The sequence below is a fragment of the Diadema antillarum genome, unplaced genomic scaffold (assembly GCF_040938485.1).
Source record: "Diadema antillarum isolate AM-2024a unplaced genomic scaffold, OU_Dant_1.0 seq00002009_RagTag, whole genome shotgun sequence".
Taxonomy (NCBI): Eukaryota; Metazoa; Echinodermata; class Echinoidea; order Diadematoida; family Diadematidae; genus Diadema; species Diadema antillarum.
This window is the reverse complement of record NW_027272664.1, coordinates 1-144,179: the sequence shown is the minus strand read 5'-3', so window position 1 is coordinate 144,179 and position 144,179 is coordinate 1. Positions and strand designations below refer to the sequence as shown.

General features: G+C 38.7%; 2 protein-coding genes across 2 annotated transcripts in view; one reads left to right on the top strand and one right to left on the bottom strand.

The window, feature by feature from the left end:
* The window catches only part of LOC139713591 (uncharacterized), a 76,514-nt gene extending 20,372 nt beyond the window's left edge, over positions 1 to 56,142 (top strand). Inside the window, exons 5-11 of the mRNA XM_071625299.1 lie at positions 34,427 to 34,509; positions 41,252 to 41,469; positions 44,354 to 44,403; positions 45,393 to 45,600; positions 46,678 to 46,843; positions 47,949 to 48,038; positions 55,992 to 56,142. Coding sequence (XP_071481400.1) covers positions 34,427 to 34,509; positions 41,252 to 41,469; positions 44,354 to 44,403; positions 45,393 to 45,600; positions 46,678 to 46,843; positions 47,949 to 48,038; positions 55,992 to 56,041 — 865 coding nt within the window. The 3' untranslated portion in view covers positions 56,042 to 56,142. The remainder of the gene's footprint in view (positions 1 to 34,426; positions 34,510 to 41,251; positions 41,470 to 44,353; positions 44,404 to 45,392; positions 45,601 to 46,677; positions 46,844 to 47,948; positions 48,039 to 55,991) is intronic.
* Positions 56,143 to 68,756: 12,614 nt separating this feature from the next.
* LOC139713590 (microtubule-associated serine/threonine-protein kinase 2-like) lies at positions 68,757 to 142,589 on the bottom strand. The gene is made up of 21 exons (XM_071625298.1): positions 142,339 to 142,589; positions 135,319 to 135,347; positions 111,236 to 111,315; positions 109,875 to 110,023; positions 107,554 to 107,723; positions 93,463 to 93,574; positions 91,087 to 91,266; positions 87,923 to 88,021; positions 86,739 to 86,868; positions 83,702 to 83,793; positions 82,889 to 82,974; positions 81,708 to 81,882; positions 80,911 to 81,002; positions 77,536 to 77,616; positions 76,287 to 76,357; positions 75,266 to 75,493; positions 74,450 to 74,674; positions 73,718 to 73,982; positions 72,382 to 72,701; positions 71,682 to 71,899; positions 68,757 to 70,790 (listed from the first exon to the last, which is right to left on the bottom strand). Exons 1-21 carry the CDS (start codon positions 142,489 to 142,491, stop codon positions 69,765 to 69,767), a joined length of 3,981 nt encoding a protein of 1,326 aa, XP_071481399.1. The 5' UTR covers positions 142,492 to 142,589; the 3' UTR covers positions 68,757 to 69,764.
* Positions 142,590 to 144,179: the final 1,590 nt, after the last annotated feature.

The following is a 144,179-nucleotide window of genomic DNA, read 5'->3' as shown; positions in this document are numbered from 1 at the left end:
ATATATTCAAAAGTTATGAACTTTTAAGTTTTATTGTGGCCATCGCTGGTTGAGAAGACTGCTACAGCTTGTGATGTCACATGTGTGGAATGATGTTAAGAAAATATTTCAAAAATCAACATATTTTCACTTTTCTTGCATAATAGAAGAGTGCCCACTTAACGTGCCTCTCTCAGAAGACAGGGGGAATAATATTACTCTTTTGTCAGTACCAAGTCAAGGGAATGTGTAATTTTTTTCTTCAAAAAATGAGATTTTTTGGAATTCTCCTAATGTTTTCTTTATATCATTCTGCCCATGCGACATCACAATCTGTAGTAGTCTTGTCATTCCGCAGCGAGTGCATAGAAACTTTAAAAATTCTTAACATTTGAACGGATTGTTCAATATCCTCAAGCTTTCACTGACGTGTTCTGCTGATGTTGCTGCATTCACTCAATCCACATGGCGTATACTAATGTGAACTTCTCCTTTAATGTGTTTTCCCATGCCTACTCTCATCCATTTATTCTTTTATCTTTCACTTTTTTAGTGTCTCCATAAACTCTGTGTATTATCCAAAGATAATAGGTAATTCTTGTTCCTTGTGGGATCACTGTCTATTGACTTTGTACAGGAACAGGGAAGTTCCGGCAAGTCAGTTTTATGGAGCAAAGGTTGGGCGCTAGCATGCTCAAGTGGTATGGGGTCTTACGAATAGGTCGAATGATATGTGAAGTGCCTATCAAATGTATGAAGTGTGAGTTTGTAAAGTTCAGGATTGAAGGAGAGCTACAATACATTCGTGTGAATTGAATTAGTTTTGCTTACAAGTATATGTAAGTGCCCTTCTTTCTATAGGAAATCATGAATAGTAGTGGGAATAGTACAGTGCTCATAATACTGATAAAAGATTTCACTTCCATCCAGGTTGTAGGTTGAGAAGAGTTGCTCTGAAACTCCCATGAACATTCCATACTTTTTCCTCTGCTATTTAAATTGATGATGGGAAGCTATGGATAAGAAGTTATATTAAAACTAGCCTGGGATTTGAGCACACATTACCTTCTTCTTACTGGGCAGTGGCACTACCAATATGCTGAAGCCAGTTCATGCCACTGACACTATAACGTTTGAACAAATACCCAGTGCCTTGTCTATCTCTTGCATTTTTTGCTCTTTAAGTTCATTATTCATTAGCCTCTTTTCAGGCATGATAAAAAGTTACATTGTCATCCATCCTTCCTTTTCTGCAGCATATAATAATGAAAGTTTACTTGTGACTTTAATGTAGGTTTGATGTCTAGGTGAATATGTTTGTTATTAAGATATTTTGTTAATGTGTTTGTTGAGTCTTTCATATTTATGTTTCTTCTTGTTCTTGTCACAGAGAGAATCAGGCAATTTTGGTGAAATGCATTAGTTCTCTCTATTCTCATTGACTTCTTTGTTGGTAGGAAAATGTCCTAGTGGGAAGACTGTTATCATTCTAAATTTTTTTTCAGAATTTTTTTATAGATAATTCTGTGTCTTTCTGTCTATTTTCATGAATTTAGCAAGGCGAGTACTATTCACAAATTTCAACAACAAGCTAAGATAACTGTGGTCTGAACATGAATGTTATTTGCACTTGTTCATCTCTATGTTCATTATTGTACTCTATAATAGCACATTAAACCACTTGCCAAGTTTGGGGAATTCCCAATTCACACACGAAAAAAAAAAAATAATTAAAAGAATGGCTTGGTTTTATATGCCATGTACAGTAATCTTCAAGTCTGTGCATGAAGCATTCAACTCCAGCCAGCCAGGGTGTAGCATACATTACCAGTTGTACATAATTATTAAGGTAGTCAAACTCACAGTTTTCTCCAGTACTTTGCAATTTTACATTTTTTTTTTCCTGTCACAGTGTCAATTAAAAGCTCAAACATGGCAAATTATTAATGATATGGTAATATTTCACCAATGAGAATGAGCCAGTCAGAGTCCACGTAATTAGCTGTCACCTGGGTCACATGACTGGGGCAAATCCACGGCACACGGCAAAGAGGGTAATTGGAGGGAGGAAGGGGGATGTTACACCGAGGGTACCTTGATTATGTAATGGCCTTTTCTGGTCTCGATGAGAGAGAAAAGAGTAAAATGTTTCAATCAAATTAAGATGTAGCCCCTTGTTAACTAACCAGTCTAATTTCCACCAAAATTTCCTTTTCAAATGTACTTAGGTGACATCTGCCATCTTGGGTTTCCAAATTAATAGAGGTCACGTTACATGCCAGTTCAGAAGTTCAGATCACATAGAATATATTTTCCAACAAGAAGTTACATTTTCCTTGAAAGCCAAAGGGATATTGGCTTCATTTAATCTTTTCTCCCTTTTTCTTCTTTTATTTTCACAATGGAGAAGAGGTGTCTACCCTCACTATTTACAGCATATATTTTCCTAGATGCTGATTTTGATTTATGATGTCTGAAGTTTGATTATTTATTGATGTATGATGGTGATGAATAATGATTGATATTACAAGTCTCCATAGTTAGAATTTGTAATCGCTGTTGCTATGTTGGGCAAGGCATCAATGAGCAGTGTGCCTGTCAGGGGCAGCTGTCATTATGAGAGTATTCAAAGAGTTTGTACACTACACTCTGTGCCGTCTTATGCTCACATGTCTGTACAGAAGGTTTAAAGAGGACATCCAGTCCAAATATAAGTTAGTTTGATTTAAAAAGAGCGAAATCTTACTTGTTCAACGATAAAAGAATTTGACTGAAATCGGATAAAAAATAGGGAAGTTATGACATTTTGAAGTTTTGCTCATTTCTGCAAAACTGTTCTTGTAAAGTGGATATGAATATGCAAATGAGTGAGCTAACCATGTCATAACCATGTCATAACCTCACAATTTTTCATTGATTGTGTAAAAAAAAAAATGACAAATTCACTGTTTCTGTCATTGAAGTCTGAAACATGATGTTATTCCAGGTTGAATAACTTCAGAATAGTTATCAATTACAATATGTAATATAATATCAGGATTTGAGCCTCGGGCATAATTGCGTTGGAATGAAAAACTGGAAATGTTAAAATTTATGTACAAACTATAAAGGCAAGTTGTGAGGGGATGACATGCTCACTTTCTTATTTGCATAGGTATATTCATATTGACTGTTCAAGAACTGTTTCCTGAAAAATTAGCGTTTGATTTTTGACCCAGAACAAAGCATTGAGGAAATGGATCCAATTTTTGCATACAGAAGGCATTGCACCTCCGTGAATGTCATAACGTCCTATTTTCATCCACTTTTGATCAAAATCTTACCGTTGAACTCGTAATATTTTACTCTTTCTTATCAGACTAACTTATATTTGGGCTGGATTTCCCCTTTAAGAGGACTAAACTATACATTCAGCGGTGTGGTGCCAGATTGGTAGCCAGTTTGTATCACTTCCTCAGTTACAAATACCAATGGAAACTTTCTTGCTATCTTCTACCAGTTCCCTAAAATGTTCATCTTCCTATCACCAATACATGTGTGAATAACTTCTCTTATCAATTCAATTGCATCCCATCTATGAGGTGTGTCATCTGAGCTGTTTGATTTTTGACCCAGAACAAAGCATTGAGGAAATGGATCCAGATTTTGCATGCAGAAGGCATTGCACCTCCGTGAATGTTTGTCCACAATATATCCCTTCTGCCGAGAGTGCAGACATTGTAGCCAAACCTTGGGTAAACTTTGGCCATAGGATATCCTGAATCAACTTCTGGCACCAGACTGATTTTTTTTCTTCTTCTTTAGAGGGAATTTGGGGGATTTTCCACTTCTCTGTCCCCAAAGTCAGACATCATGTTTCAACAGTAGCTGGGTTGCATTATGACAATATTGTTCAGAGATACAGCCACACCTCATATCGCTATATACAGTGTAGCTTTTCATGATCAGATGTGCTCTTCTTTTTAAAATAGATATGTGCATCCACTGCACACAAAAAACATACCTTACCTTATTTTCTCCAATTCATTCTCTTCCATTATGCCCATCTCTGTCACCTCCTTTTCCATTTTACATCTTCTTTTCCTGTTATGCTCTTCCTCCTTTTATTGTGCCTTTTCCCTTCTTGTCCTCTAGCTCCTTTTCTTACTCCTCTTCTTTCTTCACCCCTTCATTTTTCTTTTCCTTGTCTTTCCCTTTTTCCTTTGCTTTAGAATTGTCCCTATCTCTTCAATTTTCCTTTTTCTCTTCCTTCTCTTATTCCTCCTCTTCCATGTTCTTCATCTGGGTTGTTTCTCCTCAAATTTGTTGCTACATTCTCCCTGAAATAGAAGTCTGGATCACAAGTTGAAACTTTTATCAAATTATAATAGTAAACATGTTTTCTTTCAGTGCTACTTCTTACACTCGCTTGTCATTGCTCGTATTCAAATAAAATTCATGTTGAATGATCAATGCAGATCGATTGTGTTGAATGATCAATGCAGATCATCATATGGATATGAGCAGTTTATGTACACTGTGCAATTTATGCAGTATTTTTATAGAGCTCATTTTAAGAGTCTTTGCACTTCTGCTTTCGTGTGAAAAGGGGAAATTAATCTTAGAACGAACGGCAATTGCCGTAAGCCACCGCTAATTACTGCCTGTAACTGCTTTGCCATGCTGATGTGTTAATTGACAGGATAGGTAGTATGTAGGACTAACTTTCATTGGGATGAGCTGCTGATGTCGAGATTGGATGTTTTGTATGTGTTGTAGCCATTACGTTCTATTGCCATGCATTTCCTTCCATAGATGAGAAGCCATTGACCATTGATAGGTAGCATGTGTGTCCAGCTAGCTAGGGACTTTTATCATGCATCATCACCTCATCACTCTGTGTAGTCTGTGCTCAGGGTGTTAAATGACTTTTTTGTTGTTGTTGAAGACTTACAGGTTACCGTAAGTACTGAAATTTCAATGACACATTTTGCATGGCATGAAATTAGTATAAAGTTGAATTTATAATTTATGAAGTCAAGAAATCATTTTTTCCCCTGTTCTTTAACATTTCTAGTGACAGAGGGATTTTGTCCAAAGGATGATACCATTTTGAAACTAGGATGGCTTTTAATGTACAGATAAGACACCATGTCTGCTGATTAGCTGACAGTCAAACATTTATAACCCTCCTATTACTTATCAGATTTAGGGATTTTCTTAAAGCCATTGTCCAACAATGTTTCCTGTTTGAAAAATCTTAGCTGCATGTTCCGCTATGTCCCCTCTGATGTTTTAATAATGCTATTGAAGACATTTTGTTGATGTTGCTTGTTGAACACTCTGCCTTAATACACAGAAATTCTGTGATTGACTGGATTTAACCTTCATATTTCTTTGAGATAGATTACAATGTTAGAATATTTAAACCATTTCAGACATTGAATTTGAGTGTGGTAATATTGGCTTAAACATATCATGAACATTTGCATGCTTGAGATGCAGTCTTTCGTTATCTACTTGACATGATTATGTTCCAGCAAGGAAATGGGCCTCCCTGAATACAGGATACTATGCTGAAATGTGTATCATGCCCTATTCATGGTTTAGTTTTTGCAGCACCATGAGTATATTTTCCTATAAAAGTAAAATGAGCACTTTGTAAGAGTTCATTTTTATTGTTATTATTATTGTTATTATTATTATTGTTATCATTACTATTGTTATTCAATCATTATTATTATTATAATTATTATTGATATTATTATTATTATCAAATTAATATTACTATTATTACTATTAGTGCAACTATTTTTGTTATAATTATTTCTATATTTTTATAATTATTGATATTATTATCAATACCATTGTGCAGCTCAGCTAGCAAAGTTCGCCAATTTTCTATAATCGAGTCCCCACAGTGGTGAAACAGTGTGAGGTCCCACAGTCCCACATATGTTTACAGTGTAGATTTTCTTTGTCCCAGTTTCAGTTAGAGTGAATGAGAACTTATTATTATTATCATTATTATTGATATTATTATTATTATCAAATTAATATTACTATTATTATTACTATTAGTGCAACTATTTTTGTTATAATTATTTTTATATTTCTATAATTATTGATATTATTATCAATACCATTGTGCAGCTCAGCTAGCAAAGTTCGCCAATTTTCTATAATCGAGCCCCCACAGTGGTGAAACAGTGTGAGGTCCCACAGTCCCACATGTGTACAGTGTAGATTTTCTTTGTCCCAGTTTCAGTTAGAGTGAATGAGAACTTTTCTCCGCTGCAGAAGGCAACTTAAACTTTAAATTAATGACATAGTTCGGGATGAGTAAACAAACACCTTTAGATACGTGCACGTAGAGCATTCGTGCCTACCACACAAATGACATCCGTGTCATTGGGGTTAAGTGTGTGTGGCACGGAACGGCTACAAGAGACACAAACTGTGTCCAAAGTATAGCGGCTAGGGGCCTTCTGTGAAATCTACCCAAAATGATGATGTCATTCTTCAGGTGGTCAGATTTGTTTGTGTGCAGGTCTTCTTGCTAGCAGGTTGTGCCAGGTGCAGTCTATACTTTTAAAGGGGAATGAAACACAAAGCAGTGGGTTGAGTGAAGGCAGAATTACTAGTATGATACATCAGTGAAAGTTTGAGGAAAGCCTGACAATACGTTCAAAAGTTATGGTTTTGTAAACTTTTGGTGCCACCATCACTGGATGAACAGACTATATGTCAGTTTGTGACATCACAATGAAAATAGATATTAAAAATGCTGAAAAGAAAATTCAACATCTTTTCACTTTTCCAGCAATGATAAAAGAGCTCTTTCAGAAAGCAGGGGGAGTGATACTATTGATCCTCATACATTATATGTCAGCAACAAGTTGAGGGAATGTGTACTTTTCCTGTAAAATGACATTTTATTGAATTCTCTTTATATTTTCCTTATATGATTTTCCATATGTGACTTCACAAGCTGACATAGTCATCTCATTATGGCAGCACCAAAACTTTCATCAAAAGATTATGGCAGCACCAAAACTTTCATCAAAAGATTCATAACTTTTGAATGGGTTGCAGTTTTTCCTCAGACTTTCACTGATGTGTTCTGCTCTTATTGGTGCATTTACTCAATCCACACCTGTAGGTGCATTTCTTTCCCTTTTTAAAAACAGTTGTCATACAACACCAGTTTGTCACCCTTAGTTTCCATGACTGAAATTTCCTTGGGAATGTTGTAAAGATTTGGAGGTTTTCTTAGTGATTAAGCTAAACTGGTTCCAGTTGATCACATTCCAACAAAGCTGACAAGATCAGGAACTATACGATGAATGCAATACAGTGGAATTTTTGAATGGGTGCGCCATTTTACTTGACTTATACATTGTTGCTCTTTGGGCCTTAAATGTAATAATGTTTATCAACCATCGTGCTTTGTACTGCCATGGACCAGGAGACAAATTCCACCATCTCTCCTTGGTTACTTGAATGAAGTCAGAATCATTTCAAGAGAGCCTTAGGGTGCCTGTTATTGAATGTTAAAAGAGTTTTCTACATAAATTGCCTCAAGATATATTCATACATTGACTTTGAGACATATATACACCGTATAGTGTACTTTCAGCAGTTTGTTCCATTTGTCAGTAAAGTGAAAAATATGAGCAGTGACTGATAAATTTACTCAAGTGTCCTTCTCATAATCACTCACATATAAGGTGAAAATCAAACAAGTCTTACGTGTCACGACAGGCACAGCTTCACAATCTTATGGAACCTGTCGATCTCCAACCCTGTTGTATCAGGGAGTTGGGGACCTCCCTGGTTGTACCAATGCAATTGTATAAATTGTACATTGCATGAATTACTGTAATAAACTTTTTTTTTTTTTCTAATGGGAGCTCAAAGCCCCAAGCTTCAAATTTGCAAAAGTTAGGAACAACAATGACATACAAATGTACATTATAGGGAATAATTTTCCTTCTCGAAATCGAATAGCAATCTGAGTTGATAGTGATACATTTTGAACAAAACGGTGTACAAGTCTATGCAATGAAATTGCTATGCAAATGATATTTTGCATAGCAGTCATACGAAAATGCATAGCAAAGTGCTACGCGATACCAGGAAAATTATTCCCTGCATTATGATATGGCAGATGGCAAGAGGTGGCAGCGAAAATCTTGTTACATAATTGCTTGGACATATGACAGTATTAAAGTGATCATGTATTGGTGTCAGTTTTAGCGCAACATTGTTTGCAGGGTTTTAAATAAGGTCGGAATCCCTGTTTACAGAGCTCTTTTTAAAACAAAACAGGACAAAACGAAAGATACGTATTGTGTTTAGATAGAGTTTTGATGTCTAAGTCGTGACAAGGCTGACGTCATGCAGGCGAACAGAGAGAGCCTGGACAGGCTTCGCTGGGATGTGGAACAGGTGACGGGGTGATCTCCCTGCCCTCCTGCTCCGCCCTGGGGTCATGTGACCAGGTCTTTTGTTGTCTGTCGTTGACCCGTTGTGATGAATGATGTCATCCCCCTGCGAAGGAGCTGCTGTGACATTTTCGGTGACGAGGTTCTGTTGGATTTCGACTCCCCTGGCCAAAGCAAGGCATGTTTACACTCATCAAGAGTAATTCATGTATTGACAAATTGTGCAGAAACCTCGTTCATTTTTTAAATAGTTTTTTTAATGTATTAATTTTATACTGGATAAAAATATGCATGTATCACAAATGCAATCTGCAGGCCTACTGTACATGGAACCTTCTCATCGTTAGCACCACAACCTGATGAAAGAATAGAAATTTACTCGTCATTCAAAATGAATATAGAGATAGCTAAGAAATCATGGAAAGGCTCTGAGGTCTTACACAGCAAACATTCCTCATTTTACAGTATCTGATTTCACAGTACCATCAAGCAAGTTTTACATGTGAAACAAGCATTCGAATTTAAAAAAAGAGAAAATCTTAACCAAACCAGGAAGACATGGAAAAAACAACAACCCACCAACAAATAGATGCAAAAAAACAAACTATTCAACACCTCCTCTCCTTCTCTCCCAGTGCCTCCACCCTCTCCCTCCCTCCCCCCCCCCCCCCAAAAAAAAGGCTACGATAAAAGCAAAAATGACAAAGATTTGAGAGCTCTGGAAAGCTTAACTGAAACTTATGGGGTACAATAATCAAAGAAGCTTTGAAATGATTTTATTGACAAGTCTGTCTATCAAAAGCAAACGTTCAGTGAGTCTGAAAAAGATTTGAGTCTTGATGGTAAATTGTTACAAGTACAATTGAATTTCCGCCATATAAAAACATTCTGTAGTGATACCTAGTTTCTGGTTTCATGTATGAAAGCTTTCGTCTTGAGCAGAGATAATGTCTATCGTACAAAGTGAGTCTGCTTCGTTCATTAGATTTTGTTTGCTCAGATCATGAAAACATTTACAACCCTAGATGGAACAAAATGGAATAGAATTGAAAGAACAAAGAGAGTGAAGGAGACACAGTCAGATATTTGTCAATCAGTTGCAATAACAAGAACAACTCCATGCAAGAATTCATTAATTTGAATTGTCAGATATCCAAAGACTGAGGAATTAAGTCTCAATACACTGTGGTATTCATTATGTTTATAAATGATGATCACATACATGTACTGAGGGAAAAGACACTGTTACTGATAATCAGTTTCTTGTTTGTTTGTATGTTGTTGTTGTTGGTTTTGTTTTTGTTGCATAGAAGTATAAAATAGTGTGTGTACTTCAAGTAAACTTCTAATCAAAGGGGCAACAGAAAGACGTGTTCAAAACTATAAAGTTTGGCAACAAGTATAAGAATGTGAATAGGAAAGTGTGCAAACTGAAGTCTTCATCACTTAGACTAGCACACATCATATGTGTGTCACATGACTTAGCTCAAAATGTCCCATCGTGAATACACACTAGAATTACACATAACGTCATTTGGCATGACTAGATAGATTTTCTCTCCTTTTTTTTTCATGCTTTTAGAACTGTGTGATGTAAACACTATCATATGGTGACCGTTCCTAATTCTACCTACCAGTGCCTCAAGGTGTCACCAAAAATGCCTGTAGGGGAAGGAACTCACAACATATGATAGCTGTCAACGGTTACATGTGACACATGTAAGCCAGGTGTTAGTTTCCTCCATATTTTCATTCTTTTTTTTTTTACTTGTGAAATTTGCTCAGGACATGTTGTTATTCCTTGGATATTCGCAGTGACTGTGTTTAGGCTAAAGTCTGTATGTTTCTTAAGGAAACTTTGTATATTAAAAAGTGGTTAGCAGGCAAGTTTACAATGTACATTGTATATTAGTGAGCTCCAAGCAGATGACACCTCCTCCTGAGTTGAACAATGGAAAAAGCTGTCTTGCGCATGTGCGGAACACCATTTTTTGTTTAATTTTATGCTAGTAGTGTGATCATAGCATTCGCATCTAAAACTTGCTATTGTATATACATGTATGCAGGACAGAAGTGGACAAAGGGTACACTCTTACTTTAATGCCGTGTTTTAAAACCATTTCTAATGAAACAGGAAAGAAGGGCTGTTTGATTTGTTTTTGTTTTTTTTATCCAGTTAGCCTTGATATCCTTTATATTTTTGTCTAAGGAAAAAAAAATCACAGATAATGCATCTTAATCAGCTCAGCTTGTATGGATAGTATATGAATATAACTTATAAGTACTAACTGGTAGAATAGGCATGCAAGGTTTCCTTCATCTTTTTTCTGTGGTTTATCATACACTCACGAAGACTCCAATCACGTAGGCCAAATTTGGACACTCTAGGTGTGATCATGACCAACAAAAATATTGAGTGTCATAATACTTCCTGGATTTAAGTGCACTCTTAAGAAATTAATCAAAGAAATGAGAGCTTGGATCCACTCAGTGACACATACCAGAAAAAAAAGGCTACCCCCACCTTTAATAAGGCAAGAGAGCTCTCGTATTACCAATACATTGTAATTCTTGGGCATCGTTTCGTTTTGATATAAATGTGTCTGAATGCTCCCACATCATCCGTCATAATGTAGGCAGAAACTACCAAAGGAATTCAGCATGATGTAAAAACATGATTGATGCACAAAGTCTGCACAAAGAGTGCACGAAGAGGGAAAGGGATACACTGTAAAAAGTCCAGTGTTGAATATGAAACACCGAGCTGGTGTTAAATTTCCGGTGCTCATTCATGGTGTTAGATTAACACCTCCGGGTGTCATTTCAAAATTCAAAATTGTTTTTTGAATAGTTTCTTAGTTACTGCACTTCTTGTTAATGTTGAACTTCAACAAGACGATAAAAAAATTTCCGATAAAGTACTTGATTTTTGAAAAAATGTGTAAACACATTTACACCACAGTAACACCAGTTGGTGTGGTCCCCTATTGAAGCTGGACGGGTGTTATACTATTGAAGTTAACACCACCAATATCAAATCAACACCATGCGGTGTCATTATTGAATTAACTCTAGCGCAGTGTCAAAAATATCACCAGCCACAGTGTCAAATTAACACCATGAAGTGCCAGGTGAACACTTTTTAACACTGTCACAATACATTTTCTACACCTGTGGGTGTGGTCCTCTATTGAAGTTAGATCGGTGTTAGATTTAACACCCATGGTTTTTACAGTGTACACACCATAGGGAGAGACTCATGCATATTTATGAGCTTCTCATGAAACATGACAGTGGGCCAAAACTAATGATGCCGTACAATTAACGGGACGTTGTGTCTAAATTGACAAATTGTCTCAAATACACCATGTACATGTACTCAAACTTACATAATACAAATGTATACAAATGTAACTCAGTATGTCTCAAACCATTGTTCTACACACTTTTGTTTCATAATCAGATTCATAATGCTTTCCAAATGAAGATGCCCTCATACAACACAGGAAGTTATAGCATCAACATGTCAGAGGTCAAAGACAAAGTTTGGTGGGACAATCAGTAATTTGATAACAGGAAATGTGAGTGTTCTTGTAAAGGGAATTTCCCAGTTCTGTTAAGCCATATCCTGTGACAATGTCCCCATACACAGCAGTTCAACAGGTGATATTTGCTATCTCAACGATGGGTCAACTTCATATTGCATAATTGTCATTCAGCAAGGAAAACTTGAAATCTCCCTCCAATTCTTGTGATTTCATGTTTTACTTTGGTCACATGACAGAGTGCCTCGTTTCCTTCCGGTGCCTGTGGCATCCTGACCTGTAGTCACCAGGTACAGGGGATACGAATGTTGCATCAACTCACTACTCTAAACGTGATGTAACAATTTGAAATTTGGGTCCACAGTTGACAGATAAGGAGCCATTTGAGTTTGAATAAATGATTCCATATTATTCCTTAAATTCACATTGATGAGATACGTAGTAACAGCTTTGGACACATGACCATATGACACAGTGTTTGTAAATTGTCTCAATTTACCACATACACAAATCATTTACATTGACCCAGGATATTGACTCTTCATACAGGGAGTTATGTCCTTTAGTCATGTTTATAGATATATAAAACCCAACCGAGCTAATAATTCACCTTGAGGAATGCAATGCAAACAAAAAGTCTTATTCAAAATTGGCAAACATCTCATAAGCGAGTCACCTGATGAGCAGTAAGAATGGAATATCCCAGTTACATGACTAGTACAGCTTCAGAAGTTAGCTGGAGTTTTTATAAAAGTAGACATTACATTTGACGGTTTTTGAATACCAACTCCCAAATGGTCATGTTATTCCTGGTAGTTGTCTGATTTTGCTCTCATATCTTAACCCGTTGAGGATGAGTCCCGAGTATACTCGGGCAGGTGTCTATGGGAAATATTCATGTTGTAGCAAAATCAGTCCATCCTCAACGGATTTAATGACCTATTCTAATTGTGCTTCTCTGCTTACTTTCACAGAACCAACGTTACTCTTATGGCACACTCTTTTTATGTGCTACTAAAAACAATCTGAAATGTAAAATGCAATAATTTGAAAACAAGGGGTTATGTGCTGCCTTTAATTTGGGACCGAGTTGAATGTTTCTCTCTGAAATTGCCTTGCGTGTGGTGAATTGCCTCGCGTTGTGCACGGCAACCTCTGGCGTATCAACGACCACTCTTGGTCATGTGCCTCCCTCTGGCTTCCTCCCTCTTCACGTACTACGCCATTCTAGCTGTCAGATCGCGTCATTGCTGTCTTGCCGCAGGACATTTAATTGGGAGAACTCCCTCCATGGAGGGAACGATAACCTTTAATCACCGGCTTGCAGAGTTTGAGTTTGGATTTATTTCCAACGGACTAATAATTCTAACAAGCTTCTTTTTTTTTTTTTAGAACTGATGCCTTTACTGCGCAACCCTTACTCAAAGTACTTTAAAAATAACCTTTGCACAAAACAAGATTCTGAAAGTGCAAGGGAGCAAAACAAACAGCATAAAAGATTTGCCTGAAAACAATTATAAACTAAAGACATTGTTTTCAGAACTTTATGCTGTTCGTTGCTTTCAAAATATGCCAGACTCCCTGTTTTCCATGCATACATGCATACAGATCATGTTCAGGGGGGTGTTTCATCAAGTTAGTCAGCGCTGACAAGTTGTCAGTCTCTGACAATAGCCATAGTAACAGTCAGTGACCAGAGTATCTCAGCCAATCACTACCAAGGATTTTGCTGAAATTGTCAGAGACAGACAACTTGTCAGCGCTGACTAACTTGATGAAACACCCCCCTGATGCTCCTTTTTAAAGTTGGGACAAAAATCCTGGCAGTAAGTATAATAGAATAGTAGTAGTATAGATAGGGCATGACATACAAGTGTAGTGGTGACCTGGAGCCACTACAAATTAATGTCAGACCACCAAACTCCCATAATGGTTTATCTTTTAGTAGCTAGATCAGGCATTTATGATGCAAGATTTGTTGTTATGTTTGCTTTCATTTCATGCACAACATTTTTTTTCCACCAAAATTTCAGATTTAAACATTTTAGGGGCCCAAAATGGCCATCAAAGAAAGAAAGTTAGTGTTGAACCCTGTTATAGATATAGAACTAGAAGTAGTAGTCGTAGTAGTAGTAGTAATAGTAGTAGTAGTAGTAGTAGTAGTAGTAGTAGTAGTAGTAGTACATTGTAGTTACAGTAGTAGTAGTAGTAGTAGTAGTAGTAGTAGTAGTAGTAGTACATTGTAGTTACAGTAGTAGTAGTAGTAGTAGTAGTAGTAGTAGTAGTAGTACAACATTGTAGTTACAGTTGTAGTAGCAGTAGTAGTAGTAGTACAATATAGTTGTATAATCAGTAGTGGTCAGGGGTGGATCCAGGAATTCTGTAAAGGGGGCGCGCAACTAATATATCTGGTGCCACTTCAGGGTTTCATTTCATTTTTTTCTTTTTATTTCTTTTGTGTTTTACGATAAATAAAGGGGGGCGTGCACCTCTTGTGCCCCCCTCTGGATCCGCCACTGGTGGTGGTGTGTGGTAGTAGAAGTAGTGATAGTTAAGAGTATAGTAATTTTTGTTAGGGGGTGATGATTATGCAGGTCAAATGTTGTACAAACCAAGGTGTGTCCATCATTTGGCATATGATGTAACAGTTCTTGGGAAGATTCCAGTGTGCTGCATTGTGGTCAGGTAAATATTGTCTGTCCACCTGTACAGGGCATGAGACACTGCAGGAAAAAGGTCATATTTTGTTCGGTGTGGTTTTCGCCATGCAAGGCCACAAAACGTAATTTGCGATTGTATCCAAAGTGCTCTCTTCTTTTTTTCATTAGTCATGAAGCTGACCACATGTTTAAAGGGTGAAAAATGGATTCTTTCACACTTTGTGACTCTTTTCATCATTTTGTATTTTCAAACTCTGGTAAGAAAGAGAAAGAAAATGCATATAACATTCAATTGACGAAATGATGAGATGATAAAAAAATAATAATCCTTGCAGATCATGAAAGAATAGTGATCCATTTTGGTGACAGTAAGATGTGGTCACTTGGTATGTATCGTATATTTCACATACTGTAAGTGTCGATATTTTATTGAGTGGATCAAAAACATATTTGTGGGTTCTTGAATTCACGCTGCACAATTGTCAACCCATTCAAAATGTGCAGAGACAATTAGGAAGATCTATAAAAGTAGCGTGAAATATGTGAAAATCAATTTACCGAAAAGCTACTTACCATGAATATGTCTGCATTCACAGTATAAAGTTTGGTTTAAAGGCAAAAATACCATGATGTTTATTTGTATAAATTACATCACACTTGTCAGAACATGTGAGTGGGAGATGTTTGTCGATGATGCTATTGTAGTGTTATATATGTGTCTTTGCACACAGAATTCTGTACCACATGCCTGTAATAGTTAGTTAAATTTTTCCTGTTTAAATTCGTCTGTTGACTCAGTTGTCATTTTCTTACTGTGTTCTCTCATTTCTCTCATTTTCCAATATGTCACCATCCACTATTTATGAAATGCATTCTGCTGTCAAAAAGGGAAATTGTAATTATTTCTGATAAGTTCTGCATAATGACTGTGAGCAACCTATCTCTTGGAAAGACAACTGTCTTCAGTCTCATCTTAGTGGTCATCGCCAAAGTTGTTGGCTTATACCGGCTGAATCTCTGTCGTACAATCCAATAAATCCTGCTATCGTAAGGCGTTTTAATTATAACTGTTCCAAACCCACACCCACCACAGATAATCCCTGGTTAATCCACTCCTTGACCCACAACTTTCACCCCTATACATCAAGTGAAATGGTATATCCCGGTATTAGCCATCATGAGCACTGATAATTTTAAAGTCATTGACACCTATTAGCCTCAGATTTATTCACCTATAAACAGTGAAGCCCAAAGTGTGGAGATGTGTGCTAGCTGATATTAGTATTTTACTACTCGCCCCTTCTGAGTGAAGGTTAACACATATAGTGCTTCAGCATTATATCCCGACTAATTTTAGTAAACAATAGAAATTTGATAGGAATATTTTGCTATCAGTCCATTTAATACATCCATCTCCAACTCCAATGTGTGAGACCGACAAGTGTAATTTCTGTGGCTTAGAAATTTGAGGAATATCTCATTCTGCATTTTTGCAATGTGCACATCATTTCACAAAGCATTCTGAGTGATTATGTTGTCATCTGTTTTGGATGTTCCATTAATGGTATACATAATGCATTTTCACATCAATTGTCTCTCTGTTGTCTCACAAATTGAGTCAAATTGCCTTTTGCTATCCAGACCAAAATCGGGTGCACTTGAAAAAATCTTTTCATTTTCAAAATTGCAACCTCTTTTCCCAGGCATTGCCGCACTTCTCCTTTATAGAGGGTTTAATCAATTTGATTAAGACAAGAATTTTTAAGATGTCGGAATTGAGAGCAGGCTTACTTCCAAAACTGACTTACAGATAGAATAGTATTCATAATTTCCAACAAGTTCTTTAAAAAGCTTCAAAATAGGTCCAATTTTGCACCTTTACTAGTGTCACACTTGGAGCACCTTTTCTGTGCCACAGTTTGCACCTTTCAGGCCAGAAAGGTGCAAAGTTGCACCTTTAAAGGTCAACAATGGTCTGAAAGGTAGAAAGTTGCACCCATAAGGGTACAAATTTGAACCTATTTTTCTTTAAGAGTGTTGGATTGATATGAGTTACAAGTGTATCTACTCTAAAATATTTACAACTTTTCAGTCTCTCTGAATATTGTGATGCCTGTATGAGGTTAGTTGTCATTCTATAAAAGCAGTACTATGGAAGTCATTATTTACATAATTTCAGCAGCTATAGTTATGTCTTGGTATATGCTTATGACTATTTTTTTCTGTGCAGGTTGAATTATATCTTACTTTGAAATGCCATTTACCCTTTAAACCTGACTAAGAAAAGGATTACACTTCAGTGAAAGGGTTCAGGAATAAACTTAAAGGTGAAAACTATTAATTTTAAGAAATCATCATGAACTCAACAATTAGCACAACACTCAGACTCAGTGAACTTGTAACTAATCTGGCTAGCATTTTAAAATTGTAAAATTAGCATCAATTGAGAAATACATGTTAAAATGAGAAATGAATATAATTGTGCATACTTTTTAGCGACCAGAAAAAAAGTTCATGAAACGAAATAAGCAAAATGCTGTCATTTGATTTAATTCAAACAATGGCTTGGAGTTTAGTTTGAAGTAAACTCTGACAGTTAACTCTATAGACATAAGCTGGTGGTACATCAATCAGTGCCTACAGATAGAGTTTTGCAAAAGAAGAGTAGGAAATGTGCTTGCTATCAAGGGAGTAAGGGCTACTTTTTCCTGAAGGGATCTATTCAAGGGTAGTCTGACTAAGAGAGGTATTAATTAAGATTTTCAGGAGGAGGGTGTTTAAAGGCACTGGCCTTGCCACGCAGAGCAATATAAAACGCTCGCTCAACTCAATGTAAGCAAAGTCTTGGTAACTTGGAATGGCAATGCAGTGCTTTTATGTATCATAACATAATTTCATGATTACAGTAATACTGTGAAATGTCAAGCATATACACAATTGTAGTACATATTCATACTTGTTTCTGTATGTGTATGTCATTTTAGTAGAACTTTCTCTGCATCAATTCATGGCAACTGGATCTTATATTTTATAAACTATGAGAACAAAGTGCTGCACGAAATTATGGAAATTATTTATTTCTTCATGATGAACTCGAATTAGCCTGCACTATAGGTTATATGCCATGTGCTTTGTTGGTGTTCATGCTTTCTTAGTTTATAATAATTTTTCTTATTTGATTCAGAAGAATGGTATTACTTCAAAGTAATGACTGCCTTTAATGATACATGTTAATTGTGGTAGCATTTGTTTGACAGAGCTTTATTGTGGGGTGACTAAGGATGCACCATTGACACTTATCTACAGGAAAGATTTGAAAGGAACCCACAGGGCATGTCAGTAATATTTTTACCAGATAGGTTGGATATGCCATCTTTTTTTTCTTTTTTGTTTGTTTGTTTGTTTGTTGTTGTTTTTCTGTTGAATGAAAACATTTCTTGTTTCCTAAAACTAAAAGAAAAATTATAGTCTTGTGTACATGTCATGCCCTGTTTATATGGTAATATAATTACATCGTATGAGAGGATACAGGAAAAGATGCCAGGAACCAATCACAGGAGGTGATCTTTGAGAAGCTTGGCTTCCTGCGTCTTGAGTATGCCCCCCCCCCCCAAAAAAAAAAAAAAAAATACAATTGATGTAAAAGAAATACGACATTGATAGCTTCCAGTATTATTAAACTGTGTGAATGCTATTTCAGGGCCTTTAAATATAACATCTTACCTATATTTTGCAGAAAACCCCATTCAATTTGGTTAAGTAGGCCTACATAGTCACAGAGAAATGTAGATCGTTGTATAAAAGCATGTCATGGGTCTGTTCCTTCCAAGATTAGCACTTGGATGCTCTTGGAACTGCATATTAATGTGTTTAATACAATGGACAGAATTTGGAGGGAAGGGATGCCTGACATGCTCTACAAAAATCCTCATTTCTCTTTGATCACAGAAGCAAATCGGATGGGGTTTTCTGGAAGATGTTGGTAATAAGTTATAATTTCATACCCTGAAATCGCATTTGGATTGACTCACTATTTAGAGGAGACCATTGTAATTTTGGGGGGGATGCACAGCACTTGTATGAGATATTCAATGTTGTACATTCTGCTGTGCTTTGCGATGCTTTGTGATAACACATGACAGCTTTACAAATTGCAAATCGACCAAAGTATAATGATGCTAAATTCTTAGATTGAATTTTGCTTCATCAACCGAGACGGTTTTTCCACAATTTGTACATTCTAACCTCGGTTGACTGTACATGATATGTTGTGATCTCCATAAAGTTTGTCTTGAACTAGCACTATGTGTCTGCAGGCCTGCTCACGTTGTACAGCACCTGAAAATCATGAGTCCACAGCTCTGCAGCTAGCTGCAGCCACATCTGCATTTGTCAAAGTTGTGTAAAGTCTGTGCTCTTTTATAAGGTACGGTAAATGTAATGAATATTCCATTTTCTAAAAGTGTTATTAGGCAACTATGGACAAAAGTGTGGTTAGAAATACAAACTGGAGGTAAATCTTGAGATCAGTGTTTCTGTGCCCTTATGGTATATGTAATGAATATTCCATTTTCTAAAAGTGTTATGAGGCAACTTTGGACAAAAGTTTGATTACAAATACGAAGTGGAGGGAAATCTTGAGATCAGTGTATCGTAATGCGCAGTTGCAGAATTATAACATCTCGTGACAAATTTGGTCAGATGTAAATGCACCATTGAGCCTTTAATGTTGTGCTGAATGTAATCCAAAGACATCGAGGCACGCTAATGATGAACGGGGGTAGAATGAAGACTGGCTTGACTGAAGGCTCACGTGAGAAAGCCATCTGTGCTTGACTCAGACATTGCAGAATTTGCTCGGAGGCATGGAATCCGTTTCTTTCTTTTCATCTTTCTGCCTTGAAACATTTACCATTTACAAAGAAAAACAAATGAAAAGAGAGGGGGGAAAAAAGACAGTTGTGGGTGTAGTGGCCAAGCTGGAAATTTTCAACAAAATTTCATCCTTCATGTAGGTTTGGGAAGTTATGACTCATAGGCATGACAAGGGTGCATTCACACTGCACAGCTTAAAGGAAAACTAAACTCCCTGTCCAAAGTCGTAGAGTAGAATACTGTATAGCCATATGTTTTGAGTGGTTTGTATTTTCACAAATTTTGGCAATTTGGATGCTATTCACAAATTTAACAACATCTTGACATGAATATATGTGTGCATGCATGTACTGGTAGGCAGTACTTATTATATGAACAAAGTGCATGATAATGCAGTAAATTCATAGGCATATCAAGTTGAGGCCCACCTTCCCAGTTTTTTATGCCTCCGCAACGAAGTGGCCGGAGGCATTATGTTTTCGGGTCGTCCGTCCGTCCGTCCGTCCGTACGTCCGTACGTCCGTACGTCCGTCCGTACGTCCGTCCGTACGTCCGTCCGTCCCGTTTTGTTTTTGTCGATATCTCAAGAACCGTGTGGTGGTTTTACATCAAACTTGGTATGAGGGTATATCCTTGGGGGATAATACTTTGTGTGGATTTTAGGGTCACAGGGTCAAAGGTCAAAGGTCACAGGTCATTTTGTGAAAAAAAAATTGAAATTTCATGTTTTTCTCCATATCTCGCAAATGGTTCAAGGTATCTTCATGGAACTTAGTATATATGCTTGTACCGATGGGCAGTGATTATCTAGGGAAGTTGGGGGTCATGGGTCAAAGGTCAGGGGGTCAAAGGTCAAGGTCAACTCCTCAAAATATCACTATCCTTAAAATGCAATATGCCTGAAGGGTGTTTTTTTTTAACTTGATGTATGGCATGTATTACCTAATATATATTTTTGGGGAAGTTTCTTGCCCAAAGGTCAAAAGGTCAAAGGTCAAGTGAAAGTGCTAAATTGCACTTTTTCCTCCATATCTCGAATGTAGATCAAGGTATCATCATGAAACTTACATATTTATACATGTTCTACCTAACAGTGATTCTCTGTGGAACTGTGAGGTCAAAGGTCAAACGAAAGGTTTAGATAATGCTATTTTCCCATTTGATACTGAAATTATACTTTTTCTCAATACCTTGAAAATTACTTAATGCATAAACTTATAAAAGGGTCAAAAGTCAAATAAAAATCATCAGTTCCCCAAATACCTGCACTCTGACATTTTAATCATTCATCCAATTGAACCTAGTTCTAGGAAAGTGAACATTCAGCACATTTGTGTCAAACCTGTCATTTTAATATTTTGCCAATTGTGTGAAACTGTCATCACACATTGTCAAGACATTGTACTATACACCTATTAGGAGAACCATGCATTATGGCGGAGGCATATCAGTCGCCATAGCGATATATCTAGTTTTTATCTGTTGCTGTACTCTTATTGATTGTGGATTAAACCTCTCGCAAAATTGTCAGGAAATTCTTATTCGCCTAAAGTAAACTATCAGCCTAGACCTATACAGTGTACAGTACGTCAGACAGAATTTAGAAGTTTCTGAAATGCAAGTATGAAATCATAAAGTTGTTGGGTATTTAAATGTGGCAAGTTTCTGGAAAAAAAGTGATATCTTTTACAATACATATGAAAATTAGATGAGATACTGTGTCATTCCTTCACAAGTCTTCCATAAACTTGTATGAGAACCTTGACTAAATTTCCCTTGTCCTTGTGATTGGGAAATTTCATCCTTTACATCATATTGTTTTAGACATTTAAAAGCAATTATATCACAAAGGGAGGAGGGATGTACACGGTAGGCCTTATTTCTGACTTACGGACAAAAATATTTGTGTAATATCTCTAGTATAAAGAAAAATTTAATAGGAGAATTATGATAATAGCAACATTGCCTTGTCTTATTAGGTGATCCGAGTATCCTCTCGGATCACCTTCTGTATCTGTACTGATTCTTTATTCTTCTTTCTTTGTTTCTTTCTTTATTTCTCCTCAAAAGTTGTGCAGAGGTTAGCTCAGAAAGTGCTATGCCTATCAAGTTCAAACTTATACCATGTATGTATCGTGTCCCAAAGACGACAGATCAAGTAAAATCATTGTGATCAGTTGACCGTGACGTCACTATGACGTCATTATATGAAAACACATTCTCAATCATATCTCATTAATGGGATGGAATTTTTAAATGAAATTTACGTCACATATATTTCAAGTCAAGCGAATTCTATTCATATTGTCAAAATTTATATTTTCTCTTAAAACGTGCGCGTACGCGCGCGTTGAAATATTTGTATGCTCCAATCAAGCCCAAAATTTTTTTGCACACGTTTCAGACCATTTAGAGCATTTTTTGAAAAAATGAAAAAATCGGACGGACGCGTACGCGCGCGCGCATATACGCACGCACAGCTCATATGCAATAGAAATTTCCCATTTTTTTCACTGTGATCAGATGTCTGAAATGTGAAGGAATATTTCTACCAAGTTTCAAGTCAATCCGACTCAATATGACGTCATACGGGCCCGTCAAAGTTGAAATTCCGCGCGCGCGTCAATGGCGATAGACAGTGCAACTATGCCAAAAAACCGCAAATCTTAAATCCGATTTTACTCGTCAGGATGGACGGTGACCCCCCATTTCCTTTACATATTCTGAAAGCTGATGAGTTGTATATGTCATTTCATGGGTTGGCGATGCTGAAAAAATGATTAAAAGATATCAAATTTCTTAATAAAGTAAAAAAAGTAAATTTTCAAAATGACGTCATCAAATTTCAAGTTTACTCGAGCGTATCTCACTTATCCTTTGCCAATTTTCACCCAAATTTCAATATGTTGTAGCTTATGAAATGCTCTTTCATAAATTAAATACACAATTTTCATTAGATGACGACATCACCTCGAAAAAATGGATTGAAGGTAACCTTGTCAAATTTGACCAGTTTACGTGTAATCTCTATGGGAGTGCAATTTTTATGGAAATGAAAATTGACATGACTATCTTTATCGAGCACTAGCTCACTTATGCTTTAGTGAATTTCTCTAAGGTTTTAATATGTTGTAGCTGAGACGTAGGGCTATCGTAAGTGTGCCCTTTGTTTTTTCATACGTTGTCGGGATCACGTGAAAAAACTTGGTTGAAATTAAAGTTTATCTTCGATGTATTGAGATATTCCTTTCTTTTTGCAACTTTATGTGCAATAACTCAAGAAAAACATACCCTATCACCACCATATTTTGCACATGTTTAGTTCATGTCACGAACATTATTTCATAAAATAACAACTACTTGATCAGACGCCATCTTGGGTATGTAAATTAGGGTCAAAGGTCATAAATGTTTCATCCTGTATCTTGGTGAATACATGACCTATCTTTCCCATATTTTGCACACGTAAAATCCATGTTACAGGGATCATTTCATAAAATAACCACTTTTTGCTCAGATGCCATCTTGTCTGTGCAAAGTGGGGTCAAAGGTCATATGTACTTCTTTTTCTATGTTCGCTATGACGTGTTATCTCTATGGGAGGGAATTTTTTAGATGTGAAAATTGACATGACTCTCTTTATCGAGCACTATCTTACTTATGCTTCGGTGAATTTCTCTCAGATTTTGATATGTTGTAGCTGAGACTTTGCAGTATCAGGACTCGAATCATTGATAAAAAAAATCGGATCACCTTAATTTGTCAGTGATGACAAATTACAATCTCTAGTTCTTCTTTCTTTGTTTCTTTCTTTATTTCTCCTCAAAAGTTGTGCAGAGGTTAGCTCAGAAAGTGCTATGCCTATCAAGTTCAAACTTATACCATGTATGTATCGTGTCCCAAAGACGACAGATCAAGTAAAATCATTGTGATCAGTTGACCGTGACGTCACTATGACGTCATTATATGAAAACACATTCTCAATCATATCTCATTAATGGGATGGAATTTTTAAATGAAATTTACGTCACATATATTTCAAGTCAAGCGAATTCTATTCATATTGTCAAAATTTATATTTTCTCTTAAAACGTGCGCGTACGCGCGCGTTGAAATATTTGTATGCTCCAATCAAGCCCAAAATTTTTTTGCACACGTTTCAGACCATTTAGAGCATTTTTTGAAAAAATGAAAAAATCGGACGGACGCGTACGCGCGCGCGCATATACGCACGCACAGCTCATATGCAATAGAAATTTCCCATTTTTTTCACTGTGATCAGATGTCTGAAATGTGAAGGAATATTTCTACCAAGTTTCAAGTCAATCCGACTCAATATGACGTCATACGGGCCCGTCAAAGTTGAAATTCCGCGCGCGCGTCAATGGCGATAGACAGTGCAACTATGCCAAAAAACCGCAAATCTTAAATCCGATTTTACTCGTCAGGATGGACGGTGACCCCCCATTTCCTTTACATATTCTGAAAGCTGATGAGTTGTATATGTCATTTCATGGGTTGGCGATGCTGAAAAAATGATTAAAAGATATCAAATTTCTTAATAAAGTAAAAAAAGTAAATTTTCAAAATGACGTCATCAAATTTCAAGTTTACTCGAGCGTATCTCACTTATCCTTTGCCAATTTTCACCCAAATTTCAATATGTTGTAGCTTATGAAATGCTCTTTCATAAATTAAATACACAATTTTCATTAGATGACGACATCACCTCGAAAAAATGGATTGAAGGTAACCTTGTCAAATTTGACCAGTTTACGTGTAATCTCTATGGGAGTGCAATTTTTATGGAAATGAAAATTGACATGACTATCTTTATCGAGCACTAGCTCACTTATGCTTTAGTGAATTTCTCTAAGGTTTTAATATGTTGTAGCTGAGACGTAGGGCTATCGTAAGTGTGCCCTTTGTTTTTTCATACGTTGTCGGGATCACGTGAAAAAACTTGGTTGAAATTAAAGTTTATCTTCGATGTATTGAGATATTCCTTTCTTTTTGCAACTTTATGTGCAATAACTCAAGAAAAACATACCCTATCACCACCATATTTTGCACATGTTTAGTTCATGTCACGAACATTATTTCATAAAATAACAACTACTTGATCAGACGCCATCTTGGGTATGTAAATTAGGGTCAAAGGTCATAAATGTTTCATCCTGTATCTTGGTGAATACATGACCTATCTTTCCCATATTTTGCACACGTAAAATCCATGTTACAGGGATCATTTCATAAAATAACCACTTTTTGCTCAGATGCCATCTTGTCTGTGCAAAGTGGGGTCAAAGGTCATATGTACTTCTTTTTCTATGTTCGCTATGACGTGTTATCTCTATGGGAGGGAATTTTTTAGATGTGAAAATTGACATGACTCTCTTTATCGAGCACTATCTTACTTATGCTTCGGTGAATTTCTCTCAGATTTTGATATGTTGTAGCTGAGACTTTGCAGTATCAGGACTCGAATCATTGATAAAAAAAATCGGATCACCTTAATTTGTCAGTGATGACAAATTACAATCTCTAGTTTGGATTTAGTGATTGAAAGTAATTAAAGTATTTCACAAAAATGTGACAGACTTTATGAATACCATGACCCTGTTTGGTTGTTGTTTTTGTTTTTGTTTGATGGAACATGTGCTGTTTTTATTATACAGGTGTGTTTACTTTACTCTTCTAATTACATTCAGCCAGAACATTTTAGTTCAGTTTCCCTTTAATTCTTTCAGGGAAACCAGCCATAACTCCTGCCCTCGCCATGGTTCTTGAGCATCGAGTCATGACAACTTCACATACATGTTGTGTATCGAAGGCAGTCTCTTTTGGTAGTGATTAATGCATGACTTTACGATAGTGGGGCAAAAAGTTCAAAAACTTTGAATCAGTAGCGAAGCCTGTCTTTGATTCTAACTGTCTATGTTCGTCCTTGAGCAATGTTTCTGAACAAAATATCGAATTTGATTGGCTGTTGAGTGTTTTGTGGAGTCTAGAGCATTATCCTTAAATTGGCAATAGCTTTGGAACGTGGATAAGCGGTTTATTGAGTGAGATGGTGCGTGGGGAAAGTGCATATTACAAGGAAGTGGAGAATCAAGAATTTGATAAGTGATGTTGTTACGGCTGAAAAATAACTTAATGATACAGTAATTGATACGCTATTAAAAGTCAACTTTGTTTCAAATATTATCTATTAAACTTAATATGTGCATTTAAAACTTCAAGTATGGGTGTACTCTGTTGTATAATATGCATGTGGGACTCATCTGTAATATGAGTTGAAATGATTAAGTGTTCTTTTTGATAATCATCAGATTTATTTATAATCGAAATGACGTATTAAAAAGCAAGGAAAAAAACTGTGATAATGATATAAAGTGATTAAATAATGGAAGGTGATAATGAGCAAAAGAAGAAGAAAAATAGTCGTCTTGAATTACAAATGTTATTTAATGTGACATGTTATTACAGGATAAAGTAAAGTGATACCATCTGATAAGTACATGTGTGGTTTTGGACCAATGTCACTGATTTGAGAAAACATGTGAAAATTTGCAGTTCCAAAACTTTTCTCTTTAAATAAGAATATGTGTGCTTCTTGTGAACACTACTCTATTGGCTTAAGTTAATGCAAAGATAGTGAGGCTTTTTTTTTTCATTGAATATTGTCCTCATTGCGGATGTACCGGAGGTGTTTTTGTGGTTTTTATACACCAACCTTGAAAAGCTTCGGCAATAATGTACTCTTCCAACTTCGCCACCGCAATGCTGCACAAAATCAGCTCATGAACAGTTGTTCGACATGCAGACTGTTTAGGTCTTGTGAAAAATTATCTGTGATAAAATTATGAATAGGATATTTCTGAATTGGTGATGCCATTTGATACAGAAGTACTGTATCTAATTTGTTATGGGTTAATGACTGTTGCCTGTAGCACATGGAAGAGATGCTTTATTGCAGCACAACTGCTTCATTCAATCGTATAGCGTAAACTTAATCCTGAACATGAAATGTTTGGCACAAAATGAAAGTAATATTGCACCATTTTGTTGGTCTTGTTATTGTTGTTGTTGTTATTGTTGTTTTTGTTGTTGGTTGTAACTTGTTCATCAGTTGAAAATTACATGTATGTATGTATAATATATATTTATATTATGTATATGTTGATTAACCCTTTGTACGCTTTGAGCACTTGATGACACAGAAAACCCCATGGTGTCATACACACTTCCCAAAGTCTGTGGCACAGAAAGGATTTATATTTTTCTTAGTGATGACAACGTAACAGATCTCAGCAGCCAATCACAGTGTTGTGAATGCTAGATGAAGGGTAGAGCTTTGTTTTGGACTTTTAATCCATTTTTGCTCGCAGTAGATCAATAAGATTCATTATGTACAAGTATGTATGACTGAGACAGTGCTGTGAGTGTTGGGTTTCAACCTTTAAAGGTATGTTATGCATTGAAGTCAAGTTAATTACCCAGAGACACTTTTATGATTGATTATATGTAAAAAGACATTATGATCCTGAATGACAGCTAGTGTTTGTGTTGAATCCACATTATTTGGTGATTTGTTCTTGTGAGTCACTGTCTTGTGGCAATGCTGCACACTGGCACTTGTCTGATGGTCGATCCAGAACCAGTAAAAATCACTGTCGGACCAGTCACTTTTTCAGGAATGGACCAGTAAAAAATTAAAAAAACTGGGTACATACTGGTCCAACAGACAGGTTGGACCAGTAGAAAAAAATGGGTTAGTGTGCAGCCCTGCTTTTGGCACCATAGCTGTAGCTTGTATACTGCACATACTGCTGTATGAGCACACAAAAATGAAACTAGAGAAAAATCCTATCTAGTGCATAAAGCACCCCCACCCCCACCCCTACCCCAAGGGAAAAAAAAAATCTGTGAAAAAACACACTTTGCAAGTTTCCTGCTTTTTTAAAATTGAGGAAGTATCGCGTGTTTATACCGACCATATCTTATAGGTGAACAATGCACTGCAATCAAAGTCCACTGTACTGCACTTGTTATTTTTTTTTAATGGCTATGACCTACTGGTGTACACGTAGTATCCTGTTATTACACAATACCTGGTTTGATTCTTTGTTTTGATAGCGTGGTAATCATGAGTGGTATTGTGCATACCGTCAAGGACTGTTTTAATTCACTCAAGCCTTTGATTATATCGCCTCTGAATAATCTTCACTATCATGTTTGGGGCAAGTCTTGTCGCCATGATTTAGAGGTGACATTTTCATTGGCAATAATGGGCCAGTCATTTTATTGTCAAGAAGTGATATATTCCTCTGACTTGCTTTGATGAGCTGCATCTTTAAAAAAAAAAAAAAAAAAAAAACTAATGTGTTAAGCTTCCTAAGGTCAGTGCAAATGAACTGAGTGTATTTTGAAATGAAAAAAGGCCAGAAAAGCAACCAAATATCACATAATTTATGTGAAAAATGAGAGAAAGTTATGATACACGGTACATGCTCATAACTTTGGATATATATTTCTTCTAAATTAAAAACTTGAACGTATGTTGGTATTTGTACATCCCCCTTTCACTTTTTTTTTTGGTCAACATGTGGACTTCATTTCAGAGTATGTTGCTGTAGCTATGCAGCAGCATAAAGGGACTGTATAGTAGTGGTTGAGGTAGGGATTCAGGTTTATAACATTCCTAAGTGAGATAATGAGAAACCTCTTATGAAATATGAAAAAGCATGTACTTTTAAGAAGGATTCAATGTTTATTTGATGAAAATTGGTTTTCAAATGGCTGAGATATCCAAAAAAAAGTGATGATAATAAAAGGCGACAGGCCATGCCTTTTATTAGGATCTCTTTGTTCCACCTTGTTTTTGGATATCTCAGCCATTTCAAAACCGATTTTCATCAAATAAACTTTTGATTCCCCTTAGAATTGCATGCTCTTTGACATCTCATAGAATGGTTTCTGAATATCTCGCAAAACGTTAAAAGCTAAATCCTCACCTCGACCAGAACTGTACAGTCCCTTTAATGTGTATGGCTGTGCAATATCAACTCAAATGCAACATTTGTAAAATTTCTAAATTCATGTAAAAATAAAAGAAGGATGCATTCAGTATCAACTTTCCCAGCATCACAGCTCTCTTTCAGTCATCATATTCTAACAGAATTGTCTCTCAGTCTACATCTACTTCTTGATCTCTCACTCTCTTTAGCAGTCTTCTGAACTAATCTTTATACATCATATAGATAGACTTTTCCTCTGAAGATTTTGGTATCAAACATAACTTGGAACTGTCAATGCCTTGTAAACATCTTGAAGATGTATAATTCTTTAATAAGAAAAGACCATCGATGACAACTTTTATAAGATATGAACATTCTTTTTTTAATTCATTTCAATTCAGATTTTATTTCCAGTATCACAAAATTCTTTATTCTTCCATTCTATTTGGATATAGTGTTCTTTAATAACCCGAGCTTAAAAGACATTGTGAAAGCCTGACATGATGTCACATCGCTTTCAGGCAATTGGCAGCAGACATATGATAGCTTGAATGCATCCTTGTTTATTCTTCCTTTTTCTTTTGTTCTTGTTGCCATGGCAATGCAGATCACCTGAAGGTCAGTGTATGAAAAATGGTGGCACATGGCACCATAAATCGTTGCTGGTAGAGTCACCCTGTGAGTCAAATCGACACTGAACTGTAGGATACTGTCAGTGCCGTGCAAGAAAGTCGGTACACTTACACTTTTTCTCTATTAACATCTTCGAAAAGTGAAAAGCAAATGCAAAGAAATCTGCAAGAGTGTCTGTTCATAAAGAATCACCTTATACTTTGACTTGTATGTCACTGATGTAAACCTTTACTATGAAGATTACATGGAGGTAATTATGCCATTCTTTACTCATTTAGTGCCACCAATTATATTTTTGTGATATAAGGCCAACAAATTTTATATTTTTTTTTCATAAATTGCTAGTGCTTTCGAATGAAAAACAGAAACAGCACTTGTCTTTCATTGGAGCAGTGATTTGGTGATACCAGTTAGTATTATATTTTGGTTACAGAATTATCAAATGCCTCAAAATTTCATCACTTGTACCAGATCCTAAAATTGGCAACATAATTTAAAAGGTGACCATTCCTATTCTGTATAAAATTGGCATTATCTTACTTTACTTAATTTTGTACATATTTAATGAATTCAGCCAGTTCCATCTAAACTTTCTCTGGTGTCAAAACCAGATATGTTGTAGTACTCCATGTTGCCAACTTAGTGATACAATTTTCTTATGTCTGCAGCAAAAGTAACTCATTGCAGTACTTAAAGGGTTAAATGGAAGGATGTCTTGTGGATGGGGGCTGTCTGACAAGATGAGGATATCAGATTTTGTATCGACAACTAGAATAGTTTAGTAGTCTTATCAGGATAAAAGGAGATCATGTCAGTTAACTCATTCCCTGCCAGACTATGAAGTCCACATAGGCTCAGCACATGGTCCACGGCATCTTGGGAAGTAATGGGTTAATGGAGGCATTCAGTCAGAATAGCCTGATGCATTATTAGCCACTCTTGAGTCAATAATCAGATGATTGGATGCAGATATCTAGATTTTTTAGCAGTTTCTTCTGTGAAAAGTGCCCTGATGGGTCTAAATGTAAATAATAAGCAAATAATCAACGTTGGTGAAGGTGATGGGACAAACTATCACTTCCGAGGCGATCTGGATGTAGCTATCTTTCCGAAGCGCAGCTGAGGAAAGATAGCGTACATATTCAGATCGCCGAGGAAGTGATAGTTTGTCTCATTGCCTGAAACTAAAAGTTGATTATTTGCTTTATATTCCACATCTAGGGTCCTAGAAATTCCCATTTTATTCCACATCTGAAATCGTTTTAGCTGTCTTTAGGTATCCTTAGGGCTTAGGCTACGTGAAGTTGCTGCGCGCACCGCGCGGCACCGAAGTAAAAGTGCGTTGCACTGTGTACTATCAAGTGACCTAGGTCACATGATAGTCCACAGTGCAACGCACGTTTATTTCGTGCATACTCATCTTGCGTTAGGACTATGTGGACTGTGTGGAGATCAGCGAAACAAAAGGGACTATCAACATAGAGTGTAACGAACTTTTCTTCTCAGGTGATTTGATGGGCAAAACTACGCTTCATCACGTGATCAGTTCTGGACCAATCCTATTACAACATTCTTAGTATGTGGAATATAATGATAATTAACAGTGCTTATATAGCACATAACACATAATGCATATGTCCCTATGCACTCAAAATGACTTGATAGCATACAGTAGCATTGAAATTATTACAGATTTAAAGTGAATGTATGTGCATGTGTCATTGTACGTGTATGTATACTCTGTGCTGTATAAGCTGTTATTTACACGAGGGTTTAATTTTTGCAACCTTCGCAAATCACAGTTGGATTGCCACTTAAGCAACGCGCGCAAATGTTGCCAGGTGCTAGGTTGATAGTGCATTTACGTAAGTGTTGGTGTCAATTTGCGAAAACAACATCTCACAAAAATGTCTGTGACCTCCTCATTTACGAAAATATTTGTACGCAAAAATAACAGCTTATACAGATTCTGATCTCTAGAAAATGTTCTTACTCTTTTTTTTTCATTTGTTACTCAATTTATTAGTCTTCATGAGTATGGAGAGGATTTTCATTCCATGTCCATAATTTCATCAAATTAATTAGAGCAATATTGTTCATAAATCGTGAACAACTGGATGTGCTGTGAATAGAACAGTTATGAAGGCGTTAATTTAGTACAATGTCTACCATGTAAATGGTCTCTAGATTATCAGCTACTGTTAATAAACATGTATGCCGCACTGGGTTTGATGATTAAAGTGCTTTCTGTGATAAGGACACAAGTGGTGTGAAGAAAAATGAACATTGAACAGTGGTATTCATAAAGATTTGATGATTTATCTTGCATATAGGAGAATAATAAATGTGACACATTAACACTGCTCCACAATCTCAACCTAAAGTAGCGTCCTATAATGTATGCATCAAAGGATTATCAAATCTGTTGGGTCAAGTGCTGACTAGGGTGGGTTATGGTTGAAAAAAGAAGTAAATTCCGAATAGAAACCAGATTTGCCGGGCGTGCCATTTGCTCTGATCTGTTTTGAATAGATACTAAACAAAGATTGGATTTGCCAGGCTTATTTGGCGGGGTTGTGATCTAGCTCATAGTCCACCTTTTTGTTGACAATGAGGTTATTGATAGTTGAACAAAAGTTCAATTTGCTATGGAGCAGTGGGATAACTTTTGGTTATGAACATATTACGTTGAGAGATAATAACTATACACATTCATTGTGAGTGAGCGATTGAAACTTACAAATCGAGGGGAAGGAATGCGGTATATTTATCTATACTTACACAAACTAAATGATCAGGTGAGGTTGGCATTGCAAATGAAGTACTGTCAACAGTTATGTTTCTATGTGAGTAACACATTGGGTATTAAAGTCAATTAAGAAGAATATTCTTTCAGTGTCTGTAATAGATAAGAGTTCCATGAAAGCTCTCTCATCATATGTGACCCGCTACAATTAAAGGATCCGAAAGTTGGAGGTGGACGATTTTCTGAAAATGACATGACATTATTCATATACTCTCCCACTTTAATTTCATATATAACATGACTCATAAATGTATTCTGTTGCGGAGATATCTATGATTTTATTAGCACGTATCGAGTGGTTTAGGAAATTAGTATTTCGAGAAAACTGCCCTCAAATTTTCCTGCTGACGCTATCATGATCAAGGGGAGACAAGACAGTTTTCATCTCTTGACAATAAGGTATAGCTCCTAGCAACCTCTGCTATGTTCATTCAAGCATATCGCCAGCGGCCTACGCACGACCAATCAGTAACCACAATGCTATGCACTGACCAATAAGATTTCGTCGCTAGGGGTGGAGTCTACAGCTGTAGCTGCAGTGCTAAATCCAAATCTTCGGACACGTTTCTGTTCCGTTGAAATTCGAGAAATCATGGCCCAGAAAAATGCTAATTTCTTGCCTTTCCACTGATTGTTTTGTTTCAAAATTTTGGCAGATGATTATAGACGATACATTAGAAGACAAAATTATGGCAATAACAGAAATCTGATTGTTTTGACTGATTATCATGATCCGACTTCAAACTTGATTTTCTTGGCTCAGCTGTCAGAAGCTTTAGGATCTGTTTGTTTTGGCTGGTCACATATTTCCTTCTTGCTTACTCTTGCAGTGAATTCTGTGTGTGCCATGTTCTCCCAAATCAGTCAACAGCTTGTCAACATTGCATATTTTGCTCAAGTAGACAATCATGGACAAACCGATCAATGAATCCCGAGGTACCACAGTATATTAAAAGCATCATAGTTTCTATACAGCTCTTTGTCATAGTATTTGCATTAGAGTAAAGCATGCAATTTTCTTTGCAACTTTGCTGTGCATTTATAGCAAAAACACTTCTATGGAAAGCTATGTGGCTTTGATTTTTTTTTTTCAGAAAGCACCCATGCATTGTAGTCTCAGAATACCGTGGCACACAGGGGATTTACACCGTGGCACACAGTTCATGTCAACTTTAAACATTGGGAAAGCCCCAATTTTGATGGGGAAAAAACTGTTTTCTCCCACTATCTTCTCCTTTTTACAAATCTGCCATTTGTACTGGCGGGAAAAAAACCCAACAAATGTGAGTGTGGAAAAATCTCAGGGTTACTAGCCATTGAAATTCCCTGCCTTTTATTCATTTTTTTCCCCTTCCTTTTCTTTTTTTTTTTTTTTTGGGGGGGGGGGGGCCACGAGGTTGTGTGCATGTTGTGTTCTTTGTGGTGGAAGTGCAGAACATAATACTGCAGAAACCATTTCTACCCCCCAAAAGCTTGGGAGCATAATTTTTATAAGACCAGTGTGAAAAGTCATGCAACAACTCCCCTTTTTTTCCAGGGGTAAAAAAATAAACAAACAAACTTTCTTTATAGTTCAGAATGACATGAAACACCAATGCTCTTATTTTGGTTTTTTATTTCGTTTTTGTTTTGTTTTTGTTTTGTTTTTTTGTTGGTTTGCAGCTGCCCGATTCCTCTTCTACATGAGTCCTTTTCGTGCCGCTGGGAGATGGAATTGATTTGTTTGTTCCTGTTGCAAGCTACATCAGGATTTATGCATCTTCCCCTCAATCCCCTGTCTTCCTCCTATAGAAGATCGTTCTCATTCCATCTGACATTTCTTTTATTGATTTGATTTCAATAGATTTTAATTGACAGGAATAGATTACCATATATTCTCTCTCTCTCTCAAAAAAAAAGAGAAGTCGCTTTCCTCATGTATATATATATATTCATGGGAATGCTATTTAAAAGATGAACCTCCTCTGCCTGTTGCCCTCATTTGCTCCCCCCCCCCCCCCAACAAAGTATCATAACAACATTGGACTACCTTGGTTTCATATTTAAAGTTCCCTTCTTCAAAGACCTGATAGAGTTAATGCTGTTACTTTTGTTTACATTGGCCTTGTTTTGATGACACAGCAAAATGTAGACAATGTCTGGACTACAGTGTATGTCTGCAATGATGTCATACATAGACCTCTCCCCCACCCCCTACCCCAACACACACACACATACACACACACACACACACATACTCACACTCACACACACACACATCGGAAACAAAACTGCAACAAGAGGCCCGTTCACACACAAATGAAAGTATCATTTTTGAAAACAAATAACTCCTCCTGATTTCTACCCATTTATCAAAAGCTTTATTTGAATGTTTAGCAAAGTTTCCATTTTTTTTTTCTTCTAATTTCTGAACACCTGATGTCATAGGTTTTTATTCATACCTTGTGTTCATTATCTCTCTTTTCTCTCTTTCTCTCACCAGTCGGCCGATGGATTCTGATGAAGAGGATGCGGGAGAAGAGGGAGGCTTTGATGAGATCTATGATGATGCGGAGTCATCTCAAGGTATAGTTTGCATCCTCTTTGATAGAAAACTGCGAATAAGCCTATGTCACAAGACCAATGGTACATCGTATTGGCCGGTCTTTCTTCTTTCATCAAAACTTATTGTCCCCGCCGAACGAGTTCGAGCAGGGGACTATGAAACGGGCTCCGTACGTGTGTGTGTCCGTCCGTGCGTCCGTCCGTGTGTCCGTCCGTGTGTGATCAAAATGTTCAAAATGCTACTCCTTCGCCATTTCTAACCCGATTTTGATTCTGTTTGCTTTATATGATAGCACTACATGGGAGCTTTGAAACTTCTATACAGAATTTCAATTGTGACCTTTGACCTTGACCTTTGACCTATATTGTACATTTTGCTTCAAAATGCTACTCCTTCGCCATTTCTAACCCGATTTTGATTCCGTTTGCTTTATGTGATGGCACTAGGTGAGGGCTTCAAAACTTATACACAGAATTTTGACCTTTGACTTCTTTGACCTTTGACCTTGATTTTTTTTACCTATATTGTACATTTTGCTACAAAATGCTACTCCTTCGCCATTTGTAACCCGATTTCAATTCCGTTTGCTTTAAGTGATGGCACTAGGTGAGGGCTTCAAAACTTCTACGCAGAATTTTGACCTTTGACTTCTTTGACCTTTGACCTTGATTTTTGACCTATATTGTACATTGCCTACAAAATGCTACTCCTTCGCCATTTCTAACCCGATTTTGATTCCGTTTGCTTTATGTGATGGCACTAGGTGAGGGCTTCAAAACTTCTACACAGAATTTTGACCTTTGACTTCTTTGACCTTTGACCTTGATTTTTTTACCTATATTGTACATTGGCTACAAAATGCTACTCCTTCGCCATTTGTAACCCGATTTCAATTCCGTTTGCTTTAAGTGATGGCACTAGGTGAGGGCTTCAAAACTTCTACACAGAATTTTGACCTTTGACTTCTTTGACCTTTGACCTTGATTTTTGACCTATATTGTACATTGCCTACAAAATGCTACTCCTTCGCCATTTCTAACCCGATTTTGATTCCGTTTGCTTTATGTGATGGCACTAGGTGAGGGCTTCAAAACTTCTACACAGAATTTTGACCTTTGACTTCTTTGACCTTTGACCTTGATTTTTTTACCTATATTGTACATTGGCTACAAAATGCTACTCCTTTGCCATTTGTAACCCGATTTCAATTCCGTTTGCTTTAAGTGATGGCACTAGGTGAGGGCTTCAAAACTTCTACATAGAATTTTGACCTTTGACTTCTTTGACCTTTGACCTTGATTTTTTTACCTATATTGTACATTTTGCTACTAAATGCTACTTCGGCGGGGACATATATTACGCACCGCGTAATTTCTACTTTTCCTTGTTTTAAGAATGTTTCTAAACTTACTCTCTAAAAAAAATCGAGTGAAAATTTTCACTCTTAAAGGAGTGAATACAAAAAAGAGTGAATACAAAAAAGAGTGAATTTTGAGTGAAATTGGAGTGAATTTCGAGTGAAAATGTTGTTTCACTCATTTTGGAGTGACCTCAGGGATCACTTGAAGATTTTGGAGTGATCCCTGACGTCACTCTAGAACGAGTGAAAACGATCATTTTCACTCGAAATTCACTCCAATTTCACTCTAAATTCACTTTTTTTTTGTATTCACTCCTTCAAGAGTGAAAATTTTCATTTGTTTTTTTTTTTTAGAGAGTATTTCATTGTTGATCAAATCACCAGACCAGTGGTATACCTTTAATTGGCCATTCTTTGAACTTCCAACAAGATTTCTTTCGATAATTTACAAGCGTATATTTCAAAGTTCTGGTAGCTGTGTCAAGATTGAAGATGATTTTTTTTTTTTTTTTCAAACATGAACTTCAATCTCGACACAGCTGTAGATAAATGGGAATGTTACAAGTAGATTAACAGTTTGTGTGTGCATGTTCGTGTATTACAGAAAAAAAGAGGTCCCCCGTTCAAGTGTCAAAAATTGCAGCTGTCAAAAACATTCTTCATTTCAATTCTAGTTCCTTATGATGTGTTTCATGTGTCAGCCTGTCATATGTTATTGAGAGAAATAGGAAGCTTGCATTTTATATTCTGTCGTTGGGCAGGGGGTGGGAGTCTAAAGTCTGATGAAGCGGATCTCATTGTGTGATTTGATAAAGATCAAAAGGTAAATCCTGCAGAGCGACTTACGGAGCTGTTGTGTTTGGCTCTTGCAGTGTATGGCTTGGCTTCCACCATTTGTGTGAAACAATTCCGTATAACAAGGAATGTTCACGTGCATTTTAATTTCGCGAGAGCCAAGATTCACAAAATTACAGTGCACGCAAACGGTCTTACAAACACTGTATGCATTGAATGTCAGTGACAATTTGCAAAAATGTCATGCCGCAAGAAAGGTTGTCGGCTCCAATTTGCAAATATATTGTACATGTTTTACAGTATCAGATCCCCTCCAGAAATTGTGTTTTCTGATTCTGTAGTTTGGAGGTTTGTTACATTATTGAGCATATCAAAGAGTGTCAACACAGATATGACATGAACAGTGGCGGATCCAGAAAGGGGGGGGGGGAGGGGGTGGGGGTGGGGCGCACCGGGTGCACGCCCCCACTTTATTTTTGGTTGAAACAAAATAAATGAAAAAGAAATAATGGGGGGGGGGTGCATCTCCCTCTTTAACATTGCAAAGGCGCCCCCCTCCCCCCTTTCCAGAACTCCTGGGTCCGCCCCTTCATGAAGAAAAATACAATGTATACATTGCTACTGTTCAACAAGTGGCAATGCTGATGTGAAACCTTGCAATTTTAAAACAAGAAGGAATTAGTAGATTGCATGATATTTCTGATAAACACTGGTTGGTCAACAAGGATAAGGAACTAGAGAGCAGAACATTAGTGTGACCTGCCAAGAAAAGCAGATCTGATGTGAAACCTTGCAATTTTAAAACAAGAAGGAATTAGTAGATTGCATGATATTTCTGATAAACACTGGTTGGTCAACAAGGATAAGGAACTAGAGAGCAGAAAATTAGTGTGACCTGCCAAGAAAAGCAGATCGTTTAGCAGGTGTCGCAAACACAATGTGAGCAGATATTGTGCTTGAATCAAATTTAGCTGAGTGAATTGCTTTGATTGTATTGAAGAGACAGATACATTGAGATTCTAAACCCTGTAACCAAGAACAGTTGTTCACATCACGATTCGCATTGATTCCCATACATTTTATATTGTAAAAGTGAAAAAAAAATATTGTGAAAAATTTGAAGATCAGTGTAATTTAATTACAGAACTTACTTCAGGTCTGTCATGCTGAAACTCCTCTACTGATTTAATATTTCGTGTCATATATTTGCATTGAATTTTGCCCTCAAAATCAAGGAATTTTCTATATTAAATTCTATGCAAATGTGGTTTGACATACTGTTTTCTGACCTTTTGGGCCTAAATGAGGTATGTTAATTAGCACTAATTTTTTTTTTACTTTGTTCCAAAAAAGATTTCCAACATTTAAGAGGGTCTTATGGCTGTTATATGAGAAGACTTTGTAATGTAAAGGAAAAGTACTGCAGGAAACGATCAGTAAAATGACCTTGGGTAGTTACAATGTCATCCTATGATAAACTTAATTGCCATGAAGGATTGATTTCGTTGGGATGGCTTTTCTTAACCCATCACAATTTTTAATTTGTGGGACTATACAGAGTTTTAGAATTCACATGTGTCTGATGATCTCGATAGGGATTTGGAGCCAGTAGATGGCTTACATCTGACAAGGTTAGGGCTAGTGGGACTTGCGAATCACTGAGTTTGTACTTGTCGTGAAGGTGTTTTCTTTCTGTATAGGCCTAATTGTATTCAGCACTTTAGTCAAGTGAGTTACCCTTATTAAGATTGTTCACGTTTTGAACATATTGTCAATAAACACTATCAAAATTAGGTTAATATTGCATAGGTCACAATTGACAGCTATTCAAGGTTGAAGCTGTTGCCAGTTAAAATTTAGAACATGTTCTGCTCTTTTCCTTTTCTTTCTTTCTTTTTTTTTTGCATTTAATTATGATCACAAGGTTGGACTTGGCATATCAGGTCTCATCAGTGATAATTAGCACTTTAGCAACATGAGATCATTATATTTACCTTTGGAAAATTAGCTCTTTGCAGAGATAATTAAAGATATAAACCCGTACTAAAGCTGATCTTTGTTTGGAAATACAGGATGGTGCTTCACAACAAGGTTTTACTTCCTAGATGGAAGATGAATAGAACAAAAGATTAGCAAGAATAAAGGACCAGTAATTCTTGGAAGTGAAGACCTTGGAGATTTGTAAAATGTATAGTCACATGAAACTAGGAGCAAAGGCAAGTCCTATTAAAACACAATTATGAATTTCCTAAGAAGCAAAAGAAAACTGTTGCATCATGGAATGGTAACACTGGACTTGAGTATTTTTTACTGTACACAAGAATGACTGCAGTACAGTAATGTTAAGAGGAGAATACATTGTCTTCTTCAGACTGAATTGGAGATGCCAATGTGTGATCATGTGTATGTGCAGTTTCATATAAATACATTGTAAATTCATGTGAGTAACCCTTGTCATAGCTCAAAGGTAGAAGTCGTTATAGTTTCCCTAGGAAGGAGAAGAAAAAAAATTGTAGCCCACAACCTGTATATTTTGTTTCTTTAAGCCCATGGGCATTTTAAAGGTAGCAGTCAGAAGATTAATGCTGGCCTAGCAACCTCACCTTGAAAATTGTTGACATACTGCCAAAACAATCTTGCTTCTTGACAGAAAAAAAAGAGAAAATTAATGAGCTGCTCCTGGTTGATGAGGCTTTTAGTGGCTCATGGGTCCTCCATATCAAAAATGCACTTTTCCCCCCTGACTATGGGGCCGCTTTCTCTTTAGAGATAACTATCTTTGTCTGCAATTGGTTTATACAGGGGATGCATAGGCCAAAAGCTTAATATTGCTCAGTCTCACTGCTAATAATACAGGCCCAAAGAACTTTTATAGGTATGGGATGTGTGCCAAGCGGGGTTTATAACTTTATGATATTAGTGTGAGAGAGTGGTTATTCCTATGGCTGGAATGTCTTTCAGCTGCTGAGATATGTAGCCATGGATGGAGAATGGTTTAGATAGCTGTTATCATACAACATACAGTATATGCCGAATATTTCGAGGGGTTTTTATTTTCGTGAATTTTCGCGAGTCAGGTGCTATTCGCGAAATTAAAGACAAGTGAAAATACGTACACGTATCTCCGTTCAGTTATCAGTGCTCCACAATCGCGAATTTAACCACTCGTGAAATTGTTGGGAAGTCCCAATATGTGAAAAAATTTCAACTTGCTAAATATATGGCGTATACAGTATATGAATTGTTGAGTTAACAAGTATACAATATTCAGTGCCATGTATCTACATGTATGATTACTAAAAAAAAGGATTGCATGGCTAAAGCACATAATGTCAAACGAAATAGCAGGCAGGGTGGTGGCCAATATTATGTTATCATTCAATATCAATGATGCCTGCCTTTGACGCATACCTTCTACATACACATTGATGAACCTGAAAAGTCATGAGATATCAATATTATGTTGGATGGCAATGAATAGGATACCAGGGAATATTGCACTACAAAGATAGGGCCAATGTTGCACAAATTGAACATGAGTGCGATATTGGGAATACAATGAGTGCAATTTTTCCTCTTTTTTATTTTTTTTTTTAAACCCGCTAGCTATCTGATTCTGAGATGCAGAAACTAAGCTAGAAAGAAGATTATCTAATGAGTACATTGACAGGGCTTTTAATACCAGAAATCTGTGAATGCTGTACCGGGTATGCAACGCTGCACACTGGCACTGATCTGATGGTCCCTGACCAGTAAAAATCATTGTCGACCAGTAACTTTTTCAGGAATGGACCAGTAAAACATGGAAAAACTGGGTACCTACTGGTTTGACAGACATAGCAGGTCCAACCAGTAGAAAAAAATGGTCAGTGTGCAGCCCTGTGCTATATGCAAAGTGAAATATATTTGCTCATTGTAGAAACAAGTTTGCACAAAAAAATTTGCATTAATAATTGTGAATCACTTCCTTGTGTATGAAAACTATGTCTGGGCCTCTTGGACATGACGTGTGAAACTTTGCAATCAAGTTAATACCAGAACCAAACAATTGACATTCTGAAGTGACCGATTAAAACAAAGAAGTGGGGATACAGGAAACTGCAAAACATGTACATGCCGATGTTGTCACATATACTGTTGCACACATATCATTGAAGACCAAAACTTCTTCTGGGAACATGACTATGTCTTTTTTTTAATTATTATTATTACCCTTTGGTCTTTGCAAATCCAAATCTGATATTCCTATGTGAGGTTAATGTTGTACAGGTTGTAGTCGATGTGTGGTAAATGTTATCAGTATGATAACTAAAAATCTAGTTTTCTTTCTTGTGAGATGAAAAAAAGGCTGGTATGGAAAAATAAAAATAGCAGAAATATGTCCCTCTCTTCACTGCTTGTCAACCAGTCATATTCTGCAAACATAATTGGTAAGAATTATGCTAGCCTCAAATGCGCCTGTCAAATCCCTTTGCACTCATGAACAGATCGAAAAATGACATCTTTCTGGTTTGCCTATTTCATGCCCATTTCCCCTTAATGTTGTTATTTTGGTTTGAAATTTATTTCTCTTTTCTTTGTTTTTGTTGTTGTTGTTGTCGTTACAGCTCCACCGCCACTTCCACCATCAGTACCCCACCACCACCCAAAAGTGGTGGTGACGGGGTCAGGCGACGCCGCCGCGCCTCCCCTCCCGTCCATCTCGAGCATTCCGGCGTACCACGGCAGCGGCGGCTCCAACGTCTCCTTCCCGCGGTCCGCCGAGCACAGTGGGTCGGGCTTGGAGGACACGGGCGAGATCTACGATGATGTCACCAACGAGGCTGTATGTCAAATTAAGCTTATTTTCTCTCTTTTTAAGATAAAATTACAAATAATCCTTAGAGAACCGGTAGCACAGGGATACCATGGAGTGTAAAGGCTGGCCCTGCTTAGATGTATTTGAGAATCCCCGTATAGACAAATTGTATACAGCTTTATCACCGATCTCTATGTACAAACACATACAGCAGAAGAATCTCTACATAAATTATTGCTGAACATGGGATATGTCGACAAGCTGGCCAATCAAAGGCAGGTTGGGTAAAATACTCAGATCTACAGATATTGGAAAGTCAGTGGGGGGCATGGGATGGATTCCGCCCCCCCCCCCCCCCCCCCCCCCCCCCCCCCCCGAGATCTCGGCCATCGGTGGTGCGATCGCGATGAAATTTTGCATGCGTGAGACCTGCGTCATAATCTACAAGACTGTGTCATAAGATTTTTTGAAACAATCAATTTCTAATTTTAATTAATTAATTATGCAAATTAAGCTCAAGATGATATTTTAGCCTAATTAAAAGCAATGAGAGTCTAATTTTTAAATCTGCAAATCTGTTTTAGCATATTCAACAATTGTACATCACAAAAACTTCCAAAACTCATTTCAATTCTTATGTATTTTATTGTTTTCAGAATTTCTTATATATTTCCTTGTTTTTCAACTTTTGTTTTTTCTTTGTTTTTTCATTGGAAATTATCACTGACCTCTTTTCTACCATAATTAGCACAAAATAAATCAATGAAAGTTATTAATTGTAAAAATAATCAGGTTTTTAAGACTTCCATGACAGAGCACAGTTTTCCATAGGAAATGTACTCAAAATCACAAAATTGTGCCCGTTTCGGGGCGACATTCCATTACAAAAATGGGCGTGGCTTCGCAAAAGTATGCGCGGACGTTGCAAATTTGGTCTCAAAAGTTGCGCGAGACTTGAATGAAGAAAGTCAAGAAGCCTCGCGATGAGGCCTTCTCGCGTTACAGAATTATAGCGCGAAACGTCGAGGGGGGCGGATTCCGCCCCCCCCCCGGCCCTTTTAGGGTTAAGGATGGGATGATTTTGCTAAATATTGATAACACACATTTCCCATAGACACTTGCCTGAGTATACTTGGGACTCGTCTTCAATGGGTTGAAAGGTAGTATATGGTGTCTGTCTTTTCTCCTGACATTTCAGATGTTTAGCAGCTTTTTGAAAGTAAAAAAGGCAGCGAGTATGAGAGTTGGGGAAAATTGTCATTGCAACTTAAGTTCCACCCCTCAGCCATAAAGCTGAGAGAGTAGCAGTCTGCCTTGTACAGATGTCCATGAACCTAGAACCCACAAATATGTTTTTTGAGCCACTCAGATAAAATAATCACACGAAAATATTAACGTTTACAATAATGGTGATTCAAAAAAAAAGAATTAAAAGATGTTGAGTGTCTCACAATGCTTCTCCATGAAGACTAGACTGGATGCCTAGGTGTATGTCGTGAGTTGTTCTTTGATCTTTGCGATCTTTGTTTCTATGATATTAATTGTCCCCGCCGAACGAGTTCGAGCAGGGGACTATGAAACGGGCTCCGTACGTGTGTGTGTCCGTGTGTCCGTCTGTCCGTGCGTCCGTGTGTGATCAAAATGTTCAAAATGCTACTCCTTCGCCATTTCTAACCCGATTTTGATTCTGTTTGCTTTATATGATAGCACTACATGGGAGCTTTGAAACTTGTATACATAATTTCAGTTGTGACCTTTGACCTTGACCTTTGACCTATATTGTACATTGCCTACAAAATGCTACTCCTTCGCCATTTCTAACCCGATTTTGATTCCGTTTGCTTTATGTGATGGCACTAGGTGAGGGCTTCAAAACTTCTACACAGAATTTTGACCTTTGACTTCTTTGACCTTTGACCTTGTTTTTTTACCTATATTGTACATTTTGCTACAAAATGCTACTCCTTCGCCATTTGTAACCCGATTTCAATTCCGTTTGCTTTAAGTGATGGCACTAGGTGAGGGCTTCAAAACTGCTACACAGAATTTTTACCTTTGACTTCTTTGACCTTTGACCTTGATTTTTGACCTGTATTGTACATTTTGCTACCAAATGCTACTCCTTCGCCATTTCTGACCCGATTTTGATTCCGTTTGCTTTATGTGATGGCACTAGGTGAGGGCTTCAAAACGTCTACACAGAATTTTGACCTTTGACTTCTTTGACCTTTGACCTTGATTTTTTTACCTATATTGTACATTGGCTACAAAATGCTACTCTTTCGCCATTTCTAACCCGATTTCGATTCCGTTTGCTTTATGTGATGGCACTAGGTGAGGGCTTCAAGACTTCTACATAGAATTTTGACCTTTGACTTCTTTGACCTTGATCTTTTTACCTATATTGTACATTTTGCTACTAAATGCTACTTCCGGCGGGGACATATATTACGCACCGCGTAATTTCTACTTTTCCTTGTTGAAACTGAAATTATTTTAAACTCTGCAACTCTAGATCTTTGCGGTGACATCAAGATGTGACATATGTGACACAAATGACTTCCGTTCTCATGAGTAGCTGGTAATTTACCATATACTATTACTATATGTATGCACAGACAAATGCACATGCCAGTCCCATGCATGGAAAAAAATATGTTTTCTGAGTGTCCAGAAAGACAGACATGTATTTTTTTTATGCAATTCACAGGCTTGCTTGCAGTTGTAATGAAACCATGAATAAGAATTAATTTGCAATTACAGTCATAAAAGTTGAATCAAAGTATATGATAACATGACTATGAGGATTATAGTAAGCAGTAAATCAAATGGGATTTTCCAGGTTTCGATGCTGATCCGTGTGACATGATTTTTATGTTTCCACATTAATTTTCTGTAATTGTCCATACAGGAAGGAGACTTCGATGAGTTGTATGAAGCGCTTGATGTCAGTGAAGATCGGTAAGAGCTCATTTTTTTTAAATAATAATCAAGGGCGATCGATAGATTGAGGATTATTAGTTGTGGGAGCTGCTAGTTATATTTTCAATAACTCTTCTTTGCATTGGAATCGTAAATTGGATGTCACTAGTCACTGTGTAAGGGCACAATATCAGAATAATGTAAAATCAATTTGTCACACTTTCTGTCACAATTAATTGATTGCCTATGGTAATGTAGTGGATCATGCACAGCACATTTAAAAAAAATCTGAAATCTGCTGTGATTGGGTTTAAATTCTGTTGACCTGTACAGTTATCCAGTACATGACACCAAGAGGTGTTTGTGTTACATCATTCTGGCAGTTGATTTGAGTGATTGTGTTTTTAGGATTTACAGCATTTCATGGATATATACATGTATGCTGATTTTGATCACTGACAGTAACCAAGACTTAAATTGGGTTGATCGTCAAAAGTCAAACGAGCCCCTAAACTTGGGGCTATCATCAAGCAATATTTTTGGCATCCTAAACTTGTCTGATGCATAAGAAAGCAAATCATTCATTTTTTTTTTGTCTAACCCAAATGTTTGTGTCTGTAGCAGCTTGCACATCTATGAGCACCATACAGGCAACTCCTGTTACAAGAAAGTCTTTGGGACCGGCAGTTTTCTTTCATTACCGGTATATCTAAATGAATGAAGTATATAAAGATAATTATACAGATGATACTTCTGAGACCTGAATATTTACTTTGTTCTAATGAAACTTTGCATTGTTGTAAAAAAGTTTTTTACTACCTTGTTTGCTGTAACAGGAGTGCAGTGTATTAGCAAAACTTGAACTACATTGCATCAAAAGAAATCAATTATCAAATGAATCAGTTTGAGACTGAAGCCATATCGTGTCTACACTCCATGTGTCTGTCGTCTGTCCCAACACTTTGCTGTGATTCACCAGGTTCTCCTGCATCACTTTTCTCTCATTTCTTACCCCCCTCCCCCATCAGAAACTTCCAGTCCAGCTCGACGGAGGTGGATGCGGCCAGCGAGCAGGAGATGAGGAAACAGGAGGAGCGTAGGAAGAAGGAGGAGGAACGGCTGAGGAAGGAGCAGGAGAAGCAGCAACGGCAGGAAGAAGAGAGGAGGAAAAAGAAGGAGCGAGAGGAGAAGAAGAAGAAAGAGAAGGAGGAGAAAGACATCAAGAAAAAGTTCAAGGTAGGTGGGAGGGGGCCCTCACGACAAAGCTTTGCCTCCAAAAAGTTCACAAAAACTTGCAATGACCCCAGTAAACTGGTTCCACTTTATGGTGCCAGAAACTGTTTTCCAGAGATCTAGAATGGGCTACTTGAATCTGTCACATTACAAAAAACAATAACAACAACAACAAAAAGACAAAGTGATATTTTTTATGTTATGCTGAATCTCATTAAGAGGTATTGTTGATTGTGGCATGGTGCAGTCGGAAGCTAGGCTATCAAAATAGTAACTGTGGAAATGCTCATGTATGTGCAAATGTAAATGAAAAATTGATGAGTCCCATATGATAATGATACTGTGATTCATTTGACAAATCTCCCTTTAATCCTCCATCCAAAGCTTAGCATGAAGGAGACTCAATCTGTTTCCTCCTGGATTCTCAAATATCCATAGGCCTTGTACTGAAACCCACCAGGTAGCCATTGGCATTGAGAGTGTAGGACACATCACTCTAAACTGCACTTTTTGTTTTACAAAGTATCAGTTGAATGATACATGAGACACTATCTCTTACCACACGACTTTAATTGTTTCCTATCAGAAAGTTAGTGTTGGATGATGTGGGAAATAGGGAGAAAAAATAACAACAACATATGATCAGGAGACATTTTTTTTTTCTAAATTTGTCATTCCTTTCATATGATTATTGCTGAATTTTGATAATAAGAATGATAATTAATGATGCTTGTTTAGTGCAAAACCTATAGTTTATATGTCCCTGTGCACTCAAGAGAAAGAAGGACTGTAATAGAATATACAGTTGCAACAGTACTGAGTTCATATTCACTTACACTGTAAAAGGATGTACTTTCAAAGCAGGTTTGAATTTACTGATGTTGGCAATTTGTCGTAGATTCTGTGGTAGATTACTCCATAGAGTAGAGACATCACATGCAAATGTGCATCCTCCATCAAATTTGATTCTTCGGTTTTTCCACCATCCATCCACAAAACATACTTATGAGTGGTGCTTACACCCTTTGACAGTAGGTCTGGTGACCTGACTCTATCGAATGTATCATCTTCCACTCCTAGATCAAGGGAGACATCAGCATCATTGACGAGGGCATCGTGATGGAGACTATGGAGGCCATCTATGAGAAGCATGATCTGAAGTGTTCTCGTGGTGAGAGGATTGAGATCCTGCGGAAGGAGGGCAACCCGCCGGGCAAGTGGCTCGCCAGGAACCCTGATGGACACTGTGAGTAGGGAACTTAAACAAAACAATGCTGGTCATGATGATAGTCATGATGATGAGGATGATGATGATGATTAGGATGTGGATGTGGATACAAAGGAAGATGATGATGATGAAAATTATGATGAAAATGATGAAGATGATGATGGTGATGACGAAGATGATGTTGATCAAGATGATGATTAAAGGGATGGTATAGTATTGGCAGAGATGAGGATTGGGCTTTTCACTTTTGCAAGTTACCGAGAAATCACGTATGAAATAGTACAAAGCATACCATTCTAAGAGGAATTCAAAATTTATTTGATGAAAATCAGTTTTTTGAATGGCTGAGATATCCAAAAACAAAGTAAGACAAAGCTATCCTAATAAGATGTGTGTCCCACCTTTTATTAGGATCCTGCTGTTTTGGATATCTCAGCCATTTTAAAACCAATTTTCATCAAATAAACTTTGAATTTCTCTTGGAATTATATGTTCTTTCATATTCATAAGAGGTTTCTCATTATCTCACCAAAAAAATGTCAGAAACTTGAAGTTAGGTCTCAACCAAAACTATACGATCCCTTGAAGAAGATAATGATAGAGATGATGATCATGAAGATGAAGGTGATGATGATGATGATGGTGATGATTGTAATGATGGTGATAATGATGATAATGGTGTTAAAATTAGCATTATTGTAATCAATTGCTGCAATACGCACCTCCAACAGTTCCTTTCATCAGGGGGGCATTTCATGAAGCATTTTGTCCGACAAAGTTGTCCGACAAATGTGCTCTCAGCCAATCAGATGCAAGGATTTCAGAAGCTTGTAACAGTTTGTCAGAAAAATATCCGACCAAACTGCTTCACGAAATGCCCCCTGGACATTACTTTGGTTTACGAGAGTTATTTGTACATCTACAACTGTATATTACAGATAACAAAATGGCGATTAAACACGTACACTGAAGCATTGATGATACATAGAGAACAACATTGATTGCTGAAATAATGAAATGATGAGACAATGAATGATATACCTCCATGTAAAGGTAACACTGAGTGTAAACTAGTACAAGTTCTGTTCATAGTCCCATACAATGATATTTCTGTTTGGATTAGATGGCTATGTGGACCAGCAGTTCGTGCGAGTAGAAGGAGGAGGAGGCGGCGATGCAGATTCAGGGGAAGTCTATGATGATGTCATAGGAGGTAAGATTGGTTGTTCTATCTCTCTCTCTCTCTATCAATCAATCAATCAATCTATCTATCTATATATCTATCTATCTTTCTATCTAATAATATCTTTATATCTATCTTTCTATCTATCTATCTATCTATCTATCTATCTATCTATCTATCTATCTACCTATCTATCTATCTATCTATCTTTCTATCTATCTATCTATCTATCTATCTATCTATCTATCTTTCTTTCTTTCTTTCTTTCTATCTATCTATCTTTATCTCTTTCTCTTTCTATCTCTGTACATGTTTCTATTCTTCCCCTTCCCCTTAATTGTCTTTTTTTCCCTCAATTTTTCCTGTCTTTTACACTTTAATTTCTTCATGTTCTTTATTTTAGAATACCCTCCACTTTCTCTTTCCCTTTTTCTCTCCTTTCCCCATTTTCTTTGTTTGTCATTCCTCTTCCTCTACTTTCTCTTCCTCTTCTTATTCTCTTCTTCCTCTTTCTATTTTCTCTTCTTTCTCTTTTCTTTCCTCTCTCATGTTCTTCTCTTTCTCTTTTTTTCATTCTTGTGTCCTCCGTCTTCCAATTCTCGTGGTTGCCATTCTCTGTTGTATCCTTTTCATCTTCATATTCTCTTTAGATTTCTGTTTTCTATTTTGTCTCCTTCTGCTACCTTTCTCTCTTTCTCGTTTTCCTCTTCTGTGATTGTTTCGTGTCTTTCTTTGTAACATGGCCAGTGTTCATAACGCCAAAACTGAGAACTATTACAAGATAAAATAGGGAATCAATTTCAAGGTATGATTTATTCAGTTCTGTCTGGCTGTGCAAACTTGTGTCATATTTGGACTCTCATGGGAAAATGAACCAAAAGTCAAATTCTGCATGTTTTTCGTTTGTTTGTTTGTTTGTTTGTTTGTTTGTTGTTTTTTTTTTAAGCAAAATTGGTTCATCTCTCTCAATCAGCTGGCCCTAGAACTATGGTAATTCTCTTATGGAGATCACTTTCAAATTTGTGGCGACCGTATTTTCACTTTTACTTCAGCGATTTTGAGTGGCCAGTATGCTTTGCTGTTTTAAGAGTGTCAAAGTTCAAAGGTCATTTGGGGATGCCCTTGCTTTGTGGCACAGTTTGTTGTTTTCTTGTTCTCAAGGAAGGTTGGATAATAATCTATTTTTCACAGATGAACCAGAGGAAGAATTTGAAAGAATTCCCAGTAAGTATGAAGTGAAGATATTGATAGTTTTTAATACTGTCTTCTGCTCATCCTTACTGCTTGGGATCACAGTGTCTAACGTCTCAACCCTTTTGAGTAAGAGGCACATCTCATTACATCAAGAAAACTAATGTGTGTCACCATGGAACAGTTCGTTTTTAAATTTCTAGCTTTTTTTATTCCCCCTCAGCGATTGCTGTCTGCTTTGTTCTGTCATTTTCTTCCTTAACATCTACTAGCAACCATTTAAACAGCTCAGATTATATCAAGTCTAATTCACATAGTGGCCATCTGCACGCACACACACACACACACACACACACACACACACACACACACACACACACACACACACACACACACAAAAACACAAACATGATCAAGTTGAATTATTAAAATGTGATTTCTTTCTTATAGAGTCTTTGTGAAAATTTCTGAGGCATTTAAAAAGAAAAGGTGGGGTGTAGGAGATGGAAATGATGCTGAAAAGAGTATAAGTAGGCGTAGCGAATGTGACAAGCTCTTTTAATTTTCATATTTCGTTGGCTAAGAACCAGAAGGTTGTTATTGCAGTTGTATTTTTTTTTGGGGGGGGGGGGTGGTATCAAGTTATTGTTTTCACATCAAAGGAGATTGATCTCCTCATTGATGAGATGTCAATTTCAAATCATTATCATTTTGGGTAAGATGTTAAAAATCAAAAGCACAAGGGCTCTATTTCACCTGATATTTGGAACAATCTTTATAGATCTACCCACTTTTAATTGAATAAACTTTTTATTTCATGACAATTGATTGCTTCATTTCTATTTTTTGCTCAAGTCCTGGAACCCAATAGTGCCCTTCTGGCTCTCAGCCAAAGATTTTTATCCTTCTCTCAAAGTGTAGCATTCTCTCACGCTGTATTTTGGACTGTCACCTGCCGATTCAAGTATTGAAGAATGCCAATATCCGTGGAGTATTTTGATCTGGTTTTTATATTCTTCTTGTCACAGTAATTTTTTTCCCTGTTCCACTTTGAACAAAAGAGTAATATACGGTATTGAATTAGGGTGATGGATTCAAAAGTAGTGTCATATATGATAAAATCTAAACCCTACACATAGCATCAACAGGGCAAGTAGCAATGCTTAGAATATATGTACAGTTAACTCAGTGTTTCTTGATTTTGATGGGGTCTGTGACTTCTGCATGTACAAAGGAATATAGACCTTCCTGTAAGGTTATGAATATAAATTGGGACTTCTTATTTTCATCAACTTTAATAGCCAATTATTCGACATATATGGGCAGTTAACTTACAAGCGTTGTACGTGGAGTAGACTGTATATTACTCACATGCACATTTATATTATACATATCTAGTTTTTCTAGACCTTAAGTATCTTTTTATCTGCTCTCATAATATAGCACAACTTTTCTCTGTATGCACTCTTTAACAAATTTATCTACTTCATACTGTATATGCCATATGTTTAGCAAATCTGTCTTCTTCTTTTGTTTGTGAATGAGGACTCCCCAACAATTTCACACGGGGTTAAAAATTCACAATCGTAGAATTCATGCAGTAATGAACAGAGAAATGCTTGTGTGCTTGTCACATTCATGGGGCGTGTTGTCCAATTGGCAAAGATCACCGGACTCGTGAAATCTGCAAAAATACATGTAGAAACCCTGCAAAGATAGAAACCTTGCACAAAATACATGGCATATACTGTACTTGTGTATCGATGGATAGATGAAGTTGCTTTAGTAGTCTCTTCATAGTGGTTTTTAGGGAAGTATCATATTTATCAGTCAATGTGGCACTCTCATTGATTGGCTAGGGTTTAGATCTAACAGACACATCCTCTACATGCAATAGAATTCTTTCTCCTTTCTCAAGCATTTTTTTTTTTTGGTGTCGAACCATATGAGACCTGCTCTCAAGGGCCATGTACTCAATTGAGCAGAGAGTGCAGAACTGCCACGCTCATACCATGTATAGACATGAGTAGTTTCAAAAGCACCAGCTAATATAACATGGGGGTTGGACAATCATGTCAATTCTCTATCTTTTGCTCTCTCTCTTTGTATGTACATGTTATATACATTTGTGTGTGTGTGTGTGTGTGTGTGTGTGTGTGTGGGTGTATATATGTCTAACAGATTGATGTACTAAGATTTAGTAGAGATCATTCTCTCACATAACCTACTAATTTAATGCTTACAATAGATGCTGTAACAAACTTGGTTGGTGTGACAGAGTTTTTTTTTGTGCGCGCGTGTGTTAGTTTGTATTAACCCGTTGAAGACGGACTGATTTTGCTACAACATGCATTTCCCATAGACACCTGCCCGAGTATACTCGGGACTCATCCTCAACGGGTCAAAGAATGAGTAATTAGAACAAGGATGTTGGAAGCATGCATCAAATGTAAAGTACCTGTATATAATTTTCTTTTTTTTTAAACATATTTAGCATCAACATGATTTTATTTGAATTTCTTAGTCTTGTAAAAAGATACTCTCATAGCATGTCATATTAATAGTTAGGGTTATTTTTTTTCTTCTTTTTTTGTACTGTTAGCGTTCACAATGAGATATATAATCATTCATCATTCACATGATGAGTTGATATGTATGATATGATTCTTTTGTCAAGAACACAGTAATATGTAAATACATCATCATTTCTATTGCATGTTACTCACAGACTATTAAGAGTTGCTCCATTATAGCAGGTTGGAGAGCTCACCTCTCTCGTACTAAAAAAAAAAAATTGACTAGCAAAAAAATTTGTCTCGCATGAAATGTGTGGCACATGCAGTATTATACAGAATATACACATGATCAGATCTTAACATAAACATTCAGGTGTACTCAGCAGGAGTTGTGTGAATTGCCGTGGTGTAGGAAGCTGTGTCGTCTACATTTGTCTCAAAAGAGCGATTTCGAAGAAATGTGGTCCACCTCCCCTGGTTGGAAGCGTGTTGCGCCTTTCGGCCACTGATCGTGCATTCCTACAATTGTAACCCCACCTGTTTTACACATGCAACATTGAAATATAAGAGAACAAAAAGGTTGTTTGTGTGGACTGCACACTGCACGCTATGTATTATTTGTGATGCTACCAGGGGTTTTCCCATCCTGACGCAGTAATCTGTAAATTGCAAGAAAGAAGCACTTTGTGACACCTGTAATCTGTAATAATTGCAGGAAATTAATCTTCTGCTGTTCCGGCAGTTTTTATCCATCATCAGTTATAGGATTTGTTCTTTTTTTTGGTCAGGTCTTATTTAATTCTTACAAGCAGAAGAATGTGAATAGCTCAGGCCATAGTGACAACAAAAAATGTTAAAAGAGGTTTTTTTTTTTTTCCCTGCTTCCTTGCAATTTAAACACTAATGAAATAATTTCGAGGTTTTTCTATAAATGTGTTTGAAGAAAAACTCCAATTAGCTTTATCTTTACTGTTCTCAAAATACAAATGTGGTTGTGAATTGCCTCACCAAGGTTCTTCATTTTCTTCTTCTTACTGTCCAATACGCAATTCAGGGGCAAACTGGACAGGGGCTGTGCCGATGTTGATGGCGCAGAGTTAGAAGTTAGATGCTACTTTGTGCACAAAATTTGATTGGAATCTGTTTTGGACTGTATCTATGAAACTCAGCTGAAAACCTGTTGATTCCTTTTTCTCTCGGCCTGATTAACTAGACAATGTAACTAAACTTTGATAAACTAGTTTTCTAACTGCTAACCATCATGGTCCATTACAACAGGTTTTTACTTAACATTTCAACAAGCTTTTTGATCTTTCACCGACCTGCCATCGATTTCTTTGTGTGACTGTTGCTGTGTGCATCACATCAAATCCATGAAATGTGTCCAGTTCTTGTTCTGTCATTACTCCTGTGGCACAGTTTCATCGCTGAAGTGTCATCATCCAGAAAAGACCACAAAAAAATACCATTCACTCAAAAGATGATCACTGTCTCTAGTATCCTCCAATGCACAACTGTCTACATCTTTGCCTATCCACTCTTGTGTGATGTGTCACAATTTTGCACCTGCTAGGATCAAAAACTCATAGACTGCTTTTGACTCCATTTTACTCCACTACCTTGCTTTTTTTTCTTTCTGGATAAGCAGTTTTCGGCAGCTTTTGTTGTTGTTGTTGTTGTTGTACAAGATTCACTCGCATACAAAAAACAAGATAAAGTTCTCTCGGCTCTCTCCTTGTTCTGTGATATCGTGATCTGTAGTGTGATGTTCTACGCTCATGCCAGGGCTGGTAGGAATTTGTTCAGAGTGCCATTAAATAACTTTGCCTTCAGCTTGACAATATTGATGCCACCCTTTAAAGCTGTAGGCATTGCATTCACATCTCAAGAGTGCTTCCTTGTTTTTCACTGGGCCAAATACTAAAGAGGAAGAGCAAGAACAAACAGTCAAGCAAATAAAACATATATCTTTTTTGATGATTTTATGCTCTTTACATGTACTTCTTTTTTCAAGTCATGTAGTTGTGTTGTAGTTGTGTTTTGCAGTTCATTAGTTGGGGCTTCTGCACCAGTGTGTGTAAAAAAAAAGGGGGAAAAAAATGATAGTATCGTTAGAGCGTAGAATTCATTCACTGCAGCTAGCAATCTGAGTGATAGCCAGGGAACTCCTGAAACCTGATTGGCTGTTGGTGTGGTCGTTGATATTGTATCAAGTTTTGGTGTGGAATGCGGATCAGAAAGATGTACATGTAGTGTGCGAACTCTGTGTGACCTCATACTTCACATTCGGCTTTCTAATACTGTGTGAATATGCATAGCTGCTGTAAATACCCTGTGTGATATTCTAAGCTACCATAGATCATATGTCATGTGCTCATGTGTGTGGCCTATATACATGAATGTGAGTGGACAAAAGTTTTTATGTAGTTGATGGGATCCTGAAACTTCGAAAGACCAATAGTCTTGCCCCAAACAAGGTATACTCTTTTTTTTTTTAAGTCCGTACATACACTTTGTAGCATTTGCAAAGTGATGTCAAATTGACAGTAGTTTGAGGACTCTACACAGGAGACTGTCTAAAAGGACACTGATAGAAGAAAATCTTGTTTTACCCAAATACTTCTATCAGTGTGAATGTTTGGAATTTCATTGTATTTCATTGCCTTATGCTCCCGCCGACATCACAAAATTTTGATATAGCAAACTTTATTTTCTTACTCAAAGAGATCATTACACTGAGAGTCTACCTGTACATTCAAAGACAGGTCTAAGCAAAACAAAAGAATTTGCTTTAGAGTCCAAATTCTAGTAATTTACCCACAGGCCACAGGATTACAATCTTTTATAAATAAAACCAAACCAAAACACTCCCCCTGCTGTGACAAGTAGTCCCACATACCTAGTTTCATGTGAGTGAGTCTCATTATATTTTTTGTGTAGGACTGCTACTTTTTATTTCACAGAGTGGGTTTGTCTACTCTATATGTCAGCCAAGTTTGGGGATGATTGAACATTAGATCATTACAACAATGATGGGTTAAGATAGCAAGGTGAAAAGTCGTGCCTGCTAACATTCAAGCTGAGACTTCATTTTTTTTTCCCCACACAAAAATTTGATTTCTGGTTTGGTAATGTCCCACTCTTGATGTGGCCCATTGATAAATGTGCAGCCACCACAGGTAGCAAGATACGGGTTTGGATGTTGACGTGAATATGTAATTAGCTGTCTAGACATGTGGGTGAGTGGCTGTGGTGGTGTTAACGTAAAACTCTCAATCTCTCAAACATAATTTTCCTCTTTTTTTCCCCATCTTTTCCATCATAATGTCAGTCTCCAAAGTGTCCTCACCTAACAACAGATGATAGTCACTGTGCCTCTATGGACAGAAATTCTTATAGATGCAGATATTTTGTAGATTGAGTAAGGAATTTCTTTTAACGTGATGAGAGCAAAGCACAAAGTAACTCCTTTGATGCTAGATGCTGCTTTAATATAAAAAATAACAACTCCATCAAAGCAAGACAAAAACAGAAACACTAGTGTGGCACTTTGCACTTCTTCCTTGTAATTCCAGTGATGACTTGATAAGACTGAATTATCTTGCATAATAAATGCAGAAGTAAGTCATTTTGTTTGTTGACATTGTGACCGAGTTCTGTGTACCCCATCCCAATCAAAAAGAGTGTATGGTATTCGGCCATGAAAGAAAAACAATTATCCCTTTGAGATTCTACCATGATAGAACAGAAATGACATAGAATGAATATCAACCACAGACTGGATATTTTACTTTTCTTTCTATAAACCTGTATGTTTGTTTTGTTTTTTTTTTTTTGGAAAATCTCATGTAGTTTATTGACTTTTCATTCATTTGTGTCAGAATTTTTTTGAATGACACCAGAGCATGCATATTATCAGCTCTTTTTCATGGGAAATATCACAGCTTCGCTGGACAGAGAAAAATTAAGATATGCTCGCTTTGTAAATTTCGTCACAAATTGGCAACAGTAAACATTTATTGTCAGTGGCAACTGTCGGCTAGCTGCATGGTGTCCTGACTTCAAATACGTCTCCATGATTGTCACAAAGTCCTTGAGATTAATACGTATGACAAATATGAGAACACAAACATGGTCTCTAATCCTTTTCACACGATGGTATTTTTGAAATTCTTGCTTGATATTCAAATCGTTGTCACTGCCTCCAGGTTTTGCAGGAATGTCTCTTTAAATTTGATTCATCTCATTTCTCCCCCCCCCCCCTCACTGTTTCTAGGCGAGGACGAGGAACTGGAGGAGGATAACATCTACGATGCGGTCAATTGATGATGCCCCTCCCCCCCACCACATCCCCTCTCCATCTCATCGGTGCCTCCAGTGGCAACGAGTCACCACGACATGGCTGGTCCCAGTTTGAAACCCTCCTTGATTCGCTACCGTGGTCCACACAGCGCTGGTTCCTCACTGCTGCGCGACACACAATCACTGGACATCCGCAAAGATTTTAATCACTATCATCTGACAATGTATTTACTGAAACTTATTCTGTTTGTTTTAATTGTCTGTGGTCAACAGAGGGAGACAAATAAGATGTGTTTGTATGAGCCACATGCTGTACGTTAAGACATATGCCTTGTTAACCTTGTAATGACAGTGTATACATTGAATAAAGTGATCTCACTACTGAATGTGCAAAATAATGACAGCGAGGAATTCAGAGGAAGGCTTTCTGTAGTCAGAAAGAAAAGAAGAAATATGTGACTTCTATTGTAACAGTTGCTCAAATATATTGCATTTATCTTCCACAAGGACAACAGAATGCAGACAGGGTTATGGAGAGCGGTAATGATACCTTGGAATTATCGACACATTATTCAGCGGACGCTGCAAACAACAAAAGCAGATTCCAAAGTGAGAGGAAATCAAGAGTTCTTTTGGATCAATGCGTTTCTTGTGAAATTTGGACTTCATGAAATAAAGTCACTGCTTTATAAAAGAAAAAAAATATATATATATATATGTGATTTTGAGTTTTGTCCAGTTAAGAGATCATTAATGTATATTTTCTGCTGACCAAATAGAAATGCAAAAAAATAAATAAATAAATATAAAAAAGGAAAGATTTAAAGAGAAGACTAAAATTATGCGCACAACACATTTGGGGAAAGGTCTTTCATAAGTGGAGTCTATTGAAAAAAAAAAAGTATGGTGCATCTGTTCAAGTATGTGGGACCGTACTTAACTCTGTACTTGAATCTCTCTGGTGCACAATGTCCTGGTATTTGATTATGTGAAGTACTCATTAAGTTTTTTTCAATCGTTTTGAAAATAATGTCATTCTTCAGGCATTTGAAGTAATCAATCCAGGATAGCGTACGTAGATTCCTGCAGCCAGATGACTTAGTTTCTCGTTTGTATGATCATAGTTACATATGAGATAGTGATTACAATCTGGACTTCCAGTCTACATCCAGGACTATATACTGACATATATATGTATATAAATATATCTTAAAATGCTGTTACATATATTCAGATGAACTAGTTTATCATAAATTTTTATGCGTACTCAATGTGAAACAGAATTTTTTTTAAATGTAATTTCTTTTTGTGGCAGTTGTGTGAGATGCAAGTATCCTATTGCTACAATAACTGATGGATTTATCATGAACAGTACAAATTGTAAAGTATACCAACTAATAGTATACCTTGGAGTATATATATATATATATTTGTGATATGAAAAGGAATAATGATGAGAATTATATTTGTATGTACAGTGAGAGAAAGCCTATTTTCTCATTTTTTTCTTGCTTTTATAAGCTGTAGATAAGCAACGATGGTTTGTAGTCTCAAAATGTTATTTATATTAAAAAAAGCAAAGACATGAAGGTTTTTTTTTTTCTTTCTTTTTTAGCTTAAGGCATATATTCAGTTTTTTGTATTAATTCAAACTTAAGGTTTAAACGTAGTTAGCAATATTTTTCATTTGAGTCATGGTCATAATTTTGATAGCAGTAGCCTTTTTACAAAAAGGCCAATAAATGTTGCTGCTACATGTATGTACGTTACAGAGCCTTCACCTTTTCAATGAGTTACGATAACCAAAGCAAAAGCGTTGCTTGCATGTTATTGGTTAATTATTGCCATGTTATCACAGAAACAGACTATGTCCTGTCACTCGCAGAAGTTACGTTCACACACAGTTGCCAAACTTGAAGTGTAGGTCAAAAACGTAACTGTCGATGATTAGCTCCGCTCGTGAATTCACAACGTGGGTTCACACGTGCACCTAAACTTTAAGTTAGAACTTACGAGCGAGCCCCACTCAATGATTACAATGGAAGTGCAGAGTCTGTGCTAGATGACCTTATGCCCATACAAAATAGCGCAGCAAACCAGACACGAGGTTCATGCTAACTAACAAGCTCGTTGATTATTGTGTCCACACGGAGCAAAACTACAAGTGGGGACCCCTGTGGCTCGTGGAGAGAGTGTAAACCCTAAGATGTCTCGTATTTCTAATCATCGACTAAACTTTGAATAAGATTGCTCACTTTTGAGCATGTCCACTCGGTGCTTAACTACAAGCTAATCATCGAGAGTTAAGTTTTTGACCTAAGTTTAAAAGTTCAGGAACAGCGTGTGAACCTAACTAGAGTAATGGGCAACATTTCAGTGCCACCAGCTTTATCGCCAATTAATCACTCTCTGTTGCTGAGGGGTCGTCACACTTGCCACACCCTATGTGTTTTGACTTGGACCCCCCCAGTAAGAGGAGTTTAAAATCTCCACCTCCAGCTCCACCCCCACTCCACCCATCCCCCCCCCCCACCATCCCCCGACAAATTAACAAAGAAAACATTCTGTTCAAGTTCAAGAAGTGTTTGATCAGTAAGAAAAGGTAAGAAAATAGTATAAATGCGATGCTCATTTTTTTTTCACATGATATATTCCTATGCATAGAATTACTTCCATTCCAAGTGACTAAAGTTGATACGTGTTGACATGTATCACAAATATAGCCACATAGTTACAGCTATTACATGTCACCACCAAAGATAAATCAGGTCACATCATGTAAAAGTTGTTTTTTTTTTTCAAATCTCTTCAGACATGCCTAATTGCAGTTTTTACTGATCATTGAGCATAAAGTGATTTTACTCTGCCTTCTCTGGACAAGACAAACCTATACATGTTTGAGATTCATTCTGCAAGATGCACAAAAAAAAATCACAGAAAGATCAGCAAAAAAAATGACAATTTTGTATGCAAAATGTTGCACTAAATGATGACTTATGAAGAAGCTGCCTGTATAATTCAACTGAACACCAGACAAAATTGCTTGCCATCCATCAACAACTCGTGTATAAATAATGCAAAATATCATGAGAAAGAGGTCCCAACTGTTATGCAAATGTTTATTGTTGTTTGTAGAAAGGGATTAGATTTACATCAGAGGTTTTATGTATTTTCTTTTCTCATAGATCATGGAAAGAGAGGAAGTTTTACCATTAAATGTGCCCTCTTCTATGGGTTTGACACCTTGGTTGGTTTATATGGATAGCCAGGAGCTGCCCCAAATTTGTTGTGTGTCATGCCCTGTTCATTTGACAAGGCAGTTTATCAAATAAATTGTGAGGATGGTTGTTCTGTAGAATTTATTGTGCCTTGTACAAGTATTTCAACAATCAACTCAAGTGGTAGCCTGTAGTGTATGCCATAGAATGTCAAAAATAGCTCAATTTTGTTGTTTCCTGCTTGATGAACGTTGGAATCATGACTACTGAAGGGCAGTGATTACATGATTTCATACAATTAGCACGTTTAGTGTTTATCAGAATTTTGTTTTCCTGGTATTCACATGCATCACATCATAGTTTCTTGGTGTATCTAGATTACTGGTGATGATAGCAAAACAAAATATGCTCTGTGGAATTTTTTTGAACATTCGCCTTCAGAAACCACTTTCAGATTATAGGTATAAAGTATGACCAATCAAAATATAGGAAACATACAGTGTAAAAGACAAACACTTTAAACAAAAAAGGATGGGTTCTTGTACTAGATCTCACATCTCATGTTGTATGCCAAAAATAAAAGATCTATATGAACATGTGACCAATTTCATCCTCTCAACCATCAAAAAGCCAATGACTCTGCATGGAGACGGGTCGCCGTGGCGATGCTGACAGGGTTAATGGTCATGTATGGATTTGTCCTCTTCCTAGTTGGGCACAGTTGGTCATTATACCAACCATGAAATGAACCATCTGGGTGCTGTTGGATTATGAAGCATAGCACACCACAGCTTGTAAATGAATGTCCAAATTTACCTTGCCCAGATTCCAATATATTTTTTTCTCTCTCTCTTTCTTTCTCTGTCCATATAATCATTACATATATCATAGAGTCATGTGCAGATAAAATGTGTTTTTCTTGGGAGCACTTGCAAAAAAATAGAAATCTATCTTTAGTACATCAGCTAGGTTTTAATTTTTGCATCGCTACTGTACTTGTCATAAGCTGTGTATCCATGAAAATGGGGCTGTAAATGCCTATTTTCAGTTGAAGTATTTTGTACAATAAAGATCAATATGAAGCAAATGACGATGCATATGATTTTGGTGTGTTTATTCCCTACTCCACTCTCATCGCGTGCAATCTCAAAAATGGCAAAAAATCAGATAAGAAATAAGCCAGGAAAATATAACATTTTGAAATCTCAGAATTTCTCGGAAAACATTTCTTGACCAGTCCTTACGAATATTCTAATGAGCGAGTTGATGATGTCATGCACTCACAATTTGAGTGATGTTGTACAGTACTTGGAATTCTGACAAATTGTTTTTAGCTAACACAGGTAAAAGCATATTCCCATACCAAGATAATATCAGAGGTAACATTTATTCTTTTTTATTTTGGATGGTTTTAAGGCAAATTTTATTCATATAAAGCTGAAATATGAGATTTTTAATATCATTTCTGTATGTGAAATGAAGAGCATGACATCATTAATTTCTGATTTGAATATTCATTAAGACTAATCAAGAAGTGTTTTCCGAAAAAACTTTGAAATTTCAGAATGTCATAACTTCCTTATTTCTCATCCGATTTTCATCATTTTTGCACTGGTCTACCAGAATTGTTTTTCTCTTTCTTATAAATTGATAAAAGTTTTGGGTGGATTTCTTTTTTAACATACATACGCACAGACACACACACACACACACTCTCTGTCTGTCTGTCTCTCATAGAAGAATTGTAACAACATAATATTGCATTACTCCAACATGTGTGCGATATATGGCACTATAAAATAATGAAGCAGATCCTAATCAGACGATTGGTTGAGAGCGTACATGTGATCATCATGACCAGGCATTCATTTTGCTTTGGATGACCATGATTTAAAGGGGATGGCTAGTAACCGATCAGTGGGAATCAGTGGGAATGCTGAGGGATGATTGTTCCAATCCTTGTGGGATTCATTTAAGAGTACATTATATATCTACTGTTGTGTGAAAATTATTTGCTTCAGAATGGTCTCATATTCAAGAAATGTGCAGTTTAATGTTTCCAGGTTAGCGTGCCTGGTCAGTGACGGGGCATTAATCTGCACATTACTTGAATATGAGACTGTTCTCAAGCAAATAATTTCCACACAACAGTAGATATATAATATACTCCTAAATGAATCCCACAAGGATTGGAACAATCATCCCTCAGCATTCCCACTGATTCCCTCTGATCAGTTACTAGCCATCCCCTTCAAGTATGAAGACTGTTCATTAGCAGTTTCAACTTGTGATGGTGACCAGGCCAGATTTCATAATTTTATCCATTCTCAAAAATGGCTACTGCAAAATGTAAAACGTTTACATTCGAAATTCTTTCCATGGCAAGGATCTGCTTCATCAATTGATAAAACAAATAACACACATTTTGTTTGGCAATTACATGGAGTATGATTGCCTACACTCGGTACACTTGTACAATACATGTACCTTCCAAATGGTCAAAATGCCTTCAGCTATTGCCTCAGGTGCGTCAGACTATTCCAAAGGTACTTACAGCTGTATACCTTGTGTGGGTTATTGTTACTAATGTCCTCACTGATGTGAATTATTTGTAAACTATTCCTTCATCAAAAAAATGTTTTTTCACACATCTCAAGGCCTCTGCACACTGAGCACAGCAAGGGCAATGGTCTGATCATTTGCTATGGTACCCCACTAATAATTTTGGTACAAAATGTATCTTCACCTGGTGATTTTGTTGCTCTTGATATGAGTAAAATTCTGGGTGAATTTGCACCAAAATTATTTAATCATTTAACGGAACCAGACATGGTTCCTTTTGGTGTGCCACAGTAAAAAAACCGGTCCGTTGCCCTTACCATGTTCAGTGTGCGGACACCTTCACACCAAATTCACTGAGTAGATAGAAGAATGGGACATAAAACTGTTTTGCTCATAGACATGCCTTTATTTTTTTTCTATTTTCTCTCATATGACATAGTTTGTTTCTTGAAGTCCATAGCAGCGAATATCTCACAATGTTCATGTTTGATAAATTTTGTACATCGAGGTATAACTTCAAAAAATAAAACACAGACATCACAACTGCGACAAATAGTACTTTGTATGTACATAGACAGGTAGCGTAATATGATATAATCTGTACAAATTTTTTTTGTGCTCTCGCATATATAAACTATGTACACACACTCTCTCTCTCAGTTGATATGGTGTATATTTGATTCATCACAATTGATTTATAATGCTATTTCTTTGTCGTAAAGGCCTTTGTTTTTACCATCTGTCAAATAATGCTGAACGATCAAATCTGACAGATAACATACTTACAATACTCTGCGGGGAAACAAGGTTATAGAAGTGTTCACTGAATCTCAACAAAGTGAACAGAATCTATGAAAATAGTTAAGAATTTTCACAAGAGTGATTTTTTTTTTTTATTTGGACCCCCTTTATCTGTGAAACTGTACCATCACACAGAGACTACCTTCAAAAGATGAATAGAATGGAAACAAAATACTTAAAAAACTGGTTGACAACATGCATTTCACCATGGTTAAAATTGTTGGGGTGGGGGAGGGGTAAGAAGTCAGAAAAGATTAGACATTAACACAAATTAGACAAGGACCTACATTGTATGGAATCTCATTACGAAGTAAGTAGTCAATGACATAATTCTCAAAAGAAAAAAATATGTAAGTGGTCAACAGAAATAATTATCAGAAGAAAAGGAAGATAAGTGGTCAATGAAATAATTCTTCATGAAAAGAAAAGAAAAAGAATATAGACTTAACACAATTCATATGTGATTTTACCCCTTATTCACCCCCAATGGTATGTAATAGTCTATTTGTTGTCTATTTTGAATCTACACATGGGATTTTAAAACTGACCTTGCACAGCCTATCACCCTCACACCCCCTCCCCACCCACCCCATCATTTTATGACTGCTTGCATGATAACCACGACAGGCTACATGATAACACGAGCGGTAAAATGCTTGCACATATCAAACTGTACAAAATGTATCACTACACCGGACGCATCAATACAGATTAACACGGAATTGTAAAGTTGAAAAGAGACTACAATCTTAATTCAGCCTTGCGGAATGGCATACTTATGGCACGGTTGATATGTAGCAACCACCTCCTCAGATCATAGAACAACACACACATACACACACACACACACACACACACATAGACAGTGCACAATGTATATGAAGGAACTTGATGTGCAAGTTGGTGGCAGCACAAATTCCTCCGCAAGTGCTTGGAAAAATGCTGCGACCAACTCGGGGTCCATTGCCTTTTCCTTGCTCATGCAGAGTATACAGAAAAAACCCCAAAACAAACTCAATAATCGTACACATATGTATATCCTCCATCACAGATTTGATGGTTTGCTAATACATTGTATGTCCTTATTCTTAGAGAGATCAACAGTCACGGCATAAGTATCTTGCCAATGTTCTTTTCAGATTTTCATCTAAACTCTTCTTCCCCGCTTTGTGAACTGTAGATTCGTACACACGTGCAACCGTTGTAAGCAAAGTCAAGAAATGACACAAGAATGTGCATTTCTATGGACTGAATTGAGATCAATCAATATCAATACACCCCTTTCCCCCCCCCCCCCAAAAAAAAAAAAAAAAATTTGTTAAGCCAACTGACAAACACAGAAATGAAGTGATGGCAATGTACTTAAATTAACACAAGTCGCCATCAGAGTGGAATCTCTGACTGAAGTCCTGACAATGTATCACCCTCAACCCATGATAACCACTGCGCTGAGAAGATTGCTCAGCGGGGAATGCAAATTTCTGGTGCATTCTAATCTTGTGTGCACTTGATTACCAGCCATAAGCAACCCTTTGCGCGACATCCAGCAATGATACCACACATACATGTACGGTCCTGTCTCTGCAAACCAACACAAATGCACAATACGACTCACAAATTGGACGCGGCGCTGCATCTCTTGCGTGCTATCACCGCGGACACTGTCGTGAGACATAAAAGGAAAGAGGCTGGATCTCTTCCGATTCCATATCTGCTCCGTATTTTCCTTCATCCACGGCGCATATGCACGCTTCCCGAAATATCAGCTTGCTAGAGGTAAGAAGATGATTCTTGTGTGGCATGGCACCAACCAATACTATTTGGGTTGGGTTGGTTTCCTCTGCACACTTCACAAAGGTGCAATATGACCGTTCCTCTCAAGTGGGCGTGTGCACGTGAGAAAGCATGGCTGCACTTTGTAATACAAAAGGAAAGTCTGATGAGGAAATGAAATCGACGATGTCACAATATACATTGAAAACACACACGATTTCTCCAGATATTGAATCTGTTTGTGTTCCCTCTAGATCTATTGTTCTGTTGGGTTTTTTTCTTCTTCTTCCCCTTGAACCCTATCTTCTTGTTTATCCAACCAGGTTGAATTTCAGCTCCTCTCTGTGAAATATGTTATGTCTTATCAAATGTACATGTAAGTTTGATGCAAGCAAAGCTAGTGTTAAGCCAAAGGATTAACTTTCTCTCCCCCCCCCCCCCAACTCTTTCTTGCCCTATGCCTACTATCACAAAATATACTTCTTTTCCTTCCCTCACAGGTACTGTACAGTCACCAGTGTGAAGTACACGTAGTGTGTCCACATGCAAAGCATGCGTCCACTTCATCTTAACCCTTTGAAGGCGGGTCCCGACTAAACTCGGACAGGTGTCTATGGGAAATGCATGTAATAGTAAAATCGGGAAACAAAGTTCATCCAGTGTACAGGTGACTTACGGCATCTTCATTACAATGTTTTTGACCAGTGAGGGAGCGCTCCTTGCAACTTTCTTTTACACATGAGTGGCTGCTGTGTTCACAGTTGATGCAGCCCTCAGCACTATCGACTTGCTCGATTCACTTCTGCGTACTAGTATTTTTACTGGCTGTACACAGACTGGATGAATGACGACATAAGGAAACCACTTAAACAAAAGATGATAAGGTGTTAATAAAAAAAAAAAAGTTTCAAGTAGCCAACTTCTTTTGATTGTATTAATTTTCTTCTCCTTTTTTTCACATGTGCATCATTCCACCTTCTATGTCTAGATTTATCACTCAGAAAATCTACCAGAACTCACTTGGTAAAAGCCATAGGAGGGCTAGGTAATCTATTTTCTACTGCTTTTTCAATCTACTCACAACTGTAAAAAGACACTTCACGATTGTACACAGTATATCGTTATAAAATCTTATATTCATTTTTTTTTTTTCAGAATGGTACAAAAATTATACTTTTACCAATAGACTCTTAAATAGAGATCAGACTTTTTGCAAATCATCTATATCTGAATATCTCAAGATAATCTGCTTTATGTAGAAATGAAAGCAATGACACTGTCAATAAATGACTCAGTATACACTCACACACACACACACACACACACTCTGCTCTTAACATTTACACTGTATCTCACACGCTTGAAGAGGATTTGCCCCTGACGGACATGTAACGGTACAGACAATTTCCCCTTACTTTTGTTTCGACAAATCTTCTCTCTCACTCCTAAATGCACCTTTTGACATTTTATAGAACTGGAATGTGCACGAAAGATGTTCAGCAGTGTTCGATCAGCTGTAACATTGCATAATAGTTTGGTCAAAAGTGCTCACACAACTTCATTAAAGTCAGCAGTATAGACTCGAGTATAGAATCTTGTCAATAGTGGACTAGCAAAGCATCACTTGTCTATCACTCAGTAGAGGTGTCCAAGGTGGTATTGAAGAAATGCGTAGGTCAAACAGCAACCTTGTGAATTTGTCTACTCTCTGTGCTTTTTTGCACCATTCTGCAATGGTGTGAAACAGAGTGGCTTGAACAAGATTTCAAGAAATTAATCAGACACACTATCTTTATGGAAGCATTATCTGGCTTGCCCCTAAAGAATGGATTGAAGAAGTTTAGTTCCTTTTTTTTTTAATTCTCTCCTAGAGATTATCACTTTAAGGCCATGATAACTTGAATGCAAAGAGATAAATAAAACAACCATTGTTTGTATAATGAATTTGGCGATTATTCCTACTGCTATACGTTTTCCTTTTTTTTAAGTGGTTGGGATCTACCCGATAAAAGTATTTGTTGAACACTTTTCTTCAAAGATTTTGGCACGTTCCCATTGCCTGTGGTGTTCCACACAGTGCGGTCTGTCCGTTTCACAGGAACACAATGTTCCAGCTTGACTGACCACTACCCCACACGAGTCTTGAGGCAAGCTTACGGCACTCTTTAAACAAACAGCCTTTCATCGGACTAAGTCAATCAATGGACGTATGATCTGGAACAAGTCTCCTGTCTATTCTTACAACCTATATCCATACCCTACTAAGTATGAGTGCTCCAGAACAGGAGATATTGTGCTAAGTATCGATCTGCCCTCTCGCTCACTCACTCACTTAAGAGAGTCACTCCGGTGACCAGAGATTAAAAGATGACCTGGAATCAAGCCCATTCAGGGAACACTTTTGCATGTCTTTCTCTTTCCGAAAGAGTTCTATATCGTTTTCAGATTTTCACTCACAAATCCAAAATGTCTGATTTTTTGAAGGGCCTGCCAAGGGGGAAAAAACAAAGAAAATAGCAGCCGAGTCTGTGGGAGGTAACAAATATTTCCCCATGATCTTTTTGTGGGTACAAGGCCCATTTGAGCTTCAGATTGGAATCAAATGTTCAACAAAGTGGTCCTGCTTGATGTTAATCTGCATGCTGCCCAAACAATGCAGACATGAGTAGTATCATTAATGTGCATGCAACCATTGGGAACTTCAGATCATCGCATTTTTAAGTGTTCAGGCTCTCTCTTGGGATGTTAAAACAATTCCTCACTCTTCTTTGCTAGTTATCCTCTTTTTTTTATTTTTTCCCTTTTGTGTTGTTGCAAGAGACCAGTCATTGAATTAACTTTGAGGGGGTCACTGACAGGAGACATACGTGCCATCACAGGAAAAAAAAAAAAAAAAAATTAACCTCAAAACAACTGCACTGGCAATGGAAGTTGCATCATGTTGATGTTTCATTGTCTGTAGGAAAATATTAGGACGGCTGAGAGGTATCAATAGATGCCCATGGAATTATGCAATGTCGGAGGGAGAGCACAATCAATAAATTTGTCACAAGGACTTGGCTCACAGGTTGACCCACTCATGACGCGACACGGACGGGAGATGGAAATCAATCATACTCCAAAGCGAGAGGGTATCAGGCGTAGTAAAAACTTCCATCGCTCCGTCCTAGTCTCTTTAGCCGTTGGCTCGGCCCTCACAAATTGACTGAATAAATATCGCCCTTTAGTGGCGTTAGAGAGGAAAGCAAAATACGCCAAGGATGCCAATCAGGTGATGCTTTCCCCTTCAAGAGTTATGTTTGCCAGGACAGAGATGTAATCCTATCTCTTTTATCTCCTTCCCTTCTTCCTCCTTGGCACACTCTCCAGGTAAGTGTGTGATAGTCACATTCATCATTTATATTTCCTTTCGAACCTGCGCATTTCCAGGAATGACCACGAACAATTTTGTATGTACTAATTTTGAGGGCTACGTACGAGCCAGGCGGTTACCAGCAATTGGTGTGGGGCTCCCAAAACTACATTCACTTACTTAGCTCAAATATGCAATGGAGTCTACAAAGCTGTAACATCACTGGTATGATAAGAGTTACATTGAAAGTTGAGAGGGACCCTAAAAGACTGGGAAAATATCTTGTAGACTTCCTTTTGATATTAAGAGCTGTCTCCTCTCCAGCTCAGAGTCAGCGGCATCAACAGCTGTATAGAAGAAGACACTGCAGTGATTATGATCAAAGTGATTGCAGAAAGGAACTCTGGGCTGGTAGATTTCATTACGCAAGGCATTGCAGATTTCAGGAGATGGCCACTAACGGGTATTTTCGGCATCCTTCAAGGCCACGGACGCCCCGTCGTAAAGGAAGACGGCAGTGGCGGGGGAAAATCATGATCACCGACCCTAACGTGCTCTCAGCACAGAGGGCGGTATGGGTAGAGCGGACCTCACAGGGGATGATAATGAAAAGTGTTTAAGGCCGTGACTGGGGCAGTTGATTTGGAACATGACTCTTATTCTACAAATCTTGCAATATCAAACCATGCCAAAGGTAATCTTGACTCAAATGACACACTTGATAATACTGGCAGACATTAATTTAAAAAGAGCAATCATATCAAAACAGCAAATACAAGAAAATAAGAGCAATAATACAAATAATTATATCAATATCATTGTGCAATTAAAATTTCTCTCTTTTTTTTTTTGCACTGAATACAAAAAGGCCCCTTTGAAGCGATACATATTGTGTACTTCTTTTTACAATTTTTTATAATTACGACAAATCTTTCTGCATTACAGACATCATCTTTGTAGTTTCACTGACATATAAAGAAGAAAAGATGTCACAGAAATCCATCTGGATGACTCTTTTATTCATCTTGTTCTTTTTAATTCCACTTTTTCCTGCTTTGAGGTTTCTTTTCACCATTCTCATTACTAAATGTAAATCATCTTTTTTTTCCTCTCTGAGGAAGGAGGCAGGAGTAAGTATTTTGATGGCACTATAAAATGTGTTCTGCATTCAATTTCTCTCGATACTTCAATTTTCATCAACGTGGATCTGCCATTAGATTTTGTTCTGATGAACATAAACTGCCTACAAACACCAAGTGACTCATTAACCTCTGACAGTGTACCACAATCCACGACCAATTGCGTGGGCACTTATCAGGCTTCACTCTTCCATTTGGCAAACATGGAAGAGACTTTGGATCTCCAACAGATTCACTCACAATCACACACTGCTGTTGATTACCTAAGCACTATTCCTTTTGCTACGAAAGTTCTAGCTGAATCAGCTTCAAACAGAGTAACAATCTGTGTCTGTAGTAAGGCAAAGCAAATACGCTCTCTGCGTCAAACTCTTCTTTCAAACTTGGATTAAAGACGCTAAGAGGGGGCGGGGTATGGGGTGAATTACTTGCCATGATTGAAGCTAGGGGGGTGTCATTCTTGAAGTTCTTTTGATATTCTCTGTTTGTAAATGACAGTCTTTATTATTTCAGCATCTTTGGCAAAGCAAGCAGGCACAGAATAAGCAAAGTTGAATAAATCTTAATAATTGATGATAGAAAGTACTTTTCGCTACTAGGCTTCCACAGCTCCTAGATCTTCCATGTCCCTCTCCGTACACTATCACAGAACAACCAATGATGGCACCATGTATTTGCGGTGATATCATTGATAACAAGCAGGAAAATCTCCTTCACGACTGCCACAGTTGGATCCACATGCGACTTGTGGCGACTGCTTACAAGAAGAAAAGAAAACGACATGAATAGATGGCATATATCTCAAAATGTCAAATATACATACAACACATTGAATACACTGTGATCTCATGATGTAGGTGAGCTCGAAATGCCTTGTTCCTTTCCTTTAACTTGTTTTTTTCTTACGTAGACCCTGTTGATTTCCTCTCGGCCACTTTCTCCTTGCTGACAATGCCGAGACGCTTCAAGCTTCGCTCCTCCCGAGAAAGCGGGTCGCAGGCTGAGTCTGCTCGGGGTCTCAGCTGCACCTCAAACATGTCCAGTGGGACCTTCTCGTGGTCCGGGGAAAGAGCCCGCCGAAGGAGGGGCGAGGGCGGGGTCTCCAAGTTGCGAGACCGCATGTTCAGCTTCTTCGCCTTGACCTTCATGGGCGCTGACAGAGTGGGGCTGCTCAGCATGTGTGCTGGGTAGGACTGGGTGGTGTTGGAACTGCCGGGCGAGTGGCCGAGGCTGGTGACGACGGACAGCGGGCTGGGGCTGCGGACGGGGGACTTGGGGGCCGGGGACTGGTTGGGGGTTCTGGCCAGTGGGGACAATGGGATGTGACCGACGGACTTCCTACGGTTCCCGCCCGGCCGGAAGGGGAAGGGAAGCTTGTGCGCAAGGCCCTGGAGCGTGCTGGGTCGTGACGATGTGAAGTGTCCAGCGGGTGAGTTTGGGCAGCTTGACGAAGGGGAGCTATTCGGCGAGGACGTCAGTGGCGTGCTGCAGGCATGATCGCCGCCAACGTGGAACATCGGCGGCGATCGTGGCGACTTGAGGGAAGTGGGCGAGCGGGGCGACGTGTCGATCCCGCTCTGCCGTCCCAGCGCCGCCAAGCTCGTTCGGCTCCCGTCCGTCGACGCCCGCTTCAAACTCGACCTCCTGAACACGGCGCTTCTTCGACGACGCTCCACTGAGTCCCTCTTGCGCTTCTGCTTCTTGCGTCGGGCCATCTTGCTAGTGGAGGGGTTCCTCCTCCGGCCGCCAGTCTGAATGGTGGTCTTGTCCAGGGGCACGGCGTTGATGACGACCTGGGTATCGCTGCTCATCATGAGCTCAACAATCTCTCGATGGATCAAACCCTCCACAGGGGTGTTGTTGATGTGGGTCACCAGGTCCATTGGTCTCAGGCCCGCCTCGAACGCAGGGCTGCCTTCTTCCACGTGCTGTGTAGAGAAGCAACATGTGAAAACAAACCTTTGACTCTCTGTAACCTTTTACACCTTATAATAATCTTACTCCGTTGTTATGTTATATGATGAAGAAGAAGATCAAGGTATGGCATTCACATTAAATTACTGTGAACACTTCTCTGTAAGATTTACCTCTGTATGTTTGAGAGAAGCAGAAATAAGTTTTGTTTATTAATATATCATATAGCAAAGGGTAGTTCATAAAACAAACATTTGACTATCAGTAACCTTTCACATCTTATATAATTCATAATAACACATGCATTCTATATAGAATACAATATTTTAGTATTCACGCAAACAATCTTGCTTTGTATGATTGAGCCATTACAAGCAACCACAAAAAATTCTAGAAATGATCATCCATCCCCAAAACTTATCATCAAAACATTATCCCCCCATTTTAAATACTATATCTTCCACTGTGCAATCAACAGCAAAGGTTAACATGTATGTTTTGTTTTCACCCATAATACAATGTGTCAGCATTAGAAAAGATGCAAAAAGTTTGAACTATTCTTTCCCTAAATTCTTAGAATTACTGACATTCTTTAAATTCTTTAACTGCTAACCAGGGGCCTGTTTCATAAAGAGTTGCGATTGATCTTACGCTTGATTTATTGAGTGTAACTTGGTGAATCAAGCGTAAGTTCAATATTGAGCGCAAGTCTTGTTTCATATAAAAGACATGCTTGATTTCAAGAAAAATCAAGCGCAACTTTCGGTAGATTGAGCGTTACTTGCGATCCATCGCAAAGTAGTTCATGAAACCCAATCTGCGATTGATCGCAACTTACGCTCAATCTTTATGAAACACGCCCCAGGTGTCTACACCCCTGCCAAGGTTGGCAAATCTTATCATACCCTGACAAGATGATGCAGTGTGTAGATGTTGGACTCTCCCAGGTAGACCTTGATGGCCTGCATCTGGAATCCCATGGCTTTCCGCCGCGGCGGCTTGCGGATGATGATGGGCGACTTCAGGGAGCCGTAGCCGGAGGCATCCCTAGACGGCGAGTCGTCGCGTGAGCTACTGGACTCGCCGCCTGGAGAATTGATCGGCGACGGCACATGGAGTTCGTCTACCAAGACAAAAGGGGATAGGAATTTTTCTTGTTAACCTTGTAGAGGTCACCGGTGTTCACACAATTGGATTTGCGACATACAGGCACTCAATTAATTGTGAGAATACCATCGGCGACTTGTTCTCATATAATAATAACAGCATTTTCAGTTGCTGGTTGTAAAAGGATTAAGAAGAGAGTCTAATCATACAATGTAATGCTCAGAACAGTTGCTATAAAACAACAAGATCGTGACAATGCATATTTGAGGGCAATCATGGCGGGGGGGGGGGGTGTGACAATTTTGGCCATTCAAATGTCAGTGGATAATCTGGCTAGACATCTAATGGGACATACCAAATACAAGCTGTATCCCCATTTTATTCCACACGTAAAGAGCAAACACGGTAAAACATATGAAGGATGAAGTAATAAGAAGGATCAGATAGCATGGGAAAGGGGATGGTAAATGGGAGGGGTGGGGGGATTATGCAGCGTACCCGATGGGATGATGAGAGAGAGCGTGCTGGAAGAGGCGGACTTCACCACGGGGCGGCTCTGCCTCTCCCCGCTCTTCCCAACGTCTATGGCACCCAGCAGCCCGCCGGATGTTGATGAGGCACTCGACAGGGAGGCGTCGAGGGCGGCGATGTGGGGGTTGTCCTCGTCAAAAGAGATGGAGAACCGTGGGAGGACCTCGCGCAGTGGCGGTTTGTGGGCGATGCCCGCCCGGCGGCGGGACCGGGGTGAAGAGTCCTGGGATGGGGTGCCCGGCGAAGAGGAGGCATCAGACAGGTCGCCTGCCTTCATTGGGGTGATCCTTGAGGGTGTAGCAAGAAGGGGTATTGCAGAAAGTGTGCATTACGTAATTATCATGAATGCTTTTAGCCAGACAGCTTCTGTTTTGTGTTTTTGTAAACCGCATACAACAGGGGTCAAATAATGACGTCTTATTTGCCAATGCCCGAAAAATCAGATGAGCTCTAGACTAAAAAGCCTTGCACAGGCTTACATGTCTGCTTTGCTTTTTCTTTTGTTCATTTGCTTATTTGCTTCCTGTTTTACTCTGTGATTATCACTGACAACATTCTTGTATACAAAGCTAATGGAATTTTGAGATGGTGATTCTGAGAGAGTTAAGAGCTGGTAAACAATTCAGGGATAGTCACATGACTCTGTCAGTCCTGTGGTAGTTTGCTCATAAGCATTTTAAAGGGATGGTACAGTATTGGTGGAGGTGAGAATTGGGCTTTTAACTTTTTGTGAGATACAGTTGTACCAAGAAAGCACTTACAAATGATATAGTACAGAACATACCGTTTTAACAGGAATTCAAAGTTTATTTGATTAAAATCGGGTTTGGAATGACTGAAACATCCAAAAACAGAGTAAAACAAAGTGATCGTAACAAAGTGTGGGTCCCACACTTTTTTAGAATTGCTCTTTTTTGGATATCTCAGCCTTTCAAAACCAATTTTCATCAACTAAACGTTGAATTCCTCATAGAATTACATGCTCTTTCATATTTCATACGACGTTTCTCATTATCTCACCAAAAAATGTTAGAAACCTGAAATTAGATCTCAACCAAAACTATACAATCCCTTTAAGCGCTTCGTTAAGTGACTGCCCAAATTAAATCCAAACACACATACACACTTCTTCATCTCATTAGTTGTTGGGAAAAAAATTGGCTCAGAAATATCACAACTAATTTTTGCTCAACAGGCATCTACAGGCTTTATCACTTTGTTTGTATGTTTGCATGCTTCTTTGTTTGTTTGTTTGTTCGTTTGTTTGTTTGTTTGTTCACCAAGGACCCAGCAAGTTGCTTACCTGTCGGGCATGGTCAGGCCACTACCCCTGTCAACATCCACCGTCAGCAGCTGCACCGAGTTCCTGGCGGGCAGGGAATGATGGGACAGGTCCGTCAGGGGTAACGAGGCACTGTGCGACCTCTCCCGCCGCTCCGTGTCATCCGACGACTGTGAGACGCTGCTGCAGGAGCGGCTGAAGCGTGGCGAGTACGTGGAGAAGTTTCCGATCTCGGGCAGCTCTTCGTCGTCGGAGTCCAGCTCGTGGTTGTACCTCTCAGACCGGGCTAGAAAATGGCAAGCAAATACACACGCATCATTGTTATGACCCCATGATCACAGCGCTTCATAGTGCCACAGAGTAGTTTGTTACAGGTTAAGGTGGACACTTTACTTCCAACGTTTTTCAAGAGGTCTCCGACAAATCCAAGATGCAACATATCAACAATATGTGTGATAAATATATCTTGACGCACATATCATGGCCATTCTGTAGCACTGAAAGTAACCTTAGTCAAAAAGTAAAATGGAGGGTGCCTTAGACACAGGTAGAAATTATCAGCAAATTCAAGCACAATTTGATTTCTCACTGCTCAACTCCACAATCATTTGAACTTTATCTTCACAAATTTTATCCTCACAAGTCCACAAAATTCCGACTTCTTGGACACTTTTGTCAAAGACCTTGGTGAGCCAATACACCTATAACCCAAGAAAAAGCTTGTTCATTGAAATATCTCTCACTGCGACTTACGATCAAAGTAGCTGGTGTCATCGTCACCCTCAAGCTGGGGAATGAAGTCAGCCTTCTGGCGGAGCAGCCCGGTCCAGTCGAGGCCCTCAAAGAATTTGTGGATCTTGACGTCCTCGCTGCCACCGGTGCCCAGTCTGAAGAGAGGGTCCTGCTGCAGCAGGCTGTTGATCAGATCCACCGCCTCGTCAGACAGTGCGTCGTCACCGTCGGGCCATTCTATCTCAACTGTGAGGGGGATGGGAGGAGGGTGAGGGGAGGGGGAGTGAGAGAAAAGAGAAGCTTGTTAGAATGCACTATGCATTAAATTGGTATAATGAGGGTGCTTGCATTGAAGTTCTAAAGATTGAATTTGAGACTTTCGAGACTCACCAGGAGAAGCATTTTTTTCTACCTGCTGCTGTGTGACAGGTCAAAACAACTCTACTTGTGACTTTCATAATCACTGCGTTAACCCAGACAGACACCAAGGAGTTACAAGCCAGACGTAAATTATTGACCAACACATAACACCAGAATTCACAAAGGGACAAGTCTAGTCTTTTTTTCTTCAATTAAGACCATAGACTAGAACAAGTGCTAAGTTGGGGAACTTGCACGTGTGCATATCAGCGTGTGTTCATCGTTGGATGTCTGTTGGCTTACGCAATGCGTCACGCACATCTACATGATCAGTCTTTGCATAATCTCTGGACTAGATATACACTTCCTCTGTGAATTTTATCCCACAAGAGTCTTCAGTGTTGCAGATTTGTGATGGGATTTTTCACAGGTCGAAGGAATTAAGGAGAGGACGACGGCGGGGCCAGTGAGACTCACCATTGATGGTCTGTGAGAAGAGTTCCTCCGGCGTCTCCCCAAAGAAGGGCGGGCAGCCCACCAGGAACTCATAGAGGACCACGCCCATGGACCACCAATCCACCGGCTTCCCGTAGCCCTGCCGTAGGATGACCTCGGGGGCGATGTACTGGGGTGTGCCACATACCTGCTGGTCCTGAAACTGCTTGGTGTCGCGGTCGATGTTCCCCTCGTACATGTTGGTAGTTACTGGAGAGAGAGAGTTTAATACACATAAGAGTGAAAAAGATGCTTTAGACCCAAATATTATTGCAGAATAGTGCACTCCCCATTACAATGAAGAAAATTATAACGAAATTCCGGTTACAAGTAATAATTTAGGCTGCAACATTATCCGCGCTATGTATTTTCATTGTTGAAATTTCATTATAAACAAAAGAAAATTGCTGGTCCCAAGGACTTCACTATAAAGGGAGTCCACTATATAACTTGGTTACTATAATCATCTTTTTCTTAAAACCAGTGACATATTTACGTAGTACATGTATAGCTAAGGGTTAACCACTGAAAGGGGAATGTTGAAAGTTATATTGTCCTCAAGTTTATAATGCACTAGTCAAATTTTGGCCTATTACTTGATGTTCCACTGATTAAAAAGTTACGAAGAAATAGTCCTAGAGTAGCACTGCATGCATGAAATCAACTAAATTAACATTCATTTGGGCCCTGTCTCCTACCAATCTTAACAAATTGTGTAGAGATTTTTGGAAAATCTTCAGCAGGATAGATTCTGAACACTTTCTTGACATCAACTGATGCTATTAAAGATATGAAAGTCATTCCTGTACTCAACATGAACTAACTCACAAGCATTTGTGGGTATGTACCGGTAATCAAATATGCTTATTGTCTACAGGGTAAATTAAGGGGGGTGAAAGTAAAATGTGACTAGACAGTCAAAGGGAAGCCTAGAGTGACTCTGGAATGCCTAATGACTTTGTCACGTTGTCATGGAAACACCATCATTTTTCACAATACTCACGGCTCATGATCCCGATTTTGGACAGGCCAAAGTCGGTCAGCTTTATGTGTCCGGTGGATGTAATTAACATGCTGTGGAAAGAAGCATGTGAGAGTTTGGTATCAAAAACAGGACTTTACACACTCACAGATGCTAGGTGCTCTTACAGTAATGGGTTTTATCATGGGGAAAAACAAAACAAAACTGTCCTGTATTCAAATTCATTGCATTACGCTGCTGTGCACGAGAATAGAATTCAACACCTCTGAAGTCACTGATATGTTTTAAATGATAACAGAGGGTAACAAATTCCCTTCTCAGAATCAAGAGGACATTTGCTAACTCTGTTTTATCCTATATATCCTGTTGATGGAATGGGCGCTAGATGGCCAGGGTAATTTGTATCCATTTTGTCCACAAAATTTGGCACTCTTGAAGTTAATGTTTACACTACAAATAAACAATGACCTCCGATGACATTTTTGAACTCAAAGACTCTGAAATTTGTGAAATTACACAAAGTACAACACAGAATTGTTGCCTTAACAACATACACATGGCCTACAGGTTGTTTGTGCAGCTTATCCGGGCAATTAATCCTCAATAGGTCACTGTGGTATTGTATGTAAATCTATCCCAATTTCCTTCTCAAATGGTAGCCAGAGTAACCCAAAGAGCCTACCTGAGGCTTGTCAGACCTGACTAGAACTAATTCAGGCCAGACAAATGCCTAGCATGGGGCTGCTAACATTCCACAATGAAACCCAGGAAACTCCAATGTGCTCTAATAGAGATACATACAATTTGTACTTGTGTGCTGCATGCTAATCAAATGCATATCAATAGGCAAAACTAGTTCCCCACTCAGCGAGGTTGTTCTTTTCTCATGCCAGGACATGAAGAAATATTTTATCCCTTATCATCTTCTAATTTTTATGTTAGTTTTGTTTTTCATTTTATTCTATTTCATTTTAGGGAGGCCAGTGCAGAACTGGAAAGACTTTGCACCTCCACTAACAGCATAAATACACAGCTCGACCTGCTGGCTTACCATTTGATTGTGAGAATTATTTTTTTTTTCCTTTTTTTTTCCAAGGCATTGAGCATGATACTGCCATATGTATTACTTAGCAATACTTGTATAATAAATTTGTACAACATGCATTCTTCAAATAAATTGTAATAGAATATATAATTTTCATTTATCATTATTATTCTTTTTTTTTTTTGGGGGGGGGGGGAATGGGTAGCAATTAATATATGTACTTACTTATCAGGCTTGATATCTCTGTGTACAATTCCATAACTGTGTAGATACTCTATAGCTAGTACTGCTTCAGCAAAGTATAATCTAATGAAAGAATAAAGAAGAAAAAGAAGTAAAATATAGTTATATGCCATGGGAACAACAATATTTCAACCTTGCTTTTCTTTCATGGTTTGACAAAAGGATGTAAAATGTACGCAACACGGTGTAAGTTCCATCTGGAGTACTATTGAGTGATAAAGGGATGCTCTTATTTTAGTGACACAAAAACAGACACAGACAGGCAGACACATTGACACACATACACATACACATACACATACACATACACATACACATACACATACACATACACAGACATAGAGACGGACAAACAGACACAAAGTCCATGTTCCCAGTCTTCAGCAAGTGTTAGTGACTTCAGTGTTGCTTTGCACATTGATCCAAACAATAGCACTCAAACAATCACAAATACGAGGGAATTTTGCACAAACACTTGAAACAAAATCTGGCCTATTTTCCACTTGAGATAATCCTCCCAAAACCAAACCAAGGCTGAAATCATGGACAAAATATTGTGATTGCGGTTACTGTAAAAACAGGTTAGGCTCTGTTTGAGTTGACACTCAAGTGATTTTGGAAACATGCCATTTTCTCGCTCAAGCTGATGTCTCAGAACTCCTACTTTAAGCAATCGTTATTTGTTTTTTTATTTGACAACTTACTTTCTTCATTCTGTATACAATTACAGCTGTCACCATTTTAGTAATTTGCACATTTTTGTCAACATTCAGACATCTACACATATTGGCATTAATTGAGTCAAACTTCTGAGCAAAAATCAAATTTCTGCAAGTAATGACTCAAAGCAAGATGTTCAAGTTTGTAGGAGCACATACATCTCTACACACACAAAAAAAGAATGAAAATTTTACAATGTATACATAATTTTGCATTGTGAAGTACACAACCAACAGAAAATTATCACCTGTAGCATTTGTGGTAAAAAGGAATATGATAAGAATAATGAAAAGAGAAAATGGAACAGATGACACACAAACAAATACTCTTTTTGAGGTTTTCTGCTCTAATCAGCACTCTTTACTGCTAGTCTGTTTGTGCATTCAACTCAGTGACTACCTGTATCAATTCATTTTTTTTGGTTCCCCTTCATTCTAAGATATTCACTTTATAGATTTACCTCCAAAGCTGACTGCCTGAAGGAAGCTCAAAGAACACCTCAAGAAATTTGACTGGCTGCTGATTAAATCAAAAAGATCATGAGTAATCCACGTAAAATGTGGCTGAATTTGACAAGCCATCAATCAAAAGGGCACCACTACGAGTCAGCGGCTGAAAAGTAAAAAGTAACAGGATAGTCCGAGCCTCTTCCGAGACTTTGAAACCCTTCGCGCCTCCTTTAACTTCATACACAAATATTTCCAGACTTTTATATCCCCAGCATCCTGGACGTGTTTCGACAGTTGGCTGCTAACGCATTTCTTCCTGTCTGTGGAATAACAAACCAGTTAATCCTCCCTCTCCTGCCATTTTGTCGTTTGTTCGATTTGCGCTTCCCTTCTATAGTCAGGTGTACTATACCCATGAAACGATGTCCATACTTTCCACTTTGCATTAACCTAGGCTGCTTTCGGGGAAAACAAACCTTGACTCTTTGACCCAGATTGATTAGATGTAATTTACTGGTTGATGTTTAAAGTCGGTCACTGAAATCATGTTTCAGGAATATAGTTTGTGCATATATATAAACAAACATTATGTGTCTTTCAAAACTTTCACAGTGAATAATGGCACAGTTATACATCTCTATGTCACAAATACAGTATATTGATGCTCGCAACAGGTTGGCAGAAGTCAGAGCTTACAGAAGAAACATTCAAAAATTCTAATGGTCTGACATCTAAGACCACTTCCTCTGATCACTTGGAAATAGCTGTCTTGGTTACATGATTATGATGTGACTTGAACAGTATGCCTAAACCTTCTTGTGCACTCGAAGACTGAAAACACACGACTCTGCAGAAATTTGAAGGAGGGGTTCAATTTCTTCTGCACTGGAGCATTAGCAAGAACATTAAGTCCTTAGCATGTCTCGAGGAGGGGCAGAAAGATAAAGTGTGTTTGAACACAATCACAAACACACACACACACAGGTACATGGAAAATACACATGAGTGTCAAAGACATTCAGGGTTCAAGAAAACAAGGACTTAAAGAAGAGATATACCAGATATACCAGAGACACAAGGACCAAGACAAACAGTGTATCAAGTCTGGCACTCAAATGATTAAAACTTCATGCTGGTGGGACATTTTGCTCAAATTAGCATTGATCTCCTGTTTTAAAGTACAAAACTATCTGAATTCAGTATTAATTCTCCAGATTCCAAAGGCAAATCCTCCCAGGCAAATCCAGAAGGTAAATCCTCCAGACTCCTTTCTATTTTCCTTCTTTCTTTTCAATACAAACTCAGAGCAAAAGTGCACTTCTTATGTACCAGAAGTAACTTTTGGTATTAACCCGTTCCTTACGGGAACCTGGTTTACCAGGTTCCCGTGGGAGCAACTGATATACAGGAACCTGGTTTACCAGGTTCCCAAAATGAAGACAAGGGTGCCTGCTTCAGTGGCCTAAATTCATGTTTCTTTGTGTTAAAATGCCCAGAAAAGTGGGTTTGATAAAAAGATCAGAGTTTATTCTATCAGAATTTGTTCTCCTGCTGTTTAAAAAAACAGGTTTTTTTTTACAGTATTATGTACCTTTTCCTGATTTAGTTTTTTGCTTGTTCTGCTGTAAACTCGTACGAACATGTACATAATGATCAAGGCTGAGATCAGTTAGAAATGCGGGTTCGCTGACCCCAGTCACCTCATTCAGGTACCTGGTTTTGTGTAGAACAAAAGATTCTGAGAGCTCATCAGCGCACGCTCTATTCATACCTCGCACCCGATCAATATTTCCATTGTTCACGGGCACATGTAGTTGACCGTAGAAAAGGGGACACAATGAACCGCATGACTGCCTTCACACAGCTGGATTACCAACCTGTGTGCCTCTCTGTCGACGGGCGAAAAGAATCTCGTTTGGAGGCATTAAAGGCACTCAGAGAATTGCGGAAGGAACAGGTTAAGAGGCAGACACAGTATTTGACCAATGAAGACGCAACCATTTTAGCATTTCGTCAGGTTTATGTTTTGTGTGCCTGAAATGCTGTTCATTTATCAAGACTTTGCTATATCCATGCTTGTTGTAACAACATTGCCTATATGACAACACTGGTAGGTGGGCACCCTTATTTGGGTATAGGGGGAAGAGGGGTACAGATAATGATAAGGGTAAGAGATAAGATACCATACCTGGCCATTTCTACTGGCAGTGGTCCTATGTGTTTGATGAGGCTGGCGACATCCCCTCCTTCTACGTATTCCATCACCATGCATAAATATTTCTGTCCATTGAAAAAATGTTTAAAGGGGAGATACAGAGACATGGCAGTCATAACATTGGAAACATGATGCTAATGGATTAAAGCATGGATGAGGAATAAGATTTCAACTGTCATAAAACTTGAGTACTTTGATGTGGAAACACAACTAGAGTTGTTACTTCTGGTAAAAAACCAGTATTCATATGAAACAAGCAAACAAACAATAAAAGAACAACCCTCGAGTACTAGAAGTTGTAACGGTGAAATTTGCATCCTACAGCACTTGAGTCTTGTCAAGACAATAACTTGCCGCAATTGCATCAACGCTGTTAGATAACAATAAATCCTGAAAGATAAAAGCCATTGGGAATATTCCACACTTCATTAACTGCGATACTTGATACGTTCTGGCAGTATTTTTTTTTTTGACACGAAAAATGCATCCATGCAACTTCTTGCAATCAGCCTGTTTCACTGCCCAAGTCTCAAATGCATACAACCAGTTGCAATGTGAAATGCTATGACCTGTAAACTTTGCATCTTTAGTTGTGTGCTGATGCCTTTGTTTCTCCAACTGGTTTGTACCATCTACACAGCACCCCTTGCCATACAACTGTAGCTACTCTCTTGATTTCAGGGGCCGCTGGTGGTCTAATAGTCTATATTATCAAAAGTACTTAAAAACCATCTTTGACAGTGAATCAATAGTGGTGTGAGAATACCCACCTTGGTTTCAAAGCTGCAGTAGAGTGCCACCACGAACGGGTTCTCCGCAAACGTGAGGATGTCCCTCTCCGCGAACACTTGTTCCCTCTGGTTGCGCAGGGCGATGTTCTGCTTGCAGATTTTCTTCATGGCAAACCTCTGCTGGCTGGCTTTATGCCGCACCAAGTACACAGCACTGGAAAAAATTTATTTGAAATGATATAATCTGATTATGATGTGAAAGTGGTGATGTGGTCATTACATTTGAATAATGATTCATGTTGAATTGATCAAGTCTTTTGCATACATTTCTGTGTTTGATAATATGAAGCTACTCAATTTTAGGTAGCATCATTTCTTGCCATTGTGTAATGAAAATCAACAGACATTTGTTCCACCAAACCACAGGAAGCACATGCGAGTACTTAATCTTAACTCCCTCCCAAAAATGACAGGATTGCCGTCTATCAGACACAACTGCAACAAACAGAACACGCATGCAATTCTACTGTAGTTCTCTTGCAAATGATTCAACAGGGTTTGCATGGGCAACAATTGTAGTTTTAGAACAACATCTTCTGCAAGGTGCAATTTACCAAATACGTACTACCTGTAAGCCTGTACATATTTTGATCTGACTGATTATTCCTTGATTTGCAAGGATTCTCAAGGGGTCTATAGTGGCTTTTAAGAGTACATATAAGGGGTACTCAGCCAGTGAGCACACCAATGCATTCAAATCAAGTTTCATAAACATGAATACATACAAATCAAACCCCCTCTCTTGAGGCAGCGGAAAGGCATCGTGAGTAATACGATGACAGACTTTGGAATCGTTTTATCCCCCACTGCTATAAAACATGGCAGTAGGTTGCCCTCAAACTTGACAGGCACCATTAGGACGTCGACTGCCGCATGTGGCCAAGTTTTTTGTGGAAGTTCCGGGGGATTGGGGGGAAAAAGAGGTCAGCTTCCTCTCAAAAACCTCAAAAATCAGTAGAACAGAGGGGAAAACAAATTATTTCATCAGACTTTCTGACGCGGCCCGAGTGGACACTTGGCAACCAAATGCACATTATGCAACGACAGGTACAAATGAAGTATGAGAAGTTTAATTTCCTCCCTGTGAACACAAAAACCACCCCCTCCCTCTTCCCCCTCCCCCCCCCCCCCCAAAAAAAAAAGTCCACCCACTCACTCACCCATAAGCTCCATTACTGATGATCTTTATGTTCTCGAAATCCTCCTCTCTGGGCTCCTTGAAAGGTACCTTGCCTTGGTCGTTGCTCTGAAAGATGTCAAAGGTCATTCATATCTTATCATGTTTCCTTCTACATGTAGCATACTACTCTTTATAACATTACCTCACTCAGTTTCCTACAAACAAACTCATGGGCAAAATGAGCAGAATAATGTGCTGAACAATCACTGGCAATTTCTAATGTCTACATGCATCTTGGAACACAGTAACATGAGCATCGGATCAGTCGTCGCGTGAGAATGAGAAGGGTGTTAAGTTGCCACTAAAACCATAGTGTTCAAGGCAACTTAACGCCCTTCTCATTCTCAACCGACATTTTAATATCAACTTCCTATTATTGACGGCACTACTTGCTAATATTCTTGCAGTCTGCACTGTGTAATTAATTCCCTCATGCTTGAATACTATATAGGACTAAAAAATATTGGTGTCCTGCAACCATTATATATTACATAACTGCCTCAACTCTTCTGCTGACAATTCAACAATGACTGCAAAAGGGTCGCACTCAACACATTTCATACCAAGCCGAGGGACTGGTAAAGAATTCATTTGAAGGAGCCTGAAAAAATGTTAACTTTAATTCTTAGTTGCACTGGAATTTCTGGATGTTTCCTTTTTGCTCCACAACGTCTAATATTTCGATAAATCTTTGGACTGGACCTGGGACATACTTTCCATCAATGCTTCTGAGTTTCACATCTCAATTACAGGCAAGATACATTATGGCTAACAGACGGAGCATCTCCCTTACCTTTTCATCGTCTCCAGAGTCCTGCCGCGGAGGCGAGGGAGAGTCGCCTGTGATACCCAGATCACCGACGTCTGGAAAGTGATCGAAATAGGCTATTTTTGTTCAACAAGCCGTTCCCAAATAAAACATGTACCATTTAAAAACAAACAAACAAACAAACAAACCACCACAAGAGACGGGTTAAAAAAGAAAGGGTAACAAGACAAAGAGTACAGATGATGTCGATGCAAACAGCAAAGACGACAAAGGATTATTGAAAGGGTAAATTTAACAAATATATTGGGGATATCAAATGATTTCACAGCATATCCACAACAATTGCACATCAAATAAAAGAACAGCAATGGCACAAAGTGAATATCATGTGCGGCAAAACAGGTTAAGTTTAAAAATGGAAGCAATCGAAGAATTATCATGATTTCATAAATCGCAATATGAATGGTGGTTTTTTTTTAATAATTATTTTCAAAATGGCAAATAGGAAAATATGTTTCCATTTTCCAGTCATACAGCCAAATGAATGTGAATCAGGAAATCAGTTTATCCATGATATGTTCCAAAAGAGAAATATTATCCCAAGATTTTTTTTTTTTAATGTTGTTTGGTTTATGGTTGGTTGTGGTGAGGTGCGAGGAGGATGTTTCCATGGCCACCGACATGATGCAAGTTGGTTTCCATGACGGTGGAAGCAGAGATGGGCACCATCATTTATCCACCGGGTTTTTCATGATGAGCAGCGAGAAGTCCCAGCGGTCCGCAATCCCACAGCCGTACCACGCACAGCAAACAGACATGCAAAAGGGATGAAGGGGGAAGGAAGGGGGAGGGGGAAGGGGGGAGGGGGGAAGGGGGAAGGAGAAAGTTGAGGCAGAGGTGTGCAGCAGTGTTTATGAGTTTCCAAGTCAAATGGAGCATGAAAATGGGAGGAAAACAAATTTACAGATGATGGCGGGAATGATCACACAGTTAGCAGAGCAGCCAGAAAGATCCAGGTGTTATTTCATCACAGAAAGAAAGAAAGGTACAAAATAAGCGGGGTTAAGGTTGAACACATTTAGAAGCATAAAAGTAGTAATTGGGGCAGAAAATGTCCACACAAGGAGAGCAGAGGAGTATTGGCAGCAGCAAAGGGAAGTATGAGGCAGAATATGAAGTGCATGACAGAGACAATCAAAAGGTCGTATCGACAGAAATGGAGATAAGTCATAATTCATTATTTGAGGACAAGGAAAAATCAGTCAAGAAATTATATGCATATGGAGTAAAGACAAGCATGCAAAGAATTGCAAAGAACAGAATTGTTAGGGATGTGGATAACAAAAGTGTGTGTGTGTGTTTTTTTTTTTAATGATGTTTGCAAAGAAAGTTACAGTGTGTTGTACAGAAGGAGGCATAAGGTGTGGTTAGTGTGATCGGCAGGGGGGGAAAATGTCAGAGAGAAGATATAACAGGGGTCAAAGGTTGCAGCATGGGAAGAGAGAGAGGATGGGAGAAAAGAAACAGAACATAGAAATAAATGTTAAGTAATCACAGATCAAACACAATTAAACTTCAATGAAATCATAAAATGATGAGTTAACAACAACACCAACAAAGTTTGACAGTATACACTACGACAGTGGTGTAGGGCAGGTTAATAAAAAAAATTATAAAAATTAAGGCTATTGCAAGGTTGGTCAAAGCATCAAAAGTTTTAAAGATACAGACACAACAACATCTTCAGTTCACGTTGAAAAGGCCAACTTTAATGGGCAGAACAGCATCTGAATAATTCATACTTTCCAGGACGTTAGATTAAGAGCAATACAGCCGTGCCAATGACTGCACAAAAACAACTTGTTTTCACTGCTTCACCACATAGCACAAATACAAAACAAGTACATTTAACACAACCACCTCTCTTGAAAACATAGAAAATAATCATTAAGCCACAAATTCACACCAATAGATATATGAACACACTGTTATCAAAACGTATTATCTGGTTACAATTCAAAAATTTGATGCAAGACAAAATGGAGGCAAATTTCTCATGGCATAATTCGTTTCTCTAGCTTAAGACACTTTTCCTACAAAATATTGAACTCCTTTTGAATACAACACCATAATAACTGACAATAATCTCATACAACTAGTCATTATTGTCACATTTAGAAAAAAAGTACTTCATAAAAACATCATCATTACCCTCACAAGTACAACATGTGATAAAAATAAGCCGACTGGGATCTTTTTTCTTTTTTTTTTCTTTTTTTCTTTTTTTCTTAATATGCTTGCCCACAGAATCAGAAGTAATGACACACAAGCTGATCTGTATTCATGTAGCTTAATGTCTTTTGGTTAGCTTGGCTTTTCTTCTTCCCTTTGTTTTTGTTTTTGTTTTTGTTTTTTGTGGGGGAGGGAGGGGAGTGTATTTGAGAATCAATTGCAGCATTTGATTCACATCACAATGCTTGCAGGGTAAAGAGAGTTGTTTGCTACATAAAAAGCATAATTATTTTCTTCTGCTTCTTCTGCAAGGGTTGTAGTGGGCTGGTAAAGGAAGTAGATAGGGGCAAAGTAGGAAAAGAGACTGAACATGTACTTGGTCTTTAAGGGGAAGGAATCTGAATATATAACTGAGTGCATGTAGCAATATCAGTAGCACATATCAGCCAAGTTGGGAGAAAATCGCATGATCCATTAACAAGTTGTGAGTTTTTAAAGTTTTGTTGCAGCCATCACTGGATGAGAAGATTGCAACACTTTGGGACGTACAGACAATGATATGAACAAAATATAAAGAAAATTCAGCATATTTTCAATTTTCCACCATTATCAAACAGTACTTGCCTCCAACTTCTCTGATGTGTTTTACTAAATAAATACTGCTGCATTCACTCAATCCACGTATCCTTTTGGGCCTCATTCTCTCTTTAAACCCAACAAATGGAAAGTGTGATTGAGTAACAGGTGGAGGTTTAGAAAAATGCCACGTGGGGAAGGGGGGGGGGTGATGGATAGAGTTGGGTGGAGGGGTGGGGGGGCCTTAACTCACCCAGAGGGTCCTTGTTGAGGCCCAGTTGGCTAATGATATACTTGGGCAGGTCCTCTGAGATGGCCGAGCCCACCTTGACCTGTCCCTCAAAGGACTCCAGGAGCTGGAAGAACTCCTCGGGATCAAACTCCTGAAGACGCGTCATCGTCGTCGATGGAGATGACAAAGTTGGGAAAAGAAGATGGAACAAAATGACAGGCATTGAATAAGTTAAGTACATTTCTTGAGGAAGCTAAATACTAGGGCTGCAGCGACTCTTGCCAAATTCATAATGGCAATTAAAAAAGAGTCTATGGATTATGCAAACTTTGATTGTATATGAATGCACATGACATTTCAAGTGTGCAACAGGGAGTTACTAATGAATGCACACACACATACAATTTGTATGCACTTGGTCATTATCACCTCTTTTGCACATGTTTTAGACCATGGACTAAACTATTCAAACCTTGAGTGTAATTCAACTACTTTTGTGAATATGGGCCTACTTGTATGTTTGTGCACTGATTTCATCCATGGGACTCAAGGTTTTTAACTTGTTGTCTTGAAATAAAGATACCACACAGCCATACAAATGTATGTCCAGTAGGCCTACATCTGTACCATGTTATTCTCTGTTATACACAAACGTGGCCTTTGCATGTATAAAATAGTAGATTTTGCAGTATCATGAAAAACTTAACTGCCTATGCAAATGCTACAATGCATATACAACTGTAGCGTATGTACAGTTACACCATGGATATATATACTCATCACTAAGTTTCTTAGGCTGCACAAAATCAAGTTCTACACCAGTCAAAAGAATTTGGTGTGGTGTGTATTGCTCAAATTAAAAGGAGAAAAAAGATGAGCACAAATAACCTGGGCAGCAGGGCAGTTGCATAAATAGGAGCAATGACAGTGTTAATAAAATCCTCCTCATACACATCATAATCACAATAAAAAAAATCAAGAATCACAAACAAACTGGTAGTGACGATGACAACAAGAAAACAACATCAACAACAACAACAACAACAACAACAACAACAACTTATTTACCCAGCGTACCCTCTTCAGTGTTGCCAATGCTCTACCAGAGGGCCCTGCCATTATCATTATTACCCTAGTGTTGCCAGTTATCCATTTATACAACCGAACAAACGATGCATGACACCACATGGCACTGATATACTCACAAGGCATTCTAGGAGCCTGGCTGGTCTGGCTAGAATCATGAGCAGCTCCCGCACCACTCTCGTGAAGGACTTCGCCGACACTTGGGACCGAGTCTCCGCCTATTGCAAGCATTCAAAAGGACAAGAATGGAGCAAGGATACCAAATGCATCAGGAAAAACTCTTGAATGACCTCAATATTGGAGACAGTAATGAATTTCAATAATATACATCATTCGTCTACAGTCAGATAACTACTTTAAGTTGTGATACAAATTTCAATTCAAATCTTCGAGGTGCAGCCAAATATACGAGCCCATACAAAATGAACCAAGATTTTGATTCTAACCAAATATCCTGTTATTCAGACTCGTTCACACTTTATTACATTGTGATGTAAAAACACTCTTTTAAGTCCCACGATTTTCACTTCCAGTGAAGCTGTATTGGGCACAATATTACAGCAAATGGAAACACATTCTATGTACATACTTTGGTAAGAAATATCATACATCACAAGGCAAGCACTAGACAAATACACATCAAATACAACCCAGAGCCCCTAGCCCTTAAAACATTGAAACTTCTCAGACTGTCAACAGCAGACTCATTTCATGTTTTCCCGATGTTTCAAACACATCTGTCGCGGAACTGAAGGTAGATGAAATCAAACCATTTTCGACAACTTCGCACCACAAAATTGCTCCCGACATCTTGAACCAATCTTGCATTGTAACAGTAACACAAGCGAGATCCACATACCCCCACCCTGACTTTCTTGCAGATATCACATAGCCATACTCATGACACCAGCTGATAACATCAACAACATGTTTCACATCTTTGGGTTATTTCCTCTCGAACACAAGACCCACATTATGAGCCGGAACCTCCCGCTTGGACCCGGGGGACCACATCTTTCACGCAAGAAAGAATGAACTGCTTTTATATCAATTTAATCATTATGAGCAATGTGGCTCTTCGATGTCTTCAAACTTGGAAAGATTCATGTGTTGCCTGTTTAACACCATACATGCATCACCTTGGCACAAATTCAACAGAGTTCATCCCCTGTGGGTTTACATCTTACAATATGTTGTGCTTAAGCATGATGGATGTGAATGTCTGCATCAGCATCTACTGTCTGTCTGTATGTCCGTCTGTCTCTTTTTCTGTTTTTTCCCACTGCAAATAACCTGCACTTTGTGGGATCATTGTCACGTGCCGTGTACCATGGTGAAACTTCCCCTATGCCTTCTGGAATAATCTTTACTTTGCTGCATACACAAAATATCATACTAACCACTCTCACAAGGGACCAAACTCTGGGAGTATGAAACCGCGTAGATCAAGGAAAGAAAATATGCTGATAGCTTTCTCTGCGTCAAATTTGTTTTGAATGGGGCTGTTTACCATGAAGCCCTTAATTTGATGCGACTGTTGCGTAAAGAAGCGGAATATTTTGAAGCAGCAGCAGATCAAAAATTTACTGTGGTTTGCTAATACCCTGTCTTAGAAGAAATGAACGCTCGCTTTGTCAACAACATTGCAAGGGTCTGGGATTTGGGGGGAAAAGCGGAGGTGTTAAAATGGCAGACTGCGGTTGGAGGGCATCCAAGCGAGACCGACCTCTTGAGAATGGACCTCTCTTGAGAGTGTCTACCACTAAAGAGCTGGAAGTCAACAACATCTTGTGTGGATAGCATCCTTTTCCCCAAAGGACCCCCTAAGTTGGAAACATTGCCAGACCTCAAGATGGAGGTCACTCTGGTTAGGATGACAGTCGCATCAAATTTCCCTTCCATTCTCGTGAGAAGGAAGATATTGAAACATAGGGAGGAAAGCAATAAGAGCTCATCTCAAGAATTCCACCCCCCCCCCCCCAACTCTGAATAAAAGTGGTTTCCGCATATGTCATCCCCTAGGGCTTCGCAGTTACCTAATATGGAGTCCTTCCCTTCAAAACAGAACCCTTATGGGTCTTTTGTGGTTGTTGTTGTTGTTCTCATTCCTGTTGTTTTAAAGAGCCTCATGTTCATTCTATTTCTCCTACATAAGCTGCTTCAGACTAGCTGTAGCATGAATAGATACTCATCAGTTGGGGAACACACAAGCCCTTACAGACAAGCCAAATGTGATACACAAATTCCTTGACTGCCCTCAAATCCCCTTTCTCCCTTTCTATTACTTGTTTCTCCTCCTCCATTTCATTCTTCACTCCCTTCTTCCATCACCTCTTCCTCTCTCTTTATTCTCATTTCTCATCCTCCCCCTCATCCTTCTTTCTCTCTTTACTCTACTTCCTCTCCTTTATTCCTCCTCATCCTCCTTCTTCATCCACCTCCCCATCCACCTCCCCATCCTCCTCCTCCCTTGCTCTTCTACTTCCCTTTCCTCCACCACTCCACTCTTTCCTCCTCCCACTTCTTCCTTCCTCTTTCTCTTCTCTCTTTTTCTTTCTTCCTCTTCTCCTCTTCTGCCTCTCCTACCTCCACCATTCTCCTCTCCATCTTTTTCATCTTTCCTCCTCCTTCTCTCTTTTAAAATTTTCCTCTTCCTCTTCTCTTTTTCCACCACATCATCATGACCACATCTTCCTCCTCTTGCTCCTATACTTCCTATTTCTCAACCACCTCCCCTCCCTCCTCCTCCTCCTCTCCTCCTTCTTCTCCCTTCCTCATCCTTATCCCCTCCCCTCCCCTCCTCCCCCTCCATCTTCATCTTCTTCCTCAACCTCCCCTTCCTCCTCCACTTTCTCTTCTTAACCCATTACTACTGTCACTCTCATTGTCTTCTGTCTTCCTCATTCCTCTTTCTCCTCCTGCTACCACTACCATCACCTTCATCGATAACATAATTAGCATCATCATACTCATTCTCCTCCTCCTCCTCATCATCCTCATCAGCCTCATCATCATCATAATCCTCATCATCCTCATCACCCTCACCATCATCCTCATCATCCTCATCATCCTCATCCTCCTCATCCTCCTCATCCTCCTCATCCTCCTCATCCTCCTCATCATCCTCATCATCCTCATCATCCTCATCATCCTCATCATCATCATCATCATCATCATCATCATCATCATCATCATCATCATCATCATCATCATCATCATCATCATCATCATCATCATCATCATCATCATCTCCCGTGGCATCCCACACATCACGATCACTCACGTCCTCGGCCAGCATCTGCAGCTTCCCCGACAGCTCCGAGAAGTAGATGTGCGAGACCTGGTCCTCTTGAGACTTCTCCAGACAGTCCCGGGCGAGTTCCACTGTCTGGTGGACCAGGAATGCGTAGATGGCATCATGCCCCTCATGGCTGGAATCTGTGCTGTACTTGGCGATGAAATCCTGGGAAATCAATTCAAGGCACACAAAAATGACTCATCGGTCAGAAATAGTTGATACAAGATTAAAATCATGCAACTGTTGCACTTGAATCATTCTGTCTGTCTAAAACTTTCTCTCTTTAGAAATATCTCTCTTTGAAACCCCCTACACATTCCCCATCCCTACTGCTTGAATTTACCAGTTCAGCAGCAGCAAAGTATTTCCATATTTGTTCCTTCTCCATTTTATTTCTCTCTTTTTCTCCCTCTCTCTCTTTGCCTGGACCCGTTTGTCCCAATAATTTCCTCACGCCATGAACTGATGCACCACAGTGAAAAAGTACCAGCATTGTTATTACCATCATGACCATGATGATGATAATGATGATGATCATCATCATCATTATCACCATCATCATCATCATCATCATCACCATCATCATCATCATCACCATCATCACCATCATCATCACCATCATCATCATCATCACCATCATCATCATCATCATCATCACCATCATCACCATCATCATCATTACCACTACCATTATGGAACCATCTCGGTTAGATACAATATCTCTTTCCTCACATGAAAACTTGGACAACTGCCAAACCAATATCGGCTCCTAATCACCATGACTACTACAGCAAATAGACCCAAATTAAAGATAACGAGTGCTTGGCAGAATCCAAATTAGTCATTCACAGAAAAAACAAGGATTTTTAATTAGAGAAGTTTTTACTCATCAATTACAGGATTTTTTGGTTGATGGGTATGAGTCTTTGTCTACACTTTCAAAAGCTGTATAATACTACATTTAACTGTTGGTAGTACATTTGTAAAATCCCTAAAGATAGACATTATATGTGAGACCATGCTTGTCTGAGACCGAAAAACAAAAAACAAAAACAAAAACAAAAACAAAAACCCAAATATTCTTTTACTCGAGAAAACAGCAACTCGGTATGTCATACCATAATGATGATAGCATCAACCAACGATGCCAGCATCGCATTGCATTTCACCTCCACAAAACGCATCGCACTCACACACTCCATTAACACAACAATCTCCAGAGGCGGGGAATTGCGTCAGCATCGAGAGCAGCTAAGCATCATTATTCGATAACTTCCTCAAAGAAAGTCAAAGTTGGCCACCTTGACATACTTATTTGCATGGGCCATTAGGTGTTTGCTTGTGAAAAAAAAAAGCATTAAAAAAAAAAGCCAATGAGCCTAGCCAGACATAGTTATGAACATGAACCCAATACATATCTGGAACAGGAAATTGAAGCGCCTGCCATCAGTTTTTCCTATTCTTCAGCGTGATCAGGAATGTTACCATGACACGGCTTCATTATCCATCCTCATTCCTAAACTGTATTAACATCCTGCGACAAGCATGGCTGATAATAGGCCGCTAATGTCGGCAGTTCATCATCTCCAGACGGCCATTATTAACGGATACAATAGGCCCATTCACACGCAAGAATTATTGGTTTTTGGATCGCCATGCAAAATACTGATGTTTTTCCCTGCTGTTCGCATATTGACAACAACAACAAAGGGGGGGGGGAGGGGTTAACTTGGTTGCAAGTGATGCACTTTAAATCTCGAAATTGCACAAACCAATACAATGACTAGAGAATAATCCTGGTCTTATGTGTGCTGGGTTGGTTCACAGGAATTGGAAAAAAAAAAGAAAAAGATTGCATTTAATCTTTACTGTTCACACTCACAGCAAGGAGCATGGTTTTTGGTTGGATGTGAATGGGATTAATAGAACATAGTCTTGAAGGTGAGGGTGGGGTGAATTGTAGGGAAAACTTTATGCATTAATCAAGTTGACTGTCACTACAAAGACTAAAGTCATTAGAACAGAACAGTGAAATTTTAAATACAGTCAGACAAACACTTAGATCGAATTTCAGAGATTATCATGTTTTTATGAAAGGGTGTAAAATATGATTGAAGTTTCTGTTAGGGAGTCACTATGGATTTCTATATCATTACCACAATCAGTATCATCAATATTCTCTCCATTACCAATATCATTACTAATAGCAACCTCTAGTTACAGTCCCACACACTGACATGCGCGTAACCTCTAGTTACAGTCCCACACACTGACGTCCGCGTAACCTCTGGTTACAGTCCCACACACTGACATCCGTGTAACATCTCGTCAACAACAATGCTCCCGCTCCCAACTACTCACTGCCAGTTTTGATTCCATCTGCTGCTTGGCCCTGGGAAACCTCTCCTTGTATAGGCTGTTCATGTGAAGCATCTCATGCTCCGTCGTACTGACGAGGGGGCTGCTCGCTCCGCTGAGAGGGAAAGGGTTAAAGAAGAAGATAGAAGAGAGTGTGTGAATCAAACCATATATTTCTTAGAAGAGATGAAAGGAATGGGGTAGAAATGTTGTGCCATGATTAAACCAACTACTGACAACTAAAATCACTCTGCCCTTCCTTTTATCATTGTTCATAGGAAAGAGAGTTAGAGGAGAGAGAGACACACATACTATGTACACAAACACACAATGATTTGTTCTTTTTGCTACTGTCTTTTTAAGTGCAAAGAAATAAGAAGAAAACAACAATCTTTTCCTTTGAATATTTGTGTGTACAACATTCACAGGGTCACATAAAACAGTGTATATAAATATATCCTTAAAGGACAAGTTCACCTTCATAAACATAAGGATTGAGAAAATGCAACAATATCTGTAGAACACATCAGTGAAAGTTTGAGGAAAATTGGACAATCGATGCAAAAGTTATGAATTTTTTAAATTTTTGTGTTGGAACCGCTGGATGAGGAGACTACTACAGCTTGTGAGTCATATGCGTACAACAGTATAAAGAAAATGTAAAAGAAAATTCAACATATTTTCACTTTTTTCGCATAATAAAAGAGCACTTGACTTGCCTCTTTCTAAAGGCAGGGGGAATAATATTACCCATAACATTTGTCGGTAACGAGTCAGGGGAATGTGTACTTTTTTCAAAAGATGGAATTTTGTGAAATTCTCTTTATATTTTCCTTATATTGTTGTACGCATGTGACATCTAAGTTATTCATACACTGCAGTAGTCTTCTCATCCAGCGGGTACTGCACAAAAACTTCAAAAATTCATAACTTTTGAACGGATTGTCTGATTTTCCTCTAACTTTCAATGATGTGTTCTACTAATATTGCTACATTCTCTCAATCCTTATGTTTATGAAGGTGAACTTGTCCTTTAAGTGTGTAATATCTCAAAATTAATGCATAATTCATGATGAATAAGAAAACTCTCTCCTTGCACAACGCAAGCAAGGGCTTATTCACTTAACTTTGTGGATATTTACTCTTTTAAAGGAAACAACAATACAGAGAAGTTATGCTGAGACGAAAAAAAATTTGCATTAAGTGCGATAAAATGAGCTCTGCAAATCTACTTACATGACCTTTATTAACAAACTGAAGCAGCTGCACCTACTGTGTGTTGGAAAGCAATACACACTAGCATTAGTGCATCAGATTTGCTTTTTACAATGCACGCAGCTCTGTATGAGTATACAGTATGTATATAATAGTACACGTATGCGCTTGCAACCAATTCTGCAGAAAACCCATAAGGATAAAAAAAATTAAATACAAATGTACCATAATATATAGAGCAAAATCTACACACTTGGCTATGTGCTTTGCGTACTAACTAGCATTATATGTGACGGAGCGAAATGTTAGCGTGTGCCTCCTGAAAAAATATGAAACTCACAACACACAAAACAGTAAGTAGCCTTGCATTATTGAACAGTCTGCAAAGTGAAATAATTAGATCCACAATGCTAATAACACGGAAATGGACTGGCGGAGGCAAAGAGCAAAATTTACATTTTGACAAACGAACGTCATAGCTACAAATCCCTCATATTTTTTGTTTTATTCTTTTAAGGAATAAATATCAAGATGGAAGTTCTTTAAAGTTTTGACTTAGTTTCCACAACATTCATTCAATTTTGCCAAATTATGTCAAGAAAACCTAATATCCCAGATATAACATCATCTGCAGAAGCAGGGTGGTGGTTGCTAAGCAACAAGGTGATGTGGATATGTGTGCGCCCATCACATATGCAAAGGGATATTATGAGAAGACAAAAGGCAAAATTAGCACAAAAGGAAGATTTGACATTAAAACTGCAGCGACTACACCCCAATTCTTATGACTTTGATACTATGGGTGTGCTTCTACATTATTTTACTCTTGTGGAATGTGGACTACTTTAACAGGGAGTTAAATCCACACGTTATATCATAGACTATAACAGTATTCAACATTCTAATAAACATTATTAGTAATACTTTAGCATGACAGATTATGACAAGAATATCAACTAACTTGTTATGACATTATTCACCATACATTGTACTTTAGAGAAATCATTTAAACATGACTCAGGAATATTTAGTATCAAAATATAGAATATTACACAGAATTTTAGTGAAAAAAACAACATATGAACATAAAACCAAGTGCCTTTGCAGAAAAAACATCAGTGAAATACTATAAGTACTAGCCCTTTAGAGCTTTGATCCAAACATTCACTGAAAAGTTTTACTGGACCTCACATGATTAATTAAATAATTCTTCCCTCCTCCTCCCACACTACAACTACACATATATAGACTAACATAACAACCTGGTCGTGTCAAGTGTAATAGAGATCAAATTTGGCTCATGTTATATACTGAATATTGGTATTATTGCTCTGCTTTTCAAGATCAATGCTCATGAAAATGAATTCACAGTTAATCAACTCTAAACAATGATGAATCACACATTAGAATTGACATCATTTCATACATTCTGAGCATTATCCAAACCAGCTGTTCATTTCAAATAATCATATTACAAGTCACCATGAGTACCTACCATCACCAAAAACACACGCATTAAAAAGAAAAAGGACACTGCTAGCATAATCAAAACGGCATGGTAGGTAATGACAAAATTTTAAAAAAAAAAGAGGAAAAAATCATAAAATGAAAAATAAATATATAATTGAAATGAGTAAAAACACAAATAATTTCAGAGAACACAAAAATATTTTTCATGGGGGGAAAAAAAAATCATTTAACAATGCTTTTTGATGAAACAAAGCCCCGAGCCAACAAGAAGTGAGAGTTCCAAATGTCATGATAAACACATTTGAGGTCAAATCAATTACGAGCCCAGTGATAAATGACATCCCAAAGGTACTGCATAGTTCAAGGGCTGGGGAAGTTCCCCCTATAAACATGGCAAAAAAGCAGAAAGTCTGCCAAAAATGAACTCAGCATGGTACATATGAAAAAAAATATAAACCCAAAGACAAGGGCAAAAAAGGAGAAAAAACAACCAAAAACGAAACACAATTAGGACGCGCAAACCACACTACTCCTTGTCACTTTGAATTTCCTGTTTTGATGTAACATTTTTTTTTCCTTGAATTCTCCCCACTGTTATGCTTCATACAGAGTGTACATAAGATATATCATTACATTGAAATGACACTGGACAATGTAACCTTGATATGTTTTGTGATGCTGAAGGCTGTTCACATCACCAACTGCTTGTATTAGTGAGAACAAGTCATTTTCATGAGTAATTCATGCAAAGGCAGCTTCTTTCTTTGATTTTATCACAGCAGCCTGGAAAAATCACTTCTGGTCCAATAATTGACAGAAAATAACACGTTTCTTAAAAGTTTTAGGATTAAGTTCTGTTCCACAAAGCATTTTTCTTTTCTTTTCTTTTTTTAAAGAATATTGGCTTGTTTTGAGAAAGCAAGCCACTGTCCCAGCTTTAGATGCAAATGAAATCAGGTACTCTTTTTGAAAAATACAAGATTGATCATGAGTTTCACCCAAAGTTAGAATTCACAGCAAAGCAGTATGATATACAGCTCCAACTTATCTAATTATGAAACTTTAATGTCACCACGTCCACACGCAAAGCGTCAGAACCATATTAAATAGCTACCCAGGTATTCCCACATGACCATCCACCATGTCTCGTCATTTAAAAGTGGCACAGTATCAAGAATTCAGTATTTTGCTGTGCAGCTTTTCGTCATGGAACTTGGCACTAGTGTGTTGGATGGCTAGGTTGCCATGGATAAAAAAAAAAAGAAAAAATGTATCAACTGTAGGACAAAGGAAGAATACACACCACTGTTCATTTGGTTATTGTTCATATAATTTAATGTATACATCTTGTATGAACCATGGAACTTGGCTATGGTAAAAATTTCATTTGATTTTATATTGTTTACTTAATAAAAATAATGAATTTCTCAACCTCTTAACTTTTTTTAAAATCAAAATAGCTCATCTTTATCAAAAAACAACAAAAAATTCACCATATGATCAGCCACCAAAAAAAAAAAAAAAATCATACATGAATTGTTGAAATAATTTCTTGGTTGAATGTTTGGGATAAAATGGTGATGTAATGTGGCCTAGATGAGTTGTAAAGAATGATGACCATACAATATCTATTTTCTACAGGTCTATGATTAACTTGCTGACCAAATACACTGTATCATTCTTCTTTTTTTGGTCATTACAGCAAAATCAGACACCTAGTGGGGGACACACCCTTTCCAATATTTTGTGGTCAAGTCTGGCATCCGTCTTTCTGACTACCCCCCCCCCCCCGAAAATAGTGGGCATCTTATTATTTTAGAATGGTCCAGGAGTGATATGACCTCTACAATTATTGTAGAAATCAGAGTTATTTTGTTGTTGTGGAGTGGGAGCAGCGTATTGTTGATTACCCACTGAGAGTATTACTTTAAATAATGAAAAACTTACGGTATTAAAAAACTAATCAATTAATTTGCCTAGGCCTTAGAACAGAATTACACACCATGAACAAGAAATCTCAAAGTATAAAATAATCACCTCGGCATAACAAATGGACATGATTTCTTTTTCCCTATTCACTTCCCCAAAATATCCTCAGAATCCTCAGTTTTGTTACCCAGACACAAACATACAAAAGGAAAAAAAAAAAGGACACAAGGTTAAATCACTGATACTGGAATAAAGAAACAACACCTGCTACGTACAGATCAATGTTTACGCATTGTCGTTAGACGCTCTGAAGATACAAACAAGGAAATGAAACTGACAGTACTTCCGACACTCGGTGTCGCATCGATATTGCAAATAAATTCCAGCACAGATTCGGGTAAATATTCCACTCTCACATTTTGACTATTATTGCTTTCTCTCTCTCTCTCTCTCTCTCTCTCTCTCTCTCTCTCCCCCACTTGATACTACAGTGTATATATTGCATAAACAAATATGCTAGATTGTGACGTACATGAGTGTATATGTGAGGATGGAGGGTGGGGATATTTGGGGGGGTATATAATAGAGCGGGTGGGCAAGGGGACAAGGTAGAGAAGTGATAGCAGATGGGGTGGGGGTGACACAAATATGATTTTGGCATGCATATGCACAAGAGTGTAACCTGACGAAGGGCGAATATGACAGTTGCAGATAAATCCGTACAGGTGATATGATACACATGATGTAAAAATACGAACACAAATATTGAGGAATGAGGAATAAGCAAAGGAATTGATGGTGAATTTTTTTTATACATAATATATGTATACTCTGAGGCTTACACAGACTGGGATGTGAACGTGATGATCGGCCGGTCAGGCAGCGAAAGCCATGAAAGGCTGTCAAAAGCCATTAGTGGTAAAGACAAGCAAAAGAACACATTGGAGGATTTTATTAATCATGAATTTCAAAATTTCAGAAAAGAAAAAAAAATGAATGTATGAACCAAGAAATGAAAGCGAAAGTGATGAATATTGAAAGGAAGCAGAAAAGAGAACACAGATGAATTTTTAACACTAAAATGAACTCATAGACATCATGAAATTCAGTGTAGTACTTTTAACTTTGTGAGTCGAGTAATACCACAGGTGTGTATACTACAATGGTGAGCTGAAAGATTATTAACCGAGTTCTCGAAAATATCTCTCATATTAGTGCATATATTTTTGGTCAAATTAGGAGCCAGGCAGGACAAAATAAGGGTACATGCAATACAAAACCTAAAACTGTTCCCATATCTTTACTTGGCATGTTACGAACAAGAGATTGCTGAGCTGATAACGTAATAATACATCGTTACACAGCATGGCTTCCAAATCACTGAATATGTGCATCACATTTTGTGTACAATAAAGAATGACAGCTTGTTTGTTTTTAGTGCACCGTTAGAATTGGGCCAACATCAAATTAAGACGAGACAAAGTGAGATTACAGAAAAAATCCTACTAGAGTCTCTTTCCATCTCTCCCTCGCTTTCTCTCAAGTTTCATTTTCTTTCATATATGTGTCTACCTGCTAAGCACATTGAAAAAGCATTTAATATCATATTTAAGTAGATGCATTTTGAAATCTGCAGGCGTTTCCATGCCAGAAGACGGTGCAAAGACTGTTGAAAAAATATCCTTCCTTTAATACTACACTAAATGGAGTAATTATGGAGGATGCGAAAAACAAATTATCTCTCACTTAGGCACCTGCCACACAACATTTCTTCAGCTGCTAAAAGACTTGAATAACATCACGCCTTAATTTCTAAAAGCAAAAAAGAAATTTCACTTCAAGCTACTGTCATCACACAACTTTTCCTCAGTATGACTCGAATAACATGCCTTCATTTCTTGGAAAAAGGGGAGAAAACAGTGCTAAATACGAATGAAGCTGGTGCAGGCATCTAGACGGCATGCAGGAAGTGTGATATCGGGGAGCTGCTGTTATTAATCTCATGTACAACGTCGTGTTTCACGGGGTGGGATGGAGCGCAAATTTGATCTGACACTGAGCAGCGAGGAACAAACACCGACGGGCGCGGGCGAGAAACACGAACTCTCATTTACAAGCAGCCGTAGCAAGGGTTCATGTATGTGGAGATGCGTGAAGGAGAGGGACAAGTCACTGGAATTGTACATGCTTCCTCACAGTTATGCCTTCTTCTTTTCTTTCTTTTTTCTCTTCCTCTGGTTCAACCCATTGAGGACGAGTCCCGAGCATACTCGAGCAGGGGTCTATGGGAAATGCATGTTGTGGCAAAATCAGTCCGTCCTCAACGGGTTAACCCTATTAAGCCCAAGCTATTTTGACCCCTCGCAGGCCCAAGGGGGGGCACATTGTGCCCCCCCTATATAACTTTTTTATTATTCGATGTATCATTGTCATATTTGGCACGTGGGTAGAGTAACTCATACTCTACATGACCGTACATTTGAATTTTCACAAGGTCACCCATGGAGGGCGCTATTTACAAAAATATAAAGAAATACATAGGAAATATGCTAAAAACATGACTTTTCGGTATAATTTCTTTATCCCCATTAAATGTGTCTTATTATAGACCAATCATTTTCATATTTGCCACAAATGATAAGCAAGTCGAATTTTATTATTTGTTGTTTGAAATTTCTCAAGGTCACCACATGGGGGCGCTCTTCATATCAACATAGTGATACATTATGAGACCCGAGATGAAATGTTTGGGATGGGAACATGTATAGTTATGACATTTCATATTTGCATAATAGTGGAATTTTGAGATTGCAAATTGATAATATGATAAACTAATGATATTAGAGGCATAACTTGGCTGAAGGAATCAAAATAACTCAAAATATAAGGGCAATCTGTAGAAAATATTATTGTTTTCAATTATCTCTATTATATCTATTGTTTTATGCCTTTGTCACATAAAAACAAAGGAAATAATAAGAAAAACTTTCCAGGACCATAATTACTTCAAATTTTGCTTCTTCAACAAATTTCAGCCAAGAAATACCCATTTCATACACTGTAATGCTGTTAAATGAAATGGGAACAGAAAAAAGATGCAAAATCTGACTGACATGGTTGTCAGTTTATGGTTACCATGGCAACCAGCAACACAAAATATAGTTAAATTATATATCAAAATGTTCGCAATAAGATTTTAGGAAAAGTCACCAAATTTGGTTGAAATCGAATTAAGGACGAAGGAGTGGCAAACGAAAATCTGGTAGGGGGGGGCACAATGTGCCCCCCCCCTTGGGCTTTATAGGGTTAAGGTGCTGTGCTAGCCTGTGTCAAAAGTGTACGTGTGTAGTATACATATAATTACATGATATGCTTGGCAGTTGAGAAATGATTTGGGTAGCAATAGCATACATATATCATTTTCTTGTCAATTTATATGCTCACTTTCAAAATGTTGCTGAAAGCAGACTGATCCAATATTAATAATTTTTAGCCTTCCAAAAGAGAAGGTAGCAGAGAATCATTTCTTTTTTCTTTCATAATTGGGTAAAGACTTCTGACTACAGTACTCCCTCATTCTTTCAGCCATTGGGGACGGACTGATTTTGCTAAACACGCATTTCCCACAGGCACCTGCCAGAGTATACTCAGGACTCGTCCTCAACAGGTTAATACTTGGTTGGAAAGGCAGACAAGCAAATTGATGATTATGCATGGATTTCATACAACTGTCTGACTGGCATCAACTGGAAAATAACAACAAACAAAACAAAATGGAAGATGTGGAGTGATGCATGATGTCGTCTGACTCATCTCTGAATCATCATATCCCCGCAGACATTTCAGTCTCAAAGCTCAACGTCTGCATCCCTCCATGCCTGGCGAGGATTTAAATCATTACGGAGCAACAGGTATTCAAGAAATCCACATCAATAGTTCATTCTGCGACGCTCGTCCTCATAATAATGTTCTCAAGAGATGTGTTCACACCTGGCTCTTCAAACAGTGACATCATTGGTTGATTCCACATCATTTTCTAAATTTCACAAGATGAAGTTAACACTTTTTTCCCCTTCACAGTCACATCCCGTGATGTTGCTGTTATCAAAACGTCACACCCACGATGCATTCTCGCTTTTTTTTTTCTCCAGATGTATTCAATGGTTCATTTTACTGCCAAATGTTGTCAAAGTGTCAAAATCTTTTGTACATCCCATTTTTTCCTCATCAAATAAACTCCATTCTCTTTATTACAAACTGTCACTTTGCTATTAAAACGTTGTACAAAGAGAGAGTGTGTGTGTGTGTCGATTGGAAATGAGTCAGGATATACAGCCCCCCTATTACAATAGTCCTCCGGGCCAACGTGTTGGTGCATGCTTGGTTGTGGAATTTCAGTCACGTTTGGTGGCGATATCAGTGCCTGTGGACGTGCGAATTTTTTCTGAGGAAGCTCTATTTGCTACGACGAACAGGAGTGGCGGTGAATGAGCAACACACATCGTTGACAAGATACATGCCTGCTCTTTCCAAAGCATGAATTGCATTACAAAAAAGGAAAAAAAAAAGAGATTGTTTGTTTGTGCTCATGCTTTTAGAAATAATGTTACATTCTAGAGGTACCATACGAGCAGCTGTCTAAATCCTTTGAGACACTGACTTGATATTTGCAGACAAGTCAATGCATAAAAAATGCTAAAAATGACACTTTCAAAAGACAACATCTGACAAATCTTTAAAATGAACTGGCTGACCTACATGTATTCAATGTGATGTGTGTTTTCACATACTTTTGTCACTGACAATATTACAAATTTCCTCTGTCCTTACAATATTGTGAGAGAAGACTGCGTGAAAACTACACTGTAATTAGCTCTTTATTCCACACGAGTACATTTACATGCATAATGAAACACAACTCCCATAATACTTCTACTGTAATTAAACTCGAGAAGTAAGAAAAACGAAAAACATAAAAACTGACATATTATAAATGGCCATTCTTTGCTCTTTTGAAAGAAATGAGGAGAGAGGAAAAAACACAGCTCTATCGGGACGACACAGAATGATATTTCCTTCATGGGCAATCTATCCCACATAAAAAGGTGATTGCGAAAGTAAGATGTAATCATTCTTTCTGCCATAGACGGCAAAGATTCGGTATTTTAAAACATATTTTCAGTGGCTTCTTTTGAGATGAACTGACAATTCTCACTGCAACACCACGCAATTTTTGTGGGAATACAAAAAAAAAAAGAAGGTACAATGTACCATATGTCAACCTACCAAGCCCTTTGCAGCAGTAAGGGAGCTAATGAAAACAACTCATGTCTTTATAAAAGGTCATAAGTATTAGGTGGTATTACTGTGTCCAGGAGAAATGATTCATCAGGAACATATGTCCTTTTCATCCCTGCTTATATAAATCTACATTATATAAGAATCCCATGCATTTGGGATTAAGTTCTTACACTCCTTCACCTCACTGTCATTTGGAACTCATTACAGCGGTTGTATGTTATGCAATATCGCGTGGAAACAGGGCACCTTTACACAAGTTCACGGGCAGCATTTGGAAAATAAATGACACAGCATGACTGTAGGACGAGCTCTCCAAGTAGGCTATTTGAAGATTTCTTTCTCATTTCTTTGGTGAGTAAAAATCAACTCTTTCCGACACAAAAGCGAGAGGTTGAAGGAGCTGAATAAATCATGTTTGATCAGGAAATTTTGATGTGATTTTGAGCACTGTAGATTCAAATAATTCTGGGTGTGCATTTTTTTCTTTCTTAACTCGTACAAAAAAAAAAATTGTGGAGAGAAAAGTTATACAAGGGCACAACTGCATTAAAATCAGTACAAATAAGTATCAGAAGAACCGACTGAGCTCTGTTAGCTTTGAGTGGGCAAGGTGGGGGGGGGGGGGGGTGAGGGAAAAAGAGAAGATGTGTCGATGACATGACACTCATGAATATTTGCATTTTGATTTCCACACACTCGGTTGCTATTGGATGCTCCTGTCACATCCTGATAGCTTTGTCAAGCTTTGCCTCGAATGTAATTTCGACTAAAAATCACTGGCTAGCGCATCCATCCCGACCTTTCAGAGAATTGTTGTGCAAAAAAACATGTTATATCACCCCGATCAGCTCTACTTGGCTCTGCACGCGTCAACTGGAAAGGCGGACTGTATAATTAACTCGTAATTTGTGTTTTCCTATCATGTAATTGGATGCAATTGATGGGGATGATGGCTGTCTAGTATAAGGACAACGACGGAAGAATAACTTGGATTTACATCCATCAACATCATCATCGCCGCTAATGTATGAAAACAAAAACAAATGTGGAAGCTATGAGACTACAAGTATGTCAAAGAAAACCAACAAACTATGTTCTGATGAGACAAACACTGCTGAAACTGGAAAGCTAAGTCTGACGTCATAATCTTAATACTAATGATCGTCATTCAACCTTCACACAATGTCTGCGGAACAACAATTCCTGCAGATTCTGAATGAACAGACACTGTTTGTATCCCTCCATGATATGCACATTTTAAAGGCATTTTAGCTAAATTGCCAACTCATCTGAGCAAAGCTCACACGTATAGTGTATACACGAAACTGTGCATACAAGTATTACATATGGTACGTAACCATGCATGTGAGATAATTTTCATAAGTGCAGGAGAGAGATGAAATTGACACTTGTAAAACTCTGTCAATAATTAAACCTGAACATACTTCAGTTTATATACAAGCAGAGTCATGACAGCTCTTATACACATGCCCATCACGTTTAAGTTGCATACAGAGTGTGCAATATCACTTCAGCAGCACAGGTTGTGCATCAATCTCATGGTGCTGATACAAGTTGTGCACGCATATTAAAAAGGTAGAGACCAGCAATGTATCTCCGCAAAGTGTGTTTGAGCCTCAGATGCGATACATATTTGAGCATTGCAATTTTTCCCATATGTCCGATTAATAAAACAATAAATGCTTGCACACATCCAAGAAATGACTTGCAGACTGCTATCTCAATTCATCTGGGAGCCGCTTCACTTTTAATGCGGGTAATTTGAAGCCGACATCTCTCCTTTCACGGCAAATTATGGGCCGACAAAATGGGTGACAAAAGACTTCTCCTTCCCTTCTGAGAGGAAGCTGTGGCTACATTATGAATCCATTCAGAATATTTATGATCCACCTTTGCCCAACTACGAATTTAAAGGCACCCTTACTGCTTCAACTCCCTAAAATACTTATTCTAGCATGAAATTGCCTCATAAACATGACAAAAGAACAAACAAACAAACAAACAAACAAACCATGGTTTCTTTGATTCTTAGTTTTGTCTTACACCAGCTGAGCAATCCAAATCTCTAATACTCATTTTACCCGAGCATCCAAATTCATATTTTTGTCACTGGTTACAAATCAATAGATGGCTACACTGCATCAGAATTTTTGTTATGAAAATAAAAACAAAGGGGGGGGCGATCGAAAGAGTCACTCATTCATTTGATAGACATCCGTTTCTGGTTTGATACACTGGCAAAGTTTATAGGCCTTTTACAGCACACACATGTTTGAAGAGCTAAATGGCAACAACCAAATTGTTGCCAGCTTATCGATAAGCATGTACGCAATCACAGTAAAATCGGTCATGAATGTACGTGCCCAACAAGAGTCTGATCAGATGAGGTTAATCATTAATGCCGATACACATTATTACATTTTACTACACTGCCCAACTTCGGCAAACAGAAGGTGACATCTGTCATCTATATCAGAACTTTCTATGTTCTTCCACTGGCTTTAGGATGAGCTACATGGAAAGCTTTTAAATTAAAGCAGAAACACTCATCCCATACAGAGATGTCTGCATCAAAATGTTATGCACATTTTGCTTATAATATTAAAGTGATGAAACTTTTCATACTCTGTTCTTTTAACCCCAGTAGGGCAGTAAAGACTGTACAATAATAACTTTTATCAGAAAGGAATGGTATATTGGTAATGGATTGTGCTGCTCTTCACAATATCAACCCTTCTTTTGCCAGGGTTCTTGGGGCAGTGTGTATAATGCTATGGAGGTTTGGGGAGCTGCCAGCACTCATAACACCCATATGGTTGACAAAAAGAGTGCAATGTGTTCTCACATTCTTCGGATCACTGTCAATATTGTAAATTGCACTGATTTCCCTCTGTACATCACGTGTTGCATAGACAACAAAACACTGATATCATTACGAGCTACTTGATAATCTTGTCCATAATAAAGCTGTACTTCCAACAGTCAACAAACATACTCACAGAACATTATCACTATCATATTAGGTACAAAGTGCAGTTTGTACCCATGCCTCAAAGGAGTTAAGATGACTACAAAAGATTCTGAACACATTTCATAGATCACATTATATCTGTTGCATGTGAGATCCTTGGAAAGCTCAAGAACGTTATTTCAAAAAGAAAATAAAATGTGATTAACCTCACTATCAACAAACTCATCACTTCCTTCCTTGCGACAATCTCTCTCACATGATGCCCTTGTAAGGGAAGATAAATTAATCTTTCAAGGACCGTAAAACAATGAAAATTTCCCTTTTCTCTCAGTCGATATAGCAGAAATGCAACTGATGGCATATAATACATAGACATAGAGCACTTTCATTTTCAATGCATTTTTCAGTGCACTGTGTATATTTGCAACAGAGTCAAATACAGATTTTTAACAAATTCATGTGCAGGAACACATAAATGCTTTGTACATTTCTGCAAATGCCCGACACCGAGTGATAGGACGCAAATTGATCCTTAAGCGATCTTAATTCCTCTAAAGCTGCACAAGGCCAGAGTGAGCCCACAGATGACAAACAGCTTTGCTTGTGACCGACAGTGAATTCTGCCAAGGAAAAGGGCCGCGGTGTACTTTGCAGCAAACACAAACAGAGCGAGCTCGTTTACAATTCTTGGTTCCGAACATTCCGATGTCACATGATCATGTCTAGTCACATGATCACATCTGTCTCTATCCCATTTTGATTCATACCCTACCCAGGTAGTGCCAGCTCTATTCGGCAGAGCGCAATCACGTACAGTTTGCTGCCTTTGGTGCATTGATCTCAAGCATTGGCAATGGCCTGTTCTGAGCAGACTTTGAAAAGTTGCATGCAAGCTTTCTTTACTACATGGCTATTGTGTGCTGTTGTTGCTATCTATCCTACTAAATGATATGAGATATACAATTAGCCTTCATCCAAGGCTTGCAGTACTGAGCACTGACAGTTCAAGGCAATTTTTTAAATTTTATTCTGAAAGCTCATAGACAATGATGTTAAGATGGATATAAAGTTATAAGGATGAAGGAAGTGAGTCAAGTAAGGGGAACTTTCCACACAGGAGGAGGAAGAGGAGAGACAGAGAGGGAGATGGAGGGAAATTAAACCTTCTGGAGAGGGCAACACCTTACCTCAAACTCCTGGACCGCGGCCGGAAGCTTGGGGACCGACGCCCATCATCGTGGTCGCCCCCTCCCACGTTGCTCTCGCTGCTGCTGAAGTGCTGCGAGAGGATCTGGAGGTCCTCCGCCGTCGGTTGGTACGGCAACTGGTGCAGCCGCTCCTGGCTTGAACAGGATGACTGGAGCAGAGGAGGATGAATGTTTGGTAGAATTGATGTTAATCAAAAGCAGGACCTTCAACACTCAAATATCATAGTAAAAAAAAAAGAAAAAGATAAGAGTACCTTTTCAATAACACTCTTTGTAATTCAACCCAGATCCCCTTGCTTGGAAAATGTTGCACATCATGACCCACCATAAGATTCCATCATGTCGGCTTTACAAGGTCAAGAATAGTTTTTTGGCAACCAAATACAATATCATGAGGAAGTTATTTCTTGAAAAAAAAAAAGATATAGCTGGATTTTGTATCAAACAATTGTTTTTCTCCTTCTCCTTCTTTGAATCATGATGACCGATACTATCATAATTATCATCATAACTATTTACTTGTAGTTGTAGAATTATCTTTATCACAATCTTCATATTTCATCATTATCATCAATATCTAAATGGTATCATCACCATCAAAAGGATGTTTAATAATCTTATTTGTCAATTATCTTCTTCCTTATTCAATACACACTGCGAGTGCCATCTTTTGGGATGAAGAAAGATTTTTGAAGTGAGAAAAGGACATTCTTTTTCTTCTTTTTTTGTCTACCACAAAGGGTCAAAGGAGCACTGCTTTACCATATCTTCAGCAAATATTGCTGTGGAATAAAAACATAACAAAAAAAAATAGCAGTCGAGATAATTAGGTCAAAAGGAAATAGAATCACAGAGCAATGATCAGCCACTCCTCTCTGCATTACACAGACCCTAGAACTCTGGTATACTTTTGGGAGGACCAGAGAGCATCACAATCAGACATTCTCTTTTAATCTGCGAGGGATTTGCAGAATCCCCTCCATACTTTCATTTCATCTCTTTATTGACATGACGTGGGGGGAGGGGGGAAAGGAGACGCCATGCCTGATGTGCAGGGGACCACTTCCCCCATCAAGACCTAATTGCGAACGTGGCTGAAGCACTTCCCGCAAACTCTCCCTGGTCAAATTAAGATATCAAACGAAACATGCGTGTGATCTGTTCCGAGGGCTGCATTCCCTCTCGGAGAGAGAGAGAGTGAAGGGATGGATGATATGAAGGAGGAGGAGGAGGAGGAGGAGGAGGAGACGGGTACTCTCAGCTGGTCCCAGCCACAGACAGAGCTCCCTTGTCAGGCAAGGCAGGAAGCGGTTTTCAGAGGGCGGAAGCCGCTTTGGAGTTTGAGTCATAATTCACAGCGACAGAAGAATTGAAGGTTTGTGATTTATTGTCCTCCGGACGGGTTCGAAATCTTACGCTGGGACACGTCAACATCACTTTTCACACGCCAGCTTTTATAATCTCTTGCAATTTATGGCGTTTCTTGGGAAACACGGCATAATAATGAGCAATCAAATAATGTTAATCCGACAGAGAAAAGGAGAAATCCTATGATTACGTGGATCAATTACGGATTGTCTGCATCACTTGTCACTATGTTCTAAGAGCCTCAAGGGAAATACTGCAAAAGCTCTGAGATTGTCCTATAGAAATCCAATATGATGGCTTTGTACAAGGGCATTTAATAAACAACAAATAATAGCACAGGCTTCTTCTTTAATACATGTCCCTATTGTCTAAAAGTATGATCCCTGCCTGACTCTCCCTTCATACATAAAGACAAGGGACAGAGCGAAAAATACATATTACTGTCATGTGTCTATGCAGGAGTGTGTTACTGCAGGTGCAGTAGCATTTGGCTCGCTTTTCTGTTTCACCCGGGGCCTGTTTCACTAACATTGGAATTATATCGAGCCAAACAATGAACGAAAAGTTGGGAGAGATTGATATCAGATCTAGCTGGGAGGAATATTATAAGGCATTCGAGCTGAATTAAGAACATGGCAAGGTGGGACAAGTCACTGTTTCCACATACAGCTGCAGCTTAGTGAAACAGTTCCTAACTTCTGAAGACTAATTGATCCCAAATATTGTCCCTAAGATCAGTTAAATTGAACCTAAGATTGGTTTTTACCGCTTGGTGAAACAGGTCCCTGATCTCTAAGACATTGCTTACTCGTAATACCATTTTCTAAGTTTCAAAAAGGGAAAAAAAGTGAGTGAGAGATGTGGGGTGGGGTGGGGGGGGGGAGAAGGAGAGGGAAAGAAAGATAGAGTCATCAGAATCGGTTACCACTCACCGACACTGCAGAACTGGGCGTATTGGTTCCATAACCTGATGAAGGCAGTGATGCGAGTGACCATCGCCGCCCGTCGGCTTGGCGGACGGTGTTAAAGGGAAAGTGGGCATGGGGATGGACAGGCACCCTTGGGCTGTCTAGAGGACTCCCTGAAGAAGGAAACAAGTTACAAAAAAACAATGTAATATTATGATTTTTTAATATAATATAATATCAATCACTAACAAAACAAATGGGGCACACAAGATCAAAATTCATTTTACATGGACCTATTTATTCACACAGTAGAAACTTTCACTGGACCACTGGTTAATACAAGTCTACCCTCAAGAACTGAGTTCATCAAAGAGACACATATTATAGACAGCAATCAATGTATGTGTAGTCCCATGCCTTTGAAAATATGTATGTGCCCATGCAAGCATTCTCTCTTCAGCCTCTCCCTTCAAATGTCAATGCATACAAACCTGAAAAGCAGAGATGCCACCGTCTGCATACCAAGCAAACATCCTGTTGTGCAGTGGGATTCATGTTTTAGATGCAAAAACTAATATTCTGGTTGAAGAATGGGAAAATTTGCTTTAAATATGAATACGTATCTCACACGTATTTGGAATATTTTCATTCCAAAGCAACTATCCCCAGGGCACGAGACAGGCGTGGCACAAGTTCTTGCGATGCCGCAGACTAAAGAACTAATGGCGCTTGCATGGCGGGGAAGGGGTTAATCCAAATGAGCATTCCTCGTGCATGACCCATGCAATAAACCAAAACGAGGCCATTTGCAATCTAACAGCTGGATAATAGCTTGCACAGCAGTCGCGCCATCATTAACTTCTCATAGTGCACCGACAATTCAAGGATTCATCTTTCACGCCCAGGCAGGCATCCCTACACGTCCACAATCTATGGATTAAAGGAGTGTTTCTGCAAGTTTGTTTGTAGGCAACCAAAGTTAAAGATGAAAATGCTTTGGATTGGAAGTCTATGAATAAAAGCCCAAACAATACCATAAAATTTATTTTTACATCAATGTGTACCTTCATATCAGCGGTTGTTAAAAAACTGAAGTCATTTGAAATCTGGCTCCTTTATTTTTTGTTACTCCATGTATCACATCACCATTCTAAAATCTTCACACCCTATGGATTATGGCAGTGAAGTCTAGCTAAAATCTGCACACATCTTCAGACAAGAGAAAACAGAGAAAATGAACAAAATGCACATGTGCATGATGCATGCCTCGTGCTTTATACTGACACTGGACAATAGCTGATCACACTAGTTCACTTGAGCCTTGGGCTTATGGGAGCTAAATAAGAATATATACAATCAAACACACAACAACAACTAAAACTTACCGTCACCATGGGAACCAGGCGAGCTCGATCTCTTCATCACCGGTGAGCTGTTCTTCCCCTTCCTGGTCCGGCCATAGCTGCTTGAGAGACAAAGATAAAAAGTGAGAGAGAAAAAGAATATACAGATTAACCCTTGCTGTGCAGTAAAATTTTGCTGAATGGCATTCCCACTGGCAAGCTTTCTTTGCGGATCACCTACAGAATGACACCGTGAAAGAAGGTTAATTACATAATCCCTCTCACCCCTATCAAATGACAGCGGTCTACCTGCAAAATTGCCAAAATTGTTTCTTTGGAATGGATATTTGTCAATGGTTCATCATGGTCGGTCAAGTTTAGGGCGGAAATCAACCTGCTGCTAAAAAAATACCTTGGAAGGTTACCATCGAGTGAAGGGGCATGTGAAGGGTTAAGCTATCACCTGATCAGTATTGCCAACAGACATTTGAAAATAATACCTGTATGTCATTCTAGCAAATGTCAATTTTTCAACCACGGCACGTTGGAAATTTTAAGAACTGCAATAGCAAATGGCATGCCCTCTCAGATCTCTTGTGGCGGGTCGGAAACCCGCACAAAACCGAAATCCAATACCTGGAACGGACAAGAGTTTGCAAATGTCATTGTTCATTTCGGTTTCGCATTCAGAACCGCCGTCTAACTCCCGCATTATCTTTGCTCGGGGCACAATGCGTGCCCTGGAATCTGCCTCGCAGTGCTGGACAGTGATTGTCTTCTGAACCGTCTTGTTCTTATTTTTCTGCTCTCGTTCTCTTCCGTTTGATCTCTCGAGAGGTTGCGCGAGATGGATCGCTCGCTGATTTGAGGCCTTTGTCCAGTGGATGGAATATAGGTCGGAAGATGATTTTTGGCATGGCATTCAGTCTGTATGCATGTACCTATCAGTATGATGCATGAATGCATCACTGTGTGTTTGTGCATGCCTGCTACCATAAAATATTTGCGTTTTTCTTAGTGGATACTCTGAAGTAGCATTACACTTCTGTGACCAAATGCCATATGTGCACATATATTATGTGAATAATTGTAGATGAGACGAAATGATGTTAGTTACATGTAGACAATAATGAAGAAAAAAGATGATGAAGAAGAAAAGGTGGATGAATAAAATGATGAAGATGAAGGAACGGACTTGGATTTCTTTGGGAAAAAAACAACAACATCACTATGACCAAGCATGAAGGTCAAGGATTGGCCACACCTCTGCACTGCTATCTTCTAAAGATGGTAACATGCTACATTATCCCCTTCTACAGCACAAACAACTGTTCCCGTGCAATCTGCCATAAAGCAGGAAGTCACACAATAGAAAACACTTTCAAATCAGACAGAACAACTACGAAAAAAGAGTACTTTGCAATATATCCATTACGTGGGTATCTGTCTGTCTGCTGTCCGACTGTTTGTCTGTCTGTGGGATGGATATCCTATCAGCACCCCATTGGTACCCCTAGACACACACACACAAACACACACACACACACACACATACAGACGGACGAGACCCCAGCCCACAAGTGGGGCAACCTGGAGATGAGCCAAAGTGACATGACGGCAGAAGAAATCCCAGGGAGACCGTGGCACAAATACAATAAAAGAGAGGGGAAAAATGGAATGGTTCAGCCCCCAGGCATTATACCTGTCATGCGAGTGACCTGTACTTATTAAGCCCCAGAGAGGCTCAGACACCAACTGGAAAACAACAGCGGGGGGCAGGCTGAGAGGGTAAAGACCAAGAGAGAGAGAGAGTGAATGAATGAGAGACAGATGGAAGGGTAGAAGATCATCAAAGAGACAGACATAGAACGAATGAGAAAGAGAGGGAGCACAGAGGAAAGAGAATGGGCAAATAAAATCATGCGAGGATGAGAGCGAAAAAGCTGTTCCCCCATTTCTACATAAGAGCACATATACCCAAAGTTTACAAGACATGCAATATGGATTTTATATTTTTATCATGTTTGCTCTTTCGTCTCGTCAAACTATTGCCGTCAAATTATTGCAGCATCGTGCTCACTTATGTACTGCTAATCAATTTGATTTTGACACTCATATCATTGAGACTCTACCAGTAATTCTAACTAATCTTCATTTTCATTGGGATGGAATCCCTCTCCCTTTATGCATTAATCATTGCAGATATTATTAGTTTTACCACGTGCACCTTCATTCTTTTATACATTTACTCAAAGTGGACCCCTTCCCCCTTGGGTGTCTGCCATACTAGTATTACATTTGAACAGTTGGAGCTTTCAGGACACTGTATTTTACCCACTTCCAGTCAAACCCATCACTTTTGTGATATCTGAGTGTGTGCCACTTTATTCTGTATCTTGCTCATTTGTGCACGATGGCGTCATCACTGACCGGCTGAGCAGGGGTGACGCAACAAGTTGAGCCCGGTTCACGAGTGGCTTTCATCTCCACCCACGTAGCTCCGTGCACATTTTTAAGGATATCTCGGCAGCCTAGTGCCGAGTGTTCTCCAAACATTGCCATTTACCTCTCTTGCATCAACTGCATTTTGTCATCCATATATCCCAGCACTCTCTACACCATCATCCATTCCTCACCCTGGCTTTTTACCCATTCACTGCACAGTAATGACATCCGCCCCTTCACTCCCAATTCTGGTTTAAAAAAAAAAAAATGAAACGAAAATGAAAACACGCCACAAATGCACCTCTGCCTGCCGGGGGCAAATTGAGATAAATTTTGCTCACGTCTGCTCATACTTGAGAAAATGCAGGCAACGTACTGCTGAACCGACTACATCGACCAAAGACAAACTTATATGCCCTCCACGGGACGGCAGTTAGAAACTGGAGCGTCCGTTGCCATGGCAATTACCCTGAAATGGCTTTTTGTGACGCAGTTTGGAAACGATCTGCTTACTCCTTCCAGAGGCAGATCATCTCGTGGTGGACGGAGGGAATTTGGTTTGTCTTCATCCATTTATTTTGCTTGTCAAACTTGGTATTATCATAGTGATGAATGACTTGTTTTTGGATAACACAAAGGACGTCAGAGACAAGTCAGAATTGTCAAAACAGTTGCGTGAGGCGTGGCTCTCATTTCCACCACAGGTCTTCTGATGATGCGAATTATGGATGAAAATATAGAAAGTGGAAAATGTGATTCACCTATCGCAGATTTAGCACGGAATTGAGAGAACGATTAATGCAGGATACGCAAGGGAGAATGATGGACTGAAAGGGGACGGGGAGAGAGAGGGAAAAGAGAGAAAGAGGGAGTGACAGCAATACAGGATGAGAGACAGAGAAAAAGATGACAGATATAGAGGATGAGAGAGAGAAAAAGGGGAGAGGGTGTGAGAGAAAGAGAGTAATAGGTGTGAGAGATAGGGAGAGAGAGGGAAAAAGACAGAGGGTTAGAGGAAGATAGAAGGTGTGAGAGAAAGAGGGTAAGAGAGAAAGAGAGGTGAAAGAGAGAGGGCAAGAGGGAGAAAAAGAGATAAGGGAGATAAAATGGGTGAGAGATTATTGAAGAAGAGAGAGAGAGATAAGAGAGAGAGAGGGGGGGGGGAGAGAGAGAGAAGGGGCATAGAAGAGGGAGAGAGTGGGAGGGGAGGGAAAAAAAAGATAAAAGATGATGTAGAGGGATGAGTGAGGATGAGGAAAAAGAGGGCACCGAGCGTCGAATTTCAGCCGAGATTGGCATCAGCGAGATGCGACTCCTGAGAGACGGGTACAGTCTGACGAGGAAAAGGAGGCAGCCCGGATGAGAGAAGGCATCCGCTCCGCAAAAAATTGGAAGATGCCGGGAGAGCGTGGGGCTAGAAATTGCATATGACGCGAGGGGGGACAAGAGGATAATTGGAACATGAAGAAGGAATAGGCCGGGAGGAGATAAATTCCTATTACTGAGATGGTGGTTGATCAAATACTGCCGTAAGGGCATCCGACAGTAACAGCCACATATTGTACAGTTGATTCTGAAGGGGTGGGGGGATAAGTTTTCTAAACTGTCACAGGTCTAACTCTGAATGGCTCCAATTCTAAAGTTAATGATTAAAAGTGAAATAGTGTATAAGCTGTTAATTTTGCAAATTAGGAAGTCTTAGGCATTTTTGTGAGATGTTGTTTTCGCGAATTCACACCAACGCTATTTTAAATGCACTGCTACCCAAGTGCATGACGTTTTTCATGTGTTGTTAAATTCACAATCCAATTGTGACTCACAAAATTCGAGAAAATTAAACCCTAGCGAAAATAACAGCGTATACAGTAATCACTCTTCAAGGATCTTACCATTTGTCTTAGTCTTATCTTTGAAGATTTGATACACTGTAAAATGAGACATATGATATACTTAGGCCAGTTGTGCAAGAGTGTTTCTTTTTTTGTTGTTTTCTAGACGAGATCAACTCAACATGTATTTTTTGGCTGAATCCACACTTCTCCGGATTTCTGTGACTGAGCTTGATGAGATACATCAGAGGCCCGTCAAATGGAAAAAGAGCGTGAGCAATCTGTCCCGTTAGGGGCCACGATTGATTAAATCTTCACAGCAACACTCCGACGGCAACACTTTGATGCAAACCGATGGACCGAATAGTCATTCAGCCGAGGGGAATTCAGCTGGCACATTTGACATGCAAAAATGCTGAAAACGACCCCAAGACACGATCCCTCGTCTGCCATAGCATCTAAATTCCAACCTGTGGGTGCATATGTGTCTACGTGTTTGTGTGTGTGTGTGTGTGTGTGTGTGTGTGTGTGTGTGTGTGTGTGTGTGTGTGTGTGTGTGCATTACTATTTCTTCCATTAAAAGAACAAAAATAACCGAACAGTATACTTGCATAAAAAACAAAACTAACAAATTTGATCATTTGCACTTGTGTGAGTTTCCACATCCTTTTAAATGAGGCATACATATCAACCAGTGAATATTGTTTTTTTTATCTCTTTTCCTCTTTCTCTACCCCCCCCCCTTATTCCTTTTCATACATGTATGCTTGTCTATCTCTCCCTAGCCTCTCTCTGCAAAACACATTTCTGACACAGAACTCTGAAGATTTCTGGATCAATTCAAAAGTTTGCGGACAGCCACCATGAAATATTAGCCTCATTATCACTGAAACGCCCTAGCGGCTCATTAGACAAGCAGGCTCTGGCCATATCTCATAGGAATTATGTTCATTCCTCTATGTATAGGCATAATATTTGTTGTTTCTGAAATGACTTGCCCGCTCACTGACCCCTTTGGACATGCAGGTCAATGGGCCTTTCAAAGCAAACACAAACAACTTGACATCGATCCGTCTTTTGAGTCTGCCATAAACATCCACGAGGTTGCTTCAGGATGCATAAGATTCCTATCACTCCCCCATCCCCTACTCCCCCCCCCCCCCTTACATCTCTTGCAGTACAAAAAAAAAGGAAAAGAAAGAAAAAAGAGCGAGATGTCCATAAAGGTTAATCTCTAAAGCCTGCCAATTTTTTTTTTAACACTGAACAGGTAAACAAAAAAATATTCAAATTCTCTTTGCAAGCAGTTATGTGACTTGGTTTCTACCAAGATGTATCTCGAATAAAGTTGTGTAAAAACGAGAGACAGGGTTAGAGAGAGAGAATAGGGGAGAGGGGAGTGACATTCAAACACACACACACACACACACACATACAGACAGAGTAACAAATAGTATGTAGAGCCAGAATAGCACAGTACAGTAATTATTAAGTAAGATCGACTGCCGCAGGGAATAAACTGATTACAAACACAACACACAAGAAAGCAGGAACACCCTGTTGATCACAACAAGCCACCTGCCAATGTGAAAGAACTTCTTCTCTAGTGGCCCAATTTCCCGAGGCTCAAGGAAATGATGTCCCAATACAAATACGGCAAGTCTGGCTTCTTCTACCTTCCTCCCCTCCCCCCCCCCTTCCCATCCTCCTCCTCCCCCCCCCCCCCCAATCCCCATCCTCCTCCTCTTTCGCATCATCTATCTCTGTCTCTTCTGCGAGTCCTTGCATCACTGTCTCGACCCTACTGTTCCTGATTACAGGTAACATGCATCAAATTGGGACAATGCATGCACTCACTCGGGTGCCTGCAATCAGTCACTTCAGAGGGGACATACACATATCTGTAGTTAGGGGATAGGTAAAGGAAGTGAAAAGGGAGAGAAAGAGGAAAAAAAAAGACTGACAGAAAAAGCAAAGAGACAGATATATAGAGAGATAAAGAAAAAGATATATAAAGCAAGAGATAGAAGGGGAGAGATAAAGAGAAAGATATAAAAAGCAAGAGATAGAAGGGGAGAGATAAAGAGAAAGATATAAAAAGCAAGAGATAGAGGGGGAGAGATATAGAGAAAGATATAAAAAGAAAGAGATAGAGGGGGAGAGATAAAGAGAAAGATATAAAAAGCAAGAGATAGAAGGGAGAGATAAAGAGATGGATCAAGAGAAAGATACAAAAGCAAGAGAAAGAGATCGAGATAAAAAATGAAGAACAAAGGAAGAGAGAGAGAGAGAGATGAAGAGAAATATATAACAAGCAAGAGAGAGAAAGAGAATATGATAAATATCAAATCTAGGCTGAGGGTGTGATAGACAGTCTGAAACAGAATAGGAGAGAGCAAAGTAAACAATCTGAAACAGAGGCGGAGAGCATACAATAGTCATAAAGACAGACACAAACAAAGTTTGGGGGGGGGGGGGGGAGGATGAGAAAGAGTATGATAGAAATGCAAATACAGACAAGACATGAGAGAGAGTTTTCTTAATGGACCCAAAGAGACATAAGGAAAATATGAGGCTAAGGAGAAAAACAAATGGGTAAAGGATGATTGACTGAGTCAGACAGAATGATTAAACAGGGGTGGAAAAAAAAAGAAAGAATGAAGAGATAGTATTCTATGTATTCCACATTACTGTCAGTGTGACTCATCAACAAGGTACACACCTACTCCCCAGTATACATCACAGCATGTTTGCGATAGTGTCTGCATATATTTCAAAGAAAAACATGGGGCTATAAATCAGAGCAAATAAAGAGAATAATTGATGCTGATCTCTATCTCTATCTCTCTTTCCCAAATTGCATTCATATCACTGATGGATCTGTCTGTCCTTTGCTTTGCATCAGACATGTGTCGACCAGTACTTTGCTATCTACTTTAGATATACTGTCTAATGTTGCAAAGAAATGTTAGCCTGACTCTGCTGTGAAAACATATATTAAGAGTAATCATTCTGAATCATACCTATCTTGAAACATTTTGTTTTGTCCTCAATACTTTAGTCAAAGAGCAAAATGTACAATTATATATTCTTACATTGTTACAACTCTCTCTCTCTCTCCATCAACTTCACTGGTATCAAATTTTGCAATGCATAATCATTCTCATCTTTAATCTTTTTATTGCTCCCACTCATCAGTGCATGAGGACCTTTTTAACTTCTCCTTATTGTTACCAAAATTAATGTTGAGACAAGTCAATTAGGGCGCAAACCATCTCAACCAGTAATGTTTCTTTTCATACAGCGAGCCTGTGCCGAGTTTGTGCCATCGTGTTGACATGTAAACAATACCAACACATAGCATTCGTACTGAATTCTCATCCTTTGTCTTCTGTTCTTCTGCTTGGCCCCTTCTTAATTTCTTTCCAGGAAGAAGTACAAACAAAACAAAATGCAAGCTTCATTTCCCAGAACAGAATACAAATAAGTATTACGTATCTCAATGTTTTCTACTTCTTGTCACCATCCTCCAGATGGAAAATGCAAACAGAATAAACCACAGCAAAAGTTTGACATTTCCGTGCTCTGACATTTCGGGTTTGAGAGGCAAGGAAAAGACTTTCATAACATGACAAGCAAGACCCTGTCTTGAAGCATCGGTCATGAAGCTCGACTTAATCCGTTAAGGGGGAAATCGTGACTGAGTTACGGCTTTCATTCAGCCATGACACATGCATGTTTTTTTACTCTCTTGGCAGCGGAAACCAATCAGGAGATGTCGTGCTGGTGATATCTGCTTGCTCTTCCAATCATTGGTGCGTCCCTCAAACTTATCGGCAATTTGAGCGGTATTGTAGGTTGTCCCTCACAAAAACAAAAACAAAAAACCCAGTAGTAACGTCAGCGATGGGAGGCTGCTGTGATGCATGGTTTGTCAGCGAAACCATGATTTTTATTGGATACAAATGCCTGAAGTCACATACTTAGGGACATTAATTTCTAAAACTGAATGCACACTGCCAAAAAACCTACCCTGGATGAAGAATACGCAGCAAGGAAGAATACGGACTGCTTTTTTCTTGCTGTTTTTCTTTCACCTTTTGTGTGTTTTGAATGCTGATGGGCATAGAAAACCCCACAGCATTGCACACACTGTCCAAAGTCCATAGCACTGAAAAGGCTATTCTATGCCATGACAAGCAACAATGATACTTCACATTTCATGATGGTGTAATGCCAACCACTGACTCACAGCAAAGGTATATCTCTTGAGACAAGACTAACTTTTAAATCTAAAAAGAAGTAAAAAATGTATCATAATAGAACAAAACGCATGTTACATACTACTTATTTTTGGTGTGTCTTTAAATCACTACGCACAATACCCTCTCAAATATCACTTCAGTTGCCTTCAAAATAAAACGAAAAAAAAAAAAATCTTCTCTCTTTGACACAGTTTCTATGCTATTGAGGATGTCCACTCCCCACCCCTTCCACTTTGGCATTTCGTTGCAAATATTTCCATTTTCCCGTAATCCTACTGGGGGAATATTTGCACCTCGTCAGAAATCCACCTCCCCTCCAGGAGGAGACCCACTACCATTGCCTTTGAAAGGGACCCTGCGCTGGAAAGAACTCCCCGCCAGCCACCGGCTCTGTAACCCGAGCAAGGCGCCAATTATGGGGACACCTACGAGAAATCGTGACGAGCTTCTACCGGATGGGAAATCATATTACCTCTGCCTTTTTTCCCCGCAGATCCTTTTGCTTTATGGGGGGGGGGGGGGAGGAGGAGGAGGGGTAGAAGAATATTTGATTAGAGGAGGGCAAAGTGAGATAAGGACACAAGACTGTCATCAATACTGTGATGGGAAAAATTTAAATCACTCTTAACCTTTCAACAGGATGAAAATATGAATTCCTGATTTAGGGTACCTCTGGTGCAAAAGGCTTCTGTGACAGACAATCTTGTGCATGAAGCTGGGACGAACTCGACTGATCGCTTTTATTCAAATTGACATTTACAGTATAAGAAATATGAAAACCAACAAGTGTATTCGAGCAAATGATTACCAGAAGAAGATGTTTACAGGCTCAAACTGTAAAATGTATGATCAGAAACATCAAATAAAGTTAAATTTAAAAAAAAAAAGAGAAAAAGTTATGAGCAATGCAGGTTTATGGTTTCAATGTGATGTCACAGTAGACTAGATACTACAAAAGATAAAAGGTAAATGCTCAATCTTGTGCACAGGGTTTAGTTAGGGTGTTGTCTTCTTCTTTTTTTCAACTGCTTTGGCACTTTATTCCCATCCATGACTAACCTATGCTCAATGCACTTCAGGGAATCTGGCCAAACAAATGTGGTTTCTGTCCGTATGTTATCCCTTATGTTTTCTTTTTTCATTCAGTATATGACTCATGTTGTGTATACATACATTCATCTTTCAACCCCACCCCACCCATTTTCCCCTGCTTTCCCTGTGGCTTAATGTTCGACCCCCCCCCCCCCCCAGTCCTGTATCACCTATCTTTTTCCATTCCATTCCTCTGTGGATTCTCTTTCCTTCTTACCACTTTACTCTTTCTCTCTCTCTCCCTCCCTCCCTGTCTTTCTATCTGTCTCTCCTCTTTTTTTTCTCTCTCTCTCTCTTTTCATTGTGCTGTCCTTTCAAATGAGGAGGTATACCTTAAATATGCATCAAATTTGACATTCCAAAAAAAAATGTTTTGACAAAGGAGTTTTGCAATTGTTTGGTTAATCTATTATGAATGCTTTTTTTGGATTCATTGCTGCAGGACATATATGATACAGAATTTAAGTGTGCTTATTCATACAATGTGGGTGTTCAGAGGAGTGTATAGGAGTATGTACATGTGTGTGTTTTGTCAGCCCTTATCAAAGATTTGCAGATCTGAAGGTATTATTCAAGTTAATAATATTCTATGAAGATATAAGTTGCAATATCTATGAAAAGTACATGAATCTGTAGTGGACAGCCTTCATTCCCACTTGATGCATTTTGGCACCTCATCAATCAATTGTTTTCATCCCCTTCCCTTTGTCTTTCCAGCACCCACCCCTCCCCACCTGCTCAGTCCCCCTCCCCTCTCATCCCCAACCCCCCTGCCTTTCAGGAGATGACTAATTGTTTTGCTATGTAGTTGGTAGAGCCGCTGGCACAACTGAATGGGATTACATCCACGAACACTTGTTGAAATGTACACCAGCATCAAATGTTTTATCACTTCCTATTAGTCACCGTTCTATCATCCTGATTTCTCACTGTGCAGACCAGACTTCACGTACTCTTTCCAAGAGACTGAAAAGCATTCCAAGTACTACTGATAAACTCTAGTTAGCGATGATTTAGGACAGAATTTCTGGTGGCCCAAAGTGCAATTTCACTCCCAGAACAAGTTGAATTTAATATACATAGAATACAATGATCAAACTAGCAGAATGGTATGAGCTTTCAACAGAATTGTAAAAAAAAAAATGAAATTATAAGCGTTCAAAAAATGTAACCAATATATCTCCATGTATCACCTACTTTTTATACAAATTTGCTGAGGTGATCATGTAAACTCACAACTCTGCGACTGGTTTGTGCACTCACACAAACAAAATCATGCAAGGCCGAATTATCATCCATTTCACCCTAAAACTCATCACTGCTACAGTACTGTAACACAACAACATAAAAATTGGAGTAAGGACACAATTTGCTTTTTTTTAATCTTGCATCAAGAAAAAAAAAGTGAGTGTAATTTACATGTATATTTGCCACTAGTATCACTGTTTCTTGATAATACATGAACTGTATGATATTCTGAAATTCCATAATTTTGTTCATTTAGGTATGATTCTGATGAAACTGTTACCATTCTTTTTGTCTGATTGTACATTTCATTTTTTTTTCATACCAACTTGAACACAGAGTGCAACGTTTATCTAGGCTCACCTTATTATATACAAAATACATCCTTCTCCATACACTAATACAGTACAGAATATGCAAAGTCTTAGGTAGTTATAACATGTCATGGGCACGATCATTTGACATGCAATTTAGCACTTAATCATGAGACTGGCCAGTCAATAGGTTCATTCTACATTTGATTACCTCACGACAGAATTTCTCATCCCCCCCCCCCCCCCCACATACGGAGCAGGATGTCTAATGCTCCTTAGCTGGAGATAAGGTACAGAGATGTTGATGTTGATGAAATTCTGCTATTGCAAAACCTTATGCAACCCAATGCTGCTGAACCCCGTTTCAAAGAGCAGGTGACAAAAGGCCTAGACGCCCCACTGCAGCGTGAGCTCGGAGAAGTCGCGACTGGCATACGTGGAAGCGCGGCAAAAAAACATCTGGCACGGATTGTATCATGACAGCATGCTGAAGCCATTGCCCTTTCAACTGAAGATTCCAGCTTCCTTTAAAGCTGCTTCCTCTCCACACCCCACCCCCATCTTTCAATCCTAGTCAAAACAATGAAGGATGTCACATCCTGACAGTACCTACTAGAGATGATGGGTTCCACCAAGACAAACAATGCCTTCTATCCCCTTGAGGCTCTATGCCAGACAGCAGAAGGGTTATTCACACTTTAACAGCAAATTACCTGGAGTTTTCAACTCGTTTTCAACTCTTCAGAAGTTTCGCTTGCATCATTCTACTGCTGACACACAATACCGCATATACGTGTATATGTGAACTTGGGAGATTACTCAGGATTTGTGCATTCCTGCCAGTATAAGCCACCCGCAAGTTTTGAAGAGCGAATTTGGTAAGACGGAGTCTTGCAGAGTCACGTTCGTGTGACGTTAGATAATTAATGTCGACTTGCATAATCTGCATGTTGAGACACACGGGAGAATTTGGTGGGTTTTGCAAAGTGCTGCTCGTGACTTGCCACGAGCTGCAAATTTGCACAGCATGCTGGGTATCACTGGGCAAAAATGTCTCATTTTTGCAGTCAGTGCTGTGCATGCCGAGCAAACCACTGGATATTGAGGCATGCATGAATTGCTAGGGTACTTTTAGAAAGGAAGAGCTAGAACAGAGAAGTTAGTATTTGCTATGTTATTTCTTGTGCAATGTGTAAGTGAGCTTGACTGATTATACAGTCAACTCCGCATAAGTCGGCAAAGCACATTTCAAAAATTTGACCAAGTCGATGACAATAAAAAAGTCCCAATTTTCATTCACAGCCTTATGTGTATTATTCCTCAGTACGCACAGAATTTGAATATCACTGACGAGTCGATGAGTTTTCTTCAGTCCCATCAGGACTGACATATGCAGGGTTGACTGTAGTAGGTAGAGGAGACAAGGGGAAAAAACAAGATGCACTGTCTGGGGAGACTATGGACCAGACTGACCTTGGCACATCCTGTCGGCTGGGAATGATACTGCGACAGGGTGTGGGCGTTATCAACACCCCAACATGCAGACTGACCGCATCCCCATCTCTCCGTCTTCTGGGGAGATGTACACACTGTGTCAAGTCATTTTCAACTTTGCGAGTTCATGGAAAATGTATTGCAAGGATGGAGAATGTATCCCATGCATGCATTATGCATTCCACATGTGCGACAAAATGAAGGAAACGTATCTCTCCAGTTAAGTGAAATCAAATCAATATACACAATGTATCACAGAGTTTACGACCAACAGAGGGAGTGAGCCATCACGCTATACATTTGATGTATGCCTCCGAAGAATTGGCAGGGTCATGAGACTGTGAAAATACTTGCGGAATCATCCTATAATTGTCTTTTCTTTAGCGTGTACGTGTGTGCACACGTAAATGTCACTGATGTCATTTTAATCCCATTTTCTTTGCTCATTTTTCCACTAATAAATTCTGTTGATTTCAGGTCAGTTTCCTTCTGTGTGCGTTTGATGTCATTTTTGTTACAAAAGACATAACAATCAACTCTACATGAAGCTGAATCTACTGGGACTGAAGAATATGATTCAACTGGGGCAATACTTGCCTTGCATGATGTAATTCACGTCTTCCAACCTTGTATTTTCTTTTGACAACGTGTACCCCAAAATATGTAGGACATGATTTTTTTTTTTTTGGACAAATCATCTTTAATATGGCTTCCTACAGGATGCCATGCATGGCGACTTTAAATTTTCATAATTCTTCTTACTCTTGTACAACATTTATCTCTTAACTATTGCTTTCATTTAATCAATTCATAATTTAGAACACTTCTTTATTTCCTCCCACATTTCAAAAAAAAAAAATCCCTTGAAAACAATCCATGCATTTATGTCAATACTGTGTAAATACCCAGTAACGAGAAAGGATAATAAAAATTTCACTAAAAATGGAAAAGGCAATGCAAAAAAGGATGTGGATAGGGAAGATCGCAAAAAAGGATGTGGATAGGGAAGATCACAAAAAGATAACAACATTCCATGAAAATAATAATAATAATGATAATAAGATATGGAACTTATATTGCGCCAAATCCACTCTGTAAAAAGCTCAGGGTGCCATGTAAGACATCCCTACACTTACAAGTCATTCCATACCAGACGGATTTCCGGGGCACACTAGTAAAAGTTGGGAAAAATTTTGTACTGACGTTCTTTGCTCTGGCATCAAGATATATCGGGAGTTGGAAGGAAGAAAGGACTCATATGCATTGTAAGGACTGTTTAATGTCAAGTAATGATAAATAGCTCTATATTGCCTCCTCTATTTCCTACTCCACCCCCAAAACAGTCCTTTTTCTTTATATTTCCTTTTACTTGCATTTAACTTTTCTATTTTCCCAACCAACTTCCCTCAATGCCAAATAAATACTGGCAGCAGAGAGAGAGCAATCATATAACCTTTACAGGAGCTTCACAATTGTGAAAATACAGTATGAATAAAATCATGCAAAACATATGAAAGGGAGGAAAAGGCATGCATTCTGTAAGCACACACAAAAATTAGAATTAAAAAAAAAATACTGTGGACACACAAAAATCACAGTGAGGGAAGGCTAAATGGACAAAAGAATTCGCCATTGCCGAGATTCAGGGACGTTCAAGGTTATGGAAGATAGAGCGATGAAATGTAGCCATTGTCATGGTAAAAGTATTTGATAGCCCCACCTTCCCTTTGACAGAAAGAACTAGTCTGCAATGCAGAACTTTCTTCATCAAAAACATTGCACAATCTATAAATTCTTACCAGTTTTATATTGTAAACCATATCTTTATCACATAAAAATATAAAAACTAATTCTGAAAAAAAAAAATGTATCACACATCTTCATATCAAAATGTAATCAGAGCATAATATATCAACTCTTATGAATGTGAATTTCTGGGAATTTAAGCAGAATTACGTCTGTACGTACAGACTACACCATATGTCACCACACTTGTAGTTGCACATGTTCTGCAATGACAACATATCATTTGACTGCAGGGACTGTGCATTCAGTAACATTGCTACACACTTTTACCTACGGCACAGCATAGGCTTACATTGCCTGCATCTGAAATGGCACAAACAAGAAGAAAATTACGAGAAAAAAACAACAAGTCATTTCTAAGTAAAGCACTGGCTTCCATCAGTATTACAGCCAATCCATGCCTACAATACTGTCGCTTTGACAGAATTTGGTGAAATCTAGACGCCAGATCAGTGAGGATTTGTGAGAAAATTGACATCATGCATAATGCATACGTCACAGATTTATGTGAACACAAACAAGCATTCTGCTCATCCCCCCCCCCCCCAAAAAAAAAAGAAGAAACAAGGACAATATATATTCCTTAAAGTTATGTGAAAACACTCCACCACATAAGAGCAAAACAAACCGCAGCGGCAGAGTATTGGTAAAGAAATTATTCATAAGCGGATATGGATGCTGAGACAAGGATAGCTTCGTAATGAATATCAGATCCGATCGGATGTCTGGACTTGACGACGGCGATGGTAATGAGAACGATGAGGAGACGGAAGAGCGAAAAAGAGATGGTGACAGAACAAGAAAATAACAAGAGAGCAATAACAAAAAGTGTAACAAACAGAATAAACGCTTTGAAGCCGTTAGCTTTCTCCTCCTAACTACACTGAAAATCACAAATACTGTATAACCAGAATTTTTTTATTTACGTTAAGTGTGAAACTTTCGTACATTTACCGGGAGCCAAGATTCGCCAGAGTGACATGCAAGCAAAAGTGTTTGTCTACACATTGCAATGAATGCCAGTACAATGCTGTATATCATAGTCGGCAATTTGCGAAACTTTCATCCCGCAAAAAAGGGTCATTGGCTACACTTCACAAAAGTTTCATGATGCGAATTTTTTATGGTTTTAGAGTATGCTTTAATTTTCTTCTTTCTTGTGGCAATAACCTTCAGAGGGGAGTGCAGGGGATTTGAGGGGTTGGAGAGCTTCTATTTTAGTACACCTGTATTAGTGAAAATGTTGAGAGTTTTAATCCGTTCAAAGGTAACAGCGTGGGGTCACAAAGCCACCTAAACCACGACAGTGGAATTGTGGCGAGAAACGGAGGAACCTTTGCCAGAAAATGAATCAAAATTAAAGCGTGGCGACCTAGTACGATCACGAGGTCTCACCATATGCATCATGACTGCCTTGGCAAATTTCCCTTCTTTCTTTTTTTTTTTTTTTACAGTTTCAAAATCTGGCCCTGCATCGACGGCAATCACGGCTTGTCATGTTTACCCATCCCATCCCCTCCGCATTGTCTCACGTCCGGCCCCATTTTGTCCACGGTGGCCTGAAACGTGACTGCCATGGCCAGTGGGAACATAATGAAGACCTGGTGTAATAAGATAGTGACTTGCAAAAAAAAAAAATGATGCATACATTGCTTTAAGGTCCTAGGGTAAGTATGCCACGACATTGAATGACTGTTCTCATACTGTTAAGCAAGAAATATGCACGATATATTTTCGCATATTGGAGCCGACGGCCTTTTTCGCGGCATGAAATTTTTCACGAATTGCCTCTGGCATTCAAGGCATTACAGTGTAAACAATAACTTTCGCATGCATTTTGATTTCACGAATCTTGGCTCTCGCGAAATTAAACTGCAAAGGAAAATTTTCGGTTTTACAGTATCTGGAGTATGATATCAATCAGAAGCATCCATTCAGCTAATGACCAGTCCCTTTTCTGTTCTCAGGGGTTGTCTTATAGCCTTCCTGCAGATGGCGGCAAAGGGGCTTTCCTTTCCTGGAACTATCCTGTGTATGCACGAGATTATGATGGACTCTGTTTCAATTAGTGACTACATTGTATGTGCCTGAAGCAGGACTGGCATAAAAAAGCTTGCCACTGGGAACTGAACTTGACTTCAGAACTTTGTATGATTAACACTGAATTGGAAAAACAGCACATTGCTACAATGAATAAACAAAAGCTATAATACAAATATATGACAGACACATAGAATGAAAACTATTGAATGAATACTCAGTACACAAACAAATGCCTATGTACAAACACACCCACAGATAAACAACACACATACACACACTGTACATGTATACTGATGTATGGTGTGTCATGTTCATGTATGTTTGTGATGCATGATCATAATTAGTTGAATCAAAAGACTGGAAAACAAACTCACTGTTGCGACATTTTGCCAATTATCAATTGGCTTCTTCGGCCAAATGATGCTCCCGATGATGGAATGGCCCTTAAACAGTGCGAGATTTGTGCAGAGCGCACTGGACCTTGTCCAGCGTGCGAAAGATGGCTTGGGATCTTGCGAACGGCTCAGTCCCACGTGGGTGATAAATTGAAACCATTCCATCATCGGGAGCATCATTCGCCCGAAGAAGCCAATTGATAATTGGCGAAACGTCGTAACTGTGAGTTTGTTTTCCAGTTTTTTATTCAACTAATTATTGATCTTGTACTTCAACTGGATGAATGAGAAGAATTTGTGATGCATGCACATATAGACGTGCATATGTCTGCATACAAAGGAGTATCTATGTATCATGTGTATTATGTATGCAAATATTATATAGGAAAATTGATATAGATCTATGCATATATTGTAAACATATATAGAACCTAACGACCTTTAAGACACTATTTTTGTTTAGGCATGTGTAACTAGGGAAACTCTTTGCCTTAGTTAATTAGGAGGTAAAGAGGGGGAAAAAAAATGTATTGTGAATCATGACTCCCTGCCGCAAAAAGCTTGTCTTATTTTTCTCCATTTCCTCCTTTGTGTTTTGCATGTTTGCCCTTGCCTTGTTTTGTTTTTCAAACGATCCGGCACCAAGCCCACAGCTTTCTACAATGCCGAATTCCAGGATGCGTGCCGACCTGCTCAGGATGCGTCTAATTAGCGCCGCTTCCCCTTTCCCCTCCCCCCACCCCCACCGACTGTTTGAAAATCTTGTGGCCTTCTTGACTCAGATTGGCGCGGTCTGCCAACAGTGGTCACCCCAATTGTTGTTCCTTTCATCTTGATGAAGCTGTCATTTGACCAGCTGCTGCTCAGAGACAAACAACAAACGACGCTATCTCAAAGTCACAAGTTTTCACACTTAGGCATTTTTTTTTTCACTTCCTTTTTCTGGCTAAATCACACCAGTGTGACCTTAAAAAAAAAGTCAACCATGAGGTGATTACGTGAAAACTTTGAGAAGCATAAATATTGTGGCCATGATGATGCTTAAAAATAAAGTGTTACAACTTTGAGAGAAGATATTTTTTATTTCATCTACTTCAAAAGAAGCTGGTTGATTTCTTTGCCCTCAAATTATTTGACATACATTCCCACATACTCTTATGTAAAAACCTTGGCAAACAGATGTACACTACTTAGTGAAGCATACACAGAGATAGATAGGTAGGACTACTATGATGATTTTATGTATCGACATGATATGAATGTCTGTGATTTGACTGTGTTAATTATAGTTGATGAAGCATTCTCCTTGTTTAAGCCTTACTTCGTCATATGATGTGTTTTACCTCAATATCATAAAAGGAAAAAAATATTCGCTTCCAGCGGCTTCAGTGGTTTCTCACGTCTACACTCCAATTAAACGGTGGCGCTGTTAGAAATAACCTGCTTTTAAAGGTACACACAAATATCCATCTCATACTGTTTCGAACTAATCACATGACCAATAACAAGGGAGAATCAATTTTGAGGAAAAAAAATCTAAGTTACTTTTTCATGTAGGTACAATCATGTGAGAACCACAGGCCATTTGTACAACATACAGTGCTTCCATTATCATAATCACTATTGCTTTGATTTAATACTACATCTGTATACCACTACTATTGCTGCTACTAATATTCTTTTCCTATCAATTATGGGAATAGTATAGTAACTGCAGCAGTAGCAGTGATAGACATACTACTAATAATAACAATCACCATATTTATCATAACGATAAAAATCATATTGATTACTTTTAAGTTTTCTCATATAACTAATAAAATAAATTAGTCAGTTCCTTCATCTAAACATGGTCATAATCTGTGAAAAATCATATCAGAAAATGAAAGAATACTAACCATCTCCCATAACGTAAATCCTATCAGATCACCGGAAAATATTCCTTTGTATGAAAACTGACATGTTTATTTTCAGTTTCTAGAATTTGCATATTTGATTCATACTTGGACATTCCTACAACATGCACAGATTCAATGAAACATCCTGTGTTCACATCACTTTGGAGTATACAGAATGCAGAGTTTAATCCAAAGATACCCCGAAGAGTACCTCTGTATACTGAAAAGTGTGTCAAAGGTTTTGAAAGAATTGACAGGCGAGTATAGTTAGATGTGAACGTTTGCAGGAAATCCCATTGCCCTGACCCGATTTACACAGAATAAATCACCCCAGATTAGCACACTGCAAATGAATGCTTGTGGCAAGTAAAAATAAGAAGGTCACAATTGGGTGCTAAAGAGGCTTCGGAACCCAATCTCAAGAACAATGAAATCCAGCATATACCTGTGAAATTCCGGTTTACAAGACACAAAAGGTCGCTAGTAGTTGGAACAACAACAATAACACTTGGTAAACTCCTTCTTTTCTCACGAACACTTCCACTATACCAATTCTCCCTATACATTCACAATTTCCTCCTCCATTCTAGTTATTTCTTCTATACCCTCCTTTCCCTTCAAGCACTCCCATCACCTTTCCCTCATCCTTAAACACCCTCCCATTTCCTTCCTTTTTACCCTGTATCACCACTCCGCTCCACCAAACTTCAGTCTCCTTCCCCTTCTTCAACCAGAATCATCTCTCCTTGAACCGTTCTCTCCACCACCTACCATCAAAACTTTCTCCCCCTTACCTGTTTCAAGTCTAGCCAATCTCGCATCCCTGACGCTATTTCCCATCCCCCGTCCCCTTTCCCTATTCGTCACCTTCTCCTTCACCTTACCCCCATGAGCTTTCAAAACTTCCAACCCTAATCCCCCTCCCTTCCCGTTCCTCATCCCCCCCCCCCCCTTGCCTTGTTTTGTTCCACATGAAGGAGAACATGTTTTGAGAGCATACACACAAACCTCCAAGGAGGCCAGTCTCTGGAGAGGTAAGTGGTAAAGTCTATTATCACTTCCGCACACCGAAATCATCAACACGGTTTAAAGGGTGCACACCAGGATAGGGGGAAAGTTTCGCATTGTTTCCCCCCAATCGCTACAAACTCTCACTTTCGATACAAGAGAGGCGAAGTTGACAAAGCTTATGATGTGATTCATGAGATACATTGCAGAGAGATCCAAACAGCAAATCAGGGAGATACTTGTGTGTAACATGCATCTTAGTGGGTAATCATACATCCAGAATCCATAAGACTCTTAAGACTATACTCTTGTCAGGAAACAGAGAAATACTTCAGAATTTAGGAAGCCTTTTCCAATTTTAGTAGATACAAAATGTGCCACTAGAAAGATATTAGCTTGTCTCTTCACATATCTTTATAGATGTTTGCATTCACTGTAAGGCTATCTGGAAACTCTGATATCAGATTCAGAATACTGCACATTTTTCAGAGGGGGACGGATGGGGAGGAAGGGAAAAGCTGGTTTGATTTTATAATGTACTGCAAAAATTAAGAGAGAGAGAGAGAGAGACATTCAACAAATATGAATCAGGATTTGAATGAATCATGTCACTGTCCAAGCATCAAAATAATTCAATAAAATCTATTTCAGAAACGAATGCTGAGATTATAGACACAAACTTTTATGTTCAGATGGAATGGGCTACAATTTTCATTTGGTTCCAATACCATTACTTGCTCAACTTTAAACACACTGGATTTAAGGGTTAATACATACATGAAACGGAAGAGCATAGTGATATCCATGTCTGTCTGCCTAGAGAAGGAGATATACAGAAACCAGTGGGCAGATCTGCTTCGACACTGAAGCCTTTCCCTGTTTAGGTTCTCAAGTCCAGTTGCTTCACTTGCAGCTCATCCTTGAATGTGACAGGTGGTCGACAGCAGCAGTTTATCACCGGCAGACTGAAGTCATCTCGGCGTCACACGGGAAGTGACAATACTACATACATCCATCCAGAGCGCACAAATCCATTTGCACACCAGTGCTAAAACTTCTCGAAACTCTGAAAGGTATTTCCCAGACACCGATCAAACAGATGTGATTTGGAGTGGCTGTGGCAGGAACGGAGACAGATTCTGCATTGCCAATGACAACCCCTTCGACAAGTTCCTCAACGACCTCACATCATCGTGGATACTGGAAGGGACTGCCGCTTCTGCAACAAGCCTCTCGACTTCTGATGCCTCTCTCTTCCCCTATCTGAGGTTTCTTGTGGCATTAGCGTTGGACTGCGCAGCCCCCTTGCTGCCAATGCCAACACGAAAACAAAAAACTTTCTGCAGCGGGTTGACAGCGCTTAGTCCTTGGGGGAAGCATGACCTCACGTGAGCATGAATTTGAAGGCGGCTTGTTTGTGTGGAACTTCCATGCGTAGTACCGGTCTACGGCGACAGCAGACAGCCGCCAATTACAAGCTTCTGTATCCTGTCCTGTGAAGTCCCGCGTTCGGGTTTTCACAATCCAAGGCGAACGGCTAATTATTCCCCTGCTGAGTGTGACAGGGTCCCTAAGTGCCGAGTCTAACAGGACAAACCAACGCTCCGCTAAAAGAAAATACGGGCGCCGACGACGGAGGGACTGGGAACTGCACTATGAAAATATGAAATGTGTGAAAACAATCACTGCGTGGTATTACACGGCAGGGCAGAGCTCGGGATATGTATCGGTACAAAGCAGGGAGGGAATTATGTGTGCTTCGTGGTTAGGAAGGTCACCTCCAGAAACAAAAGTCTCCTCCATCGTCAGAGATTTCTGCAGATTTCATTCACTTTCTGCTTTTGTTCGCTCCTCTACATCTCCCTCGCTGCCTCCCTCTCCTTCTTCCTCTTCCCCTCTCCCTCTCTATCCTTCTTTCCTGCTCTTTCTTTCTTTATGTTCCGACAGCTATTTGCCATTTTCCATTCACTCACCACCCCTAACCCCTTCCAGCTGCTTGTCTTTCCCCTCAGTCTTTTCTCTTCATCTCTCCTACTTTAACAACCTCTAATCGCCCCACCCCCTCCCTCCCCGACCTCTTGATTCTGATATAATAACATGGCACTATAGATGAAAAAAAAAAACAATATAGAAAAAAGAGGAAATGATAAAAAAAAAAGTTGTAAGGCACCTTTCACCGTAGTCAAGTGACGTCAGTGTGTAGCCGAGTTTAATGAGAGTCTGAGGGACTAAGGGTCTTGTTTTATTATTTTGCTTTCTTTCTCTCTTCAGTACCACACAATTCAGGCTATTTTCTTTTTTCTTCAGTCCTTCAGTCACTTAATTAGGAAGTAGGGAAATCATTCACTGTATTGAAATCCCACTGCATCAAAACCTCCATTCATCCACCCCCACCCCCACTCCCAGCATGCATATACTCAAACAATAGGGGCACTATAGAATACAACAGGTAGTTCTGAGAGCAATTACTTACTGCAAACCTTTTCAGTCTTAAGCCACACCCATTTTTTTCATTAGATCAAACAGCTCGGAAATAACAATCAAATTCTCAAAACCCTTGCAATTATTCCCTCCCCCACCCCCCAAAATGAAAAATTAATTTTACACACACAAAAAAAATGAAAATCTCTTCAAACTAAGCTATTTTCAGCAGAAAACAGCAAGAGAGTTAAAGCGCAGTATTTGTATAAGAGCATGGAAAGTAACCATTTTTTGTATCAATACCATTACAGACGCAATGTTCTGGAAAACCAGAAACATTCAAAGCATGAAATTTTCACGAATTGGAGCTGACAGCCTTTTTTGCAGCATGATACAATCAATGTACTGTCGCAAACTGCCACTGGCATTCAATGCATTTTGCAGACAAACGCTTTCACAAGTATTTTTTCTATGAGAATTTTGGCTCGCTCATGAAATTCAAGAAAGTTTCATGCATTAAAAAAAAAAATCTGATTTCCTCAGAATAAGTGAGCAAAACCAATGAAGATTTAGGGAGACGAAAGCAAGGGCAATTTGCATGGACAAACATCATTTCTCTGTGACTCAAAAGGGTCATTCTCAGTACGAAAAATTGCGACAGGAAAATTTGCGATGTTTTACACTGCCTGTCAACATTACCCTAAATATTCCCGATGTTGGCTCTGACACACACAAAAAAAAAAAAAGTTTCTGGAAGAACTGTGCATGTCCAATTTACTCATTCAACAGACACTAAAGGAAGAGCAGATGCCAAAGTCATGTGAGTAGATTCGTCATTTTTCTGCTGTGCACGTTTTCATTACAAAATGCCTTGCGAAGTTTTGCCCTAGGTTAGAAACTTCACAGTCTGACTTGCGTGTTTTCCTCCAATGTTTCGGGCAGAATTTGGTACAGTTGCTAGGCAACTTTCACATTAACTTTGTAGGTTTTCTACCCATGCAAGTTTTCATTCAAGCCCATTAAATGAAAATGGCCCTTAAAGATGCACATATAACTTGGCAAGCATCAAGACAGCCAGATTTTGCTCTGCCAAACGTCGTCGCCGGCTTCTGCATAAATAACTTGTTCATGTAGCAGCCTAGGTGACTGAATGCAACCCCCATGATACACATATTTCACAGACACATAACATACAAGCTGAAGATGATACAGAGTTGAGAAGCAGAATGTTAAATCTCCTCAGAAGCTAAATACACAATGCACTCATTCAAGTTATATAAAGTTCAGATTATCATCACAGGCCTTCTGGTTCAATACAGATCCTCCCCCCCCCCCCCCCCCACCTCCCGTCGGACGGCGGAACAACTTGACACGCAAGGGCCTCATCTCCCTCTGAGCTGTTGACGGTCACATACCACAGCAACAAGTAAAACAACTCACAACTGATTAGACACTTCCCTTCACTCACTGGTAGCTGCCATCTGTTTTACAAAATTATTGTATGCTGTACTTGTGACTTGCACTTCACAACACATGGTCCAGGTAACCGACATTGTTAGATTTCTTCCGATGCCAGTGTCAACTCAAAAGAAAAAAAAATCAAATATGAAAAAAAAAAATTATATATATATATATATATATATATAAGTGTACTATACCCACACCTCTATAAATGTACTAGTGTGTGTATGTGTGTGTGTCCATATGTCTATAAAGAGAAAAAAAATAAAGGATAGATAGATAGATGAAAGATTAATCAAATATGTCAAGTATCGAGGGTCGAAATCAGGTGTGACAAAGGAATATAAAGAATGAATGAATGAGTGAGTGAATGAATGAATGAATGAAAGAATAAAGATAAGCAACATACCTTCCTCTCCTCACAAAAGATAGCTCCTTCTGTAAAAGAATGACGAAGAGAGAGAGAGAAGGGATTAGAATTTGAATATGAACAGGTCATTTAACCCATGGCCAATAGTATAAGCCTGGTAGGTTGAGCATGTGAAAACTGTGACAGGGGATTTTTCTTGGACGGAATGGGTTGATCAAGGAACACAACTACAGAATGAGTGACCATACACTGTGACTAGTTCTAGGAACTTTGATAACATTGCAGGGTGGTGATGCAGTATCTTAAAGAGGTGGTAGAGTATAGGTCGAGTTCAGTTTAATTTTTTGCAAGATATTTAGAAACCACTTTTTGAACTGTTTGAAGAGCATACAATTCTATGGAATTCAAATTTTACTTGATGAAAATCTTACCATGGTTTTGAAATGACTGAGATATTCAAAAAGAAAGTAAAACAAAGTGATCCTCATAAAAGGTGAGTCCCTCCTTTTATTATAATCACTTTGTTTGGGATATTAAAATCAGCCATTTCAAAACCACATTTCATTTAACAAACTTTGAATTCCACTTAGAGTTATATGCTCTTTCATATTTCACATGAGGTTTCTCATTATCTCACAAAATGATCATCAAAAAATGTTAGAACCCAAAGTCTTATCCCATCCAAAACTGTACCATCCCCTTAAATAATAAATATTTGTCAGCTGAGTACAAACAGTCCTGTAGACTAGAAATTGATATCCTTGGTGGGGGGGGGGGGGGGGGGGGGAGGGGGGAAGGGGGGGAGGGGGGGGTGTCAGCCTAGTCTGAATAGGAAAATAAAAAAAAAACCCACTGACATGTAAGTAACAGTACTTTACAAAAACAAAACAAGAAATAAACATTCACACAACATCATAGTCATATGATCAATTCACCTATTTTGAGCTGCTCACAATGGATAAAGGCTGGGTAAGAGACACTGACATTAAAATCATGACTTCCTTGATGACTGCTCATTATTTTCTGTAAATTGCCTCTATTAATAACTTCCCTTGAATATCACCTTGTCACTGAGGCTTAGTCTATCATTTCAAAAAAACACTGCGCATTATATATATATATGGCTGCTTAAATCATCAGGTATTTCAGGAAGCTGTTGTAATTGAGCACATTCATTGCATCGGATTTCACAATCGGCTTTCCTTGCTAATATTTCCATAAGGTTTGGAACGGTCTCGATAGATGCCACAGAACTTTTGCCAATCACATCACCATCGCTATCAACTTTTGGGGCCATTTCCGCACAGGATGTTCCATTTCCACCTGGGCAGATAACAAACCCTGACCACTTTCTAACAACAAACTTCAGCCCTCGCTCCTTTCAATGGGCTAGCGTTCACAAGTTCGTGACTGAGTGATGTCATGCTAATGCTTTGTTACAACAAAGAGGTGAAATCTTTGTCTCTGGCAGTGACCTGTACATGGCATTTCAATTTATTACATACATTTATTGTAATGTTATTGTAATGGAAAAGTTCAATACTAAAGTTCAATACAAGTATTTGTTTTGTTTTGTCCTTTGGGTTGTTGCCGGTTTTTCAATGTCATTGTCATCTGTGAAGGAGATACCATCCCGGCCTGGCATTTCAATATTGTTAAGTTACAATGATCATGGTCATTGAATCGATAATAATCATATCGTCTTTAAAGATTTCAACAATCAAACAAAGAAGATGTACTGAACAGCCAGATTTTGAATGGTGAACAAACATTTTCTGGCCTATGCTGAACTGAACACATGTTGCTGGAAATATTTCTTCTCCGTATGACACAATATACAATGTACTGTATTGCAAAATAAAAGATAAAATCTACCATGGTACTGTCTCCAACAGCATATGGCATTTCATAATACACATTTCATATACTTGTGATTGTTTCACAAGAAAAGGAATTTAACATGATTTGGATCTAATTTTGCACCATAATTCAATCATATAATCACATTCTCTCCACTATTTAGCATTATCTTATAACCTTCAAATATAATATGATTGTAATCTTAACAACACACAGCCTCTATAAACGGTATTTTGTTTGTCTTCTGTTGTTGTTGTTGTTGTCTTTTGTTGTTGTTGTTGTCTTTTGTTGTTGTTGTTGTTGTTGTTGTTGTTGTTGTTGTTGTTGTTGTTGTTGTTGTTGTTGTTGTTGTTGTTGTTGTTGTTGTTGTTGTTGTTGTTGTTGTTGTTGTTGTTGTTGTTGTTGTTGTTGTTGTTGTTGCTGCTGCTGCTGCTGCTGCTGCTGCTGCTGCTGCTGCTGCTGCTGCTGCTGCTGCTGCTGCTGCTGCTGTTGCTGTTGTTGTTTACTTCACACTAAATTTCTATAAAATCCAAGATGGGGAACACAAAAGCATTAATCCTTGCACAGGTTAGTAGCATCCTTTATCTATCACCACTCGCAGTTTGTGGTAACCTGCCTAATCTAAAAACTTTGTGATCATGCCTGCAGTTGGCTTGAAATGAAATCCAAGATTACACATATGAAACAGCAATGTATCTACTCCAGCTATGATGCAAACAAACCCTGGACAGAAAATGGCAAAGCTTTGCTGTACAATGTCACCATTCATGCGTCATGGAATTCGCTTGGGTTCAAGAGACTCGGCTGTATATGATGCATGATTAATGTGTCATGCACATCTCACAGAAGTGTTTGTTCACTTTTCGATTTCTTTATTCCAAATGGGAATGAACTCAAACCCACTGTCGTAAAGCCAGTGACGGGAGGAAAAGGTCGAAAGAAAATGATGGTAGTCCTGTCTGCATATTTTTATGAGACTACTTGAAACCTTTTCTTAACCCTTTAGCAACTGAAGATTCCATACATAATGGCCTATGGTACCCCAGAAGAAACAGCATTATTACTCTCATTTCGACGACTTTCTAAATAATGTTAATAGCTCACTGCATGTTTATCTTTGTCTATTTATTTGAAAGCCTATTAAGACTTTACCAAGAGAATGGTGTGTCACAGAAATCTGGGGACCGTTTCATGAAACTTTTTGTCGGTGATTTACACCGACAACTGTTAAAAGCTACTGAAATCCTTGCATCTGATTGGCTGATAGCAATTTTGTCAGTGAAAACCTCCGACGAACATGTTGATGAAACGCCCCCTGATATACTTTTGTTGACCTTTGACCTCTTTCAAATCACATAATTATGTATATTATTCTATATGAAAACAATAAAAATGGTAAAGCATAAAACTTTTTTTTTTTTTAAAAGCGGACAGGCGGTTTCCGGCGTTTCAGTTACTAATGGGCTAAAACTTTCAAAGCTAGACACACAGGACTGTCGCATGCAATGAACATGGAATCAGAAGATACCGTTTACTCCGACAGGGTTAAAGGTAAAAAGTGTTTCAAGGAGGAAACTGCTTTGAATGAAATCCTGACACATGAAAGCCATGCTAAAATACTGTCAAACATATTTTGAGATGTTTTAGCATAGTTGTCACTGATGTTTTTTCACTAGGATCATTGCAAATATTGCCTCCAGTACAATTTGGGGGCAAAAAATTTATCACAACATAGAGAGCTAATATGCTCAGTGTGTGGCTACATGTACTTGACAACCTAGCTCATCGACGACAAGCCCTAGACTCACTTCGTGTTTGATTTCATGGTGTGCGTTGCTTTTCGAAGCTGGGTTTCAGATGGCATTTAAATGTATACAGGCAATAAGAAGAAGCTTCCAGGTTCTGATACACACACACACACACACACACACACACACACACATTTTGCATGTCATCAAATCACTCTGTAGCCTTGTCACTAGAGTGTTTCTATTTTACCAGCAAGCTTCATAACACTTGAAGCTGGCGCCAATCCCTCCTTGCTGGGCTATCACAGCAGTAGTTTCCAAGATTGGGAACAAATTATGTAGAGCACTCTGCATCATAGTCCAGAACTTTCATCTTCAATGGACTTGCCACGTGATGACAAAATTACATTACGTTATGTAAAAATTCTACTCTAGAATTATGGTCACATCTAATGCTTAAAAAACACAACTTCAGGTATTATAATATCCATGATTCAAGTAACAACCAAGCAGAAAACAGCCATGATATGCATCTGCAATATTTCACACAAATAAGTTCTCTATCTTTACATGTCATTTCTTTTTTTCCACCAAGCTAGAGAAAGGCTGATGCATTCTTGTCCCAGTAATCACAATAAATCTACTCTCTTATCTTTCATGGACAAGTTGTTTAGCATGAGGTTATGATAGAGTCAATGCAATTACTATGTTTGATAGGATCTTCCACTCAAACCAATGTTGGTGCAGAATAATCAGGAAAAAAAAGTAAAAATGAAAATCATTTCCAGGACTCGCTTGGGGGGAAATCCCTAAGCTAACTTTAATATTATCCATTACATTTACAACGATACCAATTAACTTGCAACCCACAAACCTCATAACTCCAAATCATTTCGTTTTCTAAAGCATCAAATCGCAGGTCTCCTGAAAATCATCAGGGGCAGACAGCTTTCACTAGTAATCATCTCAAAAACAGTGTGGATCATCCAAGCAATCACTTCCCCCAATCACAATGACAAGCCTAATCAAATCTAAGCATATTACAGGTATCATTTCCAACAGGGAAGGGGAAAAAACAAAAAACAAAACTGAGGTTTAACCACGGTAAAGAGGATCTGTGTGTGTGTGTGTGTGTGTAAGTGTGTGTGTGTGTGTGTGTGTGTAAGTGTGTGTGTGTGTGTGTGTGTAAGTGTGTGTGTGTGTGTGTGTGTGTGTGTAAGTGCGTGTGTGTGTGTGTGTGTGTGTACGTGTTGGGAGAGGGGGGTAGACGTTTCACTGCGATTTCTTTAGCTCATAAATCAACCAGCCTGTCGACATATCCCTAACGATCCTTCCAACTCATTTAGGACTCCCCGGAACTCTTCCGCTTTCATTTTCTGATGGTCTTGTTTACACTGGATGGTGTTACAGTTTAAAGGTTAAGTGTGAAATCTATTCCACCGCTGACAGTACTTTATGTAGTCTTCAACTAGCCTTCCACATCTGTAAGCATTATATTTACCTGAACAGTAAATGACAATTTCATTTCTAATCTTCTGGAGGGAAAAAAAAAATAGCAAGAATTTGCGCTGATATTCTATTTCAACATCAATTTTAACAGCAATTATTATATGAGTATAGAAAAAAGAAAGAAAACATGACTTATAAAATCAATTTAATTCTCAACAGCACTGCACTATTTGTATACATGTCTAGTGTTTCTAAGGGCATGCATGTATGCTGTGTGTGTAAGTGTGTGTGTGTGTGTGTGTGTGTGTGTGTGTGCGCTTGTGTGAAAATACATCCCTCAGAGCACAAGCGTGGCCATGTGACATGGTATCAGGATACATGGAAGGTCATGCTCCCCAGACAACAGACTTCATTACAGTAATAGGTGCGTGTATTTGACACGTTATCAGTAATCGGCTTATCACAGAGCAAGCACCAACGTCCTTTGCCTGATCGTAAAACATGAAACATGAACAATGCCATCTACAGCATGAGCAGTTCTCACTGATATACAAGTACACAGAAAAGACACAGCAAAAGACCTAATTGTTCGATTTAAAACTCAGGGAATAAACAAAATATAAGACAATATTGTAAAGTTCGAATGCAGTCACTATTCCTAATGTTTGTAGATAATTTGTATATAATTTGTACTTTGATAAATTCATATTTTGATTTCAAGATTCAATTTCAATTTGCTCCCACAACAGAGGTTTCAAGTGACAACCCTGATACTGTACTTCAAGGGTGCCTGCAGAGTCTTGCTACACCACCTTTAGAACTTGAGCTCAAAGAACTGTATAAGCTCTTGGGACTATTAAGGTTATAGAAACAGATGATATCATTACTGCTATCGAAAGTACATTAGGCTGGATTCATGGGCAAACAAAGTGTTTGTTTACATTTTTGTAACATTTTGTTTACATACAATGACACAAACTACGAAAATGATAATTCAGAAATACTGTGGAAGGGCTGATTTTGGTACTTATGTAGTTCACAGTTAATGCATTGCTCTGCACGGGTGCTGTTCGTTATTCCAAAGGTTCGCTATACCGAAGGTTCGTTATTCCGAAGGGTCGTTAATCTGAAACACGCAATTCCCTATACCTAGAGGTTCGTTAATCCGAAAATGAAAATGGGTTCGTTAATCCGAAAATTTGTGGCGTTATTCCGAAGGTTCGTTATTCCGAAGATTGGTTAATCCGAATATGAAATTCGGAACAATGAACCTTCGGAATAACGAATCTTAGGAATAAAGAGACTTCGGAATAACGAACCTTCGGAATAACGAGCTGTAACCGCTCTGCACATACCACATATAAACTTCTTCTTTCTTTTCTCTTTTTTTTTTTCAAATCCCCACGGCATCTTATCCCGGCACTGTCAACACTGTACGAGTACAAAGTTCACAATTCTAGCATGTTCATGTAACATCAATGTGTCAGGACAGACACGGCTTGTTCACTCTGAACATCGATCCAAGACAAATGCATTCCTTGATAAATGAGTGTGATACTGAAAGCTGAGGGCATCACACTTATTTTAACAGAACTGCATATTTTAAAGCAAACAGGACACCAAACTGGGTCATGAGCAGATAGATACCTTTAAAGGAATATGATGATAAAATCCACCATGAGTACAGATAGAAACTATTACAATTCAATTCATAGTCTATGACATGTGATACCAGCTCTCTTCTTTCTTAATTAAGGTTATATCACTACTGAAAGCAAAGGGTAACTTAGAAATTTGATAAGAATACATGAGGACACTTTTAATTTTTTTCCCTTTTCAAATACCACATAGACATGTGATCGTTTTAGACAATAATACCCTGAGCTAATACATAAAATGGTATACAAAGCATACATAAGATTATGTGTGGGTCTACGGAAGAAGTTTAACTCATTAATCCTTACAAAATAGACCATGGAACAGCATGGAATCGGTTGCTTACCAAACTTGCGGACAGCGAGGGCGCCGACTGGCCAAGGAGTGGTCTCATCCTAGTGAGGTTGCTACCCGAGTCCCCGCCTAGCGTCAGTGCATTGGTTGTACTAGACTGGTAGCTTGTGGAGCCCCCTACGCTCAAATGGAACGGTCCCATCATGGCCGCGCCAAGGCTCCCGCGTCGGACATAGCGGCTCTCGTCGATAGAAAGAGGGCGGGCTAGCTTGAATCCTCGCGGCAGGGATGTAGCGAAACCAGCACTTTTTGGCTTGGGGCTCTGAACATCTAGCGTCAGTCTGTCATCCTCGCAGTCCGACTGTTCAAGAATAAAAATCAAGATTTAAAAAAAAATGATTATATTATAAATCATTTAGAAAATTCAATACAATTTAGTTATTTAAGCACTGCAGTACATTATCTAATGCACACAAACATGTGTATCATTCTTGTTGCAAAGCAGTCAGTTAAAACCAGCACTTGTTTTTCATCTTACACACACACACACACATTTGCTGTTTCTACCTCTGGCAATGTACTGTACGCGCCATACATGTATATGTTGTGAAGTTCTTATTTTTGTTAGTTTTTTTTTTGTGGTGCCAATCTAACAAAATGCAAAAATATTAACTCTGATCCCGACACAAATGTGATGTGCAAGCATCACATCAAGCATTTCACTGTTCATTACTGTATTCCATGAACGCAATTTTTACCACTCACAAAATCATCCGATATCATGTCATTAAACAATTTTTACATCTACAATGTTCCACAAAGAACCACATAGCAAGATCCTCAAAGGAATGATAGCTGCCCAGCAAGACTAATGTAACTTTTTAATAAAATATGTTGTCAACTCATAAGAGCATCAAAAAACTTTGGGATTGAAGAATAAAAGTCTCTTCAAGCTCATAGAGAGAATGGGAGAGGGGAAGGAATTAACAAGAAAGAAATATGAAGCCACTTCTTCTATCTTTCCCTGTTAATGCCATGGTTTTGAACCACACTGAATGTGAGCACAATATACATCTACATTGTATGTAAACTTCTTTGAGAAGGCTGACAGATCATTCAAATACATACATGTATACTGTACATGTAGTGGTATGTAGAATATGGAGCAATGTTGATAAGGGCATACATTACAATCACTCCACTCTCCTTCATGTGAAAACAGATTTTTGCCCTCACACACACAGACAGACAGACAAACACACATGAAAACAGTCCTCCCATGTCTGGGGAAAGAGCCACTTGTAATGTCTAATGCTACAAAAACATGACGGAGCTGGCACTGTTCACAGTGAGAATGGTGGGTTAGGTCTAACTATTAAATGTACCACATTCTACTGCTAATTTGAGGACATGTGTCATCATTGCAATTTTCTTTCAGTTCTGTTCAAATTGGATTTCTAAATTCTATCTCAAAATCTGGTCTCTACATTGTCTTTATCTGGAATATGGTTGAATTATGTAATACACATTTTCCCTTCCATTCATGAGTTTTGCCCTTCTTGCTTACTTTTGCAAACTATACGCACACATCTTGATCTCAGCTTGTGTACATGGAGAGAGGGATTTGGAGGTAGAGCAGAGGTCACTGTAGAATTAACACACAGTCCAGCTGATACTTTGCCATCTCCCTAAGATTAACACTTCTGTCATTGAGAGCTCCAGTAAAACAAGCATGATTCACTAGTCAGTAAGCCTGCATGACAATCCCCAGACTCTGTAGAAGCCTCTACAGTTTTACTTTTGTGTACAGCTGTATGATGAAAGGAGAAAAGCAGGGGAGGGGAGTCGAGGGGAGTCAAGAGAGGGGTAGGGGAAGTAAAAGGGAGGGTAAAA

What these genes read in the sequence shown, in the direction of transcription:
- LOC139713590 (XM_071625298.1), bottom strand. Translation starts at nt 142,491, where the DNA reads ATGATGGGACCGTTCCATTTGAGCGTAGGGGGCTCCACAAGCTACCAG. An exon ending in CCGCGGTCCAGGAGTTTGAG is followed by an intron (nt 93,575 to 107,553) that starts GTAAGGTGTTGC and finishes TTTCCCTCTCAG; the next exon opens with CGGAGCGAGCAGCCCCCTCG. An exon ending in AGAGATATCAAGCCTGATAA is followed by an intron (nt 76,358 to 77,535) that starts GTAAGTACATAT and finishes TTCTTTCCACAG; the next exon opens with CATGTTAATTACATCCACCG.